Source organism: Betta splendens, chromosome 8 (assembly GCF_900634795.4).
Source record: "Betta splendens chromosome 8, fBetSpl5.4, whole genome shotgun sequence".
Classification (NCBI taxonomy): domain Eukaryota; kingdom Metazoa; phylum Chordata; class Actinopteri; order Anabantiformes; family Osphronemidae; genus Betta; species Betta splendens.
The window spans coordinates 7,276,403-7,405,410 of record NC_040888.2 but is presented as its reverse complement, the minus strand read 5'-3'; the positions used below and the strand labels follow the sequence as shown (position 1 = coordinate 7,405,410).

The window sequence follows — 129,008 nt, the reverse complement described above, 5'->3', positions numbered from 1 at the left end:
CAGTTTTAAAAATTTAAAAGCAAAATAAACTTTCTTTCTTATTTGAACACAGCTAACATAACTACATCTCATATTTGATGACGTTCACACACTCTCGTGTCACAGTGTCACTGGATCAGGTGCTGTGTGTACGTACATCAAGGCCATGAAATCAAAGAGCACATTTTATAACAGCGAAGACACCAATTTTTTTTTTCTTCTTCCCAGTCAGAATTATCTGTCAGAAGCGCTTGGTGTGTGTGTGTGTGTGTGTGTGTGTGTGTGTGTGTGTGTGTGTGTGTGTGTGTGTGTGTGCTGGCAGGCTTCGTCGTGCCCACACTTCTGAAGGTCACCAGCGCGTAGATTCACACCCACACTCCCACATCTCGCTCCAAGCGGCTCAAACGTGTGCATATTTCAAATAGATTGTTGTCAGGCGGAAATCCGAAAAAATGCTGCTTAAGTTACATGACTCAGGGTTCTATTTTATGAAGCTGTTATCTCCACGTGATACATCAACGGGTGCCTTAATGAAGTAATCACTTAACACATGACAGCGTTCCCTTTTAGGACAAAGTCTTTGGAATTTTTACACAAAAAGTCACATTCTGTTTTATAAAAGCAGGATATTCCAGGACGTGGTGTGAATTCCTTGAAGGGGAATCAATTCGGCCGGCAGCGCTGATGGACTGGGTGTAGAAGTGCTAATGATGAGTCAGGGGCTGATGAATGTGAGAAAGAAAAAGCTCAGCTGGAAAATAGGAGTGTAGGAGCCCGATTTTGTAAGAAGGGTCAGAAAAGCAACGCGCAATCACATCCCCCTTGAGCTCCACTGACCCAAAAAAGCACCAGATATGAACCAGAGCCATGTTGGTCCAGCTCATGCTGACGGAGCGTGATGTCTCAGATGTCAGTCCTAGAAAAACGTGTCCAATAGAATCCATCAGATGTGATGGGAGGAGAGGACGGGGGACGATAGGCAGCGCAGGGGGGGGGGGGGGGGGGTATAAACAGCAGGCTTCGGTTACACCAACAAGCCCTGGGATTCCAGGCATGCGGCTCGAACCCTCCCCTGTTCACCACACATCGACATCAGGATTTCTGCCAAACGTACAGTAAAGATCCACTGGTCCAGCGCCAACGGCCTTGAATCCCTCTGATCAACAAGCTCAAAAGGCAGGAGACAAACAAGCGGCGCCGCCGCCAGGCCCAAGCGCTGCCAGGCGATGCTGAGCGCCTCCTCTGATGTGTGTCCAGCGCCTTCTGAGCTCAGATGGCCGCGCGAGTGAGTCACAGAGTAATGGAGTTCGGGCTCCTGCTCGTGAGAAGAAAAGTCCACCATCCAGTCGGGTTCCGGCCTGCAAGACTGTGGAGGAGCAGAGGTCAGTTGCTGACACACACCTCAAATTATGATATGATATAAGATGCGTAGCAACTGTCCATTACAGGCGGTGTGTTATTTTTCTAGGTTACTTCATGTCCATAGACATAAGCATAAACATAAAGCTTTGTCAGCATCCTCTTCCGACCGGAACGGAACAATGAATCAGCACCAGCATCATCGCAGACACGTCTGAACTATTGACCTACACTTTAATATTAAACATTTTATAGCTTTTTTTCCTCATAATTGTAGAGGAGCCAATCCAAATAAACCAGATCGTCCAGATATTAAGCTTGTGTAACTCTGAAGCCTCTGCTGTCTTTTTTTTTTGTTTGTTTTGTTTTTTAAATAAACACAGGAGTTACATGAGAGCAGAAACTCCCCTGATATAGTGGGAATATCATTAACTGACTAAATCAACATTGTTCCTACAAAATTCCAGTGAAACAGTTGCGGTCCGTACTTGGCGCTTATCTACTGCAGCCGCAGACACTGTGGGTAAGGAATTGGTTGCCCGGGCAACAGGCCGCGTGCTGTTCTTCAGCGCTCACTTGGCACCGGGAGCGAACGGGTGCCGGGACGGTGGGCCGAACGCCACCGGCGCTGTAATGTGATCATGAAAAATGCATGAGGCCGACAGAGGTCCCTCTGTGGCCGCGGATTCCTCGCGTCTCCGCTGGCACTTAAGCCGCTTTTGTTTGGTCACCCAGCGGGTCTCTGGGTCCCCGGCCTTCTGCGTTCCTGCCTGGGACGAGGGCAGCGGGGCGGACGCGGGCCGTTACAAGGTGGGAGCTGAGCGGCGTCAGGTCTTCAGCGTGTCCGGCTGTGACTTTAGGGGTTCGAATTGTGCTGACTCAGCCTCCCAGGAATCCCACTCTCTGTTCCACTCTCCGAACGTGACGCGGCCGAGCACAGGAAGTCATTTTTCATCACTATGTAACTCAGACGTCACGCTGCACGAACCCCCCCACCGAGGGTTCGGACCACGCATACCACACTGTTGAGGAAGACGAATTCCTCCGCCAAGCGCTACAATCTCCCAGTAATCATTAAACTCACCACGGGTCGTGTGTGCCGTTGGGAAACATACTGTCGAAAAGCACTAGATAACTGATGTCGTGCATCCATTCCGGAGACTCACATGATATCAGACGCAGGCATGCTCCACTGTATGTGACAATAGAGACAATAAAAGTTTTCTGACTGCAACTATAAGTGCACAGAAAGAAATGTTTTTGATTATTACTTGGATAAAAACTAATTAACAACATGCATTTCTCAACTCTGGGACTCTTGTACCTGCTGCCGGTGGAACATCCTGAGACACTTAACCCCTTGGCGATTGGGTATCTCTCCGTGGGAACAGTGTTCTGACCCGCTCTGAACCCACTCACTCGCCTGGCGGGGCCTTAATGTCGACGCACAAAAGCGAGACCGATGCGTCGCGTGAGTGATTTTTTCACATCTGCTTCTTATCAAATGACCTCTTCCTTTGTTCGCTGGAAGCCGAGGGCCAGACCCTTGTCATTGGTGAAAGCTTTCCTTTGCTAATTTCCCTTCCCCTTGTTGCTTTATCAGTCTGCATGGGAAATCGCAGTAGAAAAATAAATGAAGAGAAGTAGATAAGGTGCACATTAAATACAGTCCCTCCCGCTGTTATGGTCTGTTTGCTTTTCTCTCCGGCCTCCTTTAAAATGCAACCAGCCTCTGGAAGGAGTGCAGGTCCTGACAGCTATTGATGGTCTTAGCTGAGGATTGAAAGCCCTCCCACAGTAATTACACTGCTTTGTTATAGTGTTGCATTAAGGGAGGCTTACTCCTGTCCAGCTGAGTCAGAAGAAGGAGCTCTCTCTCTCCCTTCCAGTCTCCAGCTTTTGTTACCCAACAAAAAGCACAGTCAAGCAGAAACCCCCGGTTGGCGGGGGAGGATGAGTCACACCGTCGGCTAAACCGTCCCCTGATCACAAATGGAGAAATGTGGGGGACTTTTACGCACATTTTGGATTTGCTACGTGCTTCAGGCTTCATTGGATCTGGATAAGTTTTAAATAGACACTGTCTAGTGTCAGAACCTTTTAAACTATAATAATCTGATCACATGATTTGCAACAGCCTCAGTTTTCCATTTTTGCGTGGCAGGAAACAAGGGTGTAGTTGGGGAACGTCAAGGAGGGATGAAAGATGATGTCATGCATTTTGGGAATGTGATCCTGTAGATATGGTTCCAGTTGAACCCCCGCCACCCCTGATCCCTGGAAAAGGAAAGCTGTGCGTGAAAGCCCACCGACGATTTGGCCTCATGACATTAAGTATAACACGCCCGCCCCCCAGAGAAACGTGCAAGTGTGTGAATGTTGTGTCTTTTGGCTGACTGCAGAGCTCCAGATGCAGCTGCTGCACCAAAGTCCGTGGCTCTGGCTCCCTCACATGTTGAGTTTCCCAAAGTGAGCCCACGCAACTGCACGACCCCCTAAAAACAGATGTTAAACAACTCCTTTTTAACAGTTGGCTGTTAAATTCAATATAGGCGTTATAAAATAATGGGTAGCGCCTATGCAAAACAGATCTCTTTTATTTTGAAAAACGACCGTACGGAGATCCGAAACTCAACAGTAAAAGAACCTGAATATTTTAATTCCACCACTAGACGGCAGCATAGAGTCACAACCGACACCATGACTATGACACGCTTTTTAACCGCCATACAAATCCGATCTCCTGTGACTGTGCAGAGGTTTGCGGGCCCAGCCAGGCTTTGGTGGAGGGGGGGGGGGTGCAAACAGTTGGATATCATATGGATTTCGGAAAACCTCAGTGACCGCATGCACTCTCTCTGCGGCCATAACAAAACTTTTAGGAAAACCCAGTGAGCCTGGATCAGGACAGATGGACACGAGATGAGGGAGTCACGATAGTCAGGTTAATTTCAATGGATCAAATATTATTGACAGGGGGAAGAAAACACATCACATAAAAGGTCAGCTGAGAATATGAAAACACAAGTTGGAATGTCGTCAGCAGCGGAGTCCACATTGAAGGGTAGATGGAGAACGTGAAGCTGGGGCTCTAAGCAGACATCAGGTTTTCTATAACGGAACCACCGCAATGACTAAATTAGGATAATTGCTGCAGAACCACCTTCCTTCATTATGTGCTAACCAGCTGTGTCTCAGCTGGCGGCGAAGCTCTTTCGGGGCTCATTGGTTGAATTGCGGTTGGGACAAACCGCAGAACTGTCAATTTCTCAGACCTTTAGAATGGTAACACACTAATCCCCCTGTTTGTAGGAACTTTAAACACGGCGATCGTCTGTCTTTCTGCGGTTTAATTTTAACTTGTTTGTTTTGGGCTTCTTCCAGCGTGTGCTGCAGATGGACAGTTTCTCACAGAGCTTCCCCCCCCCCCCCCCCCCCCCCCCCCCCCCCTCCGACATCTCCAGCCCACTCTCGCTCTCCTCCGGGCCTGGGGTTCGGGGCTCGCTCGTCGGGCCTCCCTGGACCCGGGCCGGCCTAGATCTTCCCGCCCCAGCGTGCCGAGCGGCCTCTCCCCGCTGGGCCGCAAGTTGCCAAAACAACACAAATACCCCAAAAAACCATGTTTGGAATCAACTCCGTGTCGCTGCATTTCATCATTGAGCTGCCACGAAACTCTGAGGCAAACGAGTAATAAAACACGGGGAACTGTTTCTACAGCGGCCAGATGAGCTCCGGGGCTGTTTCTGAACAGATTAGAGTTAAAAAAAAAAACAACCCAGGGGACTGTTGTCGTCCACTATGTCCCAGGGTATTTTAGAGTCTGCTGTGAGGATGAGATCGGTCTAATGATTGGCCTTTTACACAGTAATAGACCACAGCTCGGAACATTACGGCACATAAATCTGAGCTCATGACACCAGATCGCTGAGAATCGCAGGGAGGCAGCGGACGTTATGCTAGCAAGCTCTCCAGAGCCGCCATCGATTGGTTGCGCACGACGCCCGTGGAAGTGGAACGAGACGGGGGGAAAGAAGAAAACGAGCGCTAACGTTGTAATAGAGTCGATGTGGAGCAGCTGACACCAGATACCCAGAGGCCCAACCCAGGGATGCAGACAAATGAAACCTAATAGTATTTACCAGCGCAACCCATCTGGACGGAGAACAGCTGCGGAGGGCTTTGTTATTCTGTTTGTCAACACACCTTCTTTTCCCAAATGTTACCAGGACGCCTTGTGGACCGCACCCCATCTCTTCCTTTGTTCGAATCCCTGCTAATGGGCGCGAGGCAGAACACAGAGGAGCCATTACCCCGTGAAAGGGAAAGGATGCTCAGGTCCTTTTCGTCGTCTCAGTAGGAGCCCTGAAAAGTCTCCCGACCCCCCCCCCCCCCCCCCCCCCCTCCTCCCCCCCAACCTCCCCTCCCCCTTCAAAGGCCTCCTGGGCACCATTAACACCACAAGAGAGTGGCACGGACTTCCAAGGTTCGAGTCTGCAGCGTCCCAGCATCTGGAAGGCATTAGGCCGTAGCCGCCCGGGGGTGAAGCACGATGAGATGATGATGAGGAGGAAGTGAGCGCGTGTGTTTTTGGAGCGCGTGACTTCACCGCGCACTTGTGTGCTGCAGAACAGCGGCGTCCTGAAAATCAGGCCGCGCAAGCCTGTGTGGCCTTTTGTCCGAGCGACTCGTTTGAAGACTGGGCTTTTTTGATTGGGCGGCAGGATGTGGCGCTCCGGACCCTTTGGCAGCGCCGCAGCGCCATCTGAGCCGGGCCTGAAACAAGATGGCTTTGTGTGTGGAGCCACCATCCTGCCCCTCCCTTCCTTCCTCCAGAACTCACTGCGGCGTGGACCCGCATCAGGTGCTGCTTCTCATCAGACTCACAGGAGCCCTGTGGGCCCGCTCACGGGGAGTTCAGAGCGGGAGCCGGGCCTCCGGCGGGCCCAGCGGGGGCTCCGTCCTCGGTCAAGAGCAGGCTGAGGTGGTCCAGGGCCGTGGGGGGGTTCTGAAGCCGGGGGGTGGTGGTCCAGGGTCGGGGGGGGGGGGGTCCGAGGCCACTACAGAACACTGCACTGGACGGCGACCAGTAACCGACGCCCACTGCGAGCGGAGCGGAGCGGCCGAGCGTTCTGCCAGGTGGGAGCGTTCCCAGCGACGTTGTGAGAGTTTCCTGGCCGCGCCGCTCTCACACCCCCACTCGGCTTGACTGATTTCATGAGCGAGGGCCGAGGCCGCTCCGTGGAAATAAACAATTGCCTCAGGCTCGCAAGAGACAAGACGCTGAACAGCCTCCTCTCTGCTCCCCCGTCCACCCCCGCGTGAACCTGTCATGCACTCCCTCCTACCTCTGCTACAAGACAACCCCCCCCCCCCCGTCCCTCCTCCTCCCACCCCAGAGAGACCAGCGACCTCATCAGCGGGACAGGAAGTCAGGGTTCAGGTTCCTACTACGACGGCAAACCCACACCCTGCACGTTTGATTCAGCGAGGGGGGGGTGGGGGGTGGGGGGGGGCACTCCTTTCTCAGACCATCCCACGTCATCGTGTCACCGTGTCATCGCGTGGCCGTAAAGCTCGCTCAGAATAGCAGCTAGAACCAGGTGTCTGGACTTCCCCAGCTCCAAACGGGTGCAAGGTGGCAGGAGAACAATGTGAAGGAAAAGAGGCGGAAGGCGCCTTTAATAGGTGACAAGAGATGATGCATATATTTAAACCATGAATGGACAAAGATGTGTGTGTGTGTGTGTGTGTGTGTGTGTGTGTGTGTGTGTGTGTGTGTGTGTGTGTGTGTGTGTGTGTGCGTGCGTGCGTGTGCGTGTGCGTGTGTGTTGCCATTATTTGTCCCACATCAGGGAATAATCATTAATCTGAAACTCTAACTGGCTGCTGACTGTTTCCATGAGGCAGGTCAGTGACCTCCACTGCTCGTCAGTCTCCTCTCCGCAAAGTTCTGTTGCCTCAACAGATGACATCAGCGTGAATAAGAACCAACAGTGATTCAAGCCCTGTCTGGACACACCCGCGTGTTCTTATCACTGCGTCTGTGTGGTTGTGTTGCAAGCTCGAGTGTGATTTCGCCCAGAGACTGTGGAAGCTGATGAAAGCGCGTAACACTCGCTTTGCTCCGTTTGTTTGTTTGCGCTGTATTGATCCATTTCCACTTCCTCCCCTAAAAAAAACCTGTGGCGCCTGGACGTGTGCAGCAGATCAATGAGGCACCAATTAAACGTGTCCCGGAGCTGTAGCACGCTAACGCTAACGTACGAACAAACAGCCAATACTCGTCAGTTCTGCCCAACACCCAAAGTTCTAAACACGCTAATGTCTCGCACCTTCGCCGCACACCTCCCACTCGTATCTCCTTTCGGGCGAGCCAGAAAGTGTGTACGTTTCAACACGTTTGTTCAGGTTTTCACGGCGTGCTGACTCGGCATAAAAAATGCTCGGGTTCCAGCGAGTGTCATTAGGGCTTGGCTTCTCAAACAACACGCAAAAACACTGTCAGGACGCCAAGGAGTGTGTGTGTGTGTGTGTGTGTGTGTGTGTGTGCGTGCGTGCTGGGGAGGTGTTGAATGTGAAATGACTGGGCAGCTCATCACTAATCTCTGCCACTGAATGGGTCTGTGGCCAGATGTGTGGGAGGGAGGCAGAGCGGGATACTAATATCCAGTGTGTGTGCGATAATGGCTCCAACAGCTTGGCTTTTCTCCTCCGTGGGTCTGCGGAGCTCACAGGCTGCGGACGCCGGTGACTCAGCCCCACATATTCACCCCGGGAGCAAACACCGAGCTTTTCTGGTAAAAACATACAAACGCGCGCGAGGCCGAAATCTCGCACGTTTTGTCCAGGAACACGAACGCAGCGATAAGGTTACGCAATCCACCGTGACGGGTCGCGTCCCAATCGGGCCCTCGGCGCTGCGTCAGTGTGGGGGCCCAGTGTGCTCCTCAGAGCCTTTCTCCTGACTCGCTGCCAATCCTCATACTTTACTGAAACAGAACATTCACATTGAGACGGCAGCGAGACTGGGAGGACATTCACTGATAAACCCTGCACTCGCACAATGAGAACATTCAGACACTGTAGCCGAGCATGAGGCGGCCTCGCTCGGCGCCCACGAGGTCGCCGCCGGCCCGCGTTTACGCAATACGCACGCGGATCAGGCCCCGCGGCCGGATAAGGGCGCCTGAGTGATGCCGGCGGATTGCCTTCGATGCGCAGATAGACGCGAGCGAGGGGGCGTGATAGAGAAGGCATGCGGGGCCAGATAAAGCGCGCCTGCGCCGATAAACGCGGGCCGGCGGGAGCTCCGGGGGGTCGAGAAGGTCAGCGCTGCCGCCGAGAGCTGCCGCCGCGTGGAGGGGACGTGGGAAAAAACGGAGCGGGGAATATTTTCAGGTCTGTTTGGGGTACTTGAAGTGCGTCCTTCAGCTGGGGCGTGCGTGTCGGCCGAGGGGAGGGGGGGGGGGGGTCGGTCCCGGGGCAGGCCTGGTTCCCATTACACCGGAGGCCCGGGGTCCGTTTGTTTGTACAGGCGGCGCGTCCCAGAGGAGAGCACAGGCAGCTTGATGTTCCTCCTCCCAACCGGGCCCGGCTCGTATCAGCTCCCTCTGTATCTGCGTCCCCTTTCTCTCCCCCCCCCCCCCCCCCCCCCCCCCCCCTTCTGGAACAAAGTCCAAGCAGGGTCCTCTAAACTGTTTACGGATGTCCTCTGTTTATGCGATTCATGAGAGCCGCGCGGACAGTTCCTGACGGAGGCCTCGGACCGACGGTCACAAATCGATTGGACGCTCCCCCCAGAGCCCAAACACGAGCCGAGGGCCCCCGTGCAGCGTTTATGGGGCCCGCGCCCGTGGGGTTTGTTTCGGTGGTCTACGCAGGCTCACCCACCGCTCGCCGGGAGCGCGCGCTGCCACTGTTGTGGATTGTGGGCATCAAAGACCCGACGACACCGCGACCGCACGCAGACACGGCGGCAGGTGAGCGCCGGGAGACAGACTGACACATCCTGGCTGACGCCACAGCGGTTCTGACAGACGGAGCCGTGACGCCGGTGACTCAGAGCGAAACGGAGCCCTGGTGAGGTTGTGGTGAAGCTGTGAGGAGGGTTGTCATCTGGCGCCTCGCGCTGCAGCGAAGCAGCCGGAGCGGGAGGGGACCGTGCCCCCGACCCCCCCTGTGTGATTTATGGAAGACTAAACTTTGTTGTAACTTTTCCTTAGGAATTTTGGGGCTGTTCCGAGGGGCGGGGGGCTGGATGAGGAAGGGGTTAGGGGCCGAGACCGGTTCAAGACATTGTACAAAGGCAATACTTCACTGAGGCCGTTAAATCGATTCATCTGAAGAAGGAGCCGAGGGAACCTCCGCCTGTACGGCCCCCCTGAGGTTACAGGTTACCCTCCAAGGTGAAGACCTAAACCCTTGACATGTTGTTGGAACTGGCCGAGGTCAGCAGGGCCGTGCATTAGCAGCAGAGCCTGCAGCTCGTGGAGGAGAGCGATCTGCTGTTTTCCAATGAAAAGAGAAGCAGAAGGAGATCGTCAACACAGTGAAAAATGATGACATCCTCATCCTAGTGATACTTTCGGGAAGGTTGCGTCACACACACACACACACACACACACACATAACATGGCTTTAAAGTTATTGTTAGTCACATTTTGTTTTGTGTGTGTGTGTGTGTGTGTGTGTGTGTGTGTGTGTGTGTGTGTGTGTGTGTGTGTGTGTGTGTGTGTGTGTGTGTGTGATGTCTGTGCAACATCAAAGAACAATCACAGTTCTGGACCAGTAACACCGTTTAAATTTAGCGAAAACTGTGGTCCCGTTGCCGCTTCGCCAGAAGAAACGGAGTCTAATTCAATGTGTTTTCGGTTAGTACGGTTACGGCCGGGGGAGAATGCGTGTGAGCTGCTAATCAAAGCCATGCTTCTTCCCCTCTGTTCTCCCGCAGCGACGCTCGTCACTTTTCACGGAGACTCGAGCGAGCCTCCGGCAGAGTTTTGCCAAAGCGTCGCATTTCTGGGGGCGCGGACGTGCACGCGCTCGGCCCCACGTTGTGACCTGACCTTCGCATGCGTTCGCGTTACACTACGCGTGAAACGCCTGCAGTCTGATTCCACAATTTGGCCGTCCCGTCCTGTCTTCCGGGCCTCAGCCTCTAATGACGTGACTCACGGATCCTGAACGCAGAACCAGCCCAGCTGGCAAGCAGCAGCATGAGCTAACAGTCAACTTCGTGTCAAAACCACTCACTCGTGTGTGGATCCGGGGCCGCGTTGGAGCTGCTGGTGCATTCGATGAGAAATCTAGAGGGTGGTGCTCTTCAGCTGGGAAAAAGTGACGACTGGACATGTTGAGCGCACTCTGATTATTTATGTCCCAGTTCTTGAGTAAGTCTGTGGACTCTGAACTTGATTATCGTCTTCACTATTGTTTATATTGCGCTTGCTCCGCGGCGCTTTTTCCAGCGTTCGAGGTGATTAACTTGTAATTAGCCTCCTTCTCGCACTGCGGTGTCTTTCTTTTGATTGCAGAAATCTAGTTGTGGATGATAAGTCACTTTGGACCTGACCGGAGGGGACGCAATTAGAACGCAGCTGCGTTAGCGCCACGTGTCTCACTTCACCACCGAGCCGTTGCACAAAATTCAGGGGAAGTTACAGCACTTGAACATTCTAAAACTTCCTCTAAATGTTCCAATTGCTTAGCAGTCATCCAGCTTAAACAACTGTCGAACACAGGCCTACGGTGTGAACACGTTGAGCCATTTTAAGATATTTGGAGGGAACGTTGACAACAAATACAGGGCTTTTAGTCTGACTGTGCAGTTCTGCCGTACCGACGCTCAGGCCTTAACCTGTGGAGGAGGCGTGAGATGACGCAGACGCAGTGAAATCATACACTCCAGATGATGCAGGTCGGTTTGTGGAGAGATCAAAGTGACCGCTGGACCGTTTTTCATTCATTGTTTCTGTCAATGCCCTGTTACATCGGTTGGTTCAGTGACTGCAGATCCTCCCTCCTTCCCCTTTTCTCTTTCGTTCCCTCATTAAGCCTACACCTAAATAAAGAGGTGTTTGATTGCTTGTTTGAAGTCACTTTCACACAGATTGGATCATGGAAAACGGAACGCTCCCGAGTGAAGGTTCAAATGTCAAGCAAAGAGGAAGCCTCATCGTGTGACGCCTCACGTTACTACGCCGAGCCAGATCTGGTGGAAGTCAAACGGAGGTGGTCCGAGTCAATGGAGTCGTTCCAGCTGCGGCCAATAACAAACAGTGGGGAGGGAGGTGAGATGATGGCGGGAGGAGTGCGCGCCGCGTGATCAAAGCGCCGTTCCCTGGGTGGCGTGTGGAGCTGGACCCACAAAGGAGGCACTGGTGTGCAGTCAGCGCGGCTGGGAGGGCAGCGGGGTTCAAAGGTCACTCACACACAAAGTCCGAAAATAAAAACAAAGAGGGAGAGAGAGGGAGAACTGGCCGAGCCTTCCGTTCACGCCCCGCTGCGAAAGTCATTCCGGCAGCTTGTCCATGTGACCGCGGGTCATGCTCGGTGTGTGATTGTCCTGCAGGACAGTGGTGCTTCAGGCTGTGTCAGGCCAGTGTGACATTCAGGTCCCCGCCGCCTTCCTGCAGCTTCTCCCCACAGGCTTTGTCTTTGCTTTATTACACGTTTTACCGCTGGCTTGAAGGCAGCCGGAGCCTGGTGTTCGAACAGCTGGATTCGGGCGAAGGCCTGACCCTGACTCTCTTATCTGATGACCCCCCCCCACACACACACACAGTATGGACACCAAGTGCCAGCGTTTGGAAACCAGCTCTGCCCAAGGTGATCAATGTGCACGCATGCACCTCGGTAAACGCACTCCTACAAACAAACACTGCACATTCCGCCTGAAGCTCAGTAACACGAAGCCTCTCCACGTGAGATTCCAACAGGCCCGTGCTGTGGTAGAAGCTTCTTGTCGACCGATGGCCGCCTTCACTTCCTGTCCCCAACATTCAACCCTCCCCCTTTTCCATTCTCTGTCATGAAATATTCAGAGTGGTTCTGCACGAGCGGTCCACAAAGGAGGCGTCTGGCGTTTGCGTTGATTGCTGCGCGACACCTCCACGCTAACTCTGCAGCTCTGCAGCTCGGCCTCGACAGCAGTGACATCAAAGCGTGAGGGCAAAGGCTGAACGACTTTTACAGATGTGGTCAAATATAACTATCTCACAACTCTGACTGATAGAATGTCACCTGATTGCATGTTCGCCTTCGCTGCTAGTGTGTCATGAATACACACACAGATGCACGCCTATGACTGACCTTTTGAACTCGCTTTCTGGTTAATGAATCAGCGAGTAACGCCGGGGTTGCGTTTCTCAGCTGGTGTGAGGGGGGGGGGGGGGGGGGCAGTGCAACGCAGCGGGTTTGCAGCCGTGCCCTTCGCATTTCGCCCCTGAGGATTATAGGACGGGGGATCCCACCGGTGGATACGCTGGAGCCGAGAACTCGCAACTCCGTTCTCTGAAAACACACCTTCCCGACCGCCATGCGACTGTTAGACCACAGGGCCTGACGCGAGTTGCTTCACTTCTGCTCTCACGCCCGCGCGAACCGCGCGCCCCGCGGGTCCCGTAGGCCAATATGGAGCGCGTGGGTTCGAACGTGTTTTGCTACGGGTATTCAGCAGAGGCTCTGTAAACACTCCCCTAATCTGCAGGAAGCCACAGAAGTCATGTCTCACCCCCGACCATGTGTGCACCTCGCTGCGCTCACCGCTGAGACGCCTCCCTGGACCGGAGGACAGCGGCCGCAGCGACATGCTAACCACTGCGCTAATCACTGCGTCTGTGAGCAAGTGGAGTGAAAAAAGACAGGCTAACAGTTTTCTCACTTGAATGTCAAGTTGTTTGTTTGTGCAGAAGCACGTGAGCGACATAAATGTGGTCAGTGGCTCAGACTTTATCCCTGAACATATTAAATATAAGGTGATGTTCTGTGCAGGAAGAAGCTGCTCAGTAGTCTCAAGATAAACAGCAAGATAAGGCAGCAGGTCTGGGAGGGGTGTGTGTGTGTGTGTGTGGGGGGGGGGGGGGTGTTGATGCAGGGTGGACAGATTTCTTCCTAACCTGGACGGCTGAGACGGAGGCATGGCCTTTAAGCTCGCTGTTTGTGTGCGCGGCAGGAGATAAGCCCGGCCGGCTCCAGGCCGCTCACGGGGGCCATGATGGGCGATGACAGAGGAAATCAAGTCTCATTGTGTGTGTGTGTGTGTGTGTGTGTGTGTGTGTGTGTGTGTGTGTGTGTGTGTGTGTGTGTGTGCGCTCGGAGTCTCAGGTGAGTCCCAGAACGGTTCGGACCCGGGCCGCGGGGCCTGTAAAGCACCCACAGAGCATCTGCTCGAAAAGAGGAAGGTTTCTGCGTCTGGGAGGCTTTTTTCTTTGGAAGAGGAAGTGGAGGGGGGATCTTTTCCTTCATGGGTCTCTCTGTCTGCATTTTCAGTTTGAAAGTGAAACCGTCTGTCACCTTGACACACGTCATGTCTGAGTAGTATTAATAAAAGTGGTAATTAAATGGATGATAATGAGTCATTACACAAAAAACATAAAATGTACACAGTAGCGTACTGGGAAGTCACAGTGGTTACCATGGTTTCCTACATTACATATTACCATCTGTCTGTGTGGTTAAACCCTATATACTATCACATATAACAAACAACTGATGGAAAGTCCCTGCATGTCAGACAACACAGAGCCTGAGAACAGTCTGCAGAGCTTACTGTTCCCGGCGTGATCGCGTGTCTAAAAGCAGGAGCACACACCACATCTGGTTCCGGGCCTCGCGCCGCCTTTTTTTTGGGCTCAGGGGCTGTTTGAAGGCGAGACGGAGATGAGTAGGGCGAACATGAATGAATGCGCCTGCTTTGTAGGTCAGGATGCCCGCTTTCGGTAGCTGAACCCCCCCTCTATCTTTGATTTCTGCAGAACTCGGTTTAGCGTCGCGCTTCTGGTAAGTTCAAGCGCAGGTCAGGGGACCGCAGGCGGCGCGGCACGGTTCAGCAGTCTGTCTGCCGTGAAGGGGGGGCGACGCTGGAGCCGCCGCCGCCCGCCGGCCTCCTTCCCCTTTTTTTGGCCGCCACGGGAAGATTAATACAAAAGTCACGCTCATGTGATGTGAAACATGATACTGGAAGAGCGCGTGTTTAGGTGGAAACCGCCAACCTGCCCCCGTCTAACTGTAATAACACCCACCAAACGGAACATTTGGATGCTAATTAGCATGCCCTATCTTACTTGTTTAATCTGTTCCACCGTTGGCCGTTTTTATGGGCTGGGCGCCGCCTCCGGGCGACCTCGCGGCGACTCACCTATGAATATTGACCTTGTGCGTTCTGTGAATTCAACAAACGCAATGTTCGACGCGGGGCTGCGCTGTGGCGGAGCAGCCGGGTCGGAATCCAGCAGCCAGGCGCTGATACCGAGCGGCTTTGCATGCATCTTCCTGTGCCTGTGTGGTTTTCCGTCCAAGTGCAGCAATCAGACGAGATCGGCGGCGCCGAGAAGTTACGTAAGACGCTGCAACAGACGATCTTTAAAGTTTAACCCTAACCCAACGCGCCACGAAATGGTGCATTAGCATATTTCCGCCGCGGGATTTGTCTTTGTTACATGGGAATTTGAATTCTAACAACTGTCAACGCAGAGAGATAAAATGCAAATCGCCAAAATAAAAGCGCTTCCCTCTATCTGATCTGATTAATTCTGTTAGAGTCGCCTCGCGGCGTTGAGAGTGTGTTCTGGGGCACGCGTACACCAGCACATTTAGTAATCTTCCTCCGGGGCCTGAGGAGGGGAGGGGGGGGGGGGATGCGGGTACAGGAGGTTGCTAATAACAGCTGCCAGATGTGCAGATTCCCCCGGGTCCGTGCACATTCTCACAGACAATGGAATGCCTGTGAGGAGCACCAACAGGAAGTGAGGTCAGGCCTCTTGACCCCTCCCCTCACCGCCCGGCTTTGGTGCAGCGGCCTCTCTGGTCATAGAGCCGCTGACGCTCCATGAAGTCCGCCTGCTGCGCGTCCATTCCACGCTGCTCATTCGAGGGCTTTTGACTGTGCGGCGTCGGGCCCCGAAGGCCTTCGCCGTTTCTTGTAATTCAAAGGCATTCCTGTATTGCCTTTCACTCGCCAACTGACTGATTCTGGTAATTCCAGCAGCACCATCACGCAGGTCTTTATGACTTGTTCGCCTTTTGCTCTTAGAGTGCGATTTTTCCACACACCAGCTGCTGCTGTGGGGGTGGAAGATTGCACAATCTCGCCCCCCCCCCCCCCCCCCCCCCCAACACACTTCGAGCAGACATGAGTCAAAGTTATTGAAACTCCTTGCACTGAACAGACACACATGGTGGAGACTCATCTGGGAACTGCTGGTGTTTTGGGGGAGGGGGGGTCTTTCAGCCTTGGCAGACAGTTGACTGTGTGATGAGCAGTGAGGTGCTCTCCCTGTCTAATGCCAGTGATGTCATTCAATCATGTGGGAGCTCCATCGAGAACGTTTCAGATCCTAAATACAGACTGTGGTGATGCGATGATGACAGCTTATTTTCCATTTTACCTTTGGGCTTAATGAGCGTGCTTTGATTGTCATCTCCTCAGACAGAGGCTCTTTCAGTGGGACCAGCACCTGCACCGGTGTATGAGTCCAGGCACAGCCTGATGACTAACAAACCCTGCCTCACCTCCACCTCACCCTTCAGTTACACACGTTTAATGGCTGAGGTGACTCATCCGAAACAACAAATTAATCAAATCACACCAGGCCGCGTGCTACCGTTTGCTGCTTTAATCTAACTGTGCTGATGGCGTAGCTGCATTAGTCTGAAGGGAAACGGAGACAGAATCAGGCAAGAAGTGCGGACTGTGATTCATCACAGCGGAGAGAGGAAGTGAGCGGGGGAACATCTGGACTTCATTTGTGCGCACCGACGTGGAGAAAGCGTCCAGAAATAGGCTTAAAAGCCATTTTCCATGTTAATTGTTGTCCAAAGCCCACATCATCGTTACGCTTCCACCGTGAGACCTGCGACTCTTTGTGGGAACGCACACGCTCTCTCTCTCTCTCTCTCGCTCGCTCGCTCTCCCTTGTGTGTGCGTGCGTGTGTGTTGGTGAGTGGGTGTGTGTTCGTGTGTGACTGGGTATTGTGTGAGCGCCTCGCAGACTCTCCAAACCCGCGGAGCTGTTGTTTTCGGAGGCGCACGAGGACAATCGCGCTGACCGCTGGATTAGACGACAAAAGAGAAAGTGGCACCTCCGCCGCTTGTGCGCGTCTCTCGCACCTCGGGCTTTTTTGGGGGGGGATTCTTCGCTAAGGTTTCGGCGGCGGCGGCGCACGGACCGGTATGGATTTACCACAGGCTAGACGAGACACGCCGCCCAGACCTCCGCCAAAGTTTTGATTGTCAACGCCGCCTCTCGACCCCCGGAGCGGAGAGGGACGCCGAACCCGGACGCGGCGCGCGCGAACGCCGGTCGCCACATGTGAGGACGGTCCGGAGACGAATATCAGGCGGATCGTCATTGCGATGCCCTCTACTGTAACTCTCATGGGGTGAGTAATGCTGCCTGACAGTCCGCATGTGCTGCAGCGACCGAACAAAAGAACCTGACAGGGATCCGTACCGAAATAGCCTCGAACCGTCCTGTTGCGAAATAAAGTAGTTTAACGTCATCCGCGCTCACAAAGAGGACGGTTTTTATTTATTTGTATTTTTTTAAAAGCCACGAGGTAACTTATTACACCGACCAGATCAATTATTAATACTCTAAAACTTTCCATGTCGAGTTTCATATCCCGAAATGAGCCGCGGGCCCCAGACACCTTTAACGGCGCGTTCACCGACAAACCGCTTTTGCACTTTTCGCAGCGAGCCCGCAGCTACAATGGGTGTTTGAGTTGCGTGTGACAGGCGGGTTGCTTAAACCCTGCTCTGAGTTACGCTTGGGACGGCGAGGAGGGGGGAGGGGGGCGCAGTCTGCTGCATCATATGTAGTCTGTAAAGCTGTTGTTTTAGGATCAGATGAGCACCCCCCAGAAGCGTCACCGCAGAGACCTCTTTACCGCACGCACAGTTCGGTCCCCGGAGCCGTTGCGGGGCCCGCTGTGCACCCCCGCAAACCCCCCCCCCCCCCCCCCCCCCCCGCAACCCTACCCCTCCTCCCCGGCTCTGACCCCTCCGACGTTGTTGGGGCTTGTTCATCCGTCATTCTAAAGAAGGCATTGTATTGAAAGGACGTATTAATAAGACAAAAGCTCCCATTATCCCCGTGTACCGGAGTTAATCTGGAGGGGTTGGAGATGCGCCTCGCAGTGAAAGCAGAGATTTTAAAAGCATTCATTTGAGCTATTTTATAATTAAGTGCATTTGTAAGACATGTGGGGCTGTTTAAAACGCACTGGGTGCGCGTCTGCTCCCTCTTTTCTAGGCCTAGAAGTGACATTTCCTTATCAACACTCTTTAATGCCACCCCGACTAAATAGCTCATGCTGTTTCATTGTGTCCAAAGAGCCCTGTCCTGCAAAGAGGGATGCATAGGTGTCAACAATGCAGGCCTGGGGCTTCCTGTTGTGGGAGAACCCTAAAATCTCAGCGAGATAACATGATAAGGTGGAGGAGCTAATGTTTATTGCCCAGATAAAAGGCCTCATCCATCACCCGCCGTCCTGTGCTCGGCCTGGTTCTGTCTGCAGGGTGTGACGCTGGCGGGCTCGTTCGCGATGACGCCGCGTCACACGCCATCTGAGGCACAAGCCGAGCTTTCCCCTGATGCTGTCAGAGCAGGACGCGCCAGTGAATCACTGCGCGAACATCTGGAGCCAGGCTGGATTTGTGTGAGAGCATGCTCGGTCTCTCTGGGGCATGCACACCTGCTCAGGTGCATCTCCCAGCATGCTTTGGGGCATCCAGAGACAGGGCTATACTTGGCCTTGTCGAGCGTAGGCCCCCGGGCTGGTGTAAACAGCAGCGGCTCATTGACCAGACACTGCAGCGCCCCCGGCCCGTTCTGCTGTTCACAGACAGGCGCACACAAGGCATTGCACATTAGTTTCGCAGTCGAAGGAGTGGAGCGTAAATATTTTTTATAAATAGACTGAACGGAAGCCGAATCGGTCCAGAAATCCACGGTTTCGTGAGGTTTCATGGTCCAGTTAACTATCTGCTGTAATCGGACCCTTCTCAGCGAGATAGCGTGAGAAATGAAGCCAAATGCACCAGATTAGCAAATAAATATAAGTGCATGGGTAGATAAATAATTTCATAGTAATTTAGTGGTGGGAACTGGATTTGTGGGACTTTTTATTTCACGTAACAGGTCACTGGGGAGTTGAAGGAGGAGATGGGTAGCGGGTGGGCGGTGTCGATCCCAGAAGGATGCTCAAGTTTCAGTTGGAGCCTGGGAGCAGTCTAGTAGGAAGCAGTGAGAAGGCTTTTTCCTTGGGGAGACTGGTTTATTCTTTTGTTCCCTGCATTCACTGCTTGTATTCAAACAGATCGGAGGAGCAACAACTCTGAGAGATCAGAGGAGCGACCGGCCAGAGGCCCCCTGGCCTCCGCCTGGCTGGGGGCGAAACCAGCCAGGGGTCAGTGCGTGACTTCAAAATAAGGACAGGATCCGAGGTAGCTCCTCTCGTTGCTCTCAATATTCGGTGGTGCTCCCCTCAGTGCCTGAAAAACACTTTCCCTGGGTGTGGCAGCTGGAACAAAATAAACGCCTTCTGTTCGCAAGCCGGAGTGCAAGTCACAACACACAGCTGACAGCCTGCAACTTTCTGATTCACAGCCAAGGCCTGGGAGTGTCACGAATCCGGCCTCCTCTGCCTTTTTCCCCCTTTTGTAAACACATTTGTCGGCTAAGTGCCTGCTCCTCTTGCCAGGTAGGGGACACATGCACGCTCGCCGGCTAAAAATGTCCACAACAACCTCCTGGCTTTTGCGCGGAGATATTGTCAGTGCTGTTATGATGATTATATAAACATTTACACAGGCTGATATTTGATGGGAAACATCGCTGGCCTATTTTAGGACGGCGTGGTGCCCGGAGAAAGGATTTGTTAGCTTTAATGTCTCCTGCTGCATTCCTTTTCCACTTGAGGGACTTACACAAACTATAGGACCCCCCATGACCGGGCGCTGATGCTTGTAGCGGCACGCCAGGATTTCCTGATGCGTTCTGTGGGTGGGGATGAAGCTGTTCTGTCGAATTTCAAGCTCAGACGGGCCCTTGTTCCAAAGCTGTCAGTTGGAAGTAATGCAGAAAATGATTTTGGGCCCTTTTTCACTGTGAAACGATCCTCTGGTTGCGTCTGTGGCTTCGGGATGCGGCCGGCAGCACTTTGCAGCCTCTCTTCAGGTCGCGCAGCGTGATTTACGGCGACGGCATGGGAACGGCAGGCCCGACCCGTGCGGTCGCGTCGCGTTTTTTTTTTCTGACTCCCGCTCCTTCTCAGCACTCGCTCCGGAGCGACCGTCGGAGCAGGTACTTCGGAAGATGCTGCTGTCGCCGGGCTTTTTCCCCCGGCAGCTCAGCAGCAGTCGAGCTGTGTTTGTTCAGCTGGAAAGCTCCTGGAGGCTCGTTATCACGTACGTGAAATCACCAGCGCAGCCTGTGAGTCCCTGCTGGAGCCGTAGCGCTGCTTGGGACTGAACAAAACCCCAATCCAACCTCAAACCAGCTCATTTAAGGCATAAAATACAGCAAAGCAACCACCTGCTTCGCTAGAATGAGCAGTCGCGATCGTTTATCCTGCAACGGCCTCATCTTAAAGACATGATAGTGTTAACCTCTAACTAAACAGGGTCGCGACAGAGGCTAGACTGCTCCAGTCAAAGAGACAGACAGAGTGGAAGTGGACGCTCTTCAGCACACTGACGACTGTAAAACCTTTTTTTTTTTTTTAGATGAGCCTCATGTAGGTCAAAGTCAAGGAGCTGTTGTCCCGTCAGCACTCTGAAAAGTTACACCGAAGCAATATTCACTTCTAGAGCAGAAGGTAAAGCTGCGTAAGTGATTCACTGAGGGGCGTTTTATTAGAGAAACGTATTTGCGTCACCTTGCCAGGAAATAAAACACACATCGTACGCCTCCAAAGCTCGAGCCCTGATTGTCTTTCCATGCACAGGCTCAGTGGCCATTAAACACATGTTGCTGCGCTGGAGCCAAATATTTTTTACGATACACAAATGTTTTATGACACGAGGTCTATGAGGATTTTTTTTTTTGGGGAGGGGAGTGTATTTGCTCCCAGAAGCCAGATTTTGAGTGTATGAAACGCAGAGGTACAACAGACTGTGTGGACACAACGGAGCTCTCTCTCTCCAGGCAACCGTGTTTTTCTCCAACAACAGAGTCGGGTTTTAATGGACCTGTGTTTGCCAGAGGAGTATAAAGTTGTTTTCCTATGCGGGGCAATGAGGGGAGATGGGGGGGAAGCATCGGTCCATGATGTTATCGCCGGGCACCAGGCAGAAGAAATCAATGCTCGGAGCCCCTCCAGGACGTAGCCAGGGCCCGCGGACCTCACATGGCGCCCTGTCGTGGTGTCCGTTAGCACGCGACGCCGCGGATAATCGCGAGCTCTCACGGCAACGGGGCCGGCCGAACATGAGAAGGGGTGGGGTTCGAGGTCTGGCAACGGAGTGGAATAGGAGCAGGGAGCCGGGACAAAGGAGACGTAAAGCAGGGTTCAAAGCCTTTCATCAGGGGAGACCTCATTATAAAGACAAGGACGCGGGGAGGTGTGAGATGAGAGGAGCTGAAACCTAATCAAACACACCTCAGCATTCAAACCCGAGTCTCAGTGTGGACCAGCTAGACCTGACCTGACCTGTGTGGTGAACGCATGCAAAGTGGAAAAGTGCTGCAGAGCTTTATTTGTGTGGAGGCTTCTTAGAAATGTGACCTTTGTTCCCGATGGTGCAGAGCGCGGCTGCGTTCCCTGAACAGACAGCGGCGGGCGTGGCGACTCTAAGAGCATGTCTGCCCCAGATGTGTGCTCAATAAATCCCCCTTGATGTGCATTTAATCGCTTCTTTGCGGCATGCGCCGTTTGATCTCTGCGGTGACATTTAAAGCGTGCGACGGGGTTCCAGTCGCCCCGCGCAGGCGAAATATGCAAAACCGGCGTGATATTAAACTCCAGTAATTGGGGAAGCGGAGACTTACGTTGACAGGATTGGTCCAAGGGTGAAGGTATTACAGTAATTGCCTCTCAGGGGCTGGATCGCCTGGAGGTCCCCTTGGCTCTCAGTGGGGCAGACAGGGGGGGGGGGGTCATGGATGCCCTACGAAGCGAGGAGGGGAAAACGAGGCTGATCGCCGGCGTTCGGGCCTCGTCTGCGGAGGCTGCACCCAATCTGTCAGACAGCGTGACGAGTGGAGGGGTAATCCCTCATCATATGACCAAATCCCACGTATTGGGGACACCCACTCCCCTAATATGCGGCAGCTAGTTTTAATGAAGCGTGACAGCGTCAGCATCCTCGCAGACAAAGAGAGGGGAAAAAAACACATACAACGTGTTTATTCCGTTAATGCAGACGAGTTGCTTTCTCTCCTCTAATAACGATACGCTGCGAGTACTTCTGCACTTCTGTGTATCTGTCACAAAAAAACGGATGTGCTTAGACGTATGTGTGTCATGGTGCCATCGATACTAATGCCCCTCTGCTCTAACGTGTTTTTCCGCTCGCCTTCTTCTTCCCCCCAGTCGAGTTCCTCCCAGAATCTGAGTGATGCTGCAGAGAGGGCCCGGAACGCCGAAACAGACGCTCTTCCTTTGCGTCTGCACTTCCTCTTAAAACTTCTTTTTTTTTTTTTTTTTTTTCACGTGTCTGGTGATCTCGTACCGTTGCTGCTGTTTCAAAACACTGAACACACTCCTCCACCTTCAGCCCACGCTCCCTGAGCGCAGAGCTGCAGTGGGCGAAATCACTGCCGGAAAAGGCCTCGTGCATCGTCTCCACGCTGGTTTCTGCAGATGTTACGAAAACATCTGTAAAAACCCTGCATCCAGTGTGTCTGCACAGAGTAGCTGCAAGATTAACACGCTTCATTTTTACACCAACCTTTATTGGCATATACAGATGTAAACATTTGTTCTTTGACAACAGAAACTACAGTAGGAAGCTGTGATTACTCGCGCTTCGATGTTTTCTCTGACCTTAAATGTCAGCGTATTTAAATGTTGCTGCGCTTCCCTTGACTTATTTCTGCCAACAGCTTTTATCATCTAGCTTGTCAGTATGAAACAGATAACAGCAGCGGTTAAGATAAGCTCAGCGAGAGCTGTACCCGGCTTGTTTATACTTTAAAGACTATATGAAGGAAAAGCAGCGTGTGGCTATTTAGTCTGTGGCGTCATCAAGGTCATTCGGAGTTGTGGGACGCACACACACACACACACACACACACACACACACACACACACACACACACACACACACACACACACACACACACACACACACACACACACACACACACACACACACCTCCCTCCTGTTCTGTGGCGATACAGGAAACATTATTGCTTTTTCCTGGAAATCGACTGCAGGCCGATCAATAGCGCCGCTGTGAGCGGGTCGGGCACGCTGAGCCCCGGGGCACGGGGTCGAGCCGGGCTGCAGAGGGGTCACTGGAGCCTCCTGCCAGCAGACACAGCTCTCCCTGTGGTTGGTGACGGATCGGTTCGTCTCGCTGGGATCATGTGCTGCCTCGGACGACTCCTATACACTCACAGCACTTATACATATAAATACATATATACAGGTATAGATACATGTGATAAAGATGGGGCAGAGATAGCGACTGTGGGTGTGAAGCATGCATCTTTCAGTGTCATTTCCTTTGAGTTGAAGCTCCTGGCAGCAGTGGTTCGACTTTGCGGTGCCACTCGTGTTCTCCCTCTGCGTGTCTGACATGTCAACACTTGACTATAAGGGAAATTTCCCTCGGCGCCGCTGTACTTTACATATGGAATTTTCCTCACACTACCGTCGGCCCTTTCGCTTCACCTGCACGCGTCATTTTCACACCTTGGGTTTTGACTCAGTACCTCAAGAGCAACAGCGATTCAAACAATATCCTGTGTGAAAGTCAAGCGTCACAAGGGTTATTTCAGAATGTCACGTTAATCTGATCATCTCATCCTGTGTCATATTGTCTCTTAACTCAGAACTGCCTTATGTTCTTTCTCATACATGATTGAATTGTTTCTTTGAAATCATTCGCTGTCTGGCATCCGGGATCATTTTAAGATATTACATACTGAGTATAGGAGAGGCTGATCCCACTCACAGCTTCAGCAAAGCACCTCTCAGCGAGTTATTACATTATTTCAGCATTAGCGTCTGTAAAACTGAACAGGACGCCTGCTGTCTGCCCGCGATGCATTACTAATGTTTTGACAGGAAGCCTCCTTAAAGATGGAAAATGTGCACGAGGCCCATTCTCACATCAGTCCGAACAAAGCAACTCCTCCAGCAACGCAGATTACGAAGAAACTTACTGTGTTGCTGCTACAGCGACTTATGAGCGGGGAGCGTGAAGGGCAGGTGGAGAAAGAGGTGCACAGGATGTTTCAGACCACAGTCGGCTCAACCGTGCGGCGCGTTTAGCGTCTCTCGTAGCGGAGCGAACAGTGAACACGCTAAACGGAGCGATCGGCGAATGGAAGGCGTCCCAGCAAATCTGCCTGGATGAAAATGTTGAATGGAGGCTGTGGGTGGAAGGGAGCGAGGGCATTCGTGGTGGGGGGGGGGGCGGCGCCCGGTTGTGTTTTCCTGCTCCTGGAGCTCAGAGCCGGCTTTAAGTGGGCCCTGACAGGTGTAATTGGGCACCGTTGTCTCGGTTTTTGGGTGAGCAGGCCTTCTGCTAATTGGGGCTTATCAGGTGTTTCTGGGAAAAGCACCCGAGGCCTTTGTGCGGCTGTCAGGCCCATGACGGAGGGAAACGCTGTCGCTTGTTAGGGTTGGGAGGAGAAAAATAACAAGAGTCGACCTTTAGTAACGAAAATAAACAAATGAAGCATGGTTCCGGTTGTGCATCGTCACCTGGATGCTAGAAATCAGTGTTCCGATACGTGGCTGCGCTTCTGCGACCAGGAATCACGCAGTCTTTCTCATAGGATATCCTGTCTCTGGCGCCTGTCTCGTTTCTGACTTCCTTTGTCTCACTTGCAGCTTCTCGACTTTGCAGGCTGCTCTCGTGCCTCTCTTTGGGCACATTCGCGCCTCTCTACACCGTACATCGTCTTGTGAAACTCCCCACTCGCGTCACCTCCGTTTGCACAAAAAAAAACCCCCAAGACTCTGCTTGCTGCCGTTATTTGCGATATTTAGGAATCGGCGCTGACCAATCGCTGTGGAAACATCCGAAAGGCGGGCGAGCGGGCGGGGGGGAGCGAGGGAGGGAGGCGCCGTGGGCGAGAGAGAGACAATGCTGCAGGCGAACCAGCCTGGCGGGTTTCCACACACAGTGAGACGCCTTTATGAATGACGGAGGCCTCCGCGGTGACAGACTGACCTCGCGCTGTCTGCACAACAGATGGAGTGTGTCCTGAGAATGTGGGGCAGCGCCGAGAGGCAAGCCAAGGTGAAGCCGGCGCGTGGTTTCTGCTGCAGCCGGAGGTCGTCGGGGGGAAAGGCCTGAGTTTTCCATTGATGCAATTAGGGCCTGCAATATTACAAGTAATGTAATTGTGCTGTGCAGCTGGCGTGACATGTGCAGCCTCAAGCCCCCTATTACTGTCTATTAATGGAGCTAAGAAGGCCGGCAGAGGCCAGCGGGCCTGATACAGTGGTTCCGATTAAGACGTGCTCATCTGGACACACATCTCTGCTGTGAGACAGATGCAGCGGCCGCCTGGAAGGCCACCGTCCCATTATTGAGGCTGAAGGGCAATTCTGTCCCCGCTGAAGGAGACTATTGTTCTTTGTTCTTACTTGAGGAAGCAGAGAAACAGTGTGTTGGTTATTACTGGAAACCAATAGCAGCTGTGCCGAACCTGCCGGTATGCTGGGGATTCTGTGTCAGTGTGTGTGTGTGTGTGTGTGGGTCCCAGTGATGCTTGGCTTTGTGTCCAGATGCCGTTCCACATGCATGCTCTCCGCCCGGCTTTGTCTCGGTGCCTCGCCGTCGCTCAGTACTTTCAGGTTTCAGGTCAAGTCGCGGCAGAACAGATAAGAGGTTCAGCCCCTGTTTTCACTCAAGGCTTCCAGAAAGCCGCGCCGTAGCTGCCTGGGCTAGTTCTGCAGAGACGAGCGGTGGACGCATCGGTGTTGTGTTACCCCTGGAGCTGCCTCGCAGAGGGATCCAGTTACTTTTGACAGGTTTAAGACGCTGGCTCCACCTCTAATTAGATTTCCAGAACCTGCAGCTTTGCTGCATTTAGCCCTGCAGCCCATTTTGTTATTGGAGGTTCGCAGGTTTCTCATTGAAAACAGTAATTAAAAGCCACTTAACACGCAATTAGATCCAAACTTTCCTCAGTGGTTTCACACTAAACCTGCCGAAGCCCTTTATCATTAGATCCAATCGCAACACAGGCCCATAAAGGTGTAATTAAGGCCTCATTAACTCCCACCTACGCCTCATAGAAACCCTGCTGAAGCGCCGTTAGCCTGAGTGTCAGGATGGAGTGGTCTGCCTGACCCACGAGCTAAGCTAAGGTTCAAGAGGTAGCTCAGTGAAGTGGAATGGTTCGCGCCTCACAACAATGCCGTGTGTTGACAGCCGAGTGCTCTGACGGGCTTAGAGGAATTCAGGCTGCGAGCTGAGCTCGGCCCTTTGTCCCGGCGCCGGCACACGCAGCACCTCTCGGAGCATTCACTCCTCCACCTGGAGATGAAGGAAAAGAAAGGACCCCCACAACAGATGTTTGATTGTTATGTTGTTGTATCATCTCTTACTTCTGAGGCTGCAGTAGGTTGTGAATCTCTCCTGCTTTCGGGGTGAGACGTGACAAAGGACCACAGTGGGACTATAATTGTTACTTTTTAATTTTCTATAAATGCCAGTTCCTCACGCTGAACGTGTGATCAACTTGAGGACAAACGAGAAGTTTTTAATTTGAACCGCTGCCTTTTCTTCTTCTTCTTTAGCTTCGTCGCATTTCTAGTCTTTCAGGACATTTAAGACAACGTTTAGTCTTCTCTGTGTATTTGCTTTGTCACTAACCCGGGCCTTGTCTGCGTTTTTGTGTCTCTGCAGGTGACCCACATCCAGAACCTGAGACGTGACTGTGGGACGGCGGTCTCCCAGCTCTTCCTGTCCTTTTCCTGAAGGCAGTGATTATCGGCATAGACCTCGACCCAACTCCACTGTGTGAATGAATCTTTGCCGTAAAGCCGTCGTGTTTTGCCACCCCGTCACCATGACGACCAAGTACTCCCAGTACTACAACCGGAGTCTGATCCCATCCCATTACGCCCATGCCAAGAATATGAGCATCCAGGAGCTGGTAAGCTACTATGAGGATAAAAAGCAGCTCAACCTTTTCAACGTCTTCTTCGTGGTCCTCTGCACCATCATCATCCTGGAGAACCTGCTGGTGCTCATCGCCGTGTGCCGCAACAAGAAGTTCCACTCGGCGATGTTCTTCTTCATCGGCAACCTGGCGTTCTCCGACCTGCTGGCGGGCTCGGCCTACATAGCCAACATCTTCCTCTCGGGGTCCCGGACCTTCGAGCTGGTGCCGGTGCAGTGGTTCATCCGGGAGGGCACGGTGTTCATCGCCCTGGCGGCGTCCGTCTTCAGCTTGCTAGCGATAGCGATCGAGCGCTACATCGCCATCACTAAGGTCAAGGTGTACGGCGCCACCAAGACGTGCCGCATGTTTCTGCTGATCGGCGCGTGCTGGGTCACCTCCATCCTGCTGGGAGGACTTCCCATCATCGGCTGGAACTGCATCAACAACCTGCCCGAGTGCTCAGCCGTGCTGCCGCTCTACTCTAAGAAATACATCCTCTTCGTTGTCACCATCTTCAGCCTCATACTGCTCTCCATCGTCATCCTCTACGTGAGGATCTATTTGATCGTGCGCTCCAGCCACCAGGAAGCGACCAACGCCCCGGCCTACAACCTCCTGAAGACAGTCACCATAGTGCTGGGCGTCTTCATCATGTGCTGGCTGCCCGCCTTCACCATCCTCCTCCTGGATTCCTCCTGCAAGATACACGTGTGCCCCGTCCTCTCCAAGGCGAGCATCTTCTTCAGCTTCGCCACCCTGAACTCGGCGCTCAACCCGGTGATCTACACGCTGCGCAGCAAGGACATGCGGAAGGAGTTCCTGCGCGTGCTGTGCTGCTGGGGGATCCTGCAGAGCGGGCGGCCGGCGGACCGCTGCATGATCCCCCTGAAGAGCTCCAGCTCCATGGAGCACTGCACCAACAAGCACGAGCACCAGAGCACGCCCATCATCATGCAGGACTGCACCACCTGCGTCTGAACTGAGCGCTCGCGCCCCCGAGCGGAGCCAGCGGCGGGGACGACCCCCCCCCCCCCCCCTTTCTCCCGGACCGACGTGGCCGGAGAGGCCTGGACGCAGCTGTCGGCAGAGACACGTGCTACATCGCAGACGTTTTCTCCTTACAATCAGAACTGTGTGCATTCACAATCAGCAGCGGGCGCAGAAACAAGGGAACCCGTTTAGCGGGTGAGAACTTTCAGAAATGTGAAAATAGCTTTTCCCTGGGTACTCTCGTCGACGTGGAATCGCAGACCTTTTTATTGTTTTATCCGTTTCATCCTCCTTGTGTATTTCCTTCCAAATAAACCCCCGAAGCCAAAAATAGACACATAACATGCATAATATCATCGTTATGCTTAGCTGTTGTGGGCCAAAAGCTGCATTAATACAAAGCTCGCCAAGTTGCACTTTGTACATTATTCCTGAGACCGTTGTCCTTTAGCCTTTACAGTCACAACTTAGCCAGCTTCACTCCACACTGCACTTCACAGAAGCCAAACAAGTCCTTCCTCAACAACAGGTCTATGTATTTTCTATATAACCTTAACTAAACCATTTGATACCTTACAACAAACTTACATAGCCTGCTTACATTTACTGCATGAAATCCTAACTCATTTGTAAGCACTAGTGTATACGATGTATCCCAGCTCCAGCTTCCGTCACTAACGCCCTCTCCCTCATTTGTGGTCCTAATCTGTCACTCTTGCTTTTACTGTTGTCTTTTGTATCCTAACGGTTTCCTCTGAGGAAGGCCCAATCAGAAAGCAGACCCTAGCCCGAGTCGGCCCACTGGGTCCTTGGCTGTAGCTCGGACCCAGTGGACCGATGTTGTCCGTGTTGTAGCAGCAGAGCAGCAATGTGCTAACTCTGCTTGAGCCTTCCTCGTGGCTGAATGTGTGTATGAAGTGTTTGGGGCAGGTGCCCCGTTTGTTGACAGTATTAATGATCCTTATTTTGAATTACCAAGTCATTGACAACCGGAGAGTGGGGTGAACAGGGTGGGTTACTCTCACTGTGAAGTCTTGAATAGCATTATGAACAAGCAAAACCCTGTGAACGCCCTGGTTGAGTTTGCTAGCCATATACCTTGTGCAACTGGTGAGCAGGTCTTATCTCTTTCCCGCAGAAGGAGGAGGCCTGGCTGCATGGGGGATCTGTCTTCGTGGGAGGTCAGCTTCAATCCTTATTCTCTGACATCCTACAACACAGATTCCTCGAGCAATAGGAAGTCCTGTTCTTCATTGTCCGGTTCCTGTTGTTCAGGGTTACACTAACCTTCCTCCCGTAGACCCCAGTAAAACGCTTCTCTCCCTCAGTGTTTTTTTATACGGATCTTTCTACAAGTAGATGACCAAGTACAAATGGTGAAAAGCACTTTGGCAGCTCCGGTGATGTTTGCTTTCCCCCAGTTTTTTTTTCAAATGGAGAGGTACTTCAATCTGAGTACCTGTCAGTTCATTTTGAATTTTATGATAAATATATAAATTACTATGTGTGTTTGTAAGTATGTATGTATCTTTGTACAGTATGTATGACATCTGTTGTATGAAATGTCTCGTGTGCAATAGCCTTGTGTGTCCTGTAGCACGCTACCTGTGTTAAATTGGTACAATCTGAAACACTAATGTAGGTACATAAACATTTTGTTAATTGCATTCCATTTTTTATAAAATAAATGAAATACTGAACGAATCCATTTTGTGTCTTTGCCTTTAATTCTGAGCCACAAACCTATTTAATTGCAGGCGTTTTTTTGCAGGTCCTGAGACGCCTCTCTATTGTGCTTCTACATGTGGAGTTTTCAAAATGGAGCATTTATTTCAAACATGCTCTGACAAGGTCAGGGAAGCACCAGCTTCAACACGAACGCACAACCTGTACGTGCAAATGCTTCGTAGCTATTAATCACTGCTCTCTTACCTAATAAAAAGCTCAGTTGCTTAAAGGCTAAAGCAAAAACAAGGCAATGATGGGAAGCTGGGTAGTGGGCAGGGAGGATGAAAATGTGCTTTGGTGAAGAAGAAAGTCTATTTGTAAGACAGTTTGTGTAAGAGAAGCATAAATAATGGCCCTGAGAGATGTTTTGGGTTAGGGGGAGATTTGGGGTGTGGGGAGAGGTTGGTTTATAGTGGCCTTGGGAGAGCTGGGCCTGTTTCCTGTCAGACATTCAGGATTCCTGGGTGGGAACATTGGCTGAATCAGCCCCAAGAGGCTGCGCTCCTGGGAAGGCGGCCAGGTCTTTTCCAGTGCCCTGCAGGATATGACATCAGGCTCACAAACCTGTAGGCGAAGCTGGATACACAGAAGAAAATTAAGTCTGCACACAAGCCTGAGTTAATCCCTGAGAAACAACAACACAAATCCACAGTGAGAAAGAAAATTACAGCTTCCTGGTGAACTCACACAAAAGGTTGGTACTAATTGGCACTAAGTTAGATAAAATAAGTTACTAGACTGAACCAATGCCAAACAATGCGTACAACAAGTGTATAAAACAAAACAGTTTCAACTATTAAAAGACAAACAGACAAAAGAGAAACAGCTGGACTCATTCCTCCAAACACCCAGTGACACAGTGACACCTTGTGGTGTAAATTGGGTATAGCTAGTAAGATGTTTTTACGAAATGGAAGCAAAAGGCTAAAAATGTTAATTTCTGTATTTTTGTAAATTGCTAACAGAGAATCTTCAGATTAATTTTAATGCAACAATTTTACACAAGGCTATTTTTGACTATATTCGCCAAGTGCTTGCCCAGGAGTTGTGTTCGTGGGGACGTCTCCGGATTCCCAGCAAACTTTGAACGAACAAACTCCACTATAATTACGTGCCATCGCGTATATTAAACGCTTCAAATTAAACGTGTGTTAAACGCTCCAAATGCAGCGATAAGACCGATGGAGCTGCTCATTAGTAAACACTTCCGCTTGAGCGGTTATTTACAACATCTGGCAAACGGCAGGGATGTATCGTGTTTGTCTCTGACTTTAAAACAAACATGTTTTGACGCACACAGGTTTGACAACATCATTACACTTTACGCGTCACAGAGTACGTGACGGTGTGTTCGGCTTTACACACCAACGTTCAGCGCAGACATTCAAGTTCCACTTTTACACGGATCCACACGCGCATGTCTGTAGTGGTACAGTCCACAACACCCCGGTTTCCGCGCGAAAAGACGGCCCGCGCGCCCGAATCGCTTATAGCGTCCATTGCAAGAAAAGGCACGCGCCAGGCGTTACTGTGTTGCCGTGCTGTAGTCACGAACGTTGACTGTACAACATTTTTAACTGCTTTTAAAGCGATTTTATCCGTTTTTCTTACACGCTAAGCTAACTGTTTACCATGCCTGCCAGGACTTCCCTGTCTCTGCCAGAGGATGTCAGGAAAAGGTAACGTTAAGATCCCGACTGCTAATAACGTCCCGGGGTGATGGAGCAGGCATCCAGCTTGTTGTCTTCTTACACCAGCCACGGCAACGGCCGTGAGCCCCGCGTGCTCCGGCGACTCTCGCCGTGTCCCAGTTGTCACGAGCGAGGGCACCCTCTTTGCTCTTTTGCTGCTCTTAGCCGCTACCGTTAGCCTTAGCTTGTTGTCACTTGACAGTGAGATGCCGCATAGCCCCGATGTAGACGTTAGCCAGTTAGCATGTTATCCTGTCATTGGCTGGAGCAGTGAGCAAGATTTGGCGCCACTCAGGAAGTTTCGCTACCGATGCGGCTGCTAGCTCCGTGTCAGCGGGGAATGTGGTCCTATATGACCCGAGCACGGCTGCATATCGATTAAGCTAACGTACCGATGTGTTGTTCGTTCACAGGCTACATGTGCTGGACGGGTTCTCAGACGAGGTGGGTTCTGGATGTACTCATTCACCTGAAAGTCTGCTTAACAGTGTTGTTTAATATTTATATTATTTAGTCCACTAAACACCTTTTTGTTTATGAATGGCGTGATTTGGCGGTGCTAAATTGTAGTGATTAATTTCTGGAGGCAAAAAGTATTTTAGCACAGTGGTTAAAAAATGTTCTTTGTATTGTATGGGACCTCTATCTATGCATCTTAGAGCAGCTGAGCTTTTTTTCAGCTGCCATCCTTTTTAAGTGTTGCGTCCTGTCAACATTTGCTCTTTTCAAGGATCATGTGAAAGAAAAGCTAAAGTTGGTGCACGATTTCCTGCATGATGATGCTCAGAACCAGCTGACGAGCCTGGAGGAAAAGATGAAAAGTTCTGAGATCTCAAAGGTTGGTAACCGCTTCAGAACTTCAAATGAAGAATTATTGTGGAATTTAGCTTTTAAATATCTTGGGACATATGCTTTGTGATTCACCAGGAGGACTACATCTCTAAAGTAAAAGCCTTACTGGGAAAAGAGCTTGATCTTGACAATGGTTCACATGTTGATGGTGTGGAGCAGAATGGAAAAACAAATGGATTCACAAATGGTTCCCATAAAGATGGGGATGGTGAAAATTTAACTATGGAAGTACAGGAAGAAGAGGAGGCTGTTAAGTCACCAACTGGTCCTAAAGGAAAGGGCGGACGCAGAAGCAAAGCAAATGCCGACAGTAAAAGTAGGTTTAAGATCCAGCAGCTGGATTCAATGATGACAACATTTTAATGTGAAAAGTATTGTTTGTAAACATATTAAAAACCTCTCACATTTCACCTTTTGTAGAGTCACCAGCCAGTACAAGGGTTACAAGGAACAGTGGGAAACAGCCAACCATCATGTCAATGTTCTCTAAAGTGTGAGTATACAATTTAAATTAGTGCCTGAAACATTTTTATTTACAGCCTTTATTTAACATGACCATTTTAAATCTCTCCAGTCAAAAGCGTAAATCTGAGGACTTGAATGGAGAAGTTACTAATGGACAAAATGAAGTAAAGAAAGAGACAGAGGAAGATGATTCTGAGCAGGTGAAGCGTTTAAGTTCCTAATGATTAAATAGAAAGACTGGTCAATATCCTGATGTCTAACATTAAGCACACTTTTTTTTTTTTAATTTAACTTTCGTAGTCTCGGGAAGAGAAGCGTCTCAAAGTGGACTCCAATCTAAAGTAAGTCATTTTTCCTCTGAACGTGAAGAAGAGTGATAAAGGTCACCAAAGTGATTGTACAAATACTTTCTGTATGCAGTGCTGCTCAAGAAGAGTCGAAGAGCGAGATTATTAAGCCAGTTTCTGCTGCAAAGGTAAAACGTTGGGTCATTCAGCAAAGTCTCATAACTGAATGGTTTATAATCGTGCTATATTTAGCCTGATGTGTTTTTGTTTTGTGTTAAGACGCCACCACCCAAGTGTCAAGACTGCAGGCAATACCTGGATGACTCTGATCTCAAGTTCTTTCAAGGAGATCCTGATAATGCGGTGAGAATTGAAACCTTGCACACTGTACAAACCACGCACAGAACTGTGCGTGATTTAGAACGGAACAAGTGGTTTGAAAAATGCAAAAGCATATTATTGACTGGATATTTTGTAAAAACTCAAACGGTTTGTTTTTCTTCCTTAGCTTGATGAACCAGAAATGTTAACAGATGAGCGCCTCTCCCTCTTCGATTCAAATGAGGATGGATTTGAGAGCTATGAAGATCTTCCACAGCACAAGATCACAAATTTCAGGTGGTTCTCCATCCACCTTCAGTGAATTGAATTTTACGCGTTGAGGTTTGTTAAATACAGTGTTTAACTGTTATGTTATGTATTGCAGTGTGTATGACAAGCGTGGCCACCTTTGTCCGTTTGACACTGGACTGATTGAGAAGAATGTGGAACTCTATTTCAGCTGTGTTGTCAAACCCATCTATGATGACAACCCCTGCTTGGACGGTCTGAAAAACTCCTCTTTTAATGAAACCCTGAACAGAGGCCAGATTTATTTTTGTGTAGTGTTTTGATTGTTTTTTTTTTTTTTTTTTACCTTCTATTTAGGTGGTGTTCCTGCCAAGAAGCTGGGTCCCATTAATGCTTGGTGGATCACTGGCTTTGATGGTGGAGAAAAAGCTTTAATTGGTTTCACCACAGGTAACATTTTCTGATCTAAATAGGAACTTTCCCTCTTATCGATGTTGTAGTATAATATGTACGAGTAAATCTTGTTTTTTGTTTTTTCTCCCCCCAGCATTTGCAGATTACATCCTGATGCACTCCAGTGAGGAGTATGCTCCCATATTTGCCCTGATGCAGGAAAAGATCTACATGAGCAAGATAGTGGTGGAATTCCTCCAGAAAAATCCTGATGCTACTTATGAAGATCTTCTCAACAAAATTGAGGTAAAGTGAAAACAGTCTTGTGGTGGTAAAATAAAAGCAGGCACAAGTGTTAAAACAAAAACTCTTGTATGATAGCTGACTTTATAGTTTTTAATATAGAATTAATATGAACTAAAATCACATGGCTTCTGTTCCTCCTTCCCTCAGACAACCGTGCCTCCTGCAGGGCTAAACTTCAACTGCTTCACTGAGGACACACTTCTGCGCCATGCTCAGTTTGTGGTGGAGCAGGTGGAAAGCTATGACGAGGCCGGGGACTCTGATGAGCAGCCCATCATTGTTACTCCCTGCATGAGGGATCTGATCAAGTTGGCAGGTGTCACTCTAGGAAAGAGGTATGATAAAACTTTTCTTTCTTTTTTTCTTAACTGTAACATTTTGTTCAGGTTTAAGCTTTTTAAAGATCACAAAATAACAATCAAACCAGGTCTGGTCTTGTTTGGAATAAACCTGCCACAAAATATTGTACTTGGTTTTTATTAACTAAGTGGACTAATTAAATATGCTACATATTAAACTTAAGTAAAGGCTCCCCATTCTATGCAGCACCCAGTTCTTGGAACTTCAGCTACTTTGCAAATGCTTCCAGATTCCAAGGTCCTCCCTTTTTGTTATTTTTTTTAATTTATTTTTTTATTTGTACTTTATTTTGTTTTGTTTATTTTTGCTTGTATTTCTAATCTGTCTTCCCTAATGTCTAACATTCCTTTGACATTTCCAAATGCAGCAAGCTGCTGTACTGGTAGGTAGGCCTTGATGTGAATGAAATGCATCCTTAGCTTGTATGGTGGTGTTTTAGTGTGAAGCTTTGTTTAGAAGTTGTAGAAACAAATGGCATTATAATAGTTAAAGCTAGTATTTTTTTCTGTTTAGCTTTTTTTGCATTATATTGTGATTTACTTTTTTGTTTTTTTACATGACCCATTTAAAATTCTGCTCATTAAAATACTTAGACTTGTGGAAGTTTGTATTAAAATAGTGTTTCAAAGGGTTTGTAACTGGTCCATTATGTGACTGACTGTGGACCTTGTGGCAATTTTAAAACTAATTGGAGGGGGTCAAAACATTTCCTATGAAATCTTTGTCATAACTTTGTTTTGTCTTTAACTGTCCTGGTCAACCAGGTTTAAAGTTGGGATGTTGTCACTGCAGCGATCACTGTTCTCAAATTGAAAAAAATTATTGGCTAGCTGCATCTATCAGGATCTTTGCATTATACATCTTTACTGTATGTTTGATTTTGTTGGCTTGTCTCATGTTGCATGGCCTGATGCTGTGGTGTGTTGATGGCCTCATAATGCTATTACTCCATCATACATCAGGTGCTTGTGCTGAAACAAATGGGCTTCACCTGAGCACAAACTTTGTTCTGCCAACAGGAGAGCTGCAAGAAGACAGGCCATTCGCCACCCAACGAAGATAGAGAAGGACAGCAAGGGGCCGACTAAGGCGACCACCACCAAGCTGGTCTACCAGATCTTTGACACCTTCTTTTCTGACCAGATAGAACAGAATGATAAAGAGAGTGGCGCTAAAAGACATCGCTGTGGTGTCTGTGAGGTAAGTGACGTGGAGGTGGAGCAGAGCCAATGAAGTTTGTGCATAATTTCACAGTCAATGAGATTCTGTTTGTTTTTTTTTGTTTTTTTTAGGTTTGCCAATCACCTGATTGTGGCAAGTGTACAGCTTGCAAGGACATGATCAAGTTTGGAGGAAGTGGTAAAAGCAAGCAAGCGTGCAAGCAGAGAAGGTAAGCATGTTGGACAGTGTGTAACCTAAAGCAATGAGTGCCACATGTTTGATTCCAGTGGATTTGAGGTGTTTTTACCTCCCCTTTTTTTCTAAATTGTTTATATACCTTACTCCTTAGATGTCCAAATCTTGCAGTAAAGGAGGCTGAGGATGATGAAAACATTGAAGAGGATGATGTTCAAGTGGAAAAGGCCAAAAAGGTTTCTCATGCTAAGAGAAAGAAGCAGACAGAGTGCAAGCTGACATGGATTGGAGAACCTGTGCAGGTATTTATCCTCCCCTTTCGTTGCTGGAGTCAAAGACTTTCAAGTATGAGAATGCAGCAGTATGTAATCTGTTTCCTACCTGGTTCAGACTGACTCAAGAAGGCAGTACTACACAAAGGTCTCTCTGAATGAAGAAGTTCTGGAAGTGGGAGACTGCGTCTCTGTTTCATCTGAGGATTCATCAACTCCCCTTTATCTGGCAAGGTGTGAACGTTTGTGTACATGCACTCTGATAACATCTTGTTAGGGTTGCTCATATAAAGCTAATAATGTGCCCGTTTCCCAGGATCACATCACTGTGGGAGGATAACAATGGAAAAATGTTTCATGCCCACTGGTTTCTTCGTGGGACTTACACAGCACTGGGAGAGTCTTCTGACCCCCTGGAGCTTGTCGTTGTAGATGAGTGTGAAGACATGCTGCTCAATTATGTCCAAAGCAAAGTGAACATCATGTACAAGGCCCCTTCTAACAACTGGTTTATGGAGGTAAGGTCACGGAAGAAAGTTGATGAACCCTAACATGGCAAATAAAACTATAATTAGGATTATTGGTGTTGCAGTATAATATGAAAGGACAGCAACAGCCTCACAAGTTTTGCATGCATACCATTGTCTCAAGAATGAATAGTTTTGACCACTGCACTTCTAGGGTGGCATGGATGTTGACCTCAAGGTGATTGAAGATGATGGGAAGAGTTTCTTCTATCAGTTCTGGTATGATGCAGAGTTTGCCCGTTTTGAGACCCCTCCCCAGACCACTCCGCCAGAAGACTGCAAATTCAAGTAAGGACCATGTGTTCTGTGCATGCATATAATATAAAACACACACTTAACATGTTTTGTAATATCCCCCCTTTTCCTTCAGGTTCTGTGGCAGCTGTGTTAGGACTAAGGAGAGAGAGGAGCAGGAAATTCCTCGTGTATTTGAACCCTTGGAGAATAAAGATGAAGACTCCAAAGCCTTCTATGCTCTAGCTTGTTTTAAGGGGGAGCAGTTCAAGGTGGGAGATGGCGTCTACCTGCTTCCTGATTCTTTTAATTTCAGGTGAGTGTTTTAATTTTGTAGCATAGCACCAAGCTTGAAGACACAGACGCAAACTGTTTTTGTTCTTGGATCTTAGTGTGAAACCCGCTAGTCCAGTGAAGCGCTCCCATAGGAAGGATGATGTTGATGAGGATTTATATCCAGAGTATTACAGAAAGTCATCAGACTACATCAAGGGGTCCAACCTTGACGCCCCAGAGCCTTTCCGCATTGGCCGTATCAAGGAGATCTTCTGTCACAGACGTAGCAATGGGAAACCTGACATGTCAGATGTCAGACTGGGACTCTACAAGTTCTACAGGTAAGAATGCTACAAATCCAAAGTTTTACAAGCAACACAGAGGAAGAAAAAAAGTAACTGAACTTCTTGCTCGCCCACTCCACAGGCCTGAAAATACTCACAAAGGTGTCAAAGCCAGTTACCATTCTGATATTAATCAGCTGTACTGGAGTGATGAAGAAGTGACAGTCCACATGACTGAAGTGCTTGGACGCTGTCAGGTAGAATATGGAGAGGACTTGAACGAATCAGTACAGGAATATTCCAGTGGTGGACCTGATCGATTCTATTTCCTTGAGGTACAGTTAATTCTTTGTATCTTGACCATTCCAAAATTAAAATGCTCACTTTGAAAGTGTTTGAATTTTATGCTTGGAATAAATTTGCTGTAAATGTGGTATTTTATGTCTTTCCCACAGGCTTATAATGCAAAGTCAAAAAGCTTTGAAGACCCTCCCAATCATGCTCGATCAGCTGTTCATAAAGGAAAAGGCAAGGGCAAAGGGAAAGGTAAAAAAAAAAAACTAATACATTTTATATTTGTTTACAATTGGTCGCTGAAATGTTCTCTCCGGTTTACTGACAAGGTAAAGGCAAGGGCAAAGCAGCGGCGGCCCAGGAACCACAGGAGTCTGCAAGTGATCAAACGCCTAAAGTGCCTAAATATCGCACACTTGATGTGTTCTCTGGCTGTGGGGGGCTGTCTGAAGGCTTCCATCAGGCTGGTAAGTGTGGCTTCAGTTTTGTGCCACCTGTGTAATGTCAGTTTTGTTCAGTGCTGTGGTGAAAGACTAATGTCTTGTTACCTTAGACATCTCAGAGACTCTGTGGGCCATAGAGATGTGGGAGCCGGCAGCACAGGCCTTTAGGCTCAACAACCCTGGCACAACCGTGTTCACTGAGGACTGCAACGTCTTACTGAAGCTGGTCATGTCTGGAGAGAAGACCAACTCTCTTGGACAGAAGCTGCCTCAGAAGGGGGATGTGGAGATGCTCTGTGGAGGACCTCCCTGCCAAGGCTTCAGCGGGATGAACCGCTTCAACTCTCGCACCTATTCCAAATTTAAGAACTCGCTGGTGGTCTCTTATCTCAGGTCAGTGTCTGAGAGCAGGATCTCGTTTTTGATCATTGATGTTCTATAAACATAAGTACATTATGTGCACATTTACAATAAGATTTCTTTTTGCAGTTACTGTGATTATTATAGACCAAAATTCTTTCTCCTTGAGAATGTGAGGAACTTTGTCTCCTTCAAAAACTCCATGGTCCTGAAGCTTACTCTACGCTGCCTTGTTCGCATGGGCTACCAGTGTACCTTTGGCGTCCTTCAGGTGGGTCTGAGAACAGTTGATAATTTGTTGAATTCCTTGCTAAACTTGTTACTGTACCACAGCAATGGTAATGGATTTACTAACTGCTCAGCAATGCTTCTGTCGTCAGGCTGGTCAGTACGGTGTCGCCCAGACCCGACGCAGGGCAATCATTCTAGCCGCTGCTCCCGGAGAGAAGCTGCCTCGCTATCCTGAGCCTCTGCATGTGTTTGCTCCCCGAGCTTGCTCTCTGAGTGTGGTGGTGGATGACAAGAAATACATCAGCAATGTCACACGGTAATGTATACAATCTAAACATGTACAGTGCCTCGTCGGGACAGTAGATTATACTAAGATTTCTATCTTCAACAGGGGCAATGGAGGAATTTACAGAACAATCACAGTTCGAGACACTATGTCTGACCTGCCAGAAATTCGCAATGGTGCAGCTGCATTGGAAATTTCCTACAATGGAGAGCCTCAGTCCTGGTTCCAGAGGCAGATCAGAGGCACACAGTACCAGCCTATCCTCAGAGACCACATTTGCAAGGTGAGCGGAGTCAAAACTTATGCACTTTTTCCCGGTGGTAAATATTAACATGAACTAAAACTGGTTTGACTTCCAGTTAATATAAAGTTTACCAAAGGATCTGTGGTCTTTGTGTTTAAGGACATGAGTGCTCTGGTGGAGGCTAGGATGCGTCACATACCCTTGGCTCCAGGCTCTGACTGGAGAGACCTGCCCAACATTGAGGTCCGTCTCAAAGATAACACCATGACCAAAAAACTACGTTACACTCATTTGGATAAGAAGAATGGACGCAGCAGCACTGGTGCACTTCGAGGTGTTTGCACATGTGCCGAAGGTTTGTACCTCTAGTATAAAAAGTTTTTGTTTCGTCTAGTGTGTAGCCACCACTGATTGTGTTGTGTATTGTTTAGGGAAACCATGTGACCCTGCTGACAGGCAGTTTAACACTCTGATTCCCTGGTGTCTGCCTCACACTGGTAACCGCCACAATCACTGGGCTGGCCTTTATGGCAGATTGGAGTGGGATGGCTTCTTCAGTACAACCGTTACCAACCCTGAACCCATGGGCAAGCAGGTAAATCTACAGTACTGTTCCATGTTGGAACGTTCTTGGTGTCACACAGAAAGCTTAATTACATTATTATGGTAAGAGTCAAGTTGGTTGTAAAATGCACACGGGACAATTGGAGCCTTTTGAGGATGGAACATGTTTGGATTGATTTGTTTCCAGGGCCGGGTTCTGCATCCTGAGCAGCACAGGGTGGTCAGTGTAAGGGAGTGTGCACGTTCTCAGGGCTTCCCTGACACCTACCGCTTCTTTGGAAACATCCTCGACAAACACAGACAGGTAAATGTACAGTTCAAAGCAAGAGGTGTGCGTTACTTGCTTATAATACTATGATGTGACAGATTAGATAGTAAATATTGCAGTTTCTCAGTGTACTTTATGCTAAAATAAAAGTTTAAACTTTGCACACTGAATTACATCTGTTGCTGTTCTACAGGTTGGTAATGCTGTGCCCCCACCACTGTCCAGAGCCATAGGGCTGGAGATCAAAAAGTGTGTCATAGAGAGAATGAAGGAGGAGCCAGCATCAGGTAATACATCTGTCTTGCTTTGATTTTGATTTTATTTTTACCAAGTTAAAGTCAATACAAATCATTGTATAAATGGGCGTTTCCCTCCACAGAGAATGTCAAGCAAGAAAACATGGAGGTCTCTGATTAATCCTTCACTGCCCCCTGTTCCTTATGTTGGGCAATGACTTCTTTTTAAATAAGCCGGCTTTCATCTGAGTCACCAAGTGACCGCCGTGGACATTCTGTGCAGTGCTGTTCATGTTTTAAGTGTTTTTAATCATGTTGTTGGGAAAACGTTCGCCTTGGATAAACTGTATGTAGTTTTTATATGTATAATTTCAATAAAGCTCTTATGAATGAATAGCGTGTGAAGTTAACATTTCTTACCTGCTAAAATGTATTGATCTCTAAACCACCTTCATCCTGAAACTTCGATTGCAAGTTTTGTTTTTGTCATTTGCTTTGGCAAACTAAGCTTTTAAAAATAGCAGAATTTCAAATTCTGTATTGTGTAGAATTCACACAAACTAGTTTTAGCAAAGACCTGTTGGCGTTTCTACCCTGGAAATACAAAATGTAAGTTTTCGAGTGAGTTTTTACAAGGCAGACATTTACTATAAGGCCACTGTGACTCATTTCTACCATAAACTAGCACCAGTGATTGATGACCTGACTGTCATTTTTACTGATTTTCTTTAGCCAGATCTGTCTCAATTTAATGTCTTGAAACAGGTGAATGATAAACTGCTTTGATGTAGAACAAAGTTGTAACAAACATCTTAAGTGCATGTTGGCCAGTGCCTAGATCCAAGCCAGTTATTTATATTTGAGGAAAGAAACAATTCTGCTCTAAAGTCTTTACCCTGATTACAGCCATATTTTAAATAAGATCTGACTTCATTCTGGAAAGTGTTCTGATTAATTCTTTAATTTATTTTTCTTTTTGCAGACCATCAGTTTGCATCACCAAAAGAAACAACTTGGTGACAAAATGGGACATTTACTTTTTTTGGCCCATTCAACATAACAAAATGATGATTTTATCTAAAGCCAGACACGCCTGCAATGGCTCTGGCTGCATCCTCCCAGACTTTAGCCACGTCTAACCATAATAGACTGAAACAAAGCAGGGACGAACAAAAAACAATGAGGGCATCCTGATCTCTTTGCTGGAAAGGAAAGTCATTATCACTGACTGTGGTGGTGAAAACATTAGGACCAGCTAGTTTCGGCCACGTAAGTTAACCAGCACTTTACCTTCATCGCCCTCCTCTTCGACCTGGTCCGTCCAGATGAGCTGGAGCTTGGCTGACACCGTTAGATGGACAATACCTCTTCGCTATAGTGCTTAAATTATGCATGTTCAGAATATTTACTCATGATCTACTGGCTGCTCCGTGCCACCACTAAACCCACTTTCATTCTTTCGATGTCGCAATAAAAGCCTTTGACTTGCGGCTTCACAATAAGGGTCACTTTTATTAATCAGGGTTGGGTCATGACCAGGTTCGGTGTCAGATTAAGACTTTAGTACACACTAACCACGTAGACTGGCGAATGTCCAGATCCACAAGAAAAAAAATTAGATTTGCAAATGAGATGGATGTTTGTACACTATTAATGTGTCGTACGTGTGGTCCAGATTAGAGATCCTGTCACCGTCTACATTTATTTACAGTGATGCATAATTTAATGTGAGTCTCATTGTCAAAATACCTAAAAACATGATGATAACAACATGACTTGGTGCTATCGCAGAGCACCCTTCTCTCTGTCTGCTAGCGCCCCCCTGTGGTCTACCTTTGCACCAACACCACATACTTCCCTTTTACTTTAGTGCATCTTGGATACTGTCTAGATCCAAGCCAATTATTTAAATAAAAATGAGAATGGAGGAAAGTAACAATTCTGCTCTTTATTAAGTCTTTAACCTGATTACAGCCATATTTTATATAAAATCTGGCTTCATCTTGGGAACTGTTCTGATTAATTCTTCAGTTGTTTGATGGTCTGCAAAGAGAAAAACAGTTTGTATCACAAAAAGAAACAGAACTTGACACTTGCCGTAAAAAAAGAAAAATGTACTTACTTGGCCCATTCAACATTAAGAATAAGATGATCATATCCAAAGCCAGACACGCCTGCAATGGCTCTGGCTGCATCCTCCCGACGATGAAAACTGATAAAGGCAAAGCCCTGCAGGAAACAGAGGGACCACAAGATAAGTGTAGCTCATCAACAACTGTTACAGTTTGAGAGAACCAGCTTATGTCCTCAGCAAAACTAAACCATTAGACGTACTGTGCTGTAAACAATCCACTACCAAGGCATCCTCAGTTATGAATAGTTTAGATACATGTAGCTATAAAGATTGTGCCTTTATTGTGCTATATCAAAAAAAATGAGCACCTGTTTTAATAAATCCCTTCTACATTAGAACTTAATGTCCTAAACATGCCACTGACCTTTGACTGTCCTGTGTTCTTGTCCTTGGCCAGATAGATCCTAGAAATGGAGCCAAATGGCCTGAAGAGCTCCTGCAGGTCTGTTTCGCGGGTGTCCTCAGACAGATTGGTAACACGAATAGTGGCATTGTCATCCGCTGTCAAATCAAACATGTTTATTTTGGGCAGTACAAATGTAGAAAGTATAAATACAGCCAGGAAAGACATCAACTTACACCCACCTCTTCGGTTGGGCTGCATTGACTCTCCTCTGCGCGTGCCTCCATCCCTCAGGCTCGGGGGCACATACTTGCCAGTCTTGCTCTGTGCAGGCTGTACAGGCTCTGGTTCAGCTGGTAAGAAGACAATTGATACATTACACCACAATCTAACAAGGAGCAACCACCAAATGTAACCGCACACTGTGAAAACAAATCCAAATCTGATGGTACCAGAGCCTGCAGGTTTCTCTTTGTCACCAGTAGAAAGCCCAAGCTGTTCAGCCAGCTCCTTCTGCATGGGGCCCAGTGTGTCCTTGTATGGACAACGGGTGGTCCAATGGTCTCCTTTGCAAATACGACAAGACACAATCTTCTGTCCTTTCAGTTTGTTCATGGGATCCTCATCCTGGTCTTGGGCGTTCAAGTCCTGCAGCAGATAAGATGAAGAACTGTGTCACAAACTAACCGGATCAAGCTTCAGAATGTAAAACATTAAGAGAACCCGGACCTCTTTGCTGGAAATGAAAGTCATGAAGACATCATCACTGACTGTGGTGGTGGCAACATTAGGACCTGGCGCATCAAACTCAGAGTTACCAAATTTCTTCCAGTTCTGAAATAAGAAAATAAGAAAGTCACACATGACTTTTCCAAAACCAGATCAGAAATTTCTAAAACAAAGCTTCAAGCACATCAAAAACAAACAAAGACCTTTCTTTTGGCAACGGCTTTTGAGGCTTTTCTTGTCTCAATCTTGAAGGTTCGAACAATCTATAGGACAAGGCAGCAAAAGATGTTTGATTAGCATAAGACTCAACTACTGTCACCAACAACATAGAAATACAGTGTATGTGTAAAGTTTGCCAAACAGACCCAAGGAATAGATAAGAAAATCTATGACCCCTAGTTTTTAGATACAAGCCAAATATAACTAGAAAAAAAAACAACAAAAAATGAACTGAATGACACATGAGGCAATTCTTTAAGATGATTAATTCACCTGGAGAACAACGCTGGTCTTATAATACTTGTTAAATATACCTTTACAAAAGTCAAAGTACCTTGAACTTCTTTCCATCATCATCTATTTTATAGTCTGTGACGGTCTTTATATTTCCTTTGATGGTTTCCTTAGGTGATGGTAGTGTCCCTGTAAAAAAAAAAGGAAATTACACTGAAGTGAAACAAATATGCTCTTTTACATACAAGTGAATCATTGGGGGATTCTCAATAAAAACTCTCACTCTGCATAAAACATTACTTATTCGTTATTTAATGGCCTGTGACAGAGGCTGGCTAACTCTTTCTCCCAACCGTCTGGTGACGCTTCCTACGTCAGTGTCCACAGGCCACATCATATGCGGATAGTACGTTTGTCTACAAAAAATAACCAGTCTTTTTAGAAGACTTGTTTAAAATTGCACCTACTGCTTTAAAGGACGGGATGTTCACACCGTTACAATTACTTATATTCCTGATCTTGATAATAGTGCCCGGCTACCACGTGGAAGTGCAGCCGCCTAACCGGCCTCGTCCTCGGGGCTCTTAGCTTTAGCTAGCCTCGGCTAAGTAAGCTAACGAGTACGTTACCTTCATCTCCCTCCTCTTCGACCTGGTCCGCCCAGCTAGGCTTGGAGCTGGGGAGACAAAGTAACAGACACCGTTAGATAGGCGAAAAGTCTTCGCTATAGTGCTTAAATTATGCAGATTTAGAACTACACTCACTCGTCGTACTCCATCGACGGCATCCTTTCAGCTAATGCTAACCTAGCTCCGGGAAAGCAAGGAGCGGAAAACGCAAGCTTCTCCGAGCTGCAACTAAACTTACTTCCGGCCTTTCGATGTCGCAATAAAAGTCTTTAACATGCAGTTTCACAATAAGGGTCGCCTTTATTAGTCAGCGTGGGGTCATGGTCAGTTTCAGTGTCAGACTAAGACTTTATTACCTTATTACCTACTACTACTAACCACGTAGACTGAGCGATTGTCCACGTCCACAAGAACACGGAAAAATTTGATTTGCAAATAAGATGAATGTTTGTACAGGATTAATGAGTTGTAAGTGTGGTCCTGATGAGGCATCGTGTCTCACTACTGTAAAGTTTATTTACAGTGATACATAACATTTTTATGTGTGTTTTATTGTCAAAATATATGAAAAAAACATTTTCTGACAACAATAAAACCACATAATCACAATTTAATGTTTAACTAATATTAGTTTAAATTATTAATAATTTAGTCTATTTTATAACTTATTCTTTCTAGTTTTTGACTTTTGAAAGTACTAAGCACAAGTTAATAAAAAAATGTTTTTATTTCCAATGTATGTAATTTGTAGTTACTAAATAATGGAAAACAAAAACATATCTGTTCAGAAAACAGGAAGACAGTTTAACATCTGGCTGTGTTACGTGGGTTCCTGAAATGAAGCAAAATGTGAAACTTTTCCATCTTGAATTTACGTCCAGCTTATCAGACAGGATCAGATAGAAAGTAAATGATTAATCAGCAATGTTATGATGAAAAAAAAAAACACAAATGGAGAAGGATTATTACAACACATGGTTAACAGCATAGCTTCAGGAAAAATAAAAGGAATTACATTAAATATCAAATTTTGCTAGAGTCTTTTTTGGCATCAACTAAGGCTGTAACTACAGCACAGAGAGGCTTCACTGCCCCATCTCCACACTGCTGTCCTCCAGCCTCTTCCCACAACAGGCTACTCTTATACTGTCAAACAGGGCCAAGTAAAGGATCGGGTGGATGCACATGTTGGCACTAGCCAGACCCTTGGACACTTGGTACATGGAATGAATCCAACATTCAGAGGGGGTAGAAATGAATACACTTTTTGTTCTGAGGTAAAAGGTGTACGTCTGAAAATAATGATAGGGTAAAAAGGAAGAGGCATAAAGCAAAATCACTGATGAGACCAGTATCGCTACCTTGCGTCTCTCCAGTCTGGTTACGCTGACATTTCTCCACACGACACGGATCACAACACAGTAAGAAGTGAAAGTGACCAGAAAGGGAACGATGCAGCCGAACACAGCGAGGAACAGTTTGTAAGTGAAGTGGTTCTTAGCTTCCGCGTCTGCACAGAAAGACACACACACAGAGCTGGTGCCGTTGGTTCTTCGATCAGGGCAAACAGAGGCAAATTTGAGCACAGGGCACGACATGACGGCTACAACCACCCAGATGGTGACGCTGATGATCTTCACGTGGACAGGCTCCACATAGGAACGGGTGAAGAAGGGACAGGCGAGCGCCACACACCGGTTCACGCTTATTGCCATGATGAAGAAGATGCTCACGTACAGGTTGCAGGTGAAGAGAAACCTCTCCATTTTACACGCGAGCTCCCCAAATATCCAGTGCTTCTGCATGGAGTAGTAAACGATCAGCAGAGGCAGCGTCAGGACGTAGAGCAGGTCGCTGATGGCCAGGTTGCAGGACAGGACGACGCCGGTGTGCCAGTTTCTCCTCTCTCGGACCACCAGCAGCCGCAGGGCGAAGAGGTTTCCTGTGAGCGCCACGACGAACTCGACCCCATACACGTACGGCAGCAAAACCACTTGGAAGTTCTTACAGTAGGAGGAATTCTGCTCCATTTTGTTCTCAGCTGAATCTGTGGAAGAATATTCATTTATTACACTTCATGTTGCAACAACGCAGGCACCGTTCATCCAGCAGAGTAGAAAATAAGCAAACGCACATGAATGTAAACTCACCAAAGGTCGATTTGAAGCGCGTCTCTCCTGAAGCACCTTTCTCTTGGCAATAAATTTCCTGTCATAAAAAATGTGTGAAAATCGTCTCATGATCTGAGACGTGAAAGGTTAAAATAAGCGAGGCTGCAGCACCCACAACTGTCACTTCCTCTCAACGTCCGCAAAAAAAAAAAAGTGGAAGAAGTAAACCAATGACCGTGTCACACATTTGCTAAGCAAATGGAATGAATACATCGAGTGGTGTGTTTAACATATTAGGTGCTTATTCATTAAGCATATTTACATCTCACAACTTCCTCCTCTTGCAGCACAGTATTGCCTCATGTACAACATCTTTGTGCCCCCCCAATGCCCCCATGTCACAACCGGCCTGCACAGTAATAATACTTATCCTACATTATTTCTGATTTATTATCTGATGAACATTTTTTTTTGGAAGATTACAGGAATCTCTCCGCTACATCAATCTATGACTCACTCTTGACGCATGTCAAGATGCTTGCCGGGGTCACATATCTTATCTACATATCTGGTCGTTAACACATATACAATATGTTACTGCTAGATTGAAGCTGAAGCTTGCAAACAAACGTCTTTGGAAAGTTTCCTTGTGCAGGGTAAATGAGTCAGTAAGGAAACAGAGTAAGAGCATACGACTACAAGGTAAAAGATATACATTAAAAACAGACAATACCAGGAGTTCTAATTCTACTTTGACTGTCGTATAATTTTATTTAGTCATATTTATTTTCGAAAATAATGTGACATTAAACAGGTCTGCGATAGAAAAAAAATATTGGGGAACTTTGCTTTAAATGTTTGTTTGTTTATATATATATATATATATATATATATATATATATATATATCGTATCTGCATCTTATGCTGCATCTTGATGCTGTAACCACATCCTTGAAACCTCTGGTTTGGTCTGAAATGTTTGTCTCCGTCATCTGTAAAACCCCAAACCTCAGGAAAGTGGGTTTGGTACAAGTCATAACTATCATCCTAACAGCTATATCAAGTTCCATTTTGCAATTACCTTTTACTTTTGGTTCGAGGTTTGTTCAGAACTGATGTTACATTTGTTTTCCGTGTTCAGTTATTTAGAATCTAAAATAATTTAGAACCAGACATTGTGATTTTTAACAGCCTTTATGTCCCTAAGCTCTGAGTACATAAATTAATTACATGCTTCAGGAATCAGATCCAGTGGCGTAAAAAGACTTTGGTGAAAACTAATCAAGGACACCGATATTACAAATATCCACAGGAAGGACAATTTGTTGAACAGGTACATTTTCAATGTAAGTCAGAGTGTATAAATACAACACTAATGTCAGTCCCATCATGGAAACAAATCTGACACACTGAAGACAAACGGACGCTTGCTGACATCTGGTGCGTCAACATTCAGTGTCTGAGTGGGTTCATCTCTTCCCCTTCCTCTGTTTGAAGCCCTGCTTTGCTTCGGCTCCTCTCTTCTTAAATCCTTGCTTCCCTTTCTGACCTTTCACGTTAAAAGATCTGTCCTTGCTTTTATTTCCAAATATTTTGTTGCCTCCTTTTCTCTTACCACCAAATTTAGTTTCCGCATCACCAAACTTCTTTGTTCTAAATGTCTTTCCTCCAGGTTTCGCATTCCTTCCAAACGGTTTCTCCCCGTCTCTTGATTTCCAACCTTGACCTGGTTTGTCTCTGTGTCGTCCTCCAGGGTCTTTTCTCTTTGATGAATTGTCTTTTTGCAATGTTGTGCCAGGGGACAACTTCCTCTTCTTTGCAGGCCCAGGAAACGTATCCTTCTTCTTCCTTTTGACACTAGGAAACATATCTAAACAGGAAAAAGTCAATTAACAAAACGACCCAAAACCAAAGACTCATCTGCTCCTAGTAGACGAGTTATATTCACCTTCATCTGGCTCCTCTCCCACAGCCTGTCTGTAATACGCCACCTCATCGTCAGATTCGACGGCAGCTGTCTGATCTTCCTGCAACCCGGGATCCTCCACCTCACTGTCCTCCTCAACTTCAGCCCGTTTCCTTTTAATGCCCTCCAAACTTTTTTTCCTGGGAGGAAAGAAAATAAAACAGATTTGCACCTTAGCCAAGGGAACAATGGAGACGGCAGAAGGGCCACATTCTCTTCAGGCCAACTCACTTGTTCTCTTCTCGAGTCTCTAGTTTTTTTGCGATGTCTTGCTCTTGCTTTTTCCTCCGTTTTTCCTTCTCCTTCAGCTTGGACTCCCTCCTGTTCAGGATCTCCTGTATTTCCTCCTCTGTCTTTGAGACTGCAAACACAACACATAAGTGAGGAACAGAACATGTCAGGGCAGCTTAAACCTGACTAATTCTAGATGCATCAGTAAGCGTTTACTTGTGGAGAGAAATCATTCCAAGTCATATCCATTTTTTCATCATGTACACCTGAACAGCAAGGACAACACATGCTAATGCTAAAGGACTCACCAAAGGAGTGATAAATGATGTTCCCCTCTGCCAGACCTTCCTCGATCTTCACCAGTTGCAGAGTCATGCGAGGACCAATCTGGTGACAAAACTGTCATCAGCATCGGTGGAGTCTTATTTTTAAATAAATGACACTATTTCTCACTCACCTCGGTCAAACGAACAGCACTCTGTTGGGACGCCATGTTGCCCCTTCCAGCGTAAGCCTGCGGTAGTTCAGTTATGTTGTGCTCCCCATCTTGTTCTGCTTCACTTTCTGAAAGGTTTGCCCCTCTGAGAGAGGTTGAGAGCACAGCCCTGGTTAGGCAAGGTCCTGCACAGCAGCTGCACAATGGCCTTTGGTGTCAGTAATTGTAACATCACAAGAACCTTACTTCATCAGCAGCTCACTGATATCCTCAAACTTGTTCATGTTGGGAAACTTCTCCTGCATCAGCTTCTTGATTCCACGGCTCATGCCGACAGGGACGACCTTGAGGCTGCTGCAGGTTGGTAGCAAGATGTTTTACATTAGTTTGATGCGTTGCAAAAAATAGGAGACACCAGTTCATGAGGAGGCCCATCAGTGCGTTTACTTTGAACATTCATCACTTAACAGTCAGCTACTAATCTGTCATCATCAGAGCCCAATGATTAATGTTAATGTTTAAATATATTAGAGAACATGAAGATCTCTGCATCTAACAAATACACTTTAACTTCTTTACTTACTAATGACGAAACTCTATTTCTTGAGACGCTGGGTTGTAGTTCAGCAGCACACACCTCTTGATGGTATTGAGCTTTACCTAAAAAAGCAAAGCAGTTCAAATGTCCGACTTAAAAATGTAAAATGTGTCGCTGACAGGGCCAAATCAGTTGAGCCTCAAGTGTCAGAAAGCGTTTACTTGTTTTGAATCTTCATATGAAGTCTGAAGACTATACCTTCATCATACAACAAGGCCTTAAACGTTTCAGATGACAACAATGCATAGATTCAAAAACGTACCTTGTGCACATTAATGGAAGGAAACATGTTTTGGAACATGGTGGCCATGAGCTTGATGTGCATGCCATCGGATCCAAAGTTGTTGAGGATGAGTAGGGGATGATGTGTGAACTGCTGCTCATGCATCCTGTGCTTCTTCAAGGAGGACACCACATCTTTGATAAGACAGTACTGAAAAGAAACAAAGTCACTCCTTAAAAACGGCATAAACCACTACCAGGATTTTAAGTAACTGGACTGTGTGGCCACATCAGAACGTTTACTTTGAAAAAAATCACCTAACAGTCAAATAATAAACATCTGTCATCATGTGTGGCCATTTTCATATTAACCATGTTTCGGTAATGAAGGCGTATTTACCTTGAGCACCCTGAAGTGAAGCGTGGGACCTTTAGGAAGCCGAGCGACTCTCTACAAGAACGACAGACGGGTTATGAATCTAAAATGATGAATGAAACAGGACCATGTGTCCACATGTGTTACGTGAGCTCACCATGTTGACACTAGTGGATGTCTTTCCGAAGATAATGAAATGCGTCACTCCCAGTGGTCCTGCGACTGCCACAAAGTCCTTGAGAACATTCTTTTTGGTCACCTGTTTAAACATACACAACCGATGTTCAGATCATAGAAGGGAAAGTTCACTCATCAAATTTAGCAAAGCGGCCTCGCTCCAGACGTAAGTTATGAGTGTAAACTCGGTCCATTCGTTAAGCTATGGTCAGGCTTTAGCGGACAAACCTTCAGAGACTCTGCAGTGAAGGGTTCCATCACTCTCCGCATGTCCGTGATGAGTTGACCCACGTTTCTCCCGACCTCGCCCCGATGAAACACAAAGGAGTGTGGGACAGCTCCGTAGTTCTCCTCGGCCACATGGTTGGCTTGTGCTCGGGATTTCTTCTGGTTTTTCGTCTAAAAGCAAAACATGTTTTTCGCAAGAATAAAAGGTGAGAGAAGTCAAATGTAAGCAGATGTACAGGCAGCACGTGCTTAAATAAAGGATCAAACAATTTTCCAAATAACACAGTTTCGATATATCGAACAACTGAAGATTACGTTTTAAGTCGTCACTGTTAATGCTAAACTAATAGCACAGGCCGTTACTTGACGTACCTTAGATTTCCCCATAATTGAGCGCTAAGCGGAGTTCGTGAATTCAGACACAACGCAATGTAAACTACTGTTACGATATATTTGTCCTGTAACGAAAAAACCCACGCATCACGCCGGCAAAATGTTAATCCCGACTACCACAGAGCATGCTACATCCTCCACATGGTTCTGTAGCCGTGTCACTCTTTAATATGTCCGTGTGAGGCACATCAGACAATCGTTCCTACCGCTTCTTCTTCTATATGTTTAACTAGGCTGTTTGCAAATTCGATAGTGCATTACCGCCACCTTTAATGTTGGAGTAAGAATTGATTATTCCTCGTCCGGACGTTAAAGCCAAAAACTCTGTAGAAAAAAAGATAAAGTTAAATTAATCTTTAATCACAAAGTTAATGAACATAATTGACCACCGCAGCTTTAAGATGGATTCAGATTATGAAGATATATATATATATATTATAATGAACAAAAATTAATTATATTAAGTAAAACCTTTGCCTTTTTTCACTAACCATAGTGCTTCCACATACTTTCGCATTGTCATGCTTCGGTTGATGTTGAAAACACAACATCATTAGAAGATGGCGACAGGGTAACACATCAAGATCATCACTGACCGATGCTGTGTGTTTGGCTGTGGCCATCAGTGCACACAAAAGCGCACAAAAAATGTGTATAATTCTAATGCTTTACTACAATAAATGATAAAATATTGACCTTTTCTACACCAGTACGTGTATTTGATAGTTACCAGTCACAAGTTTATTAGCTATGGCATTAAAATGCAATACATTTATTACACACAGTAAAAGGGTGAGTTGTAGTGCAAACATAGTGCAAAGTGCAAACTTTATTGCACATCTACAAAAATTTATTATGATAAGCTTTTTGCTGTTTTTGTGCCCCAGGCTGTGTTTTACTTGGACAACAGTAACATTGCCACACCCATAATCAGATAAAAAGGGCAGCTGTGTAAACATGATGTCAAGAGGATCCTGCAGAGCATCACTTGGTATCAGGCTAAGTCTTTAGGCAGCTGAGCTGTTTGTTTAAATTGTTGTCAGCCTTCATAAAGGATCACTGCCCTGCAGAGATTGGAGCAAGCCAGCGGTGAATGTTCACGTTACAAATGAAACCAATTAGTTCAGCTCAGGCTGCGTTGGGATAGAGTCTGTGATGAGACACTGCTGCTGACAGAGGGAGGAGACATCCCAGAGTTTCTGCACAGAGCACAATACAATATCAGACCAGACAAGACAACAAGCACTGGGTCTTCAGAACAGTTTGTATTTAGTTTTCTTTTTTTTCAAATCTCTTTGGACACAGAGTAAAGGGCTTTTCCAAAATTTAATTTTTAGTTAACATTTAATTTTAATGTTGGGACCCATTACTTCAGTTTTCACTTAAAATGCAACACAAGTGACTTGCAAAGAGATTCATGTGACTCGTGATTTCAGCCGCTGATCATTGTGCATCCTGGGAAACTGGAAAAGTGTGACATCAAAACAGTTTTATCGCAGTAAGTTCTAATTCTTTCAATATTTCTTTATTATATCACTAAGTAACATCTGCTGTAGCATAGATTTAAATATGTTTGTGCTCATTGTTTAGGAGTTGAAAAACTCATGATTAAGTAGTTAAATCATTATGATCACGTAAACCTTGGGAATCATTTAACTTGGAATTTTCCTGCACTGAGCTCAGAAGCAACATTAGTGGTTTGTTTCAGATCTTTTATGTGTGTATGATGTTGTGGTTGGATTTGATCTGATCGGTCTGCTGACTGCCACATAGAACTGCATTGATTCTGGCTGGTTTGTGTTGAATAATGTTGACCTGCAGAAACCATGTAAGAAGTGTGTTAAATCTGCAGTTTAACACCAAATACAGTAGTAGAAGTGTCATGACTTGTGTTATTCCTTCACTGCCAGGGCGTCCGGTTCATCAAACAGATGGAGAAGATACAGACGATAAGTCTGATCGTTTTCCTGACGGTCTGCGTGGACGCTCAGAAGCGTCCGCCGTCCTCAGACAGCGGAGGAGGGCGCTGCTCCTACACCTTCGTGGTTCCGCAGCAGAGAGTCACGGGGGCGCTGTGCTTGGACACGCGCTCCGCCGCCACCAACTCCTCAGAGGTGGCGGCGCTGAGGGCGGAGCTCAGGCGGCAGCAGGAGCGGCTGGAGGAGCTGCAGGCCCAGCTGGAGCAGGGGGGCGCCGTCGCCGCGGAGATGCGGGCCCTGCGCCAAGAGAGCGACGGCATGAACGCTCGCATCGCCCAGCTCTACGCTCAGCTGCTGCACGAAGTCATCCACAGGAAGGACCAGGCTCTGGAGCAGCGTCGGGTGGAGAACCTCCTGCTCAACGCCACGACACAGGTGCTGGTGCTGGTTTCGCATCACAGCCGAGTCATCGTCATCAGTAATAAAGGCGTCTAAGTGTTTGCTGTGGGTGGTGGAACATCTCAGGTGCTGCAGGTGTCCAGTAATTACAGGGAGCTGGAGAAGAAATACGGGGCCCTCACCTCCATCCTGAGCTCTCAGAACCAGTTTATTGCACGTTTGGAGAAGCAATGCGAGTGCAGGGACTCTGCTCCTCTGTCATCACTGGTAGGTCGCAAGCTGTGGTATGCGTGCAGTGGTTTCACGCGGCGCTGACCCGCCTTCGCTTGTAATCTGTCCGCACAGGTGACGAGCGACCCGCCGAAGCCCCAGCCCAGCGTGCATCCTAATTACAGCTCCGAAGCCAGGGAAACGGGCAACGACGTTCAAAGGGACCAAAGTGCCTCGCCGTCACAGCAGGGGAGGACGAGGGGAGTCCATTCCCTTCCCACCGCTGCAGCCAGCGGCCCCACGGACCCTCCTTTCATTAGCTCCCCCGTCACAAAGGCTCCAGGTACAACGCCCACCTCAGACACGTCTTTAAGCAGAAGTACTGGCCCAGACCCAGACGCGTTTGTCTGAGCGTTTGAGGCTCCTGTCAGAGTGACTCCACAGCTAAGATAGGCAGAGGGAGTCAGTGACCTGCCGGTATGTGCCTCTCTCTGGGAATTCCTAAACACAAGCAGACACAGACACAGCCTCGCTATGAAGCACGTAGCTTTAAAAAAAACAGGTCTGCAGAATCAGCTCAGTGACTGACCGCTTCCTAAAAGAGCTGACGTCTTAGTTGTCTGCATACGTGCTCGTCAGGGTCAATATGATGACGTCATCGTCACTTAGTCTGGCACGTTTGCGATGCAGCATCCATGTAACGCTAACAGTAAGAGGTTTATACTACACAGCGGGCAGCTTTTCTCATGCTCTCGCACCGTGTTCTGCCCCAGGGCCGTGGCGGGACTGTCAGCATGCGCTGGAGTCGGGGGAGACCTCCAGTGGGATCTACCTGCTCCACCTGCAGGCCGCCAACCGCCTCCTGCAGGCGTGGTGCGAGCAGAGCCGGGCCCACGGAGGCTGGACGGTCATCCAGAGGAGACAGGACGGCTCGGTTAACTTCTTCAGGACGTGGGAGCAGTATAAGGTATGAACGGCAGTGAGGCAGCGATGCACGTGCCCAGAACCGGAGCCTAAAGCGGCGTCTCCGTGGAACAGCAAGGCTTCGGGAACCTGGATGGAGAGTACTGGCTGGGATTGGAGCACCTCTACTGGCTGACCAAGCAGGCCCGCTACAAGCTGCGCGTGGCGCTGGAGGACTGGCAGGGCCGCGAGGCCTTCGCCGAGTACGACAGCTTCCGCCTGGAGCCGGAGAGCGACTGGTACCGGCTGCGCTTGGGCCAGTACCGCGGGACGGCGGGGGACTCGCTGTCGTGGCACAGTAACAAAGCCTTCACCACGCTGGACCGAGACAAGGACGCCTACTCCGGTCCGCTGACATTTTCCTGATCAACATTTCCTGCTTTTTTGCTCGTTTCTGTACTTATTTCTCTGTGTTCGCAGGAAACTGTGCTCATTACCAGAAAGGAGGCTGGTGGTACCACATGTGCGCTCACTCCAACCTGAACGGGGTGTGGTACCGGGGCGGGCACTACCGCAGCCGCTACCAGGACGGGGTCTACTGGGCTGAGTTCCACGGGGGGTCCTACTCCCTGAAGCGAGTTTCCATGATGATTAAACCAACATAGTCACATGGAGACGGACAAGTGTGATGGAAACATTATGCATCAGTTCTATGTGGTTATACACACATAGACACATGGTTGAATTATGGACAAGCTGTAAGGATGTGATGTGCGACGTAAGCTATGTGAAACTGATTATTGTTCAGTCAAGAAATGGTTGTTTTTAAGTGTGCGACGTGCTTCAATAAAATACAAACATACAGGAAGTAAGTTGTTGCATGAGTTTTCTGAACACAGCGGTTGCCGGTTAGCGGTTAGCTCTTGTGCCATTCTGGTTTCTGCTCGCAGGCGGTTTCGCTGGGCGTTGCATTTCCCCTTCTCCTGTTTATCAGGCGTGTGTAACTCATCGGCAGCTCATGTTGTCCGGGACCGGCTCAGACGACGGATCTCGCCCACCGTCTGACTCCGCTGGTCGCAGGGATCCTCCTGGAGCGCACACATCCTCCTGCATCCTTCACCGGCCTCTGACAGGATGCTGCTTCCTCTCATTATCGCGCTTTTACTGCCCGGTGAGTGACAATCTACGCTCTTAAGTGTTATATACTGTAACATATAGTCTTTTTTTTTCATTTAGTCTTGTTTACATATGGCCTCAGTACCTCCATGTCTGTAGAAACATACAAAGATGAGCTGAAAAACCTGCTGAAAATGGCAATTTATCATTTCATCAATTTTTATTTTCTCACAGTGGTAGCATCACTGGTGGAAGTGGTGTAACCACGGAGAGGGAGCGGTAGGTGTTTGTGGTAACACTGAACTTTCCCTGACATCTACATGCAACTGTGACTGTTGAACAACGCCTGCTCTTTCGGGCGGGTGCGGCACTTCTGTTCTGGTGCACTTTGGAAGATCAATTATGATTTCTGTGTGTGGGCTTCACATACTGGAAGTGAATATTGTGATGAAATCTCAACGCCTCTACTTTAGGTTGCAAAGTGTCACTAGCAGCCCTGTAAACATCGTTTGTCTCTGAGCAGGAGTGGTCAGTCTGTGCCCTGAAGACGACAATGATCTCGACCTGGATCCTCCTGAGGTCGTTATAGAATATGGAGCAGAGACGTTGGTGAACTGCACGACCACAAATGATGATTTTCAAGAGATGTATTGGAGCGATGGAACCGGCCAGCGCATCACGGAAGACGAGGAGACTTTCATTTCCTGGCCGCTGTCGGCCTCAGATTGGGACGTGAAAGCCTCATGCACCATAAAGCTAAATAAGTCCCATGAGTGCAGCAAGGACCTTAAAATAACTGTTTACAGTAAGTGTCATTTTGGGTAAATGCTCTGAAAGCAAAGAACAAAATAATAAACAACAGAATTTTATCATTATGTGATTTTGTTTTGCCAGAGAGACCAGACAGGGTTTACTTGCATCCTTTAGAGGCTCTGGTGGAAGGAAGACAACACCAGCTGCACTGTGACATCATCAATGTTGCTCCTGTAGAGAACCTCACTGTGAGGTGGTACGCAAACAATACATTGATGAAGACGCAGTCTTTCAAGCAAACAACCAAAACACCAGTGAACGAGTCGTCCACTCTGCCAGTCACCTTCAGACGAGACGACAGTGTGGTTCTGTTCAGATGTGAGGCTCACTTGGACTTTGACTCAGATGCTCTGGTTACCTCGGACCTGCTATTTGTTCCGGTGCACTGTGAGTAAATGCTAGGTTGTGTCCCAAAGCAACATATCTGTTTCCATTAATTATTTTCTATTAAGTTGTTATTTCAATTAGGAACATTTGATGATTTACACACACTTTCCTCTTCAGATGCTCCTGAGCTCAACATTATTACCAACCAGGTTTTACATGTGCAAGAGGGTGATAATGTCACCCTGGAATGTGAAATTGATGCAAACCCTCCTCCTGAGTATCAGTGGACCAGCGACAAAGGGAACGTGTGGGACAACACAAACAAGCTCACTGTTACTAATATTCGTGTAAGTGCAGACTACAACTGCACAGGCACCAACTATCTGGGAAGCACGACGAGGCAAATCCATATTAATGTGACAAACGTCATCATGGAAACCGCAGCATCAGCACCAGTAGATGGTACAGTTTGTGTCAGACACATTTATATGTAAATATGGATCGCTCACACGTGTGACTGTCAGCTTGTGGTTACTGTTGATTACTAAACGTTTATTTCATGAAGCTAAGTGAATGTGTTCTTGCCAGATACAGATTGCTCTCCGACATTAACCCCTTCTAAACTAGCGGTGAGATTTGGGGATCCAGTTTCAATTGACTGCAACGTTTCAGCGTCTAATTTTGAGGGAATGGGTTGGGAAGCTACGACTGGAGGCACTGGACTGTTAGAGTCGTCCTTTTCCACCTGGAGAGTTGACAATCTAAACGTCTGGGACCCAAAACCTTCCTGTTATGTCACTCTGTTAAATGGACGACAGTGTGTTTCAAAACCATCTATCACTGTTTACAGTGAGTAAACATCTACTGCAGACACTAAACATGAACTTCTTTTGTGTTGAAGGGGTCATGCCACAAAATGTCTGACACTAAATTTAAGTGAATGTTGTGTATTATTTAAAGACTGTTACAGTACACTACAACAATTAGTCTGTTAACATTAAGAAATCTCTTAAATATAGTTCAAAGTTTAAAATCACCTGTTATCGTAAATTTAATTTCAGATTAGTTTGATGAAAAAGATGATTTAACAAACAGGGAACTTCATCTTTTGATTATGTGATTTTGTTTTGCCAGAGAGACCGGACAGGGTTTACTTGCATCCTTTAGAGGCTCTGGTGGAAGGAAGACAACACCAGCTGCACTGTGACATCATCAATGTTGCTCCTGTAGAGAACCTCACTGTGAGGTGGTACGCAAACAATACATTGATGAAGACGCAGTCTTTTAACCAAACGACTAAAACACCAGTGAACGAGTCGTCCACTCTGCCAGTCACCTTCAGACGAGACGACAGTGTGGTTCTGTTCAGATGTGAGGCTCACTTGGACTTTGACTCAGATGCTCTGGTTACCTCGGACCTGCTATTTGTTCCGGTGCACTGTGAGTAAATGCTAGGTTGTGTCCCAAAGCAACATATCTGTTTCCATTAATTATTTTCTATTAAGTTGTTATTTAAATTAGAAACATTTGATGATTTTAACACACACTTTCCCCTTCAGATGCTCCTGAGCTCAACATTATTACCAACCAGGTTTTAAAAGTGCAAGAGGGTGATAATGTCATCCTGGAATGTAAAATTGATGCAAACCCTCCTCCTGAGTATCAGTGGACCAGCGACAAAGGGAACGTGTGGGACAACACAAACAAGCTCACTGTTACTAATATTCGTGTCAGTGCAGACTACAACTGCACAGGCACCAACTATCTGGGAAGCACGACGAGGCAAATCCACGTTTATGTGACAAACGTCGCCACGACAACCGCAGCATCAGCACCAGTAGATGGTACAGTTTGTGGCAGCTTGCCGGTACAGTTGACAAGTTCCATGAAACCGATGGAATGTGTGACAGATTCAGATTGCTCTCCGATATTAACCCCTTCTAAACTAGCGGTGAGATTTGGGGATCCAGTCTCAATTGACTGCAACATTTCAGCGTCTAATTTTAAGGGAATGGGTTGGGGAGCTACGACTGGAGGCACCGTATATTTGTTGTCACCCAGATTGTCCAGCTGGAGAGTTGACAAGATGGAAGTATGGGACCCAAAACCTTTCTGTTATGTTTTGTTAAATGAACGTCGCTGCGTTTCGGAATCATCTATCACTGTTTACAGTGAGTATACATCTACTGCAGGCACTAAACATGCTGCTTGTCATGCTACAAGGTTGGTCTGTTTCTTTGTTCAACTAACTATTTCTCATTTTGGTTACAGAGACCCCGGACAATGTTTTAATTTCTGCATTTTCTCATAAACCCATGGTGGAGGGCACAGAGTACCCGCTGACGTGTTTCATCAGCAGCGTGGCTCCTTTACAGAATCTCACTGTGCGATGGTACCAGAGCAGCAAACTTCTGCACACAGATGTGTTCTATGAGGCGAATGGAAATGTCACAAAGACTCCTGAGAGTCGGGCCTTCACGTTGAGAGTGGTTCCTGAGCGAGGCCACGATGGGACACCTTTTGAATGTGAGGTTGAGCTGCATCTCGGGCAAGAAGTACCAAAACCTCTGACCTTCAAATCTGAACCTTACATTGCTGTTGTCCACTGTGAGTCCACTGCTTTTATTGACCAAGGGCATAGATGTTATTAACTAACCATACAGTACATTAAATCTGCCAAATCTTATTTCTACCTCCAATGCCATTTTCTCCACAGTTGCTCCTACGTTTACACAGGGAAATCACAGTGAGGACATAAGCCTGGGTGGGGATGTGACTATTGGCTGCCATGCTGAGGGAAACCCTCATCCTGCCATTCACTGGGTCTACCCCCCTGCAGACAACGTGAAGGAGGCCACTTGGGGGCGCCAGAGCAACATAACTATCCAACAGGCCACGTCTACCAACGCTGGTCAGTACATCTGCGTTGCCACGAATGAACTAGGGAAGGTGACAAGGCTGGTCACAGTGGCAATAAAAGGTAAACTTACTTACAGTCATTTATTCATATGCTGCGGAAACATGCAACATGGCATCAAACAGGTATTTTCCTGTGTGTTTTGCAGATGAAGCTGCTCAAAGCGTGCTGGGCTTCTCCTGGTGGTATCTGCCTTTGATCATTATCAGCGTTGTCATCGTGCTCTTCGCGGTCACTCTCCTCCACTGTCATAGAAAACATGGAAGATATAGTTTTATGACTGTGAGAACGAATGAAGAAATCCCTCTGGGCACTAAGTCTGCAGCTGGGGGTATTCATTAGGCTAATTGGTGGAGTTACTGTGGAAACTAAACATGAATGACCCTTTTCTTAGAATATTATAATAATTCACTATTACACACAGGAATTACAGTGATATCTTTTGAATGGAAACATTATAACAGAGACAAAGCAACTATATTATTCAATTGTTTATATACGTGTGGAAGTTAAAATTTATTACGTTTCTTATTATATTACATTTCTTAATCATCTTCATTACTATTTACTCTGGAGGTAAGCTGTTTATATTTTTTTGGTTTCCTCGTGTATTTCCTCTTGATTTTACAGTAACCTTAGACTTCTGGATTTGCTTCTTTGCAAATGTGTTTTAGTCACGTTAACAAAATATTTGGCTGTTTTAAATGAATTGCTACGATGTGCCAGAGTGGCCTGAGCAATGGTCAGGCGAGCGGTCTTCGCCTAGAACGCGGTCACGCAAGTCGACTTTAAAACTTTGTTGCGCATTTATCTTGTCATTGTGGTACTGCTTCTTGGCGCGAGCAAAAGTGATGTGTAAAGGCTCCTCATTTGTTGCGCAAGAGTTCATTAAAAGATCACAATAAACTTTCCTAATACAAAGTGTTATTTGACATGTGATTAATGCAATGGTTAGTGTCTCTTATTAAAAACATCTTGCAATGTGAAAATTGTCTTATGGTCTTACAATAATTGTATACAAGTATTGGAAATATGAAGGGAAAAAGGTCATTTGTTCTGTAAAACCACCACTTTCCTGATGTTTAGATGATAACATTCGGTTTGTCCTAAAACATCCTTCAGATTCCCAGTCATAGCGATGCTTGCTATTGCCAGAGTTATCTCTTATAGTTTGGAATAGTTTTAATTGTGGTAAATGTAACACTGTATATTTCTAATTCCAGACAACACTGTGTAGTCATTTCACACTAAATTTCTCTGACATTTTCCCCATAAAGTGTTGTTCTGACATCAGGTTGTATGTGATTTGGATCTACTGCAATTTGACCACCAGGAGAACAGAAATCACCCTCTACATACTGATCTCGAACTTATTGAAGGTCATCTTTTAAGGAGGTTTATATTTTCGTTGTGGCTGTTTTCCTTGTGGTCTACAGTTGTCTCCTCTGCTCCGTTATCTGCGGCATTAAGAAAAAGCAAGCTCAGCTGGAGAGATGAAATAAAACAGTCAACTTTTAATCGATGAAACGTGAGATCGGTTCTCTCGTTTCAATAAGTCCTTGGTCAGAGAATGTTCGCATCTTACCGTAATTGCTATAAAAGAGACGCAACGAACCCCAGGCAGCGGGAGGGCTTGAACGCGCCTTTTGGGAGGACGGGAGACTTGACCGCAGTCCAGCGTCCGCTCTACTTCAGCACTGCCGCTTTAAGATTCGGGATTTGGGAGTGACGCGGATATGAAAGCTAGTTTATCCCTTCACTTCGCTCTGGAAACTATTTAGACAAATTAAGCAGACGTCTATGGGCAATAGGTGAAAGCTGATTATGATGTTCGATGCGCCTATAAACCGAGCGAAGTGAGTCAGGAGAGCGTCGTGGTCACGGCCTAGTTATCACCCTGGATTATACGTGCCAGGGCCCCCGAGCTGCTGGGATAACTTTGGAGAAGTTCTTTGTACCGCGGACTGGGAGGCAGCCTGGGCGACAACATGGACTGGGGCACGGAGCTGTGGGTGAGTTCTCCATCGTCTTCTATTGAAAACTGCCTACGCGGTCTAGCGGCATTTTCGCGGAGCGCGCGTGCCGAGGACTGTGCGCGAGAAGCGTCCGAAGCTGCGAAACGGTGCGTTCGCGGGCATGGTTCAATTCTCGGACAGTGTACTGTAGCGCTAAGACGTTCAAACAAAGAGTGGCTCGGCGCAATCCTATTTATCACCGGGGCTCGTGCAAAGCGAAGCGCAGGCAGCGTCCGTTTAATCCTGGATCAGCGTTCGTGTGTTGCTGCCGTTTACTCGTCTCCTGTCTTTACACGAAGAAGGAACGTACAGTGCGTGACTCAAACAAAGTGACTTAAAGTAATAATATATGGTGGCACTGTAAATACGGTCTTTACCAGTCCAGTAGTTTAAAAAAGTTCTTTACTCTGCATTAACAGCAACCTGTGCTGAGACCCAGTGGGCTGTTTTACTGTTTACAGTGACACACCTTGTTTCTATAGAGATGAAATCAGACGCTATGATTTGCCTTGACAACAAAGCTTCACCACTGAACGGGGCCTCGTGTGTCCACTGGAGTGGCGTGATTGTTTATTCAGGAGTTATTGATCCTTCCACCATTGATTTCAGCTGGTGTCTCGTAGCGATCAAAATGAATGGCTCCGTCTGGTCGTCCTCATAGATGTGGTCAAAACAAATCACTACAGCCTGTCAAGCGCAGTGCACTAAATGCCTCGCAAACAGTCCCATACACACGCGCACGTATGTTCAGGGAACCTGAATGTGTAAAATGGAGCACTGCAAAGAGGTCGTGACCTCATTACAGTGTGTCCCCCTAGGCCTCCTCGCCGTCCCTCTTCCATCGCACATGCTGGTAACAGCCTAATTAGTTTTGCCCTACTTTGAGTCAGAAGCACTCGTACCTCCAGCAGAGGTTTTTCTATCGAGTGCATGAAATAGTTTAATTGGTTTTAAAGAGAAATGCCACTGCAAATGATTTGGTTAAAGTAAAAGAGATTTCACTTTGGGGTTTTTGTATTGTTTACTTCGCTAGCTGGAGCGTTCCCCGGTTTCGTTAGACGACGGACTGCAGACATAATTGGTTGTGTTAATGTTTGTTTGGAGAGGCTTGGTCCCAGTCAGTGCTATGGCATCTGTCCACTGATTGCTGGTAATCCAGCAGCTATTTTGAGACACTCGTTTTGCAGGGTGCAAGATCGCTGCCCGGGCATTAGCTGCGTTAGCGAGTTCTACCGGGACACTCTCTGGAGAACCACACTGCCTGTCTGTGGCCTACGCCCCTGATTTTCTCTATGACTCAAGGCTGAAGCCATCAAAGCCCGGGTCAATGACTTTCAGGGTGACTCCTGTAGAAGTTATGTGGCAGTGCTGGATGATAGTCTCGTCTGTGGTATAACTGGAAACGGTTGGTGTAGACAGGACCTTATAAAGGTCTTAAGTTTGTAGCCTGATGTGAGTGGTAAGTTCAGTAAGATCCAGTGCCCAATTATTTAGGTTTCGCTTTTATTGTTCAGAAATTCATTTGAGTGGAGAGAAAGTTGCTACTAGTGGAATGTGGTGCAGTGCTGTCTGTGAAGAAGTTCAGAGACAAATGATGATCTATTGAATATGTAAGGCATGGCAGAAACAGCACAGATCCTGTGTATCTAAAAGCGCCACTACTTGGAAGTTGTGAGGAGCAAGTTTCATATGCAACCGTTTATGATTTATGAGAATCACTTCAGTACCATCCCAGTCTATGGGGATCTATAAAGATAATTTTAACTGTGGCTTTCGACTGTAACAAATTGCAGAAGTCTGGCTGCCACTGGTATTTGACTTGACACTGACTGTGCCCATGTCAGCTATGTTGTAGTATTGTTATATTTTTAATGGGATCAGGATTATTCTAGTTGTTTAGTAGCAAAATAAAATTCTGTTGTATTTTGTGTTTCATATTTTTGTTATTTCTCGTCTCTTTCAGAAACCTAATTGTAAAGACATTCCGACCTTCCTTTGCCAATTAAAACTAAGCTCAAATGTTCATTACGTTTTATACTGCAAAACTCTAGTTTTACGTGTTGAACAGAGAGTAATAGGGAAAACAAAGACTGGAATTTTAGTAGCTTCCGTTTTGTGAAAACTGTAGACTCAACAGAAGACAAAAGACTATGAATTTTGGCAGCAAACGGCTCTCAACTTCCTCATGATGTTCCTGACAGCATCAAACTTGACTGACTTATATCATGGAGAAACAATATATTCTTATGGTTAAATAGACAATCTAATCATTAAAGGACTGTTGATCTGTCTGACCTTTTTGCCGACTGATCACCGGTCCAGAGATGGAATATGCAAATAAAGACCTATCTATTTAAAGAGCCTGTACCATGAGCTCAGGGAAGTACTTACAGTAGGTGCTATCATCACTTTCAGTGCTGTGATGCATGAACTCCCCTTCTCCCTTTTGAATCTACATGAAGACTTCAGAAATTTAGGCATTTGAGCCCAACCATTCGCTTTGGTACAAGGTTAAAGCATAAAGCAGCAGTTCTGAGCGGGAACGTCGTTAAAAGCCGATGTTGCCGTTCAATGGTATTTAAACATGTCTCAACTTCCCTCTTTCATATCGCTCATTAATCTTCCCCCGTTCACAAATAATATGCAGCAGATGTTAACAGCCGTGTGTCTTTTGTTACAACAGACGAGTCGAGTCGCTCTGAACCAAACCACTCGAACAAGACTTTCCTAATTTTGTGAAGCTGCTGTGTTTCCAGCACGTGTTCCTAACAGAAGCAGAAAGTGAGAAACGCTGTAGTTGTAGGTTGCCTGTATTGATTCCTGTTCCATAATTAATGGCCCTGAATTAAACCTTGATCGCTGGTTAGGTGCTCTAATGGTGATGGATTACAGGCCTCGTTTTGTTCTGTAAGTGGACTAAAACACTGTCTCATTCATTTGGGTTCGTCTGCTTTGCTTTAACTGAAGGGCCTAAAGGGTAGAGGGGGAACGTGGCCCAACTTGTCGGCGATGCCCCTGCCAGACTGGCCCCGCTAATACTAAGAGGAACCGCTTTGTGTGCGGGGTGCGAGGAGATTGGCTTTGATATCGCGTGTCAGTCTTCACAAACTTGTCCGAGCTTGAAGGTTTCATAAACCTTTTTAGGTTGAATGAGCAAAAGGGGAAAACAACACAACCTCATGATAAAACAAAAAAAAAGGCATCAGATTCATTTTGAATCCAGACATCCCTGTGAATGTGTTAAGGAGGTGAATGAAAAGGACTCTAAAGGTTTTCACATCCCATTGCTCTTCTAAAACATTTGATTCTGGACACTACAGCATCAAATGCAGCACCTTCATCTACTTCCTGTCTGAGAGTTTTATGACCCTTGGTCCCTTTGACATACGACGTCCTCTCCAGCAGCACGGGTCCCCCGTAATTTAACGGAAGGTAGACGGTTAGAAGCCAACGCTAAGCCGTTCCCAGTCATTAGCCACATGCTAACACATGTTTTGTATCCCTCAGCATGTTGTGCTTAATATCTTTTCCTTATTTGTCTCCCGCGCGCTCTTCTCCAGGACCAATATGACATCATTGACAAGCACACACAGTCCGGCCTGGAGCTGGTGGAGAAGTATGTGAAGTTTGTAAAGGAGAGAACAGAGATCGAGCAGAACTATGCCAAACAACTGAGGTAGGGGCCGTCCTCTCGTCGCTATTCTCCTGAGCCCTCGAATACTTTTGTGTGTGTGCGAGTGTGTTTGCATTTGTGCACGTTTAACGGCTGTTTATGAAATGTTTGCCGGGTCTTATGACCACTCTGGGACAGAATCGAGCTTGTCCCCGGAACACTGGCCTCATTCTCCCAGCTGCAGTGTGCTCGTTCTCTCGCTCGCCCCCCCCTCTCTTTCTCTGCACGTCCAGCGCTCGCTCTCCCAGCGGTTTCCCAGCTCGCAGACCCACATCTGCTGAGCTTTGCCAGAGAGGAGAGAAAGTGGGAGCAGACCGGCACATGACAGACAGGATGTGGTCGGGTGGAGAGCGAAACGAGGAAGATCGGCTCTTTTACCGTGTTCACAGTGGACTTGTAGTCCTGATCCCATTGTATAATGCAGTGCCTGCATCGTTTTATACATTTCCCTGCAAGAAATTGTTAATTGTGCACTTTCACTGTCCACAGGAATCTTTCAAAGAAATATAACCTGAAAAGAAGCAGCAAAGACGAGCCAGAGTGCAGGTGAGCAAATGTGTGGTTTTGTCCATCACAAAAGAAATGCATGAATTAAAATAGCCTAAGGTCCAGTGCATTAGACTGTATGAGCGAGTGGTGCTTACTTGTTGCTGGGTGAACAATGAGGGAGGTAACAGTGCCTCTAATAGGAACCAGAGTCCCTCACTGTGGTGTAGCCTGCTGTCGGATCCTTTTACAGCTGTAAAAGGAAACAGGAATAAGGAAGTCATGAGCTTCTTATCATGTTCTGGCCCCCTGTTGACTCGCCCTCTCACGTTATCACCGACCACATCGCTTTGTTTTTTCCTTCCCCACCCTTTCCCTCTCTCATCCCCCTTTTTTTTTTTTTTTTAATTATTATTATTTTTTTAAAATGGCAGGCTGTCCAGTTACCAGGCGTTTCTGGACATCCTGAACGAGATGAACGACTACGCCGGCCAGCGGGAGCTCATCGCCGAGAACATGATGATGAACATTTGCATCGACCTCACTAAATACCTGCAGGAGCTCAAGCAGGAGCGAAAGACGGTGAGCGTCACGTCATCTTAGGCCTTAAATCCACATGTTACATGTACAGCACGTGTGAGAGGACTATAGATTAGAATTAGCATGCACATTCTCATTCTGTGTAGCGGCATGAGAACGTCCCTGTCAAGCGTAAAATGGGGCGATCGCACTGTTGTGACAGGACGGAAGCCTTTATTGTCTCCAGAGGGAGGCCATGGTCTGACTGGTGGTGTGCCAGTTCCCTGTGAAGAATGCTTCTGGTCCCACTGGGCCGCGGAACGCTGCTGCCGACGTCACGTCCCAAACAGAACGCGCCGCTATTTGTTTTCGTGTTTGTTATCGCTATGTGGCTTCACGAGGTTTCTACCCACCCCCCTGTTCGCGTCTGGCAACGCAGCCCTCGACTTACAGCCCGTCTGCTTTTTTTATGTATCTCTGCAGTTTCTGATGGAGGCCAAGAAGGCCCAGCAGTGTTTGGAGAGCACCTACAAGCAGCTGGACAGCGTGAGTGGAGTTTTGCAATTACCAATGGGCTTTTCAAAACGTGTTGTCAAGCAGAGCCATTGTTTATTCCTCTGTGTTGGGTTCTGGATGGAAGAGAAGGCAATGGTCTAAGTAAAAGGATGGGGACATGTTCAATGTGAGGAGTCATTTGTTTATAGTAAAAACAGTTGGACAGGATGGAAAGCAGCTTCCTATTCTGCACTGGTAGCATCAGTCAATCCAAGTGAAAGTGTTTATTCCTATAAATCAGACCAGGCGTTTAATTTCCCCTCCCATCTTTTCTATCTTTACATCAGAGTAAGAAGCGTTTCGAGAGGGAGTGGAGAGAAGCGGAGCGTGCGGCGCAGTACGCGGAGAAAACCGATCAGGATATCAACGCCACGAAAGCGGACGTGGAAAAAGTAACCGGGCGGGAAAAAAAAAAAAAATCCACACCTTAAGCGTGATTTCACTGAGTGGAGGCGTGCTGACTGGTGTGTGTGTGTGTGTGTGTGTGTGTGTGTTCTCTAGGCCAAACAGCAGGCTCACATGCGAGCGCACATAGCGGAGGAATGTAAGAACGACTACGCAGCTCAGCTCCAAAAGTACAACAAGGAGCAGAACCAGTTCTATTTCAGCGACATGCCGCTCATTTTTAACGTAAGGCATCAAATCATGGAAATTAGACTAATGTGAACTTTTTCGGCACAACAAAAATAATTGTGTGTAATTGTGTGTTTCCTAGAAATTGCAGGATCTGGACGAGAGGCGAGTGCAGAAGCTGGCGCAGGGCTACATTTTGTTCTCGGACACAGAGAAGCACGTGATGCCCATCATTAGCAAGTGCCTGGAAGGCATCACCAAAGCTGGCACTAATGTCAACGAGAGGAACGTAAGTCGGTCGCAGCGCGCTCTGTTTGCTCCGCTGCCACGACTCTGGGTTCATCTCACTCACAACTGTGCCCATGCAGGACTCCGTGGTCGTGATAGAGCAGAACAAGTCCGGGTTCGAGCGTCCTGGGGACTTGGAGTTCGAGGACTACAGCCAGGGCATCAACCGAGCCTCGTCCGACAGCAGCCTGGGCACGCCTAAGAGCCACGTGGACCTCCCTGGAAAGAACAAGAGCAAAAACTTCTGGCTTTTCAGCAAAAGGAGCAAGGTAGGACGTTCACCCAACGCAGCCTGACGGGACCTTTTTTATTTGCAGAAGTGCTTCCGTCCTCCGCCCTCTCTACCAGAGATCAGCTATTGCATATTTGAAAATCTGTTGGTGACCAGTCAAATGAGTGGGCGACAGCAGCATCGGTGCAGGAACCACAGAGCAGCAAGCAGAGCTCATCGTGTACCCACACACACACACACACACACACACACACACACACACACACAGACACACCTGCACCTCATTATGACAACGCACCACTCTGTCATTATACTGTACGTGTGTACACACACACACACACACACTCTTTGCATGACTCCTGGCTGCGAGTGAACAAGCCTTGGCCCCCTCCGCGCCCTCGCTCTCTCTGCGGCGCGGTTTCCAATAGGTCAGCTGCCCGTCGGCATTGTGCTGCGCTTGTGCCCTCGTCAGCGCGGCGTCCGGACAACATTGAATTTTCCCCTCCACAGGCAAACACACTGCCTCCATTATAGCGCTCCGAGACTAACATAACGTCTGGCGTCACAATAAAATCTTTGTATCGCCGTCGGGATGACACCAGGTTTTTTTTGCCCAGTCAGAAAAACAAGCGGGCCCCTCTGTAGCCGTAGAGTTAATATTGACCTTTGGGCGCGACCGCTCCCCTCTTCGGGTCGAGAGCATCGGCACCTTTTGAAAAACACATCGTATCTGAGAGGGTGACTCTTAAAGCAAGCAGGCTGACCACTAAGGAGCTAATGGTCAGCCTGCTCCCGTCCTGCTGAATAGTCCCTCCTCTCTCTCTCTCTCTCTCTCGCTCGCTCGCTCGCTCGCTCGCTCTCTCTCTCCCCGCAGCACTTGCTCGCCCAACGCCTCTCTTCTCTCTGCATGCCTTCCTGGGCTCTGCGCTGTGCTGTGCGCTCTCCTGCTCTGTGTATGTGTGCGGCACGGGCCTCTGTGTCATCAGTCATGCTCCTCCAATCACTCCCGAAGCACCGCGAACGCGACGCTGGCTTTATTGCCTCGGTTGAACTATCGGTTCCTATCTGCTGCCCAGACATTTCCACTCTCGACCGATCCCTTGTGTTCAGATCCGTGTACAGGACGGATCAGCTGTTCACTACAAGTGTAGTATTTCCAGCTCTCCATATTTACGTGTAGGACTTTTTCGACATTCAGTCACAAAGACTGGTGGAAGCTGTGGTTGGTTGTTTACTTTGTTGTTTTTGTACGTGCATGCGCTTTATTTATTTTATTTATGAATGAATGAATGAATGAATGAACGTGTGTGCCAAATAGCCCAGATGTGCGTTTGTGCTTCCATGCTTGGGTTTACTCCAGTGTTGTCTTCCTGGCTTTGTGGTGTGCTTCAAGGTGTTGACGGTGTCTTTTTCTTTCCCCCTTTGTCACCCCCCTTTCGTTTTTTTTTTGTCTCCCCCCTCTCCCCCATCCTCTACGCCACCCCTACGCCTGCATATCTCGTGCTCGGGTGCCGGTACTCTGCTTTCCTTCCACCCCAGTTGTCTCCCGCCACCCTCCCACCGTTCTCCACACCCCCCGCCCCCTCGCCCGCTAATGGACCCCCCTCCCCCAAGTTTGGCCGGGACCCCCTGTCGTACTGTTTGAAGGAGATCAATAAGACAGTCAAACCGAGAATCTCTTCCTTCCGGACGCTCAGGAGATCGGTGAGTGACCAGAAGCGAAGGGTTTGGGTTCCAGGAGATGGCCTCTCGGGGACTCGCACATAATCCTCTACAAGTGACTGAGCTGAATGTGTTAATATGAGAGCATCCACTTTAAAGGGATTGTGATATTTTCCTATAGACAAGATGTTTCTTTCTTTCCCCAGAAGTTTACTCCGGAGAGGATCATGGTAATGTGTACATACATGGGCTTTTCAGTTGTAACACACATAACATAGTGGCCACCTTTCCATTACAACAGCTCATTTATGATAATTCACCCTTCATGAAACCTTTGCTGGACTTTTTAGGCGATTAACCATTTATCATCCAGCATTATGTTATGGGGCTTGTCCTTGTTTTCATTGAGTCATGGGTTTGTATTGAGGAGGTGGCCACCTTGTGGTGCAGGGGAAGAATGTTTGGTAGCACGGGAGGAAATTGAGCAAGTCGAAGCCTGATTTTGAAACAGCTTTTCTTTTTTCTACCTATTGTTCTTTTTACTTTATTACTTGATCTTGAAGAGAAATTGAGTACAACAGAATTTACATGTGCACAATTTTCCCGTCTGGTGGTTTTGGCTCAGCTCAATACTCTACTGTTCATCACTTGGCTTATTATTAATGAGAAGTCTAACAAATGTGCAACTAAGAGATTCACAAGTTTAAATCTTTCAGTTAAACAGGAGCTTGAGGGTTTACGGGTCCAACAGAGGGTTTTTGGGCTTATTGGCATGAAGTTGCAGGAGTATTGCATGTTTACCGTTAACCAGCCCTTCTGAACTCTTACTCCCAGCCCACGGTGACTGAGGACTTCGCCCATCTTCCTCCAGAGCAACGCAGGAAGAGATTACAACAGAAATTAGAAGAGATTCACAAGGAGTTGCAAAAGGAAGTAGACCAGAGGTGTGTGAGCGGGTACCCTGTGTATTAATAGCCATCTCTGGCGGCAGCGTGGATGGAATATTCATGTTGTGCATGCCAGTGTTTGAATTGTTTACTCAAGCCTGGGCTCTGCAGGCATCCAGTTTGGGCTCAGAGTCACTCACTGACTCCCTCCCTCCCCTCCCTCCCTCCCTCCCTCCCTCCCTCAGCGAGGCCCTGGGGAAGATGAAAGATGTGTATGAAAAAAACCCTCAGATGGGGGACCCTGCTACTCTGGCATCTCAAATTAACCAGACGTCTCAGAATATAGAACGGCTCAGAGGAGAGGTCAATAAGTATGAGGTAAGCATGAGCTCTGATGTTCATTTATATCTCGGGGCCTCGTTTTTTTAATGCTTACGTTAACTGCTCATTTAGACCTGGCTGGCTGAAGCAGGGGGTCGAGGGGAAACGTTCCGCTATAAAACACAAACGTTTAACAATAACGGAGCCCACGATACAAACAGGTAACGCAAGCAGACATTATGCTACACGCCCCCAGGTGTTGTCTGTGCTTTATAAGAAACCTGTGCCTTTTTGTTGTTTTGTTCCAGCCCTGATGGAGCGCAGACAGATGACGCCACTCCCGATCCCTCTCAGGCCATCTATGCCGAGTTTGATGACGACTTCGAGGACGAGGAACTTTCTGCTCCTATAGGAAAATGCACGGCCATGTACAACTTCCCTGGTACGACACAGACCCTTGAGCGCCACCTGTCTGCGATGGATGGAAGTGTGCAAATCATGACTTTAGACCGGGAATCATGACATTACAACCATTAATGGGCCAAAAATCACGAGTCAAACATTTTTCTTCTTCTGTGGTGTAACTCATCAAGGCTGGTGTAGGCTTCAACCTTGGCCTCTGTTCTTTCCTTTCCAGGTGCCAGCGAAGGGACAATCTCTATGCAGGAAGGGGAGGAGCTGGCTGTGGTGGAGGAGGACAAGGGGGACGGCTGGACCCGCGTTCGTAGGAACAATGGAGATGAAGGCTACATACCCACTTCCTACGTCACCATCACGCTAAACAAATGACACGTGAGGAGGAGAGATTAACACTTTACAGAACTGGATTCAGTCGTTCCCAGAGGACCAATCACAGAGAGACCCTGCACTCTGGGCTGGACCTCTGGCGTGTGCAGGAAGAGGGTCTGGATCAGATGCTTTGATTATTGGTGCCCTACATGGGCAGAGGAATGGTGCTAACATGGCTTCCTCATGGCTCACTAGCAGTTACCTAAGCCACAGAAACCATTATTTTATGATCTGACAGTTTTTGGTCTTGCTTAAGTCTTGCATATAGGAACCATAGGAAAAGGAAGAGTTAACACCAGTTATACTAGGAGGAAGTGAGCTCAGCTGTTGCATTTAATATCTGACCTGCTCTGACCCACAACGCTCACTCACCCGCTGAGCCTAGACTCTAATTTGTGTGAGATGGACAACTTTTAGGCTTCAATAGCACTTGCAGAGACATATGTCACTTTGCTCATGGATGAACATGAGACCTGGTGGGTCCTCGAGGGGGCGGACAAGGTCTGAGTGTCAAATGCTCTGCTGTCGTGGTGAAACACACACGCGATCACTAAAATGCTCATCTGTTCAGACAATCGCAGCCATATCGCCAGTGGGTGCTTTTCATCTATAGCAGTAACAAGGATAAAGTACAGTAGCTGTTGCTTGAAGTTTGATTAGCTGACCATTGTACTAAAATAATTTATTACAAATGTGTATGTTTTATGAATTCTATTTACTAGTGACAGAAGTTAAATATGTATTAAGGATGTTCTCACGTTTCTCCTTGCACACACAGTGGACTGTTTGTAGCCACAAAAGGGAGTGAATAATGCACATGTGTAATGTGCTAGGACTGTTGTATTTATGTAATAAATAATATATATTTTAGCTATCACAACACCACTATTGTCTTATTAGCATTTTAACCAATAAACGTTAGTTACGGCGTGAGACAAACAAATGTCTGCAATTATGTAGCTAGCTAATATTGTTTTGTTTGGATTTACTTTACACCTTTTAAAGTTCGTCCTGTTTTTACATCGTTAGAGATTCAACACGAGGCAGTTATTGCTCATTCGTCTTCGGTGCCTTTCTGGATAAGCATTTTGTCTATATACCGTTTTTTCATTTATTGTTTTTTTTAAGATGAAATAAAATTAAAGCACATTTCAAAGATGGAACTGGTCAAGTTATTTCTCTGCTTATAAATAAATGTTTATTTGTAGATGGGTTTCTTGTTTTGTCACATTTTGAAAAAAGATTGGATTTTGTAAAATAGAAGTAAATAAAGTCATTTTCATATATAATATATCCGTATCACATTGTAAAGCCTCCATTTAACCTCTGCTTTCTCAGTGATTCAGATTTATTTACTCTGTACACATGTTCTGGTGATTCTTTTCTATATCTAAGCTGTCATTGTTTCAGAGGAGGATGGTAGTTACTGCTGTATCTACCATCAGCTGCAGATGCTCCACGAAATGCCACAAAACGTGGAACAAAGCCTAATTCAATTCTTTCGGTGGATCCAAAATGAATTGCTCTTCCTTTGACCACCAGCTCATCGGAGCACATGCAGCTTATCTCCAGTAGGTGGCACTGTTACCTTGTTTTGTAGGGAAGTAGATTAGATGCATCCTTCAGTCTTGCTCTCTGCATAATTATCTTTTCAATATAGGCCATGCATTTGCATACCTGATTAAATTGCTCCTGCTTCAAAACCATACTGTTTATGATGACTAATAAATAATCTCAAATTGACATGTGCCCCGCTTTCATCTTCACCTTATTGACTACAGCAGACAGCTGAGGCAAAAGACACTGTACATGGACTTCAAATGCAGTGATTAATGTGAATTATTCAGCCATTTTTAAAGGCGGTAAAACCACTGAGGTGAAGTGGCACAGCTCTGTTCAACCAGGGGGAGGAACCGCTATTGGCATGTTATGGAACTGCTTAGACAACTAAGGAAGAGGAGCACCATTGACATGCAAAGCCTTTAGTCTCAAGATACGTTAAAGGTCAGCCTTCAATAAAGCTGCTGGATGCAGCCGACATCCTGCGTCCGCCTGCAGCTGGGAGACGAGGCTGCATCCAGGCGTCTTCGCAGCCTAATTGAATAACACGCAGTGGAGCAGCTCCGGTGGCTGCCACTGTGGGTTCATAAGCAGTTTGCACCTCCAGCCACACCCCAGTGAGCTGCGGCAGCATTTGCTGTGCCCTTTGTGAATCATTAAAGATATACCCTTTATACAAAGACGGGGTAGCTTCACCTCGGCTGTCACAGCTTACTAAACCTGTAACAACATCCACCACCTCTCCCCCAGTAACAGATAACAGACTAAGGCTGCTTCAGTGCATTGGCATACATTGTTTTTCTCAAGATATCGTCTCATACAGTATCTCAAAAAATTTGCCCCATCTCTTACACAGGATTAAAATTTTTATTATCGCCTGAGTGTAATCCTGGTTTGACTAATTGGTTCATTTTAGCCAATTCACTATAAAACATTTATGTCCCCCTTCGTTCTGCCGCGTAATAAATTCATGATTAATATACAATTACAGCGTAAGTTATACCTTTGTGTTACTTAACATCACAAGGAGGATGAAAGGAGCCTCGTTTCCGCAGCACAGAACAGGACCTAAATCAAAATGCTACCACATCTCAGGCAGTAATGGATATAGCCTCAGGGCGGTTTCTCTATGTAAATTAAAACATTTTCTGTAACCTTGAGTAAAAAGGTTACATCATACACTCAGGCAGAGCCAGAGGCTGAGTGTGATTTCACTACAGAAAGGTTGAAATTAAAAAAAAGAAAGGTTGTGATGGCGGCGTATGTGGTCTCTGGTGAATCTGACTGTGACAAGTGGCTGAAGTGTAGATGTGGGAAGAGAAGAAGGCACTGAAGAATGTCAGTGCACATTCTGATGCTGCTTTGACAGGTTTGTGATACTTCTTTAAAGGGTTGATCCGTATAGTGCATGTTTAAAGAAGGATTTGGCTCAGTGTCCCGTCCTCACACTGGGCTAAATGGCTCGGCGATTATTTCGTTTTTTCCCTTTCAAGGCTGTTGGGAGACCTGGGACCTCGGAGGTCGTGGGTGTTGCTCACGATGTGTCTATTAGCTGGTTTTGATGTTCCTGCGTCGAAGAGTAAAGGTGCTGCTGGCCTCCCACTTGGCTGATTTCAAGGCTTCACATTCCCACTAAGACTGATACTAATGAGCACCAACCTGAGGATCAGTAAATCCTTCAAGGTAATGGGATAATATGGGAATAATGGTATAAAAAGCTTCCTGTACAATCTTATTCTGCCACAGTCTCAGTATTCAGTATCAGCCCCCTGTAAGAGTGTAAGTGATGTATCATAGGCCCTTTATTATGAGGGGTGCTGGTACAAAATAAGCAATTATTTCTCAGCCTACTGCACCACAGGTGATTAAAGATTTAAGAACTTGATCTTCCAGCAGTTGCTGCAGGGAGAGAAACGACAGAGACGGAGGGAAACATTTAAGCTGCTCTGCAGCTCCTGTGGTCTAATAGCATCCGAACGGCCGCCACAGAAGGAACTTAACCAGCTTAGCTGAAGAATAAATGGATAATTAATATTTAAGGTTCACGTCAGCTCAACTTTGTGATGTGTAAATTTCACAAACGCACAGCTGACTTTTATGGATTTACAAAATAAAAGCATGCATCGCTGATCTCTGCCTTATTCACATCCTACAGCACAGCTTGAGGACAATATTTTGTCTGTTTACAGCTCCTGTCTTCACTCACTTTGGTATTTGGGGATATCCTGAGCCTACGAACACTAGAAGCTCCATCAATCAAAAGTATTTTAATGCTACCCTTAAGCTTGATTGCACAGTCCTTTAGTAGTCTGCTTCATTACAACTCAGAGTCAGGGCCACACACTTCTTACATAGCTACTTGACAGATGAGCTCACTTATAGACAGCCTTCATTTGACAGCTGACAGGAGTCTGGGGATTTTTATTATTTAATCCGTCTGTGATGAAGTCTCTCAGTGAGCATGGCTTGACGCACTGACCTTCTTTTGTCTGAGTCCATACTGACTTGGAAACCTTCAGTCTAGCCATTGTGCTTATAATCACAGTTTGGCTCTGGACACGTCTGCTTAGTTCAGATGCTTTGATTTTACAATGCCATAAGATAGAAATAAAGCATAATTACAACATCTAATCAAGGGCTGCAGGTTGATTTACTTAAACAAACCTGAGCATCATATTTAAAGAGACGAACTAAAACTAAACTAAATACATTCAGCCTTGTAAAATTATGTTAATATTGGCTTCCTCTTTCAAAATCAATGCAGAATCAGACACGGTTTTGTGTTTTTAAAATCTCAAAAGTTCAGACTATTTCCAAGTTACAGCACAAGTTTTAAGCTGCCACTTAGAGTTTCTGCATAAATGCATATTAACAAATTCAGAAATTGAAAGCTTTCAGGTCACCTGCAAAACAGAATGATTTATACTGCGAACATTTCATTATAACCAAAACGTATTTTAGATAAACAAAAGTTGTATTTTTAAAACTCATATTCAAGCGGCCACACTGAATTACATGCATCGCTTACTTTGATATTTTCAGTTGTCCTGCTCATTGAAAAATAAATTCATCCCCTCGAGTGCTGTGTTCACTCTTCATACCTGTTTTCACACATGACTGCTGATTATCAATTCATCTTCATACAAGACGCAGCTACGTACAGTAGAGATGCCTGTGCGCGTAGGCAAAACCACAATTAGCTAAACAGCGCCCCCCTAAGTGATGTGGTGAAACGCTGTATTACACACCTATTACTTATGACCCGAGGAGTCTAGAGGTTAGTGATCCAGACTCCAGTAATTAAACTCCCATAGCTACGATAAATCATTAGTGCTCTGCCTGGCTAGATTTAGCTGCTTGTGGTTGTGAGTCTAGTGGATCAGATTGTGACTATTTATCCCTGTAGTTATTTATCTTTTAGCTTATGTTAATTATATGTCTCCTAAACTTCTCTTGGTTAGATTAATTAAAGTCAATAAATGTTGGATTTATTTATTATAGAACAAGTGAAATAATAATTTTTGTGGTTTTGTCAAAGATTGTCGCCACATTCACCTCGAACACAGTGGTAGTGTTCGTCACGTTACAAGGTGTTCTTAAATTCACTGTCCTCAGGAGGAGAACTCACAGCAGACGCCACAGTAGCTTTATGACTGTTCTTATTGTGGTCCTTGACATCAGAGAATGAAGCACCTACTGTCACTGCTGTTACAATCTCCTAAAAATACAGGCGGCTGTCTCTTCAGATTCATAGAGCCCAGGAGAGGAAGACACGGGGAACGTCTTATGATGTATCATTTTTAATGGCGGGAACTGAATGGATCATTGTTAGCAAACATGTTCAAAAGATACAGTATTATAGAGCAGAGCTGTAAAATCCCCCAAAGCCAAACAAGTAAACGTTTCAGCCAGTGTTTGTAAAGAATCATAGACCAAAGACTGCAGCAAGAGGGATTTCTGACTCATTTAACACAAACGCACAAACTGTGGATTGTGTTTTTGTGATGCGGTGCCTTCCAGACTTAACTTATTTGCTGGTTACGTTCTATTTACAGTATCTTTAGGACGGTTGCTGTTATATCCTCTATTTATATTCAGCAAGAGAGGGACTTCCGTCTGGGAGCCTCAATTGAGGGCAACAGAAGCTAATGAGATCTTTTCACAGGGAGAAAACGCGAGCTGCCAAACAGTGTTCCCTTCCTCTTTATTTCAGAAAGTTTGGACTCTGATGAAAGCCTTTTCTGGGGCTCAGGGCTACAGCTTCAAAGGCAGAGATTTAATATTTGGATGATACAGGTCCGGGCATCGAGGGATCGTGTAGACACTCGTGATTACATCTCATTTAGGTTGTTGTTTTTCTAATAAATGCACAAATCCAGCGAGGCTCGGATTCAGAGACGAACAAGATTAGACATCGTACAGTATTCATCATTTTAAACACCATTCTACTGTTCTACTTATGAATGAAGTGGACGTTAGCTACTGTTGTAATCCAGTTGTAAAACAGCTGTTCTCATAGCAGTGGAGCACATGCAGCAGTGCCTGGGGGCTGCTCAGACAAAGGGTAAATCAGGGTAAAGCAGCGCAGCTCATCTCTCTCTCACCTCCGTGTCTGACGCCATCGGGGATGAATGGGCTCCTTTAAATAGCTCTGATTAATTGGAGGTTTTAATTGGTTGGGGTGTTGGCGGCAGCCTCTCCCTTTCTCCTCTCAGCCACTCATTTAGGGGCGTGGTGCCCATGTCAATAGGACACCTGGCAGCAGCTGGCTCCGCGTCTGCCGGGACCCAAGGCCCCGACCGGCGCCGCGCGGCACCCGGAGCTCCGGCGCCGCTCCCCTTCCTTTCGTTGCTCTTTCTCCTGAGTTGCATCATCACCTGTTTCCTCTGTAGCGGGTGTGATTACCGCCCCCCCGGTATGCTCAGCCCTCCCGGGTCTGCCTTTTGTTGCGCCTTGCATTGTTTTGCGTCACTGCGGACCCCGCTCACGCTCATTCACACAGCTTATCAATGATTCCCTGTTTGCCTCTTAATAATATTGTCAGCTGATTCACACACTACCTGAATTTGTGAATGAGACTGTTGGGTGAACACTAGTCTTGTTTCAGCCAATGGTGGCCAACGTGATGACTAATTTGTTACTATGAATGCAACATAAATCCTTTTTTGATTTAAATTCTAAGGGGTTATTTGTTCCAATCTGTAGGCTCCTTCCTGCCTTAATAAATGACATCCCTCCTACAGCCTGCTTGGGTATGCACTGTAGCACCAGGTGATTGATGAGTGGGCAAGGGTAGAGGAAATCTATCCCCGGGTTACAGTGTGGCCCTGGTGATGGATGGCTCCGTGGAGGTCTGAGCAGAGCTGATGGGTCATGGGCCACACAGAGCCCAGAGGTGGGAGAAGGAAAACAGATCAGGGAGGTAAAGCAGAGGAGCGAAGTATGTTTATAGCCTCAACCTGTTTATTTTGGTCTGAGAATACAGCAAAACTAACTTTTTCCTTTTCGTAAGAAGAACTTCAGAAATGTGCCTGTGCCTCGTTTTTATAAGTTGTACACATGCCAGAAATAACTGTTTTTATCGCACAGGTACAGCGACTTCTCTGAGTCTGCCAGGCACAACTATTGCACATGTACAGTAAAACCTCCAACCAAGCTCAGGTCCTGACCCTTTATGAGCTGGAGCTGCGGTTGTACAGACAGAAGAGGGCATTTCTCACGATAATGGAAATATTATAGCCCAGTGAACCTTGAAGGATGTTGGCGGAAGGAATCAAATTGCACGTTCACCTGCTCCTGGGTAGATTCATAGTGTTTTGCATTCCACCCAGAAGCCTGTGCCTTTTCAGCGCACCACAGACTGGACGTAGCTCCTCTCCGGCGCAGGCGCAGTCGTTCATCCTCCTGCAGTGAATTAACTGGGAATCAATCACGCTGATGCGCAAGGACAGTGGCGGCAGTGACAGAAAATGATATAATCGGTGTTTTTGTCATCGTGGGGGGGGGGGGGCTTTTGGGCGCCCGGTGATGATTTAGGGAAACCATTACGTCTGACAGGTTCAACTCTGGGAGCGCAGACAGTTTATGTTGGACTCGGCTTCGTGACGTGGCGCACTTTCATAAACAAGCGATGAATGCTTCTACATCGGCCTCATGCACTTAAAACAAAGCAATCATTAACTATTCTCTCAATGCAGCACATATGGTAATGAATCTCTCAAGAAACTTTGCAATGCTCTTTTCCTCCCTGGGCGTTTGAGGAGATTCATTACTGTATCTCTGCACAACAGCAAAACTTGGCCGGATTCCACGCACCAATATAAATGTGCGAACAATGACTTCCTTTATCACCGTCTCGGAATGGCCCGAAAATCTTGCATGCGCGACCGAGGGCAGCGCATGCAAATAAGGCAGCACACTGTTTTACTTAGCGAAAGGAAACACAGCTAAGAGAGTTTAATGCTGAAAATCAGACCGGCTCACGGCAGAGATTTTTAAAATAGGCTGTGTTTTGTCTCGTTCGGTGCCTCGCGGACGTTTATCGAGCAGGAAATGTGAAGGAGGACACCTGTGATTTGCTTGTGTGTGAGTGTTTCACTCCCAGGCAGTACTGGTCCCAGTAGCAGCCGCCTTGGAGGGTTGGAGGCCGTAAACTGGCATGGATTATATGTCAGGACTCAAGCTGATTCACCATTATTGGAGATACAGTCGCGACCCTCAGCACATAGTCTTTATGTATGAGGTGATTGACAGGTGAGACAAATTTCAGATGCACAGTGCATAATAAAATAGAAGCATCACTATCTTTAAAATGGTGCCAGACAGACTATGTTTGTATGTGGCCGTGGAGGAAGAGTCGGTCATTTCCTCTGTAAAACCTTGTTCTTTCTTTGTGTGCAGTTGCTTAAAGTAAGTGTGATCCCATTCACGAGCCCTCTGCCCCCGCGTTTGGCTAAGTTCACGTTTGTATTTTAATTTAACACAGACCTCTGCGTCGTGCCAGTCCGACGAGCAACTGCGGAAAGAGCTAATTGGCTCCTCTCTCCGTACAGACTCCGCTCCCCCACCTCTGGCCAGACCTCGAGACATGAAGCGATTCCATTATCACGCTGATGCATGATACATACAAAGAGCAACAAGATGTGCGGTTGCCCACGGGCCCGAGGAACCATTACTGTGCTGTTCAAAAAACATTGAAACCAACTTAACATAAATGTGTGAGCGGCGAGCCATCAATCATTTACCTTCCTGCACAGCTCCAGCTGCCTCATACATTACACATCCTAAAAATCTCTCTCTCTCCCTCTCTCTGTTTTTTTTCCTCAGCTTGAAGTCCATCATGTTGAGGCCGTGACAGAAATGGGAACTTGCAATAGTGATGGAATGAGAAAGCGTGCGCTCGCAGACGATTGTGGATGCTGAAGAGGGCAGATATGCGTCGCGGGAGCGCTTAGTCTGGCAGGAAACCAGGCGCTCGACTCGCGAAAGATACACATAAGCTGGGCCCGGTGGAGGCCCGACGCTGGAATACGGGCTTTGAAGGAAGCAGCCATGAAACACAAACCGGGGAAATGACCCCGGAACTGGTCATTAACTGCGGCCTCCATCGCTGCCTTACTGTATGTGGCACCAGCAGCCTGCTTAGCTCCCCTGGATGCGCAGCTGATGTATGACACACCTGCCTTCTCGGCGTTGCCTGCTTGACTTCGGTGATGTGAGATTTGCTCAGCAATCATTTTGAAGAGAAGCCAAAAGGTGGCGCCGCGGCCATTGAGGTGGCTGGTAATTGATGTATGGCTTCAGCCGTGGCGGGCGGCGGTGTGGTGCAGGGAAGGGAAGCAATTTGTGTCTCAGCTAGGGGCCCTTTCAGCAGCTCCAGTAAGCACTCCGATTCCCCTTTCATTCCGCCCGGCGCTTTTGTCTGAGGATGAGCGGCAAGCTGCGAGTTCCCACTGAGCCCATGGGTGCCCCCTCACTCACACGCACTCAGGCTCCCATTGGGCCTCTTCACAAGGCTGCTTTCCAGGCCGAGCGGATGTGGGCGGCGCCCTCGTCCTCGTCGTCGAGCGGGACGTCCAGTGCGTTGGCGTCGGAGGAGGAAGCCGACGTGTTTGGGTTTTCGGCGGAGAAGCCACGGAGCGGCTGTTTGGGCTGACAGAAGACGGGGGGAGTACGAGCTGGTTGCGTTTTTAGCTCTCAGCTGCGTAGTGAAGTGCTCCCAAGTGGGCCCCTGTATAAATATTCATCCTCCTCGGTGTTCTGCATCAACAGCTGAAACACTTTCATCTATCTGCATTTGCACTTTCAGAAAATAGATCACCCCTGTGTGGTGAACGGCATAACAGTGTTAGGAAAAGATTAACTTTGTTAGGGGCAACCCTGAGGTAGGTCGCCTCCACACATTAGTTATGTCATGTCGCTATTAACTGGAGGGCAATTCACCGATGTTTTGCAATAACTCTAAATAGTCTTAATCGTTCAGGTGAAGATGCCTCATTGATACATAGAATATGCAGCGCCTCCTCCTTTGTCTCTGGCCACACCCCCTTCCTCAAACCACGCCCACCTCCCAATCTTCCTCAGTCTCCTCTTACCTGTTTTGAGTAAATCACTTTATAAGCAGACAGATTGAAAATTTTGAGCTCAGCACCTTTTGTTTTGCATCGTTTTTTACTGTTATATAGTTTAAATAGACTTACAACCACGGTCCTAAGTGTTTCTTTACTACACACGCCCCAGAACCTGCCCTGCAGCCATTAAACCATGTCCCTCTGACTCTTGATGCCAAAAAGGAATAGTATAAAAAAGTTTTCTCAGTGACTAAACCTCTAAAATGTAAAATGTCTGGGAATCAGGTTTCAGTGGAACTTTACTTTATTATACTATTGTTTTGCATAATTATCTAGTCCTTGCTCCCATGGTGATGCTTCCCTCCCAGCTGACTGTAGTTTATGTGTTTTTTTTTTTTGTCTGTGCTCACTCAAACGCATACAAGCTAATGTTGGGTTTAGTAAGAGGGAGGAGGGGGGTCCTGGGACTGCTGTGTAAATGGACCGACTGAAATTATGTGAATTATTGTAGCATATCTGATAAACCTCTTGACATTAATTAAACAACCCTGTGCTGAAATGAACTCCTGATTATCTCATAAATTAATCTTTATACTTTCATGCAAATGTGTGTCTTCAAGCCTCCAATTTCCTAACTGGTACTGGTACTTAGAGTTTGGAGAGGCCGTCACTCACCTCTGCCACTTATAAAGCGGTTGGATCACATCAGTTCTGGATCAGAAATAAGGTTCTTGTCACGCTTTTCTGTTCTGATAATCAAATGATTTAACAGATGTTGAGTTGAGATTTTTGCAGACTTCAAATCAAAGCCCTTCAGATTCATGCCACACAATGATAACAGACCGTTTGTTAACATGAAGACAAGATGGTACAACTGAATCATCAGTATGTCTTGTGTCTCTATGGTACATTTTAATATTACATTTAGAATTATATTAGCAAAACAGGACACGTACAGTATTTTTAAATGTGACTAACTTAGCAGTGACTGGATTTTAAGTGTGTTGGTTTCCCACAGCTCTCGCTGTGTCTGGAGTCTAGAAGTCACCGAGTCGAGTGGGGGTGTTGATGTCAGATTTGCCCACCCACCGTCTCGCTGTGCCTTTCCGCTCCTTTATTATGGGTCTTGTGAAAATGCACCGGCTGCTGAGATGACTTGTACCTCCTGTAACCACATAGTCCAAGATTTGCACAGGGAGTCATAAAGGACCAAGTGGGAGGGGATGGCGAACGGCAATAGATGAGCAAGTGCGGCAAAAGCCCGCTTAAGCCAGTAAATGTGTGTGTGTGGACCAGTGCGATGTGAATAATAACTCTCTTCATTCACCGGTGGCCCTGAGTGTCGGAGAAGTCACCGCAAATCCTCATTTTTGCAGACAAAGCACAATGCCAAGAGGGAAGAAATGGGTTTTATTTTAGAGCTTTGTCTCATTCAACAGATTACATTCCCCTCCATCTGAGGTGACTGCACACAGCTTCGTTATCAAACACCACTACAGCGTGTGCAGACTGTTTCTCAGTTTTACAGCCATTTAACACAGAGTTGTTGCCGTGGCAATTTACGGCATCTCAGAGTTTGTGCTCTGGCTTATTGTGTACATATCGCAGGCCCCAAGTGGCTTCCTATTATATCCACATTTTTATCCAGTCAAGCCTGAAATTTGAAAAGAGCAATGCTATACCTCAATAGAACCGACTGTATCCATTTTTATTTTTCTTAATCCCATTATTTTTACTTCATGTCTATGCCATGGGCCAAAACTGAGCCTATAAAAACCTTATTTCTAGATTTCAGCTGTGGTCTTTAAAAAAGAGAAGTTGGTTTTCTATACTTTTAAGTCCATATTTTTATCACCCTAACTTCAGATACTGTAGTAAAATCTCTTCCCATTCACTCTCCTGGGGCAAAAGAACATGCTACTTTTATAACTATCAAAGAGTCATGATGCTTTATTTTTGTGGACTGTAACTGAGCACATTTCTTTTAAATAAGACAACAGAACAGAACCAAGATCACCTTGAAGGAAAATATATAGGCCGGCGCGAGGAACCACCTGGGTGGGTTTAAAATCTCATCAGGCTTTACATTGCAGTGCTACTTGAAGAATGTGGACATAAAAAATCTTCAAAATAACAAATTGTTGAAAGGAGATAAAAAAAACAACAAAACAAGCGCAAACAGAAGCTCAGTCAGAGGCGCTGCCAGGCATTGCTGGAATGTAATTGGTTGCCGTATGAGTCAGCAATCTGGCTGGCTCTCACCGTTAACAATTTACAACCACCCTTCTCTGCTGGCTCTCACTCTCTGCCTCTTCTATCACCTGTGTGTGTGTGTGTGTGTGTGTGTGTGTGTGTGTGTGTGTGTGTGTGTGTCGCTCTCTCCTGCACCCCTCCTCATTTGAACATAACTAATGCACACACAGTCTTAACCATTCTTGTTATTCCTTCACACACAAACAACCTCGACTAGCGCTCCCATTAAAACCTGCATGTTTGCACGGCTGTGCCCGTCGCCAGCCTGTATAATGGCGTGACTCACTTCTGTAGAGGAATAAATAAACCCCCCTCTCTCTCTCGCTCTCTGTCTCTCTCGCTCGCTCCTCCTCATCCCTGAGGACAAACCTCGTAGCGGCAGAGCTCCACCGGCTCCAGGGAACCCACATCCTCTTTGATGCGTTTCGTCCTTTTGTTTACCTGATATTTGTTCGCATTATGTTCACTTCAGACTGAAAGGACAGAAGCGGAGCGTTCGGGCTTTGGATCCCGTTGACGGCTCCTGTGTAACATCTCCAGTAAAATGGCCTGGCTGGTGCTGTTCTTGCCTCGTGACCGTGCCAGTCACTGATGTAATCTTGTAATAACGCTGTTCAGCCTCTGATAAAAATAAAAAGCTTTATGGTCTGACATTTTTTCCACTGTCCTCGTCTGTTCTCTTGATGTGGTGTAAAGAGAAAATGAATCGATAGCTGCTCTGCTTCGCAGCAAACGGTTAAAGGATAATTGAATGAGTGCCCCTCAGACGGAGACGAATGACTCTCATCTATGAGTGATTGGACCTGTTGCCGTCTTGCCCATATGCTCCCTTTGTTTTTACGCTCCTGTCTTTGTGCCTCTTGCTCATTGCCTGAGCGCCAAATTGAAATTCAAATAAGCCTCGGCGCTTCGACAAACAGTTGTGCCACGTCAGCTTGTAGACACTTCTGAACCAAACGTTAAGGGAATTAAGTTGGGGGGGGGGGGGGGGGGTAGAAAGTTTAGCATTAGATATCCATTATGGCTGCAGGACGTTCCCGTTTGAACGTTCAGGTGTTGGGCTGCTTCATTAAAGTCCCATAGTGGACCCCATTGACACCACAGCCTATGCTGACACAAATTGCTTCAGCGAGTGTGGCAGGCCAGTATTTTTAAAGTGGGAAGAGCACAGAGAAATGGGTGTAGAGCCCAATTATAGATAAAGATGTCCACTTATATTCTAACAATATACTATACCTTTAGTAGTGGATGAATGGTCTTTGCTCTGCTTCACTGCTGATCCCATACTGTCCTCATTTTGCACTTGCACAGATGGAAATCCTCTTCTTTTCCGCCCATATTGTATTCACCTAGAATTAATGGCTGAAATGAAAAACAATGACGTGACAATTTGTATAGAATTATGACAAGGAGCCTTTTTTCTCCAATCTTTCTTGTGTCAGTTGCATCAAATGTCCCACAAAATCTTAGTCTATCTGAGCACATTCAATTGAAATGTGTGCTTCTCTTCGGACCCACGTTTCCCGTCGCCTCACATCACGTCTCATGCCCCGTGTATTTTTCTAACCATACATCGTGTTTACAGGCCACTTTGGACGCGTCGGCAGCTGTGGGCTCTCATTCACGCGTGGATGTGCATATTCGAGGCCTATGAAAGCGTGTTCCCCGTGCTGCTCGGCGCTGCCTCTCGCTGTAGAACCCGTCATCCGCTGTCAGAGGGCTGGAAACCCGCTCCGCTCGTGTACCAGCGTCATCCTCCTTGCTCCCTGTCTCTTCCTCTTTGTGAAAACCTCAGAATGCCGGTCCGTCTGTGAGACTCACGACTTCTCTGCCCCCGTGTGTTCTCTGCTTTTCCATCCTTCACTCACGCTGGGCATGAAAGAGCCCCATTTCTCTCCCCGCTCCTCATTTTGAGTCTCCTTCTGCCGCTGTCAGCCGGCGCGATGCGAGTTCAGCCTGGAGGCAGTGACCCGCGGAAGGCTTGCTGCATTCTAGACAATATTAGAGAGCAAATCAGCCAGTCAGTCACAGGACTGGCCAGGCAGGGGTGAAATGGGATGCGGGGAGCTGCATAAACGGGAGAGGGGAAGATGACAGGGAGGAGGACGGGAACCTGTGCAGCATGTTTGCGTCTTCACGCCTGAGTTGCTGCTGCTCAAGTCTGATAATAAAGCTCCAGAGATTCGCCGGGATTCGTTTGGTTGCTGCTTCGCATCTTTTCGCTTTCCCTGTAGCGGCAGCTTTAAACTCTTGCCGCTGAATAATCAATCATTCTGTGAGTGGTATCACAAGTGATTGTCCTGCGCGGCTGCAACGGCAGATGTTAAAGGAAAAGCAGTCCGGACCATCGTCTGTGTGTTAGTCTGTCTCTTATCGCCCAGCTTTTTCTGTGTGTGTTACCACATGGAGAAGACAAACGGCGAAACCAGGCTGCGATTAGACACGGAACCCATTCACTGAAGCCGTGACCTCTCATTAGGAGCTCGTGTGTCATGTGTCGTCGTTCCCTCCTTGTCAAGTCTCGATTCGCTCAATCAGTGGCTCTTCTGTGGCTCAGTTGCTCATCACAACCTCTTCATCCCCTCTCGTCTCCCTGCTCCCATCGCTGCTGATGAATTAGCGGCTCTGGCAGGAGGCTAGTTTACGCGTCTCCCAGCATCCGCATCAGTTTCTTTAATGCAACGCTCATCTGGGCCCATGTTATCTGAGGAGGCTCCACGCGCCGCCCAGCGTTTCTGGGTTTGGTGCGATGCTCGCTGTGGTCGTTACAAAGCAGGTTGCCGGGCCACTTTCATCATGGGATGTCTCACAGTTTATTGGCCCTGACACGACCAGACCTCAGCATCTGAAACCGCTGGAGCAACAAAGGGCTAAAATTACAGATTTATCTACAGATAAATTTGCCCGTTTGGTAAAAAGTCTAAATGATGTTTTCATCAGTTAATCGTGTTACTGTCCCAGAATGGCAGCACTGATTGTATTACTGTATCATGTGAAGGATCATTACAGGGATTCAATCAGTGCATTAAGAATTCAAGTAAATTTAAAATGATTAGTTGATCGAACTAGAAGACGTAACTTTTTTTAATTTACTTTAGCGTCTGTGGGTGAATGCGAGCATGCTAACGCCGCCATCGCTCTATCTGCTTCCTGTTGAGCCTCTTCTCCTTCTTTGATGGCTGCAGTGGGTGTTTTTTGGTATTTTTGTCGCCGGATCCTCACTCGCAGCGTGCACTGCTCCTGCTCTCTTCTGAAAGTCAAGAATACACTGACATGAATAATTAAAGCGCTGGGGAGAGGCCCATTCGTCTCTGTTACAGCGTCCCAGCAGCGTTAGCCTGTTTGTCTAAAGCTTTGCCGAATGTGTTTGCGAACGCATTCTCTGATGTTCCTCCCCTCGTTCCCCCTTCAGATCAGCTGGAGCTTAATCATGGGTTACAACGACGCTGTCAGGAAATGAGCATTTTCTGGGCGCCAACCTCTTAAGTCCTCACTGCCGCTGACACTTTGGCTCGTTCCTTCCCTTGTTCCTCCACCTTTCCCTTCCTGTGAGATTGGGGAAAAGGGCAAAGCGGAGTCTGGCTGTGATATGAAATGCTCTGATTGCAGTTTGGACTCCTGTGTCCTTAAGGAAATTGAATTGACCAGCAGTTACGTCTCAATACAGCCGGCTCCGTGACCTATTCCACCTCACACTTATCAACAGAGCCCCAGACTCCACTTGGCTGCGTTGCCAGGCCAGCTTGTCGATGCTCACGTCTGGCAGCCCGGGCTGCTACAGTCGGGGCTGAGAGCCATTAGGAATCTATGCCTGGGAGATGTTGTATTAGAAATACAACTTATCGCCATGGCACAAAATGCAGGCTCTAGAGGCTCTAGAGGAGCTATTTTGTTCCTGCGCTTTTCCTCTCTACTTTTCCCTCAATTACACTTATGAGTCCACTTCTCTGCCACTGAGATTCCTCTTGTTTGCTGCTCTGCCTTTATCCTCTCACAAACCTGACTGCTGACCCTCTCATCGGCCGCCTCTGCTCTTTATTGGTCTCTCTTACCTTCCTCGTCCCGTCCTCTCGCTCCACATTTTCTCGCTCGCCTATAGCTGCATTTTTCCTTTCTCGGCGGCTGCACGCGCTCCTATGCAGGATGGTAAACACGAAGCACATAATTGCTCCCCGTGGCCCTATGATTTCCTAGTAATTGCCATAACAATGCTTGCTGGTTTGCTAATGCCCCCCCCCCGCTCTTGTCCTTGCCCAAGGTCAAGGCAGATATAAACGCAGGTAGGCAACTTCCACAGACAGACAGTGTTTCTATACAGCACCCTGGGGGGGGGGGGAATGTCTTGCCTGCTCTCTTGATTTGTGCATTGCAGGTCAGCCGGTGTTTGACCATTTTGTGTCTGCATTTGTCAGAAGGAACAACACAATGTATCTGTCACCTGTCATTTTCATTTTCCTCTGCTGCCTCACTGCCTGACTTCAATCCCTCTTCTCGTGTCGGTGTCTGTCCATTCACATACCCTGTTCATAATAACCTGCCCGACGTGTGTGTGTGTGTGTGTGTGTGTGTGTGTGTGTGTGTGTGTGTGTGTGTGTGTGTGTGTGCGTGTGTGTGTGTTCTATACAAAATTGCACTCTGCCGCTCCTCCAGCCAGCTCAGTTCAGCGGCTTGACAGCGTTGCTCCACGGGGACTGCAGCATTTTGGCTGGCGTGTGACATCACCTGTTGCTGTCACTGCAACAACTTGATCATGTCACCGGCACCGGCCGGATGAGAGCGAGACTGGCCTGGACTGCAGAGCGCGGTGGCCTGCCGCAAGGGTGCCGGTGCCAGCGTTGCGCTGCGCTTCGCATCCCCTCGCTGAAGAATGCAAAATTGATAAAAGCTCATTAATGTGTGCAGATAGAGGGGCAAACCCACTGACTACCTCAGCAGCTCCTGCCGTTTTGTTGTGGGGGAATTAATTTAATAACTGCATCAGTAAAGCGCAGTGATCAGAGCCCTAGCTGCAATTTGCATATTAATGTAGCATAGTGCACACTGCCTGCAGTATTTATGGAGGGGTGGGGCTGAGGTGACTGTTTCTAAATACCTTTGCTCTGTGTTGCTGTGGAGGTGACAGGGGTGCGGCCCTGTCAGAGAAGCCAGCGTCTCCCTGGCGAGCGCTAACATTCGCCGTGTAGTCATTTAAATCTTATCTCTGTGTTCCCACTCACTCCTAAGGCTAACGAAGAGCTTTCTATTTTCTAATGGAAGGCAAAAAAACGAAATCACTACAAATCTATCATCTGTGGGGTTTCACTTTTTGATAGAGCTTTCATTTTAGGGCACTTTCCCACAGAAAAACAAACTCTAGATGTTAATGCGTGTGTGAAGAATGTTGAAATCACTTTATAAATGTGTGGGACTGATGATTTATATGATGTTTACAGCCACATGCATGCACATGAATGTTGCATATATCTATATTTAGCTAACATACGCTATATATAAATATAAATAATAAAAGAGTTTAATAAAAGTGAACTCATGTTTTAACCTGGAGCAAATTTCATCACAGACATAGGGACGAAAAATGGAAAAAGAGACAGAGAGACAGAAACACTCTTGAGAACAAAGAGAATCTGTGTTTGAAGCTGCCTCAGAAGAAAGCGGCGCCCCTCATAAAAGCAATATAAAAACCAAGTCTGGGTGGTTGCATAAATTCACAATGATACTGTCTATGCAGTGCCATACATCGTACAAACAACTTGTGTTCCTTCACTGACGACGAGATATAAGAACTGAATCAAACTCCTGCCCACGTCTCGATTTAAACGCAGCACACACTGTTAAAAGCAAAGATTATGCAGGCGGCATAAACAGCAGCTACTGAGGCTAATTTAACGAGAGATATTCAGCAGAAGTGAATAAGTTGAAAGGGAGGGAAATTATGAATATCCTAGTGCAGTAGCACCCTGCAAATATAGAGAAAACACAAAAAGAAGCAGACATATGGATCGGGACGCTTTAAAACAAAGCATTTGACTTACATATATCTTTGTTTTATTTGTGTTTTTGTATTCGTGTGTGTGTAGATCAGACGGGCTGCTCTTAACTGAAGTCATCTGTAATGATCTGCCGAGGCGGGTGTGAATTAGCCCCAGTGCTAGGAGCTGGTTCTGCGTGACCTCGTGGTGCGTTAACGTCTACGCGCTCAGTGCAGGGCACGTAGCGTTTTAAATGGTGATACGGCAGTAATAGTGTAAACCCAGCGTTCAGTACCTAACCTGTGCACTCAAGCCCATTGCTGCAGAGCAGTCCCCGGAGGTTCGCCTCTTTGATCTGAGCCTTTCACTCCCTCAGCACTTCAACATCGTCAAATGGACTTGTGTCTCTTGCCTAGTGTTCTCTGAAATTTGCTAAAAACAGTGAGAGGATAGAGTAAAAGGTAAAAGAAACTCTCTCTCTCTCTCTCTCTCTCTCTCCACCCTCCTCTCCTGTCTTTTGATCCTGTGCGAGGCAGAGAACATCATCTCGTTCCATTGGCACACAGTACAGTAAAGGAGGCCTGTGATCTGACAGTCCTCTCTGCTGACCTAGATTTAACTTTGTCTGCCACTACCTGCCTCCCTCGTCCCCCCTCGCTTACCCCAGAGTCCCCCTGGGATTAGCCCGGCCTACGTTGGGCCTCAAGAGCTGTCCCTGCTCAGCTCTCTGTGCAGGGGCAGCGGAAAAAAACAAGGAGTTAATTACAATCACCCCACAGTCTGTTGTACAGTAACGGTTGGTACGAGTCTGCATTTACAGAATAATAATGATCAGATCCACACATGTTAGCTGATTGGGTGCTCTAATATACTAAACACATATATAATACATATATACTGTATCTGACATACTGTACAGAGTCATATATAATATTTCTAGGGCAAAGAAAACAGTGTGTCACCACCCACACAGGCCACACTACTGTACATACTCTATATACTAGCAGCTAGTAGACACAGATTTGTTTATCCCAAGAATTGGCCAACATTGTATTTACTGACATTGTGGAACCTTGCTAACGCTAATGTATAAGTGAAATGAGGGAGACGTGAAGGAAAAAGCTGCTTCTGATACAGCTCCCATTGATTGAGCGCGGGAAATATCACGAGCACATGCTTCTGTGTGTAATCGGTTGCTTTAAGACTCTTATGTGCGATTGTGTCGCAACTGACTAGTAACTACAGCTACAGCTGCAACCTCAAATACTCTCAGATAAATGTATTTGTTATTTTGCCTGTGCTGGAGGCTGCAGGTTGGAAGGCAACGTGGCTGATGTCACAAATCACATTTATAATAGGTCTCACACAGAGGAAATTGTCCATCACAGATGATCAGGCTCATTCTGCTAAGCCAAGCAGCTGCTTCTCACCCCTCTCCTAATCTGTTGTTAGCCTATAAAGGGCTCCAGCCTTGGTTTGATGCTTTCATGGGCGACGATTGGTCTCTAGAACCCAGACTTGCCTTTTGTTTCTAAGTGCAACTGTGCAAACAGTTTTACGTAATGGTGTGTGTGTGATGTAAATGTAATTAAATTTGTAGAAAGTGGTCTTTGGCTGAAATTCAATAAGGAGACAAGAGACAAATCGTTGCATAGCTGCAACGGAGGAAATGGAACTGGTACCAATTTAAAACCAAACTTGCCCCTTTTTGCAAATGAATGAACGTACTTGAGCAGGAAAGAGACAGTATTTATTCAAGCAGTCATACAATAGGTCTGACAGAAAGCTGTACAGTTGTAATCATCTTTGTGCTACAGACATTTTGGATGTAGTGTAGCAGTTTTACCCCCAACAGCAAAAACATTATCAGTTGCATGTGAAGTTTTACGCTTTACTGATCAGTGACATCACGCTGCTTTTGCTTTTGGCTGCTCTTAGCCACACGGTGTATAATTGCTAAACATTTTTCTAGCCTTTAGCAGCACGATACCAAAAGTGTTTCATTTGTTTTCCTGGGAACTCTCTTTCTTCCACTTATTAAACTCTGCTTGCTCATAGACTATCTGCCTGTGGATGTACTGTATGTACTGTACGAGTCAGACCGGGTTTCCTCCGACTGCATCGCAGTGTAATTACAGAAAAAGATCAGGGATCCAGGAGACACTGCGGTCCGGTGTTCATGGTAAATCTTTACTGCCAGGATGAGGTGTACAAGGTCAGGACCCTGGGGTTATAAAACCGAATCACCCACTTTACTGTCCTTCACAAAACTGTAGCTAATTAGATTAGGGATGCAAGCGCTGAATCAATAAAAGCTCAAAACACAATCAAAAAGCCAATTAATGTGCAAGGTTCTCTGTGGAGTTAAGTAGAGTAAAAATTACCTCCCCTCTCACCAGCCTGCCATTTCATCTCCACACCCCGGCACCTCCGCGCTCCTTCCGAGTTGGAACCTGAATACGAAATGCGGGGCGAAATAAGGAAACCCGAGCGCGAGTTATGCTTAATCATGAGGAAACAAACATCCAAAGCCCTGTTCATAGAACTCGTGTGTCACCTCCAGGGGAAGAGAGTTTGGGAAAAGTTACTTCATTGTGAATGTGGGGGAGAGTTGATGAAGGATGGCAAACTGAAACTGCAAATTAGCAGATCAGGCAATTTATATAAGTGCAGGTGTTTTCTGCATGGAGCCTTTTTTTGATTGAAAGGAATCCAGTAAAATGCATGAAAAGACAATTGTGTTTCCACCAACATATACCATTTCCCTTGCCTGATTAAAGTGAGACCTGGGTTTCCCACTGAATTATTGACTTGCTATTTCTATCAGATCTTGCCTTTGAAACTCACCTCTGTGCACTGGATCATTTCTATCTCTGCCACATCTGCACTCGCTATTGGTTCGAGTAAAATCACACTGAATTTTTGCATCCTGCCCATGAACAGTAATGCATAACAGTGTTACTGTTATGTATTAACTGTTATGTTGGTTACTCCATTTTCTCTAAAAACTGGCTGAACTAAATGTTCTGGCAAAGTCGATGACTACTAACCAAAAACGAAAACAAATCTATACAAATCAGTCACATAAACACTGTCTGTCTAAGCTCTACAGTTAATCTATCTTCATGCATTCTCATTCTCTCTCATTTTTTGTGTGTATTAGATGACTGTGCTTGATTAAATCCTTATTCAGATCAGACCAGTCTGTTTATTCAATGTTCAGACATCTGATCATGTAAATGATGCAAAACCTCAACCAGCCCATTTGCAGTAGTTTAGTTCAGTTGGATTAAACCTGAATCAAATGTTACACGAAACCAACAACTGCTGTAATCATTCCTCCATTAGTGTCGTCTCTGTTGCAGGTGTTGCACAGTACGATATTACGGCTTATGTCACATCTTATTTATCCACTCATTTAGCGCTGCTAAGTTTTCATAGCAATGCATTCCTGAAACCTCCCCGCGTACGTGGGTGCACACATGAATCTTGACACGAGTCCAGCAGGATCTGTTGAAGCCTGTTCAACTGGACATTTTACTGATAAGTCATCGCCATATGTGAATCCTGGCTTTGAAGCGTTCACACTTTGAGGGACAGCTTTGTGATTTTCAGCTCCCTGAATCACATCCTTCACTCTTTTCACTCCACTTGTTTTATCTTTACTAATATAAGACGGTTTTGAGAAAGGCTGACGAGGTTGTCCTGATAAGTAGTTCTTAACCGGTAATGATCTGACAGATATGAGGGTAAAATCCTTTATAATCATCTGATGCTTCTCCTCGTGTCTGTAATCTGTATTTTTATTATCCCTACACCAACTGGCCCTTGGCTCCAAATAGCGTTTGGCACAACAACACTCTCACAGGAGCTCACTGAGCTAATGTTTGACTCACGAGTGCTGGAGGCAGTGGTTACAGCTGGCAGCAAAGACTTGAGGTAATTGATTTTTTGATGAAAAAAGTTGCCAACAAAACTTTGTTTTTTTTTTCTCCTAGCCTGCTTAATAATGACATCGTATTATTTTATCTCTCTCGCAGCAGAACACGAATGCGGGAGAGACTGTAATTAAAAATGAAGAGATTACATTTAAGCGATTCGATTAAGTAATAGTGAGGGAATTTATGTACGAGACATTTTACCCTATACATTTATTTATTATCAAACCCGGCTTTTTAATGTTTTGTACTTGGACAAGTTCAAATGGAGGCGAATGTTTTATGACTCACTTGCGTCTGTTGTTGATTCCATTTAGTTAGTTCCAGGTCCAGTGATTACACCATTAGTGCACAGTCATTACGTTCCTTTCTGCTGTCTGTTGAGATAAGGTGGGTGAGAAGTGTTTGTATGTTTTAATCAGTCATGGTGAACCTTAAACCATTCTGTATTACAGAATCTCCTGCCTTCTATTTAAAGATGATCTGCTAAACAGTTCCTAACGGTGAGTAACCTTCCACATTGCCAAAATCTGGCTTCAGGAAAGTAACTGCAGGTTAGTGAACAATGTTGTAAAGGATTACATCATTCAAACTATATAAAGAGTTGAACTTATTGTACAGACTACTGCTGTATTTTGCTCTAAATGTCAGTCACCGTGTATGAACTCATCAGGCTTTTGTTAAGCTCAACACTTATTGACACTATTGATTGAAATAGGCCATCTAGGATGAATAGAATCGCCATGGCTACGCAAGAAAAGAAAAAGTGGCACCCCGTATTTTATTTGGTGTCTTGACCGCCACAGCTTCTGCAAAGAGCAGATGCACCCTCACTGTTTTTTTAATGAAAGGAGGAAAATGACAGCGCGGCGGGCTGCTGTATTTTGGATGAGGAGTCTCCTGCGCCGCGAAAGGGACGCCGGCGTGGCTGCGTGATTACTTTTTCAGCAGCAAACAATGCAAAATGGAATGAAGGTCTGCAGTTTGGAGACTTTGATGTAAGTCTCCCACTGTGTGTCTGGTGTTTGCACATTTCCCTGCAGAAAGCAAGAAAAGCTGCGAGACTAACGAGATTAAAGCAGATCTGAGCTCGACACGTGGCTCTACCTGTGAAGACTGTCTCTGCTCACATGTGCTGCTTCTGCACCTCCATTTAACACGTTGCCTCTGCTTTTCCTGTTTTTTGTTCTGTACCACCTAGTTATCGCAAGGCTCTAGTGAAGAAATGGTAGTAGTTAACAATCATAGTCTTATGTTCTAGCTGCGCTGGGACTCTCTATAGGATAGTTCTGTTCTGTTCCTCTCCAGTCTGTGAATCTGATTGTGAAGGATGAAACATGGGAGCACCTCTGGAACATCTGCTCTGGCTGGTCTGTTTAAACAGCTAATGTTAATAATTGATATGAGGCTCAGACTGGAAGGTGCTGAGTCTGATTCCAAGTTAGAATGAAGCCAGCTGCCCGGCTGTCATTCTCAGTCCAACATCAACCTTATTTTATCATAAGTAATGTTGATACATTTTGTTATTTCAAAAATATCACGATGTTAAGCTGAAAACAGCTACAACTGAATTCTAAACACATTTCCTTTATTTGCACAGAACTCATGCCGGCTTAAGTCAACAAATAATAAATATTTGTGTATCATCTTCATTCAAGGAGAAATATAAAAAAAACACTAAACATTACTTATAACAAAAGAAAAATATACATCACATGTTGGTCTTTTGAGACACACCCATCTTGGGAGAACACACATGTACGTTTGTTTTTACATCACAGGCAGTTCCTCCGTTGCCGACCACCTTCCCTAAGTACAGTGAAGGTCTATTTGAAATGAAAAGTGACAAAGAAAGTCATAAATCTGATAAAGACCGATATTTATTTCTCATCACAAATAAAAAAGGAACCATGCTTACTCATCACAGGAAGAAAACAAGGAGAAGCGCTCAGTCTTTGCACCGTTACCGACCTGGCTGCCAGTGTTTGTTTGAGAATGTGAATAATAGCACTCTATGAAGATTGAAATCCCTAAAAAAAATCCAAGCCTATGCCCATACACTGAAGCCCCTACCCCACACCCCCCCCACCCACAACCTGTGTCAACCTCCACTCAGCTCCGTTAATCCCTCCACAACAATGATCACAGCGTTTTGAGTGGCTCAGTCGACAGCGTCTCAGTCCCCTGAAGTCTTAATAACCTGGAACAGTGTGACGTTGTAGAGCACCTGGTGTCCATTATTCCAGGTGTACAGGACCCTCTCCCTGGGGTTGTAGTCCATCATGGAGATGTGAGAGTATTGATTGTGGAAGGGGATGTCTGTGTATTCATAGGTGGACGTGTTAGTATAGTAGGCAAAGTAGATCTTGGCACCAGCCAGGTGGGAGTTGGTGACGTAAAGCGTGCCGCAGATCATGAAAGACTCCCCGGCGCTGCGTTTGGGGAACCCCGTGTCCCACGTCTGCAGCACTTCCAGGCTCTGGGGCTCCAGGCGGCTGATCACAATGTTCCCGGCGTTGGGTATGGTGGTGTAGACGGCCCACAGGCCGTTCTCGTCTGCCATCAGGTCGATGTCGGAGGAGCCGCCCCAGGAGTAGGGGAAGGTGTTGTTGTAGCCGGCGCCGCTCAGGCTGCGCTGCACCAGCACGCTCCGCGAGCGGAAGTGGTACTTGATGATGATGTTGCTCTGGTACTTGTTGTAGTACAGCGAGCCGTTGTAGACCACGTGGCCGGTGCCCGCCCAGGGGTGCGGCAGCAGGTGCTGCACGAAGTTCTGGCCCTTCATGAAGTCGTTCATGGTGCGGTATTCCAGGACGCGCCGGCCCTTGAAGTACCCGTCCATGGACCAAACCTGGAGGGACAGCAAACCAACTTATTTGGGCAGAGAAGGAAAAAAATACTGGAGTGGAGAAGTTCTCCGAGTGCCTGCAGGTGGCGGTGACCCATAGAGTGAGCGCGTTGTCCATGCTTGTTTTAGCCTGACTGCAGGCCTTCATACATGATTGTGTGTGTGCGTGCGCGGGCCCATCGATCCCCCCCCTGCGCGTAGGAGGGAAGACGTTGCCCGCGGTTTGCAGCCGACCACTTCTGCTGCTCCCTGCCCTTCCCGGTCCACATTTACAGATAATCAATCCATTTAGCAGCTCTATCTTTTTCCTCAAGCACTCTCAGCGGATCTCGCCGCCGATGCGGCTCCTCTCTGACTGCATGCCGTTCCCTCAGTGCTGCCACCAAAGCGCAGGTCAGCTTTTAATTGAATCAATTAAACTGCGGCCGGCTCCGATATTTATTTTAGCCCTAACGTATCGAGGAGAGCTCTTTTTATTCATAACACCGTTCCCCATGTGTTGCCTTTATCCCCCCCCCCCCCCCCCCCCACCCCCCCCCCCCCCCCCCCACCTCGGACTCGGACCCATTTTTCTTGGCAAATCGAAGCCGTTGGGGGGGGGTGGGCACGGCGGCTGAATTATGGAGACGGGGAGATTATGGAGCATTAGGCGTTGTTTTTTCTCCCGCCTTCTAAAACGAGCCCCAGGAGCTGAGCGGGAGACAGGAACCGAGCCAGACCGAAGCTGGAGCACATGCTCCAATTTAGCTGACTCCTCAGCGACAATGATGCTTCCCAAATATGATTATCGTGATTGGTGAGGGTGTTGATGGGACGCTGTTGATTTATACGGTTATTAATACAATTGATGATTGAGCTACTGTATAAGGCTGTAATGCGATTTCGCCAAGTCAAATGATTGAGGACATGGATCGGGGACACTCAATCATAGGAATTGACCTTTTCTGCCAGCTGTATCTGTTTAGCCTGCTACGACTCAGCGTGGAGATGAAAAGGCCACCCTCATTGCTCCTCTTAAACTTCATCAGTTTCCATCCCTGCCTGCAGATGGCTAATAATGCACCCCTGTGCTTGCCTGCATCCAACAGGCAGGTTTTTTTCCTACCCGTGTCTTTTCCTCACGCTCGTCACCGCATGAAACCGCGCGTCATCTCTAATCAGCTGAGGCCATTACTCCGTCATCGGGGTCCAGAGCATCTCAGTGCACTCCTGGCAATTACCTTTGGTGATTCAGAAAACTTTACTCCAAACAACTCGTTTGTTTTTCCAGTGGTGATGGAGTGATTAATCAGCTGGAGGTGCAGTGATGGAGTAAGACAGGGAGAAGGGAACGGGATGCTATCCATCAGTGACTCAGCTTTGCATCCCCATCTCTCTTGCTTTGTTTCCGTCCTACTCGGGCAAAACAGCCAATCAGTCACTGGAGTATCACGACAGCGCTGCGGCTCAGGATGTTTCCTTTCACTGAGCAGCTGACAGAGTTTGGTGCGTTCTGACGATGACTTTGGTTCTACTCTATCTTCTCGGCTGGAATCTAAAGTCGGATTAGGGAGTAATAGTTGGCGGCGTGTAGGTACCGAGGGACTTACCCTGTTGTCTGAGCTGGGGATCATGGTGTCGGTCATCCAGGAGCCGAAGCGCGAGCCTGATGCGCGTACCGTGATGGGATAACTGACGCCAGTGAGCTTGCCACAGCCTGGGGGGTCACAACAAGAAAAGGCATCTCTATCTAGGGACCTTTACTGTCTCACAGCATATAAAGCAATAGATGTAACATCTCTGTATATAAACTAATTATTTTGTTATAATTAGTCAAAGTTTAATTTCTTTCTCCTCAGTCATCAATGTTCATATCTGGGATTTTGTTAAATTGTCAGTTTAGAGTATTACACATTAAACCAGAACATGATAAATTATTCATTTCTGACTTTCTAGGCCAGTTTTCCTAATTTATGCAGATAGTTTGAGCTCTGAGCCAAGTCATGACAATGAGTAACACTGACGGTCTCAGTTATGTCATTATTCAGTTACAAGTTGTTTCTTCCTTGCTGTAATTCAACCTCTAATTATGTAAGCGATGCACTAATAATGTTTAATAGTGAGCGTGTTTTGAATGGTGCATTCAAGGCCACGTGTCACACCTAGTTTTTGCATGCAGGAGTGGAGCCTGGTCTCCAGCAGCAGGACTCTCTGGCGCAGCTCCTCGTAGTCGTAGGCTCCCATCTCCTCCTGTATGGCCATCAGCACCAAGGACAGATTCCGCACCTCCTCTCGGAGGCGCAGGATCATCTTGGCGTCGGCCTTGTATTGCTCCAGCACCGGCAGCAAAGGGAGTAGCTGGGTCACCTTGTCTTTCAGCTCCTAGATGGAAGGAAACAAAGCGGTGGCGGAGAAGATTAAACCCCGGGAAAAAAAAGAAAGCGGGGGGGGGGGGGGCATGCAGTGGTACCACTGTACAGTGGGCCTGTGTGCGGAGGAGCTACAGTAGCCTTTCAATCTGTCGTTGCTGCTTCCGGTTCATGACTCATCGCTCAATCAAGCTCATATTGCAGCCGGGTGCTGGTTCATGTGTTTGATCCCTCAGTGCCTGGATTCATCACGGGCGCAACAGAACCGCTGACTCCTGACATTTTGAGGAGACCCATCAGAGTGTATTCCTTTTCAACCTGGTCATACGTTCGACACCATTACCTCATTTGGTGCCTTGTTTTATTGCTGTGCTCATCATTATTAATTTGCGCGGGCGCGTTCTTTTCATCGGAGCCGCTTCGCGAGATGTATTTTTGTACTGTTGGGTGTAAACTTTGTGCGTGACTCATCATATGTTTGGACAATATGTTCTGGTGTGGGAGGCGGCGAGCGGCATAAACCGGGCCGCCTGCACGCAGCGCGAAGGGCTCAGCAGAGAAATAGGTGTATCAATAAAGTGTGGCCGCCACAGGAGGGGCTGTTTCCTCCTTGTTAAGGTTTATCGTAAATCTGGTGATGGAGCAGCTCTCAGGCCTGTGGCGCCACATCATAAATCTCATTTTCCCCTTTTCAAGCTGTGAAAATTCCGTCTCGTTAATCTCCCACACTCTGCCACCGGCAACTTTGAGCCGCGTGCATTCATCAGCTCCGGTCAAATCCTGTTTTTTTTTTTTAAAGACGTTCTTTTCTTTATTGGATTGAGGATTTGCATTCCGACAAGTCCCGTCGTATACAGTAATGCTTACTGTTCTGCATATTTTAATCATCTCAGCCTTTTCTGATGAATTAGCTAATTTCATAAACATCTTCATCCTACGCTACCTCCACTGGAATAGCTTTCATAAAACACACTGAAAGGAAAGAAAAAACACTCCTAGTGCTGGGACAGGATCCCAGCAGTAAAGCACACTTAGCATTTACCATGGCACCTTTTAATCAAACTATTTTATGGTCCATCTAATATCTATAAGAGTGTGAGGAATGTGGGGAAACCTTGGGCGAGACAGTATGACAGCAAGACAAAGAGGACGACTGATAATGGAATGAGACTTGTACAGATTAGATGGGAAAAATGTGAATATATGTGGCTGTTATCTAAGAGCAGACAGCAGAATGTAAAGTATATAGAGAAGGAAAGAGGCCAAGTAATGAGAAGGGGGGGGGGGACTACTCTTCCACAACCAGGAGGTTAATAATTCAGGAGCATGTGAATTTGCTCAAATTTTTCCTTCGACTCGGTGATTTACAGATCGGGCGTTTATGCTTGTGCAGCGTTCTGTTGAGTCATACGACGTTTTATTGCGTGTGACGAGCGAGAGGGATTGCAATGCGTCTGGCGAGGAGAGAGACCCCCCTCTCGCTCGACAGTAATACACACCGCTGTACGGGGGGGGGGGGGGGGGGGGGGGGGGGGGGGGTGGGGTGACGGACGGCCAATTACCTGAAAGCCCTTTAGATTCAGACCACGGGGGTTATCGGAGGCCACCTTCAGCTTCCCGTCCACCACTTTCATCAGGCTCTCCGTGTTCCGCACGTACTGGAGATCTCTGTACGTCCGCAGGTCCAGGACCTCCATTGACTGGCTGATGTTCTGAACCTGTGAACCATGCAAACACATCGAAGGATGCTCTTGACTTTCCGTGTAAGACCAGTTCAACATCATGTCAGGCCAGAGCTTTACACCAGCCAGTTAAACAGCAGGCTGACGGCGAGGAACCAGCAACTAGGACACAATGTGATAAAAACAAGACTCAAGCTCCTGGAAAATAAACCCGGCTCGTTGCTAAATCTCAGCTCTGTGTGTTTCACTGTTCCATTTGGACTAAGTAGCCAGTTGCCCACTCTTTGACAGCCCACTCCGCTGCTGCATAACCGGCCCACTGTTTCATACTCCCCCTCATCGCCGGCACGACGCGCCGAACCGGGCCAGAACCGATGTGGTGGCGGACCGATGTTATGTTATAGGAGGCTTACAGATACATATGTCCCCGCTTCCCACGCGGACGGACGCCCACGGCTGAAAAACGGCCGAGCGCGCGGGCGATATATTTATTCAAATCACTCCCAACACAAACAAAAACACACTCCCGACTTTCAAAGGTCACAGTTTGGCATGAAGTCTGTTTTGCACCAAATGCCTCGCTTGCCTACTCTTTGACAGCCCACTCAATTACTTTGTGTCCAGCCTACTGCTTTCTATACCCAACTTATCTCCCACATGCCTCACAAACTGGCTCGGATAGATTTGCTTGCAAAACAGTTTTTTCTACCACAATTAAAGCTTATTTGATGCCAATACAGATGGAATCGATGAATAAATGCCTCAAATTGAACTGTCCCCACAGCCTGGGGGTGGAAGCAGTTGAAGGGTGACCACCTCAGGGTTTGTTGAGACTCCACCCTCTGATCCACACACACAAACACCGGGCTTTTTATATCTGCGCCCTCACACCTCTGAATCCTGCCTCGCGTGCGTCTGACTCCTGTTCAGTGAAACTAGTCGCTCTGTAGCAAATCCTAAAGCGTGTGGTGTTTTCTGAAATGATCCTAGGATTCAGGGTCACACCTGCTTTTTTCTGCTTTGCAGAACGCTAAACAGAATGTTTTGCACAAAGCTACTTTACATTCCTTGAACAGAGGACAGTTTTGACATTGTTTGTTATCCCAAGCTTTGCAAATCTGGTCTCCAAATATTCCCCCATACGCTATGGACTCAAACGAGGACGTCTTTGCAGGCATGGTGGTGTTTGCTTATGTGTGTATGCACAAACCTTTTAAGGGGCGGCTTTCATTTGTGTATAGCGAAACAAAGCCAGCCCCAGGTGTCCTCATTAGGATAGTCGACCATTAGACCGGAGCGTTTGGTGCTGATAACTGGCATCGATGTCTGTACACAAGGTAGAGGCACCCACATGTATGCATTGAGCCCAGTCTAACTATGAATCATATACGCTATAATGTTGTTGTCAGAAGGATGATAAATTGTTTAGCATCAGGTGTGGCTGCTGCTGTGTTGTGCGTCTGTTCCTACAGTAGAACCCGCCAATAGGAGGCTCCATTTATGCATTAGTACAAAATGGCCAAACGACCTCAACTGGCTCCCTTTCGGTACAAACGAGCACTGGCTCCACTCCAAGCTCCTTCCAGATGTCCGTACTCCATCACTAGTGAGCCCAGCCACCTCATTTCAGCTGCTTTTATTCTCCATCTTATTCGTTCAGTCACTACCCAGAGTTCATGACCACGGATGAGAGTTGGCACAAAGACTGACTGGAGGAGTAAGAGTTTGCCTCGAGGCGAAGCTTCGGCTCGGCGCTGCGCCTGCCTTCCAGCTGACGCCAAACCAGTCCGCCTCGTCAGCCTCGCGACCGAGCTCGCACTTCGCGTGTGAACACGGCGCCAAAGCGCTTGAACTCCCAAACTTTGGACGACTCCTCCAGAACCTACAGTAAATGAAAGCAATCCACCGTGGAGAAGCTGACGGTAATCCCAGCCGCTTCGCGCTTTGCTGCGGGCCTTATTTGTATACTGCATTTAAATGTAATGGGTGAGATGCAACGCAATGGCGCAAGACACAAAGTTTACAACACGTTGACAGTTATTAAAGGATCCTCTGCAAAAGCTGACAGCTCAGAACATCCTCATTAGAAAAGGAAATACTAAGCATCTTTTTACCTCCTTCAAAATAAATACATTTTACTTCCTGAAAATAATGATTTTAATAATGTAATGACTGTATACAGGTGTTAATGTGTCACCTTGTAATAATGCCTATAGTAAGATTACTTCTCCACAAAAATATGTGTATAAGCTGTGTGTGTGTGTGTGTGCGTGGATGGTGTCCATGTGCTTGAAGCAGTAGCAGACAGAGACTGTCAGGGCAAGAGGCGCACTTCGCTGAGAATAAGTGCAATATAAGAATTCAGGTGTCTCGTTGATCCATCAGGGCTTCGGAGCCTATTCAGCATCTCAATTTCCCACCACTTTTCTTCACAAGACCATATCAGTGTCACACACACACACACACACACACACACACACTCCTCCCTCTTCACCCAACCTGATCCATCTTCTCATTCACTGATTTTGAGTGACCACCAAAAACGAAACTCAAAAGGGCTGCAGAGCTGAGAGCAGTGGAACAGTGAACCGTGACCTATCAAGTGGTGAAAGCTACTAGACATCATTTCTCAGACGAAGGTGGAAACCTGCAGCTCCGTAGTGGATCTCTACTACACAGAGGTCATTCCTTGCCCGCCCTTTCTTGATCTGTGCGCGTGTTTATGCACTAAACTCCAGCAGTAAATTACATTTGCATACACTACGCTGCCCCGTAGGTCAATAATGATCTACTCCATGTTACCAATACAAAGATTTTTTGCCAGGTTTCTGTAATGTAATGTTAATCACATCTAATGCATTACATCTGCAAAACGAGTGTTGACTGTTATTTTTTCAGTCCAAGTCTGAGGCTGCATTCGGTTTAACTGTGTACGGAGCATTTGCTGCCTAACGATGCCGACGATGCATTTGCTTTCTCTGCTGATGTGTAATAAAGTTCATTTTCAACATTTTAATCTAATGGATATATATTCATAACAGAAACACAATACGGCTAAGGCTCAATGGATCCAATTTCATGGGGTGAGTTTAGGAGATTCCTCTTGTTAAGGTAACTCATTCACTTTAAGCAACTTTGCTGCTCAAGAAACAAGACTTCAACCAGTGACTGGGACCGGTCTTCTGGGTCTCTGTTGAAACCGTGGGGCCGGCGGCATGTGACAGACGGCGCCAGACACGAGCGCGGCGGCTTGTGTTCGCGCGCCTGCGTGGGTCCCGGTCGCGCGTTATTGACAGCTGTCACCTTCTCCATGAGCTGGCGGAGCTGGCGGCTGCGTGGGTCGCGGTTACACATGTTCTGGGCCGGCGCGACCACGGTGCAAATGCATTTCCCATCTGCGTCCTGCGCCGAGCTGTAGATCTGCCAGCCTTCCTCCGGGCTCGGGTACAGCGCCTGCAGAAACACAGGGACACGTACGCGTTAGGGCGAAGGAGCGAGCGGCTTGTTGCTGTCTGTTGTTTATCCGCGGCGCTACTAAGCAGGGCCTTCAAAATGCATGAGAGCAGACAAGATATTTTATTCCGCCATCGTGTATCAACAGGATCTGATAAGTGTTCCGCCCTTATAAAACATTTCTAAACTAATACATTTATCTGATACTTGAAAGTGTTGCGGAAAGACTTTGGAAGAAAAAGACTCGTTAATGCATTCGATATCGTACCCATTCTGTCACCATAAGTTAGCTGCAGACTCATAATTTATCCATGGCGTTCCCTTTCTCTTTAGCAGTCCTGTCAAATGTTACTCTTCCCCAAAGGCAACTAATGGCAATTGATCCATCTGCTTAAAATCACTTTCTAATTTTAGTATTAACTGGGGAGAAGCAAAGAGGGATAGAAAAGTCAGAAGGGAGAAGAGAGGGAGAAAATAAGGGGAAATTGGTGCAAATTAAGATAAAAGGAATGGGGAACGTAATAGCATGACAGAGACAGAATAAGCAGGTGGTGGTGGATGAACAAAGACAAATGGGAGCGAGAGAGGGGCTTAAAGGGGAGAAAAGAAGGAAGAAGGACCCGACCGGGCGGTCCGAGAGCAGAGCATCTAATAAGTCCGGACACACAGAGGAAATGGAGCTGTTTGAGATCGATAATGCAGCTTGTTACCAGTGGAGGAGGGGCCACGCTGAGAGGATGGATGTCTCCTTCGCCGTAACCCAATCAGAAGTAGTGCTCTGCGTTGATGCGGTGGCCCGCTCGAGACCATCCGTTAATTTGGGCCACGGCTGCACACACCGGGTACGTAAAAGGAGTGAAACGCAATGAGAGAAGGGGGCGGCCATTTTGGTGATGAAATCGAATCCGTCCACATAAAAGGGGGAGGGAGCTGGAAATAAAATGCAGCGGCTCCGCTCTGCTCTTCCTCCCTCTGAGCCCCGCTCTCTCCTCCCTGGGTCGGGGGGGGGGGGGCTCAGATTAAAACGTCTTGGGGGACGAGGGAGGGGGCCGTGTGATTGGAGTGCAAAGCAGCAGCCACCCTGCGAGCCAATGTGCTCCCTGTCACATCCTGTCACTCACTCATCGCCCCGCCCCCCCTCTCCCGCCGCCTCTGCTGCACTCGCTGCGCTCCCCTCGTCCTCCGTCACACTCGGAATAAGCCCACTTTCACCAAATGAACTGTGGCAGGAAGACTATGACTACGACACAGGCTGCTCTGTCCACTGTCAGAATCGCCTTACACTGTACATTCATTTTGTGTGGACTGGAATAAATGCGTATTACATATATATACTCCTCATATTTCAGTACTATATTCCCCTATAAACACCAGCGAACTCCGCTGTTCTTAATATTGATGTGTTTGTGTGTCAGTGCGCTCCCAGCCACTGCAGTGACGTGCGCAGGTCTCTTTTTGTCAGCACGCATCTTTTTCATCATTCGTCTTCCTCCTTGGAAGCGACGCAGCATCAGAAGACTGTTAGGCGGAGGCACAGCAGAGGCCTACGGAGGCCAGAGCCGAGGTTAACGCCAGACAAAGACGGCAGCCTCCAAAGCAGAACCTCCTCCAATTTCTTTCAGCTACATCTGACTGTCTGTTTCGTTCTGCCGTTGCCTGGGGGGGAAATACTCTGTCTGCTTCCCTGCCCGGATCTCGCTCACTGTCAGGGCTGCTGCTTTTTTTTAGTGTGTGTGTGTGTGTGTGTGTGTGTGTGTGTGTGTGAGAGAGAGAGCGAGAACCAGACAGAAACCGAGAGAGCTGCGAGTTAAGGTCAGCTGGATTTTGTTTGTTTTAATTATCCTTGAGATTAGATTTGTGGGATTTAAATAATGGTTTAACTTGCAGAAGCCGAGACCCGTGTGGCAGATCCGACACTTCCCCATTAATGTCTAGATGAAAACGAGGAAATCTTTGTAGGCCTCCATGAAATAACACGTTTTGAAGCATAAGAATTTTCTAAAGCTTTAAGAACAGGGAGTTGACCAGTGACTCTAACAGATATTCAAAGGTTCTCGTCAAAGATGAGAGAACCTGCAGGAAGCAAAAACGTCTCAGTAGCTCGACACCAATCAGATCTTTGATTAGAGAGGCTGGACTGAGGCCACTTAGACAAAAAGGCATAGCACCGTTTTGATTTAATGCACCTATACTGTGTTTGCCAAAGAGCACAAGGCAAAAGATCCTCAGGTCTGACGAAGCAACCGTCTGGGAAGACAAACCCCGGCTCCTCTGAACCCCAGCGACTGCTCGTCAAAGTAAAAACACTGTGGCAACATCTGCAGGAAGAACTAGGAGCCAAATACGGAGAAATCCTTGAGGGGAAACCTGCTCCAGAGTCTGACGTACACACTTACTGCACATAACACATCTGCGAGGAGACGAGAAGGAGGCAGCGTTTCAATTACTCTATATACAGTACTGAATGTATAAGCGATGCCAGACTGCACATAGAAACACAGTGCATCACCTGCATGTAGCTGCAGCGCCTCTGCGTCAGAGTTAGTGAGCGTTAGGTATTTGTATTTACGTGTCTCACGTTATTTGCATTCGTTACTACACAGTTTAATAATGCACGACTTTAACTGGACATGCTTTAAATGCTGCAGCCACGGGACGGCGCCTCGCTGCAGTCGGAGGTGAGCCGGCGTGAAACGGCACAATCCACTTAGGAGGGTCACTCAGAGTTACAGCGGAGCAGACGCCGCCCCCCCGGCTTCAGTGAGTGTGGGGGATCGTCTGCCCACGGCCGCAGTCACTCATTCAGGCTGCTGCATGTGCTACATAGTGGGCAGCGGTATTCCTAAATCAACACTGGATGTACTGCATGTCAGTGCTGGTATCATACTGTAACATTGTCTTTCATGTCGTTCTCCAGCATGTTTAAACTCACACTGCGCTCCCCACGAGCTTCCACACCCCCCCCTTCATTAATGTTTCAGAAATGCCCGTCTGAAATTAAGAGCTTATTTGAATCAGTTCCAATTTCATTACCACCCACCTATCCATTCCGCGCTGCACTTCCCCATTCTCATCACAGCGGCAGTTTAGGGAGCAGGAGGGAGAGAGGTAATTCATAAATGCAAATTTGCTGTGTCTGTATAGGCTTTGTGCCTGAGCCTGTTGCTGCGAGATCTATTAAGATACTGTAAGCATCTGATCTCTCAGGGTTCAAGTAGTAAACTTGAATGTGTTTTGGGACGCTGGCTTATTTACAGTAAGTAAATATAATTAAGCTCTCCCTGCTGTGGAGAATGGATCATTGACGCTGGTTCATTTAACGCACTGTTCAAACCATGCGGCCTATCAGATTAGTCATTAGTGTGGGAAAAACAACTTCTTCAGTATCTAGAGTTGTTTTCAGGGAGAAGGGTTATGTGTTGTAGGCAGCTCAGGTCTGAGACTTGAGCCTGCGCTATCAGTGGTGGCTAGCTGGGAGCACTTCAGGTCTGAGGGGATAATCCTCTCTCAGATACAGGCGGCGGCTTCAGGAGAGAGGTGTTCAGTTCCCGCCGTCCTAGAAATGCATCCATTAGGCGCGAGGGATGAATAGAATCTGTAAGTGGCAGAGTTGAAGCTGTCACAGTCATGGCTGCCACGCACAAGCCCATAGAGGAAGAAGACGGCGGTAATGAAAACAACAGAAAACCACAAAGGCCGGAGGAATGGAGAATCAATTGGCCTTGCCCACTTTGGTGAAAATGACTCCTTGGGTTTTCTGCCTCGCCCCTTTTTGCACGGTCCCAGAGTTAGCTCGGTTCCCATGGTGGAATATCTGACAGCAGAAGCCGACAGCATCGGCTTGTCTTCAGGCCACATCGATGGAAAGAAAAGGCCTGGGCTTTGAGAAAAGGCTGTCAGGAACGGGACCCGTGGCTCTAATTTCATCTAGCTTAGTCCAAATGTTGCCCACTTACAGAGCTGAATGGCAACGCCGGTTACATTGCTGCTGAGACAGGGGAAGAGGAGATGAGACGAGATGAGAGGGTGTGGCCATTAGTGAGCTGAAAAATAGCAACCAAACGCCACGGCCGGCGAAAAGGAGTCTTTGAACGCATCATAACCAGTCAAACAAAATGAGGATGACCAGCTTGAACGCGGCTCTCCACAGTAAAGTGAACGGAAGCGTCTAAATCCCACATTAACAGAACTCGGAGGCATTAGTCAATAAGGCGCTAGCGCTGGTGGTTTCACTGTATCACTGAGTTGCAGGACGGACGTCTGGCGTTTCATCAGACCAACCCTGGAGACGGCTGCTGTAAAGTCAGGACTAAATGAGATCATAAATCTGCTGCTCCTACTTTATGAGCATGACGGGAAGTCTATAATAGCTTTCATAAGCAGCAGGCAGAAGGGGCAAACAGGCAGCAGCAGGCGAATCCGGAGATGTGGAAAAGAGCTGACCAGCGCGTTGTGACCTGAACGGAGGAACGGCGTCGCTACGGAGAAGGAACGGCTTAATAACAGGCCCCTGAGGTCCCGGTCCAGACCGACGATGATGCCAGACAATGGGCAAAGCAGAAACATCGGAACCAGGAGCTTCACTCTCTCTAGTCCTTGGCCTCATTTTTTTGAATTTCACTCTGAATGTTATTGTCCACACACAGAATAAGAAAATACAAATTCCCAGAATCCAACTGAATAATTAATCCCTTCTGCGTGAGCGGTCCGGCCGCTGGCCTTTAGCTCAAAGAGGACTCTCGGTTGAGGTCTCTCCCGGCCACACAGAAAAGCATTTACCACACTCATCTCAGCACGTTCGCCAGTCAATAATGCGACTCATAAACTCATCATGCTCTGCCCCCCGCTGCCCCTCACTCCCCCTCACTCCATAACTCCCCTGGCGTCCTGCTCTCTTTCCATCTGCATCTCACTGGTTCCGATCCGAATCGCGCTTGATTTTTTTTTTTTTTTGGGAGCAGTGTGACGCCACAGAGAAACTCTGGGGAGCAGTAAAAACCAAAACACTTGTGTGTGTGGCCACGACTTTAGCGCTTTTTTTGATCCTGGTTGAGTGTGTTTGACATCCACTGTGCTGCAGTCGGAAAAAATAGCTCCATTGCGGCTGGTGCTCCAAACAGGAGAGAGGCGAGAATAGCAGGTCTGCTGGTGTGAGAAAACACTGAATAAACCGCTAAACACAGCTTATTAGAACCAAATATGGATCGTCACTGTGTGTGAAATGAGAGTTCATCATGGATGAAGTTGACCGAGGCTGAGTGACCCGACTCGTATCCTGACCTTTGGCCTCTTGTTTTTCCATAATCTCCTGTTTTGTTTTCGGGCCGTCTCGTGCTCTCGCTGACATTCATGTGCTTGGTCGTGTCCAACCACATGTCTCCCAGCCTGTCTCACTGAAGCAGTGATTGGCTCATCCGCCAATATGGAGTCCAGTGAAATGTTTTTAGGTGTTGGCAAAAACTCATCTTAATAATTAGTGGCTGTACAAATAAACTGAGTTGACATTTTTATGCTTATCCATTTTACAATGTGTTTTAAGGTTATAGCATTACTTAAAATGATGATCTATCATGAAACTCTGGCCCTTTATGTCATCTGAGGGGTCTAACCTCCTGCTTCTGTATTTATATGTATTTACATGTTTTTTGTTTTAAACACGTGATTAATTAATGCCATTTTATGACTACTTCTTACTGTACGTGTAAAGCCCTGCAGGTCTACAACTAGACCATACTGTACGGCCACACTGCTCCAGTGTAAGTGGGGTCTGCAGGGTTCCTCTCATTAAGGAACACGGTTTTGCACTATCCAGATGTGCACAAGCATCCGGGCAGCGTTACGCTCGGTGCCCCATCGAGGCTCACTCAGCTGTGTTCTCGGATCAGCTGGTACAGAAAGAAAGGCACACGAAGCAACTGAAGCAGACTTAGCTCTAAGCAGGGGGAATATGGGCCACGGCATCCAGGGGGGGTGCCAGGGTGGGAGCAGCGGCCACTGGCACACTGGCGCCACAGTGTCGAGGGACTGCAGCTATACTGTCTTTGATCAGCGCCCCAAACCTTGTGTGAGTCACGACTGTTCCGGAGAATCATCACAAGCACACGTCTCATTAATAGTGATGGGATTTTGAGGCTAGGTTTTACATTAAAGTTTTATTTGCTGCCGTTTCCTAATGCAGGGGGATTACTTCTGTCTCATAACAAGGACATTTCCCATCACAGCAGCGTGTTATTAATTCCTGGCACAATGTAACGGGCTTATTAGCTTCAATAATTCTTGGAGGGAAACTACTTTGATAGTAGACGCCTCCTTTAAATGGCTGCAGGTCCTTAAAGGCAAAGATATTGACTCCCAAACATATCTTTATTTGCGGTATTTAAAAATGCGCATGACGAGTCCAGTGGCGTTTCCTGGAGGTAATCTAACAATATTTATGGTCTGTGATTCTTAATCTGCCCATGCCCCCCAGGGAAAAGTGGGTGTTCAATAGGATTAAGAGTTTAGCGCTGTAAATAATTCAAACATGCCTTTTACAGTGGGCTGACATTATTACAGAGATTAGATTATGATTTCACTTTGTCCGACCCGCAATAATGAAAAGAAAATAACAGCGTGAAGCAAAATGCTGTCAGACAGAGGTGCTTGATATTTTCACTGTGCCGCGACGCCTTTTCCTCCAAAGAAAACATTTCAAGCCGGCGCCTCCCTGCAACATTAAAGGGACATAAAGCGGATTGATGTTTTAACGAGCCGGTATAAATTATAAAACTCGTCTTCAAACAGATGGACCCTCACCCCTGAGACGAGGATTCCTGAACATACTCGGAGCGCACAAACACACGCAGACGCGCGCGCACATGCGTGCGAGCGCACATCCAGATGGTCGCGTGTCTCTTGGGATGTGCAATTTTTATTTAATCATTTTAACAGACCGGGGGCATTTGCTTAATGGCTGAGGTGCCGTAAAAAAGCCCAACACAATTATTTACTGCTGATGAAGCGGCACATCTGTAAATAATCTCCCCAGCGGAACTTTTCTCCTGCGCGTGCGATTCCAGCGCGCTGTGATGTAGCAGACGAAGAAGAAAACACATCCGAACGTGAGCAGCGACGTCTCGCCCTAAAGGTGACTGACAGATGGGATCAGTGTGAGCATCACTCACAGCGGCGCTATACCTTCAGCCACCCCGGACTCCCCCCGCCTCCAACCTCCACGCACAATCACGCGCCCACAATTCAGCATCGTTGCACCTCGTGCGTCTCACACCAGCACGTGCGTCATTCACGCTCGGCTGAAATGTGGCTCTGGCATGCACGTCTATACCTCCATCGGCTCCATCAGTCCCATATGAACAACCTCGCTTCCCTTCTATTCTCCCACTTCCTTTAATGTCACCCACGCACAAATCCACCGCTGCGCGCACAAACTTTCGCGGAAAGCGAAGAAAAGTCATACGCACGCTGACAATGCGCTCCGAGGTGCCCCCTCTGGAGATGGTGGTCCCGTTGAGTCCCACCAGGGAGGGCAGGGTCTGAGACATCCAGTTGGTCACCATGGCCATGGTGCTGAGCACCGCCCCGATCTTGAGCATGGGGACGCTCATGTCTGCTTCCCGCGGGGGCGAACGGCCCCGGAGCCGGCCTCACCGTGCTCTGGACCTCGGTTCCGGCCAACTCCGCTCGGCTCCGGAGAGCTCGGACCGGAGGTGGGGAGGAGGAGGGGGGCTTCTGCCTCAGCGAGAGCAGGTACCAGACTCACACCGGTGGTCCAGTCACAATGGGAGCTCGAGACCGGTAAAAAGAGAGCGGCTCGCATCCAACAACGTCATGCCGGAGTCCTTCCTCTCGGAGTGAATGCCTCAACCTCACCCCCTCCCTCTATCTCTCTCCCTCCTTTTCCTTCTCTCACTTCCTCACTCTCCCCTTATCTCTCTCTCTCTCTCTCTCTCTCTCTCTCTCTTCCTCAAGATGCAGCGCTGCGCACTGGCTGCCTCTGTGTCTCATCCCTCCCAATCAGCCTCTGCTCTGTGCCTGCCAGCCCCTGTTTTGCATGCATGTTTCCATTCTTTTGCTTTCCCCTCTCTTTTTCTGACATTTGCCGGCATCTTTTTTGTTTTTTTTACATGACTCACATCTTGGTCTGCACAAATATCTGTAACGCGGAGATCAGAGGAGAAAGAGACAGATTTGACAGGGCTGCGCTATGTATGTGACATATGTGCGCCCAGAGCATAGGCACAGTACTCTGACCCGCAGTCTCATCAGATTGTCTGTCCGAGATAGAGAGTTGAGGATATAGAGGAGTGGGAAGGTAGATTAAAGATGCCCAGGGGCTCACAAAAGGCAATATGGGCAGATACTTTGGCATGGTATTAATGTATTAGAGATACAGAGGCTCGGGCTCATGGCTGCCTGTAACAGCTCATCCATCATTGTGCCTCGTGACATATCCTAAATCAGCCTCTAGCTCGCAGTAACATAGTACCTTGCCAACTCTACTCCGCCTGAGGCATAACCGTATTACCATATTCAGCTACAACGTCTTCTTGACACTTATAGGCAAAAGGAAATGCTGATGCTTTAAAATTTGGGGCACCTCTCTCATATGAAGGTCTGTTTTATATGAACTTCGGATGAATCCGTGGAGGGTGTTTTGGAGGGTGTCTCTCGTTTCTGTAGTTGCTGAAGCCTGAAGCGCCGAAGCGCCTCGCCGCAGCCGCTTGTGTCGTTGCGTGCCGTAAACAGCCGCACACGATGACAGAGGGTCCCGCCCACACACAAAACGGCCAGGTCATCCGGCCCCCTGCCTTGCTCCCCGGTCTGCTGACTTATTCATTTCGTCAGCCACAGACGGGCTCCCCCTCCCACTCACGAGGGGTGAGTGATATGCTGTGTCGGTGTGGGGTATACTGTGAAGTGATATGAGAAGAGACAGCTTCCTGAGCCCCATCCAAGAAGTGTCAACCCTCCTCAGCTCACCTGCTGGCTCCCACAGCAGCCTCGTCTACGGCGCTTTTATTTTTGTGGCAAGGCTGCCCCCGTCTGGCCAATGGTGGAACTGCACCACAGCAACGCTTGTAGTGATGACTGAAGCTCTTGCCACTTTAAAGGATTGTGTCATAAATCGAAAAGAGGGACGTAGCAGCACTGTTTAGCCACGTTCTTATTATTCTGTATTACTGAAACAAACTTTTTTCAAAATAAAAGTAATCTGCTACCGCTTATTGCTGTTCTAGTGGGTTCATGCCATAGTACGACTGCAATTTTTTAGCTCTACAGTAATACGTTTTGATTTTAATTAGCTAAGTAGTAAGTATGTTTGAACACATCATTCTGATGTGCATGTGAAATCTGTGTCCCTCTTTATTTCCGAGGGTGCAGTTATCATCATGACCACACGGTGGCAGCAACGGTTTAGATATGGATACACTGTAGAGCTGTTTTATTTCTGTGTCTGGATTTCTCAAAGGAAACCCGGTGCCCAACTAGGAGTGAAAGATAGAGGCCATGCCTTCCAATGCACCGGCTTGCGTAATGAAAGACACCACTCACCCCATATGTGACCGCGACCACTGTGCAAAGCACACGCTGGATAATTCACCACAAATAGACCAAGGAGTCTGTGGCTGCAGCACATTGATTTTTAAACTGTTCCTCTAGTGGCTCCAATTTGTACTGTGTGTCTGCCAAATATGTTCATAATCCATTATGCAATAGCGGGACAACACAGAAAATGTAGAGGCAGTAAACATGCACACTTTACACCTCATTTATGAGGACTTAAATATTGACATAATGCCCTGGTCCAAAACCGGTATTATAAGTTTTAATAATGCTAAATAATTATTGATCTAATCTGTGCTAAAGGGACACTAAATATAGTGACTCAAAAAGGAATATCAAAGAGCTTTACCCTCCATTTTAGGTGTGTATTTTAAATGATACGCCATTAATAGAAGCATTTGTGTACTTTAGGTACCTAGGCTCCTCCGCTGACTTTTTATTCCACTCACAACGTGAAGGTCAGGTGGCATTTTTTTGGAAAGTGATGGACCAAACGGAGAATGGGAGTAATGAGTGTGATGAGCACAGTCTGCCACACCTCAAAGGATCCCAGGCTCCGCCAATCAATGGCTAATCACAGAGTCTGTTGGAGCAACGAGCTTTCATTAAATATTAGCTGGAGAGGAAGGCAGACGTTTAACCTGCATTCATTTAATCCTTTCTGATTCATTTCCACAGCCCTGCCTTATAATTTCCTCTCTAATAATTGGCCAGGCAAATTTTCTCCGCTATTTTCGCTACTTTGTTCTGCTCCTCCGTGAATTTTATTCGGCCTTGAACTCCTCTTCTTATTTTAGCCCTTCGAACACTGAAGGAGAAATGGCATTGTGCCTCCTCTGCTGCAGCGCCTTTAGTCTCTCATGTACATACACCGCTGTGGCACATTTACATAGACAAGTGCAGAGTTGTGGCGCTTCCACGCAGACACGCCAACATGACATTGTGCTTTATTATAAACACTCAAAAACACTGCGCTCGTAGCCCGCGGGCGTGTTCTATAAAGGGCATTTTTAATCAGCTCGTACGGTGAAAATGCCCACCGACTGCAGCAACGGCAGCGTTCGCGCACACCCATGGATGGCAGTAAAGTGCTACAAAGCCCCAAGGCCGCAGGGACGAGCACCGGGCGAGATAACAATAGCGACCGCATCCTCGCTGAGCGCAAACACACAGGCAGCGGCAGAAATACAGGAGCGATTTACACTCCAGCTAATTACGCAGACCTCTTTTCATAATGATGCAGAGCTGTTATGAGCGACGAGGCAGCACACGAACGCAGCCGGAGTTATCTGGCTCCAGCAACACTGGCTATTTTTCTGAGTCATAGTTCATTAATTAAATGATGGACACGGAAGCCCACCGCCTTCCGAATATATGAAGATCAAAATCAGCTTAAACAAAGCGTGACCTCATTACCATGGCGACTATTTCAATGGCACAAATAGGCTGTACCCCAGGGTTTTAGGCAGGAAGACATACTGTAGCGGTGCGCTTTCAACATGGAGTGTTTAATCTATTAACGGCTCCTTTGGGCCTTCGATTAAGAAAACTCATCTGGGCTTTTACGTTGTGTGGCAGCGACTGGGAATACAGGACTGTACAGAGAGCGCGTCTTATTGAGTTGGCTGTGTTTAATAATTCAAATGCTGGACCATCACTGCAGATGAAGTGAAACCTTTGTCCCACTCAGAGGAGGCTGATGGTGTTTAAATAATGGCATAATGTGATATGAGAAGAGGTGAGAGTTGGTAACGCAACATATTCGCCTTTTCTCTGGGCCGCTTCAACAGGACTCTGCTCACTGGTGAGCAGAGGACTGCTCACTATGCATGCGTGCATGTGTGCATGTAAGAGAAGGAACATCTGTGTCCACTTGCATACTGTATGTACGATTTGATTGCAAGCATTTTTCTCCTCTGTTCTGTGGCATTTTCACAATAGCTGCTACTGGTGGAGCAGTTTGATCTCTGACATGCACATACTGAAAGGAATGTATGAGACATACTGTAGTGTCACTGTATAGTATAGGGGTTCCAACGTCCCTTGTTCACTTTGAATAGAATAGATTCTAGAAACACATTTTATTAACACATGAATGCACACATAGAATCATCTTCTTTGTGACAGTTTCAATTCAAAAGAGAAAATGGCGAAACTGTATAAATTGTAAGGAGACTTAACATCTGACGCTCCCATTTTCATAAATGATGTTAAACTGTTTTCGCAAGAGTCTGAACAATATAATTACTAACTCTAGCATCATTCTTATCCGGAGTGAAATATTAGATCTATGTTTATCTGACTGCACGCAGGTCCTTTATGTTTCCCTGTGAGTTATTCTTAACCAACCTTTTCACCAGAGGCGGACGAGTGACAGGTGCTGACAAATAGAAGCAAATGCTAAAATATTTACACAACGATGTTGTCTATGACCATGCAAATACGTGAAGGGTATTTATACTCAGAGGCCTCAGAATGTATTAGTGGAACATGCTGCCATTTAGCGTTTATCCATAGTAGGATGGATTGCTGCTGATTACCCCCTTGATTACAATCCTGCCAGCCCAGGGAGGCTTATACATTATTATTTATGGAGCATTTGCTATGAATGAGCCGTATATGCTCGAATGCCAGCTAGCTCAATCAGCAGCAGGGAGTCACATTCTGCTTGAGTTTTGCTAGAGAAAAGCCTTGATCAAAGCAATAGGCAGCGAACTCCATGAGGCAATCAGATGCCATGCATTCTGCGCCGCAGCGCGGCCCTTTGCGCCGCTCCGCGCCTCCTCGTGCCAGCAGCACCGGCTGAATGCGGCTCAGCGCGGCGCTTCCTGTGGCACCGTGTGCGAATCGGCCACACGTGCGCACAGACAGCGCTCACACGCGCCCACACGCCCAATTACCGGGATCATTTCCTGGCTGCGCTGACCTGATTACCAGCGTGCCCCAAAATGCACCCTTTTCTGAGTCCAACCACTGGAAGCCGCCGCCGCCCGAGCTTTTCTCCCACGCAGCCAACAAAATATTTGTTTGCCCGCGGAAGCTTTCTTGTCTCAGTAACTGGGAGATTTCAGTTCATGGGAGAGGATCTGCCAATTGAGGCCCATCGCCCTTCAGTAAACTGACTAGGAATACTTGAGCTTCACAACCAGACTCTAATCTGTCTTCTGACCAGAGATGGCAAATTATTGAAAATCAACACGACGAGCAGATCATCGCGGCATTGTAAAAAAAGACCATCATGGTTAGAAGAGGCAGAGAGGAAGAGTAAAGCTTGGGCGAGACATTGGAGACTCCCCGAGGTAACGAATTTCCATCTGCAACAGCAAAAGTAACAGGAGCTGAGAGGAGTTGGTGAGATGCTGCCAATTACGGTGTGGTTGACTGAGAGTTTGCAGCAGACAGTTGTGTGGGGGAAAAACACAAGTCTTCATTCTCTCCTGCCTACAGTACATGGTGGGAGGCAAACAATGACCATAAGCCATCAGCTATGAAACCGCATATTAGCGAAGAAGGGACACGGCCAGCCTGGAGTCTTGCGTCCAGCTTCTTTGTCATTACTCAGGCCTACATTCGTCCCCTCTGTCTTCAGGTCATTAATGCTCACAGAGGCTGTAGCATTTAATTAGGGAGACATTATAAGTAGAGCACAGGCCCAGTGTGCAGTGGAGAGAAATCCCCAAACAGCCCTAAACTGAATATTACATTTACAGCCACATGGAGTTATGGGTAGAAATGCTAAGGAGAAACAAATTAGCTTATGTGCGTTATGAAGTTTGCCTTGCTAGTGGAAAAGAAAAGCAAAAAGGGTTATTAGTCAAATTAAACAGTCCTGTATTAGCCTATGTCCGTTGTACCCTGCTGATGATTCCAGCCGTACAATCTGCAAAGTCCCAGCTGCATTGTCAAAACGAGAGGCCACTGATCCGCACAGTGATTACACAAACAAGCAGACGGGGGGAAATACCAACAGATTGGAGAAAATGAGTTTGCGGAACAGAAATGAAAGGTCTGCACCTTGAATCTTATGGGGGGGGGGTAATAATATGCTGGTTTAGCCAAGTGTGAGATGAGAAGCCTTATGAGTTGGAGGGTGACGGCAGGAAGCAAGGTGGTTTTAACCCTAATGGTTAAAAAGTGCCTCCGCGGAGCTTTCAGCATCAGACGCGCTCTCCAGCTGGTTCAAAGCCAGAGATGCATGCGCCTGCATTAGTATAGTAACTCTAGCGTAATGCGAAACGCACAGAAATAGTACTGCCTGTTCTTGGGAATACGGGGAATTTATGTGGGCTACACACAATTTTCGGTGGGTGCAGGATGTGGCTGCATACAGACATTGGGATGATATTTGAGAGAGCAGCCCGGGAGATAATATATCAGAAAGGCCATTCCTTCCATTAATATTCCACGCAGCGCACACACAGGGAATGGAGCATGATTTTACCCCTTAAGGAGCCGCTTCCTTTGCTAATCGTTAACATAAACATTTTCATTTGCCGTCTTCAGGACACAGCAGTCGGCACCAAGGATGCTTTGAGAATACGATGCGACCTCTAAACCACGGAGATTAGAACGACATAAATACCCTTCAATAATGAGCTTTAGAGGATAACACTTTGTGTGGACAGTTCTGCCACCCACAGATTAGGAAATAAATAAATATTATTAATGCTCCTGCAATAACCCACCTCTGCACAAAAACCCCTGTTTGTGTTTATGTAGAAAACAGATGCATGCAGCCGTCTACGTTTATCCCCATAGTTCCCTCCAACTATAATGAACCTTCGTCAGTTTTGGAGTCCCGCTGTTCTCATTTACTGGAAAAGTCATGGCATTAAACTTTTGCACGTTTTGCAGCTGCAGATACAGTGCTGCTGAGAGGAGGATGGGGCGAGCTGGGCCCGAGAGAGAGTGACCTCTCCTGAATACCTATTCATCATCAGCGTTGGTGTGGCCCATGTATTGCGCAAAAGCTCAAACCAGGAGCTCCCGCTGTGTTGCATCGCATGTACTGTGGTGTGACTCCATCGGCCGCCGCCTCATCTGCTGCGTCCGACCCCAGACTTGGCTCAGACGAGCGGACGCCCCCGCCTGCTTCTCTCACCTTGTAATCCGCCGGAGTGTCCATAAATCATCCTCCGCGCGGCACACGAATTCACGAGTACATAAACAAGTGCGGACTTTAATCACCACGAGAGCAGGTTTCCACCGGAGCGTGGCGTCATCTCCTCCCACAGAAGTGCCAGTCTGCGTCGCTCTCCTCCCGCGCCCTGTCTGTCAACGCTCCTCGCGTCCTCCTTCGCTTCCTGCGCCGCTCGCGGCCAGGATGCGCAGGGTGCCGTTGTTCTGTCACGGCCACTGTTGTATTGATTTAGCAACGTGGAGCTAATTAAAGACAATCTGCGAGGAGCGCCGGAGCCAGCGGGGGGAATGAAATCCCAGCGATGGCGCGATTGGCCTGTAATTATTATTCAAATCTCGGTTTGGATGGGAGGGATAATGACCGTGCAGTCAGAAGGCTCCCGCTCCCTCTCTTCTGTCCTCTGTCCCCGCTCAGTAATCTCCAAATTTCATTTCCAACAACTCCACGGCCTTTTTTATTTATTTTCCTATCTCTTTCACTCCCGCTCACTCGCCAGACGTGCGGCTCTGCTCAGCTTCACCTCAGCACTAATTCGAACTCAGCCGTTGCTGCCCACCGACCCTGATCACCATTGCTCCATCTCCCATTCACATTACTGTACGCTGCCTTCGTCAAGACACGCTTAATCTGTCGCAAATGCTCCTTTTCGGAGTTGAGCGGGATTTTGTTTGCTCACGTCTTTGCCGGCAGCTTTCTTTGGAATCTAGAAGAAGCGGTGCTAGGCCACGATTCCTTATGGCTACGCCCTCTGATCTATGAAATATGACTGCACAAGTCAGCACATTACATCATTTCTCTCCCGTTTTGTGTAATCCATCGTAGCCAGATGCAATTTCAATGTGCAAATGTCATCAGCGCTACAGATATTGTTCCATTTTTTTAAATGTGGTACTAAATTAGCAGCTAGCTGCAACTTCTATCTCCAGATGTGCATGTTTGGTACATCTGGGGGATCCGACAGTAATGTAATGTACGACTGTGTTCCTTCCACCCGAGCATCTTGTTATCGCCAATCTCCTGGCAGAGTCTCCATCAAAGCGCCTCTCCACCTGCAGAGAGCAGCTCTGTCTGGTCCTCCGCCTGCCTGACTGGCGCCTCAAGAAGAGCGAGCCCCCTCCAATAAGCCCCACTGAGTGGCTGTGACAGCGCCGCGCAGAAAGCGCATCGATTAAATAGTTCCTCCTGCCACCGGCTTCTGCCGCGCTGCATAACTCTCATCCCTCATTGCCCAAAATGAAAGCCCTGCAATTGAGTTAGCTTCAACCTGCGAGGCGACCGCTGTTGCACGCGCACGCGGCAGCGAAGGGGAGGAAAAAAAAAAATCTACATGTGAGACGGTGTCCAGCTGTGTGAGCTGGGCGCGTCCCTCCATACGGGATGCGTGTCTGCTGATAAAAGCGGAGGCGAGAAGCACCGTTCATGCAACAGCTCGCCCAATCTGCTAAGTCTCATGAAAGCTTTTGTATCGGAGCGGGAAGAGGGGGGCTCCAGGCGCAACAGCCATATTTATATTCCAATCTTCTACGCAGAAACCCACATTGCCAGCCTCATAAAAGATTCATGGAGCAGGGAAAAGCAAGGTCGTACAGAAAGCTGGTCAGGAGGTGCCTACTGCAATGCAAAAAAAAAAAAAAAATTAATAAAACAATGAGCAGATGGATGCAAAAAAATTTAAACTCACATTGGATGGTGGCAGTTACTGGTTAGTTAAGCTCCTAACTGGATGGTTTAAGCCTGATTTGGCGCGTGTCACTAGTACTTGTATCCGGTGACAGACTTAATGAGTTCAGCCTTGATTGTTGGTATTGATACCATGTGTTGTCTGGCTCTTTGTCTGCTCCCGATCCAAGCGCTGACATGTTTGCGGCGCTCGGGAGACAAAAGGGAGACAAAGACATTGTCTGCGTGAAAGACAGGCGTGCGCGCGCGTGCGTGCGTGCGCGAGCGAGCGTGCCGGCGACTGTTCTGGGTGTTGTCAGAGAAATGTCACTCTTGCTTAGAGTCACATGAACCTCTGGGAGTCCTGCTCCCTCCAGCACACTTACGCAGGAAGAAAGGGAGAAAGAGAGACGGTGGAGGAGAAAATGTGATACAGGGATGAGGCTCAGCCCACCAGTCGAACTGATCCCCCCCCCACACACACACACACACGCTGCTGACAGCATGGTTTTAGAAATAATTTGAGCACATATCTTGTAACTGTCATTATAAAGAGAATAACGGGCAAATCAGCAAATGGCATGAATCTGCTTCTCTCTGCTGCATGTATGAAATGTAACGTTAACCACGTCTGTATGGACCCAACTGCAGCATTTAGGCTCCAAGGGCCTTAAGCGCCTTCGTAATGATGATTGCAAGAGGCCCGGGGTCGGCCGGCGCAGTCATTGCTAATGGTCATCTGGGGACAACAGGCCGCCGGGTTCCCGGCAGAACGACAGAAAGCAGCAGCAGAGGTCACTCAGCGCTCACCCAGCCCTGCAGCGCAAGCCGCGGTCAGCCTGCGTCTGTGGGTGAGCGTGTGCTCATCTAAACGCCGACTAAACACCAAGGTCAGACTTTCCTGTGCGACTTTGACAATCCCAGTTCCCTTGAAGCGGCACGAGGATGATTATATGCCCAGTGTTTCGGTGCTGAATGAAATCGGATGCAGTTGTTGTGATGTTATGGTCACACGTGTGTGTTTTGTTTGTTCCTCGTGCGTTTGCATGTGTACCTGCTCGGAAAGGGCCGCGCTGACACACCCCTCGCCTCGTCTCAGGGCGACGTGACGGGGGCACAGCATTAGTGTGAGCATCCGGCCGCTGACCTCGCATGCTTCCCTACCCAGCATTCCATCTGTTAACCAATTACCGCACAGGCCGCTGCCCGACTCCGTGCCTCATCCGAAGCCAGTCACCCGTTTCACCCTGGGCTGCGCGGCAAAACAAACAAAAAAAAAACACGCGCTCTTCTCACCTACGAATGAGTCACGACGAGGCCGGCGTTTGGGAAACTGACCCAGAAACAGGTGCGTGTGAGAGGTCGGGGTTTTGATAATGATCACACGGACGAACAAGTTCATTGACACTTCAGTCACTCCACACATGAACACTCAGTTTACAGTGAACAGTGCATATTTAACACGTTCCAACTTTAAGGCCCTCATTAAGTAAAAACTCAAAGGTCACTATTCTGTTCGGCCTCTGATGATGAAGCGGCCGGCGCCATGAAAGCACATCACACACGGAGACGCGGGAGTGAGCAGCCGCCGTCCACCTTCTGAAGCCCCTTTTCCCGACCCGATTCCAGCTCCGTCCTCATCAGTCGCGGCGGCGCACTCGATGGGACGCGGCGCGGCCTCGTTATCTTCTGATTGTGCAGCAGAGGCCTTGTGTGCGGCGGCCGATGCAGCACGGAGGCCGATCCAACCCCGCGCCCGCGTAGTGGCTGCTGACTGACAGGCCACGCAGGCATCACAGTATGTGGGTTACCTTGTATAATAGAGCTGGGAACCAAGGAATAAGAAAGTGTCACCAAGCTTTGCACTTATTTAAGAAGCACCGTATCGTTGTGGAGTATTTAGGTCGACGTCGTTAACTGAGTAATTTACTTACAGAGCTACGTACAGGACCATATAAAGTCCTGGTATGATTTAAAGCAGACTTTGCTCCTGCAGGGTCACAGCGCTTTAAATTCAGCCACACTCTGGGCTCTGGAACATTAGAGTGGTTTAACAGTCGGCTGTGTGTTTTTGCTCCTTTTACTGGCAGATTTGCGCTTCCCTCCTGCATGGTTTCACCTGTTTAGCGCCTCAGGTAAAGGTTAGACCAGCAGACCCAGCCTTCCTTCAGGACTCCTGAACCTTCCTCCTCCAGACTTGCATCCCCCGGTCCCGTTTGGCTTATTCAGCCGCGTGATCTCATTTTTAAGTATTTATAAAAGCTCTTAACAGGTAGGATGAGAAATAATAAATGCGATGGGGATATTAAAGAATCATGGGCTTCTCGTGCTTCACTGTTTCGGTAAGATTGCTGTGTAAGAGGCTTTTGGCATGAAGACAGGGACAGGAATAAACCACTAGTGGCTCATGTCTGGCGGAGGTCATGCTGATTTGCTCTTATGAGCCCAGCACCAAGAAAGAGATTTTGGCCCACGGGTCAGTGGACAGTTTAAAGCCGTCTTAACTGGACCTTTGCCAGCACAGCTGTTGCTGAAGCCTGTCCCTGCTGTTCTCACGTGTACGTGACATTAGCATCAGACACTTTTTATGTGGCTTCAGTCGTAATATGCTGTTGGTTGACCCTGTGACTATAGTACATACTGTACTGTACCCAAGAAGCTAGTTAGCAAGTTCGCATCACCACTTCTAGATGTTTGGTTTTGTTCGCACCAATAAAACCATCTCAGGGCAGTGACACTCACATTGTTGCGCTAAGGTACTGGATAATAGGCTCCATGTAAATGAATTAAATACTTGCGCCAAATGCTGTTTTTAAGAGCAGCGTGATTTACAAGTGTATGTTCCTTGGCAGGACCTGCCTTGAAGCTCTAAATCGACCCCTGCGGTGCAATCACACCAATCTAAAGTGAGGAAATGAAACTTAAAGCACTCCTCCTCTATCCAGGCCCTTTGTTTATTGTGATCCCTGGTGAGGGAAGGGAACAAATAATTACTGAAAAATTTACCCAATTCCGCGTAAAGAGTGTCTTTCTCACACTTTGACAACGACAAGCAAAAAGACCCTCCCCCCACACCCACACACACACAACTGCTGTGCTTGATGTTTGAACTGAAAATCTCATCTGGAAGTGGTCATTCCTGTTGCTCTGAAGCAGAGTGGGGAGTCTTAGAGGCCACAAAACCCATAACCTCATCCGCCTGAACCATCTTTGCGTCCAACACACATCTTTCAGTACATGAGACAATCTATATACCTGACAGCTTAGGCAGAAAGTACCTACAGAAAACAAATCAGTCCCCTTGAGCAAAATTATCTCATCTCACAGATGTGCCGCATCTTTTTATACTTTGAAAAGAGGACATTTTGATCTCCCTGTGTTTTGCCTAAGTACATTCTAACAACTACAGGTAAGTTACTGTACAGTATGTAGGCAACAGTATATATATGTAGTGTATTATGTGGACATAAATGTTAAATTACATTAATTATTAAAGACTTCAAAAGAGTTACAGTACTGTAATATTATCTCATGCATGTACAGTATCAATGCTAGAATAAAACATGAATTCATGACTTCTGACTAGGAGTTGGGTCTGTAAGAAAAATAATGAATGTGTCAAAAACTGATCAGACAGAGTACAAACATGATAACGTAACATTAAATTAATGATGATTACAACTCTTGTGTTCAACACAATTTTTCCCACTAAAATGTTGTTGCTTCCGCCACAATTGCACATAGACAGTTGCAAATAAATGTAAGATTTACGATTATACTGTCCTGTATGATGTATGAAATACCAACTAAACATTTTTGCATTTTTAACTTTTCCAAATACTCAATGTTAATTTAATAGAAGAATATACTGACTCTAGCACCACAAACACAAACATGAAGCCAGCATAGTAAAAAGAGAATTACGGGTGATTACACCAATGAATGCACCACTGGGCCTCACACGAAGACATGAACATCATTAATAAACATAAGTCATGATGATACCTTAGTAGCACTAATAGCATTGATTATTGTATTATTCTTGCTCTAACACGTGCATGAGATGTTTTAATCCTGACAGTTCATGTAGTTCATCAATTCATTACTTAAAATGCACAAATTCAAGCATGCATTTATGATTATTCACATACCATAACCATATAAAGACAAATATTACAGTACCTACTGTAAAGTATTCTGCTTGTTCAAAGAAACATCTTTGTTAGCAAATTCTCAGAATGTATGGCACGTACTGTATAGAGGAGATACAATAAGTTGCAGTGAGTTCGTTTCAAATGATCTATTTTATATTGACATATTTTTAAGGATTTGTAGGTATAGATGTGCTGAAATACATTTGTCTCCCAGTGCTGTAGCATGAAGTGATGTCAGTGTATGGCACAGCAAAAGGCCCTCCTGTGAGCGCCTCCTGCCAACCATTACTCAACGCGCAAGGCGTCTTTGCCAAGACCAAGTAGGTGCCCGTGTGTATCAGTGGCTGCACGGACCCCTGGGCTTCATGGGCGCTTAACAAACACATGCAGTGTATGAACAGGTATGAACAGCATCTGTCTCACTGAAGCCTGACATGTTTGATACAGGCCTCTGGTCTGTGGATATCATGCTGCTACACATCCGCCGTGTTATCCTAGTTGCAGTGAAAGCGCAAGAAGCCATCAATACTTTATGTTTGTAGTGCAATCTTAGGATCATGGGTTTTTGCAGCTCTTGAATAATTAATGCAAACACTTACAAGAAATTGTCCCACAAGGCCAATTACTGTAAACTACTAAAGAAAGGCCTGAAATGTGTGGTCATCAACACCGTTTTAGTGTCGTAATGCAAAGGATTGCCTAGTTTGTTATTTACTATTGTACTAGAACTAGTTTTAGTTATCATTAGTCGGCTCATTTGTATCTGTATAAAGCAGGTAGTAAATACTGAACACTTAGTAATTCAGTTCACCTAATGAGACACCACATTTGGATGGCGGTAGTTACAAAGGCCAGGCTGTTTAAACTGTACCAGATATAATCTAATAAAACAAATGTATTGTTATCACATACTATAGCTGGTCTACGTCTTACTGAGGTAGACTTAAAACAATAGGCTCAAATTTAATTTGAGTCTGCAGGAGACAGTTGTATTCATAGACAGACAGTAAATATAATTATTGATAGCGATAAGCCTGGGTGTGGGAAGTCGAATATTATTAACTACCCTATCCTTTGCTTTGTTCAGGAGTCTATTGAACCATAAGAAGTCCTTGAAAGTTCCACTTCCATACTTTCAAGCATTTTAATTTAGATTTTTCCATTAAAAATCGGTCCTCTGTTAGAAACATTTGACTTGATCTAAGCCACATAGAGACTGTTAATAGACACATTCTTGTATCTCTTTGTGGATTTTCTTCTTCTGTTCTGTTTAACGGCCTGTGCTCTGTCTGGTGGCCCTGACCGGGTAGAGACAGCCGCTGCCAGCGAACGGGGAGGCGCTGTCTGCGCTGCTGCTCGTAACCGCAGGCGCTGTCCGTGGTGCTGAATATATTGCCGCATGGTACTGAAGGCGCAAAACGCGATGCACGGCCAGTTTGTTCTGCTAAGTAACAAGGCGAAAGCACGTTGCTTTTCAAAGGACCTTGTACTTTCTACGCTGCAGTGGGTCACGTTTACCATTGCATTCATGCATACAAACACCTGAAAGTTAAAATGCTTCCGACTTGACGGAAACCTTTCCTGTGTCCGTCCTTCACTTCAATTTCCTGCTGTCACATCAGAGCTCGTCATTTGTACCAAACGGACTTGGCTTTTGTCGAGTGTCACGCAGTACCACACGCCACACGCTCAGACACATCACCCAGCCTCTACTACCAGCGTTGGCACTGCTGGTACGCTGCTAATTACAGATGGTTTGTATTCACAGCCACGAATCGCACATAGACCCTGTGAACAGACTGTCAGCGGTGTCGTTCCGCGCCCGGTTTAATCAGCCATCAGTTACCGTGTTTCTCGGTGAGAACCTGGACCTTGCTGTCAGATAGGAATGTCTGTAAACAACGACCTCCAGGGCATCAGAGAGCCCACTAATGAGTCGTGTCGGAGAGATTCACCTGTTCTTAGTTTTCACCGTATGGCACATAATCGCCACATGACCAACATCTACCACTCATTGTGATTAATGCTGCGAATTACATCAGGATTTAGCTCAGTCCTAAAACACCCGAAGGTTCAACACGGGAATAAAACGACGACAGCTCTGCTCTGCTCATTGAACTTTCTATCCACGCTCCCGTTCTGCTCCAACGCTAAAAGGACACGCGTTCCGTTCAATAGCAACGTGCCTTTCAGTGCTGCATCATGCATGGTCCGAACACCTACTTTACATAATGAAGCTTCATTTCGAATACAACAAACCTTTGAGGCGATGCTTCTCACTTTAATTTTATGCATTACGTGAGAATTCAGATTCTGTTTGGGGGAACTTTTAAAACAATGCTTATTTATAGCGTGCAAGCATTTGCCGAGTCCTTACCTCGCAGGGCAAGACAGCTAACATCACAAGTAGGAACATAGCACTGAGGAGATGCATCCCAGTCGAAATGATAGGGTCCCAGCCGACACCGGTTCGCGCAGCTCTCCCCCCGTTCCGGTCCTTCACTGGGGCGGTTTCTTTGGATACAGAGGGATTCCTTCAACGCTGTGTCGGCTGTGCGCCACCAGCCTCATCACCGGGACGCGCGGCAGCCCGCTCCGGCTCGGGTACCGCGACCAGCCGCGAAGCACAGACTCGAGGGCAAATGCGCCGACTCCCCAATGTGGGAAAACTCCTCAGATGCTGTGATGGGGGACGGAGAGGACAGCCAGCAGTCCTCCTTCGTCCTGCAAAACAACTGCGACTGGGCAGAGAGAGAGAGAGAGAGAGAGAGAGAGAGAGAGAGAGAGAGTCGTAAAGGTTGGAAGGTGACTGCTGTGCTTGCAAGGTGCCGACGCTAGGAGCAGCACGTCAATGGGTTATTGGAAGCCAGTGTATGAAGTACCACTCTTTGATGCAAACCAAGCTGGGCCATGCATGTACAGTACGTGTGATAGATAGATAGATAGATAGATAGATAGATAGATAGATAGATAGATAGATAGATAGATAGATAGATAGATAGATAGATAGATAGATAGATAGATAGATAGATAGATAGATAGATAGATAGATAGATAGATAGATAGATAGATAGATAGATAGATAGATAGATAGATAGATAGATAGATAGATAGATAGATAGATAGATAGATAGATAGATACTATAAACGAGGCACCTGACTGCATGAATGAAGGCTTCACCTCTAAATAATGGCTTGGTTTAACATAAGCATTTTCAAAAATAGATGTTTGACTGACCGACTAACGACCACAAGGACATCATAGAAGCACACACTGTGGCTGGGAACGCAGTGTTTCCATTGCTTCCTTTGGACAATTTGATAAAGCACAGATAAACAGACCGTGCGCCATGTTTTAATTACAAGTGATTGCAGAGCTTGATGTGTGATAACGACTTGTTTAAAAGTAAAACGAACAGCACAGCACATCATTCCAAAAACAACATCCAAATCAGTTTTATTCACATTAATGCCAAAAATCAGAGACTTGTTCCCATTTAGGACAAATATTCTGCACAGACTGACAGGGTGGGTGTTTATCTTTACTGAGAACATACAGACCAAGGAAGAAATAGGAACCCTGTGACAAGTGATTTATCACTGGGAAAAGCTGGACTGAAGGGCTCTTCTTGCTACTGCACAAGATTTATCATGATTGGATAACATGACATTTTATTTATGTTGACTTTTTATCTTTATTTTAAGACTAACCTGCTGTATATTTCACACTGGCTAAATGTATGGTGCCAGAGTGATGCAGTGGTTGTCACGCTGGCCTGGGTCTGAGCCAACTGTGGCAGGGTTGTGCCTGCTTGCGCGGGGTTTCTCCGAAGACGTATACGTGTCGGGTTAAATGTTGACTCTGA

At 47.1% G+C, this 129,008-nt stretch overlaps 8 protein-coding genes and 2 long non-coding RNA genes across 19 annotated transcripts; 5 read left to right on the top strand and 5 right to left on the bottom strand.

The window, feature by feature from the left end:
- The first annotated feature begins 15,932 nt into the window (after positions 1-15,932).
- Positions 15,933-29,550, top strand: s1pr2 (sphingosine-1-phosphate receptor 2). The gene is made up of 2 exons (XM_029158404.3): positions 15,933-16,938; positions 26,598-29,550. The coding sequence occupies exon 2, from the start codon at positions 26,716-26,718 to the stop codon at positions 27,832-27,834; it is 1,119 nt and encodes a 372-aa protein (XP_029014237.1). The 5' UTR covers positions 15,933-16,938; positions 26,598-26,715; the 3' UTR covers positions 27,835-29,550.
- LOC114860105 (uncharacterized) lies at positions 29,551-31,853 on the bottom strand. The gene is made up of 2 exons (XR_003786592.3): positions 31,206-31,853; positions 29,551-30,150 (listed from the first exon to the last, which is right to left on the bottom strand). It is a non-coding gene; the product is annotated as an uncharacterized LOC114860105 (long non-coding RNA).
- dnmt1 (DNA (cytosine-5-)-methyltransferase 1) lies at positions 31,007-40,767 on the top strand. Of its 2 annotated transcripts, XM_029158402.2 has the most exons (35): positions 31,007-31,253; positions 31,679-31,709; positions 31,996-32,103; positions 32,193-32,433; positions 32,538-32,610; positions 32,692-32,782; positions 32,883-32,923; positions 33,003-33,057; positions 33,149-33,232; positions 33,378-33,487; positions 33,576-33,694; positions 33,797-33,889; positions 33,987-34,138; positions 34,286-34,473; positions 34,866-34,880; positions 35,518-35,698; positions 35,791-35,888; positions 36,009-36,156; positions 36,245-36,360; positions 36,443-36,644; positions 36,808-36,941; positions 37,024-37,203; positions 37,280-37,504; positions 37,590-37,782; positions 37,903-37,993; positions 38,071-38,208; positions 38,295-38,577; positions 38,674-38,815; positions 38,925-39,091; positions 39,167-39,344; positions 39,465-39,660; positions 39,737-39,900; positions 40,057-40,173; positions 40,331-40,424; positions 40,517-40,767. In XM_029158402.2, exons 1-35 carry the CDS (start codon positions 31,207-31,209, stop codon positions 40,552-40,554), a joined length of 4,533 nt encoding a protein of 1,510 aa, XP_029014235.1. In that variant the 5' UTR covers positions 31,007-31,206; the 3' UTR covers positions 40,555-40,767. The 2 variants fall into 2 exon arrangements, with proteins under 2 accessions (XP_029014235.1, XP_029014236.1); XM_029158403.3 differs by lacking the exon at positions 34,866-34,880.
- A 1,534-nt stretch (positions 40,768-42,301) lies between these two features.
- Positions 42,302-44,930, bottom strand: eif3g (eukaryotic translation initiation factor 3, subunit G). 2 transcript variants are annotated; one of them, XM_029159561.3, is made up of 10 exons: positions 44,797-44,930; positions 44,662-44,708; positions 44,133-44,221; positions 43,783-43,842; positions 43,580-43,684; positions 43,303-43,498; positions 43,087-43,203; positions 42,872-43,008; positions 42,496-42,602; positions 42,302-42,416 (listed from the first exon to the last, which is right to left on the bottom strand). In XM_029159561.3, exons 1-10 carry the CDS (start codon positions 44,817-44,819, stop codon positions 42,401-42,403), a joined length of 897 nt encoding a protein of 298 aa, XP_029015394.1. In that variant the 5' UTR covers positions 44,820-44,930; the 3' UTR covers positions 42,302-42,400. The 2 variants fall into 2 exon arrangements, with proteins under 2 accessions (XP_029015394.1, XP_029015395.1); XM_029159562.3 differs by having other exon boundaries at positions 43,093-43,203; positions 44,797-44,929.
- Positions 44,931-45,596: 666 nt separating this feature from the next.
- Positions 45,597-51,582, bottom strand: LOC114860902 (suppressor of SWI4 1 homolog). The gene is made up of 13 exons (XM_029159808.3): positions 51,380-51,582; positions 51,008-51,178; positions 50,760-50,861; positions 50,627-50,677; positions 50,267-50,437; positions 49,990-50,066; positions 49,653-49,760; positions 49,428-49,551; positions 49,279-49,357; positions 48,971-49,100; positions 48,722-48,879; positions 48,245-48,643; positions 45,597-46,708 (listed from the first exon to the last, which is right to left on the bottom strand). Exons 1-13 carry the CDS (start codon positions 51,392-51,394, stop codon positions 45,747-45,749), a joined length of 2,547 nt encoding a protein of 848 aa, XP_029015641.1. The 5' UTR covers positions 51,395-51,582; the 3' UTR covers positions 45,597-45,746.
- An 863-nt stretch (positions 51,583-52,445) lies between these two features.
- angptl6 (angiopoietin-like 6) lies at positions 52,446-55,712 on the top strand. The gene is made up of 7 exons (XM_029159162.3): positions 52,446-52,898; positions 53,311-53,754; positions 53,845-53,985; positions 54,064-54,271; positions 54,702-54,895; positions 54,967-55,237; positions 55,312-55,712. The coding sequence occupies exons 2-7, from the start codon at positions 53,332-53,334 to the stop codon at positions 55,494-55,496; spliced, it is 1,422 nt and encodes a 473-aa protein (XP_029014995.1). The 5' UTR covers positions 52,446-52,898; positions 53,311-53,331; the 3' UTR covers positions 55,497-55,712.
- Positions 55,713-55,817: 105 nt separating this feature from the next.
- On the top strand, positions 55,818-60,993 carry LOC114860508 (hemicentin-1-like). 4 transcript variants are annotated; one of them, XM_055510879.1, is made up of 11 exons: positions 55,869-56,002; positions 56,182-56,226; positions 56,471-56,752; positions 56,842-57,147; positions 57,265-57,549; positions 57,676-57,936; positions 58,222-58,527; positions 58,647-59,258; positions 59,359-59,694; positions 59,804-60,067; positions 60,153-60,993. In XM_055510879.1, the coding sequence occupies exons 3-11, from the start codon at positions 56,593-56,595 to the stop codon at positions 60,344-60,346; spliced, it is 2,724 nt and encodes a 907-aa protein (XP_055366854.1). In that variant the 5' UTR covers positions 55,869-56,002; positions 56,182-56,226; positions 56,471-56,592; the 3' UTR covers positions 60,347-60,993. The 4 variants fall into 4 exon arrangements, with proteins under 4 accessions (XP_029014988.1, XP_029014989.1, XP_029014987.1 ...); XM_029159155.3 differs by lacking the exon at positions 56,182-56,226 and having other exon boundaries at positions 55,818-56,002; XM_029159156.3 differs by lacking the exon at positions 56,182-56,226 and having other exon boundaries at positions 55,818-56,002; positions 56,468-56,752; positions 57,682-57,936.
- On the bottom strand, positions 60,069-65,598 carry LOC129604477 (uncharacterized). The gene is made up of 2 exons (XR_008695384.1): positions 64,411-65,598; positions 60,069-60,249 (listed from the first exon to the last, which is right to left on the bottom strand). It is a non-coding gene; the product is annotated as an uncharacterized LOC129604477 (long non-coding RNA).
- Positions 61,640-73,295, top strand: trip10a (thyroid hormone receptor interactor 10a). 4 transcript variants are annotated; one of them, XM_029159157.3, is made up of 16 exons: positions 61,640-62,016; positions 65,580-65,695; positions 66,182-66,238; positions 66,613-66,760; positions 67,181-67,243; positions 67,540-67,644; positions 67,754-67,882; positions 67,968-68,114; positions 68,194-68,382; positions 69,885-70,049; positions 70,214-70,237; positions 70,842-70,951; positions 71,140-71,272; positions 71,348-71,436; positions 71,524-71,657; positions 71,853-73,295. In XM_029159157.3, exons 1-16 carry the CDS (start codon positions 61,993-61,995, stop codon positions 72,002-72,004), a joined length of 1,785 nt encoding a protein of 594 aa, XP_029014990.1. In that variant the 5' UTR covers positions 61,640-61,992; the 3' UTR covers positions 72,005-73,295. The 4 variants fall into 4 exon arrangements, with proteins under 4 accessions (XP_029014990.1, XP_029014991.1, XP_029014992.1 ...); XM_029159158.3 differs by lacking the exon at positions 70,214-70,237; XM_029159159.3 differs by lacking the exon at positions 69,885-70,049 and having other exon boundaries at positions 61,641-62,016.
- A 22,570-nt stretch (positions 73,296-95,865) lies between these two features.
- olfm2a (olfactomedin 2a) lies at positions 95,866-127,888 on the bottom strand. Of its 2 annotated transcripts, none has more exons than XM_029159018.3 (6): positions 127,520-127,888; positions 104,476-104,625; positions 101,053-101,208; positions 99,284-99,503; positions 98,732-98,838; positions 95,866-97,145 (listed from the first exon to the last, which is right to left on the bottom strand). In XM_029159018.3, the coding sequence occupies exons 1-6, from the start codon at positions 127,574-127,576 to the stop codon at positions 96,471-96,473; spliced, it is 1,365 nt and encodes a 454-aa protein (XP_029014851.1). In that variant the 5' UTR covers positions 127,577-127,888; the 3' UTR covers positions 95,866-96,470. The 2 variants fall into 2 exon arrangements, with proteins under 2 accessions (XP_029014851.1, XP_029014849.1); XM_029159016.3 differs by lacking the exon at positions 127,520-127,888 and adding an exon at positions 112,086-112,502.
- Positions 127,889-129,008: the final 1,120 nt, after the last annotated feature.

Excerpts from the sequence above, each read along its gene's own strand:
- s1pr2 (XM_029158404.3), top strand. The coding sequence starts at position 26,716 with ATGAATCTTTGCCGTAAAGCCGTCGTGTTTTGCCACCCCGTCACCATG.
- dnmt1 (XM_029158402.2), top strand. The coding sequence starts at position 31,207 with ATGCCTGCCAGGACTTCCCTGTCTCTGCCAGAGGATGTCAGGAAAAG. Across the intron at positions 35,889-36,008 it reads CAAGCGTGCAAGCAGAGAAG|ATGTCCAAATCTTGCAGTAA; the intron begins GTAAGCATGTTG and ends CTTACTCCTTAG. Across the intron at positions 36,942-37,023 it reads CCAGAAGACTGCAAATTCAA|GTTCTGTGGCAGCTGTGTTA; the intron begins GTAAGGACCATG and ends CTTTTCCTTCAG.
- eif3g (XM_029159561.3), bottom strand. The coding sequence starts at position 44,819 with ATGCCGTCGATGGAGTACGACGA. Across the intron at positions 44,709-44,796 it reads CCGTCGATGGAGTACGACGA|CTCCAAGCCTAGCTGGGCGG; the intron begins GTGAGTGTAGTT and ends TTGTCTCCCCAG. Across the intron at positions 44,222-44,661 it reads CGAAGAGGAGGGAGATGAAG|GGACACTACCATCACCTAAG; the intron begins GTAACGTACTCG and ends TTTTTTTTACAG.
- LOC114860902 (XM_029159808.3), bottom strand. Across the intron at positions 49,552-49,652 it reads ATCAGTGAGCTGCTGATGAA|AGGGGCAAACCTTTCAGAAA; the intron begins GTAAGGTTCTTG and ends AACCTCTCTCAG. Across the intron at positions 48,644-48,721 it reads GGGAGAGGAGCCAGATGAAG|ATATGTTTCCTAGTGTCAAA; the intron begins GTGAATATAACT and ends TTTCCTGTTTAG.
- angptl6 (XM_029159162.3), top strand. The coding sequence starts at position 53,332 with ATGGAGAAGATACAGACGATAAGTCTGATCGTTTTCCTGACGGTCTGC. Across the intron at positions 53,755-53,844 it reads TGCTCAACGCCACGACACAG|GTGCTGCAGGTGTCCAGTAA; the intron begins GTGCTGGTGCTG and ends GGAACATCTCAG. Across the intron at positions 55,238-55,311 it reads AGACAAGGACGCCTACTCCG|GAAACTGTGCTCATTACCAG; the intron begins GTCCGCTGACAT and ends CTGTGTTCGCAG.
- LOC114860508 (XM_029159154.3), top strand. The coding sequence starts at position 55,966 with ATGCTGCTTCCTCTCATTATCGCGCTTTTACTGCCCG. Across the intron at positions 57,148-57,264 it reads GCTATTTGTTCCGGTGCACT|ATGCTCCTGAGCTCAACATT; the intron begins GTGAGTAAATGC and ends TTTCCTCTTCAG. Across the intron at positions 58,528-58,646 it reads GCTATTTGTTCCGGTGCACT|ATGCTCCTGAGCTCAACATT; the intron begins GTGAGTAAATGC and ends TTTCCCCTTCAG.
- trip10a (XM_029159157.3), top strand. The coding sequence starts at position 61,993 with ATGGACTGGGGCACGGAGCTGTGG. Across the intron at positions 67,883-67,967 it reads ACATGCCGCTCATTTTTAAC|AAATTGCAGGATCTGGACGA; the intron begins GTAAGGCATCAA and ends TGTGTTTCCTAG. Across the intron at positions 70,952-71,139 it reads CAAAAGGAAGTAGACCAGAG|CGAGGCCCTGGGGAAGATGA; the intron begins GTGTGTGAGCGG and ends TCCCTCCCTCAG.
- olfm2a (XM_029159016.3), bottom strand. The coding sequence starts at position 112,229 with ATGAGCGTCCCCATGCTCAAGATCGGGGCGGTGCTCAGCACCATGGCC. Across the intron at positions 101,209-104,475 it reads TCCGCCAGCTCATGGAGAAG|GTTCAGAACATCAGCCAGTC; the intron begins GTGACAGCTGTC and ends CATGGTTCACAG. Across the intron at positions 97,146-98,731 it reads TCCCCAGCTCAGACAACAGG|GTTTGGTCCATGGACGGGTA; the intron begins GTAAGTCCCTCG and ends CTGTCCCTCCAG.